This window comes from Malania oleifera, chromosome 1, assembly GCF_029873635.1.
Source record: "Malania oleifera isolate guangnan ecotype guangnan chromosome 1, ASM2987363v1, whole genome shotgun sequence".
Lineage (NCBI taxonomy): Eukaryota > Viridiplantae > Streptophyta > Magnoliopsida > Santalales > Ximeniaceae > Malania > Malania oleifera.
The window spans coordinates 80,346,920-80,491,098 of record NC_080417.1 but is presented as its reverse complement, the minus strand read 5'-3'; the positions used below and the strand labels follow the sequence as shown (position 1 = coordinate 80,491,098).

At 37.2% G+C, this 144,179-nt stretch overlaps 1 protein-coding gene across 6 annotated transcripts; it reads right to left on the bottom strand.

Annotated features, from left to right (window-relative positions):
• Nucleotides 1-33,822: 33,822 nt before the first annotated feature.
• Nucleotides 33,823-106,783, bottom strand: LOC131157273 (ubiquitin receptor RAD23c-like). 6 transcript variants are annotated; one of them, XM_058111293.1, is made up of 12 exons: nucleotides 106,452-106,783; nucleotides 103,466-103,627; nucleotides 102,478-102,543; nucleotides 68,315-68,394; nucleotides 68,084-68,131; nucleotides 67,774-67,951; nucleotides 35,868-36,008; nucleotides 35,728-35,793; nucleotides 35,603-35,650; nucleotides 35,398-35,504; nucleotides 35,227-35,305; nucleotides 33,823-34,231 (listed from the first exon to the last, which is right to left on the bottom strand). In XM_058111293.1, the coding sequence occupies exons 1-12, from the start codon at nucleotides 106,515-106,517 to the stop codon at nucleotides 34,115-34,117; spliced, it is 1,158 nt and encodes a 385-aa protein (XP_057967276.1). In that variant the 5' UTR covers nucleotides 106,518-106,783; the 3' UTR covers nucleotides 33,823-34,114. The 6 variants fall into 6 exon arrangements, with proteins under 6 accessions (XP_057967276.1, XP_057967268.1, XP_057967285.1 ...); XM_058111285.1 differs by having other exon boundaries at nucleotides 67,774-67,954; nucleotides 106,452-106,729; XM_058111302.1 differs by having other exon boundaries at nucleotides 67,774-67,954; nucleotides 68,315-68,388; nucleotides 106,452-106,729.
• Nucleotides 106,784-144,179: the final 37,396 nt, after the last annotated feature.

The following is a 144,179-nucleotide window of genomic DNA, read 5'->3' as shown; positions in this document are numbered from 1 at the left end:
TACTCCCATGTTCTCAGCCTCTATGTGCTCATCCAGTCCTTAAAGAAAATGGCTTCCTCTCTATGTTTAAGTGCTGTGAATGTATTTGCTTTGCAGAATTCAGGTGATATACACTTCCCAACCTTGATTCCATACTATGTGTCACTGATTCAGCTAAAGATTTCAGTGAGATCCCCACTGGAGACCAAGACTGAACTTTATGTCCATTCTCATCCGAAAGTTCTTCATCAGCAGAGTTTATCTCTAGGGGGGCGAGCCCTATCCTTTGCCTTCTTAAAGTTGGGCTGCTCTGGGGGTCTGACCTTGGCCCTTGGATTTGCTGTGAGGGCCTTCCTCACTAGCGAAACCGCCCCTTTTTTTATGAATAGTATGAATGCGGATTCGGGAGCTGCATTGTGATTTAAAAATTTCTTTTTCCGCAAGCCAAAATTCCCATTGGAGGACAAGTCATGGTGCTTCAACAATAATGTGTTACCTTCATTCCTCCTTGTCACGCCAACATTTTCATCAAAACCCTTGTCCTTGCCCAATGCCTGATTCTGGCCTACTGGATTCAAAGGGATTTTTCTCACACTTGGAGGGGCCTCATCTGTATCTGTATCTGAATTTGAATGAGAGGATATCCTCTCAATTCCTGCTTTCTTCTTTCTCTGTTTTAACTCTTCAAGATGACTTTATTCCAATTTCCCGCCTTCCAATTTAGAGCTATTGTAGTCTATTGGAGGAATCTTGTCAGAAAGCAATTCATTATTTGACTGGTCAGTATATTCTGAAATTTCATTCTTGGCTTGAGGCTTAAGTGATGATGATCAATCAGTATTCACTTGATCATTGGAGCCGCTATGATCATCAGGGCCTTTGTCCTGCAATTCTGATAGAGAGAGTTTCACAGCAGCTCTTGCAGCTGATTCAAAAGCCTCTTGTGCTGCAGCAGTGACATCACTTGTACTTTTTCCTTGCTTTCATTGCTTCAGATAACTTCTGATCCCCCTTGATCTCTTCAGGCCAACCAATGTCATCACTGAGCTCAGGATCATCCAAGGTAGCTGATTTGTTTGGCTCAAGCTACTCCTCTGCTTCTGCCTTGGCTTCTGGCTCTCTTCCACTTTCTCCTGCAATCATCAAAGAGAGTACAACTCAATTAAATTTTAAATTTTTGTTGTTATGATTATTACCCTTTTTATTGTCTCCTTACTTCGATAATTCCTATGGAGTATTTCTCGAGATGCAGAGTAATCCCATTCTTAGAAGCAATTTCTATAGCGCCCCGAAAAGTCTAATGCTTTGATACCACAACTGTAGCGCCCTGTACCCAAAGTGGTGTACCGGGACACCTGTCCATAACTCATATTAAACAACATAGTGGAAACATAAATATATAAACCCTAAACCAAAGTTCTAATGTCACCATAATTACATATATATTTCCCCCAAAATTCATAATACATCCTGAGATACACAAAGTATATCCATATACATAACTGTGTCTCACAAGTAATTACCCTGAACAACCCTATCTAGTCCTGCCCTGGAGCTCTTTAGGTTTGGTTCCTTAGATTTTTTGAAATGTTAGAATTATAGGAGTGAGACACTTCTCAGTAAGAAGGAATAAATTATCATCAGTGTGTGGCAGATGAGTTTTTACATAAGCAAAACATAACCACTAATTTAACTTTAACTAAAAAAGGCATTTATATGCCATAACTCACACCTATACAATTTTAAATATCTATTTTCTATTCAAACACACTTTAACTTAATAGATAATCATGTTTCCATAAATCTACATATATATATATATATAAGAATTTCCCTGATGGAATTATCATATAACATCATGTATAATTCTCCATGATTGGGTTGTGCAGTTTGAAGGCTGGAGTTAGTCATGACTGACCTATCAGGTTAAGTCAAAACTATTATGTCTGTAGTACGATTGCCCATCCAACCTAGTTCGGACCCAGTGGGCAACCTGCTCTTGCAATACATCACTTCAAGGGCCAATTGATTGCCATCCGCCATCACTTTCTCAATAATGTGGCTGCACTGCATGTAATACTAGCTACGGTACTGTGCTCTAAATCATAACTAGTCCATCAGGGTTCTGCTACCGTATAAAACAATTCATATAATAAAACTGTAACATGATCTCATTTTCATAAGTTTGTATAAAATTTAACATGTTCACAATTCTGTATAAAATTTTTCATATCATATCTCTGTATAAAACTATCATTTCATAACTCGGCATAAAGTCATCTGAACTGTCATTTCATTACTATATAAAAACCATCATATTTAATCATACAATAATAATTATAACATAATCTCATTTTCATACTTCAGTATAAAACCGTCATATCATGAATCTATCTAAATCATGTCATCATAAATCTGTATAAAATCATACTTTGTTGTGTATCATCATAAAATATTCTAATAAACTTATTTATGCAGTAAAAATAATCATACTCAAGACACACATTTTGAGTAATAATTCATGATATAATAATTGTCTGGGAGAAATACATTTTACTGAAAAATAAAAGTATAATCATCTTCTAAGATTTACTTAACTCAAAATACCTGATTTTTTCTAAATACACGTATATATAACATACCAAATTATCATTTTCCTATGTCTGATTATTCAAAAAAATCACATATAAGAATCCTATAATCATAGACTTCATTTTAATCTGTTAAATTTTTAAAAATATCTGACATAATCTATTCCCCTTACCTTATTCCTAGAGTGGTGTCTACGATTCTCAAACGACAAATCCACCCCGGTTAAACTACTTTGGATCGAAGTTAGGATCCTGAAATGACATTTATCCTTCAATTTTGTTGAGATTTGGAGAGATTTTGAAAAGAAAGGGATAGATTTCGTAGCCCTAGAGAGAGGGAGAGATTTTTTAAACAAAATGAGCTTAATTCCCTTTTATAGGCTGCTGTCCCCGGACAAGACCGTCAACGGTTTGGTCTTTAATCAAACTGTTTTTCACTGTTTCACCTTTACTGGCCCTCGGTAATTCAAAATCGCCGACGGTTTTCTTGAGCTCCACCAAACCGTCGATGGTTTGGTCTACACCAAACCAAATTCCCTCTTTTTATTACTATTATTTTTATTATTATTTTTCTGAGCCTCTACAGTTTCTGTTAGCACTCTCAATCTGCTTTCTGAGCTTGCCTCCCGAGTTGAAAGCTTGTGCACAATCTAGAGAGACCCAAGACACAGTTATGATGAGAAGACAACATTGTAGCATCTGTAATCATTAAACATCAGACTCTTAACCTTAGGATTCACCCCACAGTTACTGTGCAATTCAACTGCAGGAGTGGTAAACTCTTTCCCCAATTTTGAAGTGAAAATCCCACAAATTTGTTGGATCTCTGGGAATTCTCCACGTCTTGATGCTGCAAAGAGCAAACTCAATATTGCCTCTCTCAGTTCTTCAGGACATTCCCTGTTCAACCAAAAGCACGCCGACAAAAATCTATCACGCAAAGAAGAGGGGAAAATATACGGAAAAGATTGCCTGGTCTAAGCACATGAGTTTGACAGGAGCACAAAGAAGACCAACTTGTTTTGAAGGAGTGCCACCCTTTGTTTCAGGAGAAGGCAATAGTCTTCTATCATAGCGAACACATCCAACATGTTCTGCTCCTTGATCGCATACTCAAACACAGTTCAGAGAGAGAGAGAGAGAGAAGCACCTGACCTGGCGCTGATTCTGGAGGATAGCATGCGTTGAGACAGCAAGCTTAACAAGTGTTTTGAACTTGGATGTCTTGAAGTTTCTTTCTAGCAGAGCGTCGACTCTCTTGCCCATCTTTAAAGGCTCTGAAGAGAGAAGAACCTTATAATTTATACGAGGGGCTAAGTGGTCGCCGTCACGAGTTCACATATAATTTTCTGATTCCTGGGACGATTCTCATCTGGGTAGCCTGAGAAGGCCCCACTTGTCACCCTCTTAATCGTTATGACCATTTGCTGCAATCCGTACGGTTGCCGTTCGAGTAAGCTTCCTTCCCCTCCTTCGACCGGAAAATGCTCAGAGACACGGGCCCGTCATGATATGGGCCTATGACTGCATTGCAGGACACTATAGTCGTTTGACTAGGTCCATGAGTATGCTCCGCCCATGATATGGGCCTAATTAATTGTATTGTGATTTAAATGAATTTTAAATAATATTACAAGGGCTATGTTGAGGAAAACCACAAATCAAGGAGCAAACATGGGGCCTCAATTACGTGATATTTTCATTTGAGAAAAGTTAGCAAATCTCCTTATTATAAAAAGGAGCATGAAAATTAATTTAGAATTAATTTTTTCTTTATTCCAGGAGCGTGAAAATTAATTTAGAATTAATTTTTTATTTATTCCAAGAGCGTGAAAATTAATTTAGGATGAATTTTGTATTTATTCCATTGTTCCCCAATTACAAGTATAAATAGGGGTTGTAAATTGTTGTAAAAAAATATAATTTTGAACAGAGTTTTATATATATATATATTCTTCTTCCTTTAATTTTTCACATGGTATCAAAGCTGGTTTGTTGAACCTTTGCTCCGATTGTCCGGTAAACTCACCACTAGATTCGCCATCGATGACAACGAAGGAACTGTCACTCCTTCGTTGCCTATCTGATCTTCGTCTCTGCCATCAATGACCTCTGACGTCGTTGTCTCTATTGTTGTTCTTCGCTGAAGTCTTAGACGTTGTCATCGGCGTCTCCGTCAACTTTTTGACGTCGTCTTCCTCGATCAGCTTGTTGCTCTTTCATATCTGCGCCTTAGCAGATCTGCTCATTCGATTTGACGTCATCTCTTGATCGTCTACGTCATTATCTTCAACAAAGTAGAGAACACGCTGGTTCGTCTAAATCAGAGGTTGAAGACGACCTCCTTTTCACAGCTACAGATCTACGCCCAGTCAACCCACATCAAAAGTGGGCTCTGAATCCCACCATTACTTCCACTCAATTTTGAAGAGCAATTCCAAAGTGATCCACTAACAGCTTTATGGATCAAGGCAAATCAATATTTAAAATATTTAAAATATTCAACTGAGTGGAGAATCAATTCTTCCAAAGGATCAAGGCAAATCAATATTTAAAATATTCAACTTAGTTGAGAATCAATTCTTTAAAAAAAAAAAAAAAAAAACCTATTGGCTATTCTCAACAATTCCACCCCTCCGCAATCCATGGCACACCAAGTAGGTAGTGTCGACTCTTCATTGGAAGGTACACCCAATAGTGATCATCTATGAATTCTTGACAGTGATGCAACAGACCATATGGTTTACACACACACTATTTTGACCCAATCTTTTCCAGTCCATGGTCGGACAGTTCAATTACCAGATGGCTCCCATGCCACCGTTACTCATATTGGATCAGTTCGATTCTCTCATACTCTCACTTTAAATAATGTTCTTTGTGTCCAGACCTTTCATTTCAACCTAATTTCTATTCGTAAGTTGTGCAAAATACACTATTGTCTTATTATCTTTTCTTTTGATTTATGTTTTATTCAGGACCTGCGCTTGATCAAGATGATTGGGATGGGAACTGAGCGGGACAACCTCTACCACTTTGCAAGCAAACACCAGAAAAGCTTGTTGTCAGGTGGCCACCTCCACTTCGACTTCCCATATATGGCATCAACGTTTAGGACATTTGTCTAATAAAAAATTTTCTTTTCTTTTCTTTCCAATAAAGAACTAGAAATTTGTAATTCTGATTTGCAATAGTGTTTAATTTTCCCATTAGCTAAATAGATTCTTGCTCCATTTCCAACTAGTTCTATTTCTTCCCATAAACCTTTTGAATTACTACATGTTGACATTTGGGGGGCTTATCGCACCCCTTCTATTATTGGTGCACATTATTTTCTCACTGTTGTCAATGATTTTACCCATAGTTCTTGGATTTATTTAATGCACCACAAATCTGACACCCGTTCTCTCTTACAATCTTTCATTCATCTCATTGAAAACCAATTCTCTACCACCATCAAAATCATACGAAGTGATAATGGGCTAGAGTTTCACATGCCCACATTTTATGCACTCAAGGGTATTGTCTACCAAACCAATTGTGTCTCCACTTCTCAACAAAACGGAGTGGTTTAATGCAAACATCGTCATCTCCTCAATGTTGCTCACTCCTTACTCTTTCAAGCACATATGCCTACACACTTCTTGGGGGATGCTATTCTTACTGCTACCTATCTCATTAACCGCACACCTTCTCTTATTTTGGGTGATTTATCTCCTTATGAAAAATTGCATGGTGTCAAATCCACATATACTCACCTGAAAGTATTTGGATGCTTGTGTTTTACTTCTACTCACTCTCAGAACCTATCTATTGACCTTATAGGTCACGCCCTGGTTTTGATAATGACAAATATTCTTGTATTTAATAAATATCTAGTTCATGTGCAGGTTCATATTAGTATATCATCAATGGCACGTGAAAGCTCAAAAACTTGAAGACAAACTCTTGCTCTTAATTGTAATAATCTTAGTGAAATTTATCTGTAATAATAATTAGGGTATTTGTTTTGTAATAAGCACACACATCACATGCATGATTTATTTTGTAAGCTCAAACCAGATACAAACCAAAAATAACCATAAAAAGACCTTAGGGTTTTCCTTTCGGTCGACCGACACCGAACTTTTTCGGTGTCTTCAATTTGGACCCCAAGTGCCCTTAGGAAACACACATTTACACATATGTTTGTTAGGCACTTGAATAGGACTTGTTTGGTTCAATACAGGACCGAAATGCACACTTGGTGCACTTTCGGTCGACCGGCCAACACAGCTCAATTTGGCCTGGTCGACCGAACCGGCCCTGGGTCAACAGTTTGACCAAGGTCCGGTCAACCGAACTTCATAGTTCATTTCTTGCCGATCGATCGAACCACATGAAAGTCAACATTTTGACCTCCCGATCGACCGACCACTTTTGTACTCCAACTACCTGGTCGACCGGAGGGTCCTCGGGAGAATTCCCAGCGGTCTGGTCGACCGAACCATGCAGTTCAAAAAGGCCCGGTCGACCGAACCTCGGAAGTTTGGGAAATCTGCCTCCCCGGTCGACCGAGCCTTTCAGTTCAAATTATTCCTGGTCGACCGAGCCATTTGAGTCCTGGTCGACCGAACCATTTCTGGTCGACCGGACCTCTCGGGTTGCTCTTATTTTTTTACCGTGGTTAATAATTTTAAATAGGGTTAAATTGATTTAAATGTCATTAATCTTTTCTAATAATCCCTTATAGGTCCCAACGGTCAAAATTTTTAGTATATCTATATATACTCTTTCATTTGGTGGATTAAGGACTGATTAGCAAAAAGATTAAGAAAATCTCTCTCAAACAAAAATACTTTATTTTTGCTTCTCACTACTCATACTCTTTTGAAATCTACTCAAACTTACCTTCTTCATCTATCTATATCGTTTGTAAGTATATTGAGTATTACTGCTTAGAGGTTTGCTCTCTCATTTGTTGCATATTTGAATTAATTTTTCTTTGAGAGCATAATCTAAGTTTTCTTAGGAGGCTTTGCCAATAAGCCTACCCTAAGAAGACTTGTGGTGAACTCCCAAGTATTGCACTCTCATTGCAATAACTTAGGAAGTTCGTATTTGTTTGGAGCTTGCAAAAATACTTTCAAACATACTCAAATATCTTGTGGTATTCATATTGACATATTTGTGAAAAGGTATCTGTGTGTGTGTTATTTTAATCTTTGTAGCAATATCCATACAAGTCTATATCATCTGCTGGAATACAAAGATTTCATATATCTTGCAAACCAAACATATACATTGCTAGAGCTTCATATACATATATGTATTGAGAAAACTTGTTGATTGAAATATATGGAGTTTGGATAAAATCTTTGTTTGAGCACTTAGATTGAATATCCTGTGATACAAAGATTATCTAGGTTTGCACTCTCACGCACTCATTACAACGATAGTAAATCTATTTGAGAGTTGAAACTATTTAGACCACACTGAGCTTACATTCTAAATCATCTGTGGTGTTTGTGTCTGTACGCATTTGTGGTACAAATCTACTTTACGTGAAAGCACCCATATATTGTACCGTTTGATTGTATATCTGAGAGATTCCAGGCATGGCCTGAGGGGGCGGCAATCCAGCCTGATAAGGATTGATGTAAAGGTTGAGGTCAGCCCTGTGATAACTTGACCTGGTTTGTATAAGTGCCGCTCCACCCGTTCAAGTGAGCAAGTTAGTGTGATAATCCTTGTCCTGGTTAGCCAAGGCGGGGACGTAGGCAGTTGGCCAAACCTCGATAACATATCTGCGTGTCATCCTTTATTTACTACTTTCTGGTGCGTGTGTGATTAATTAAACTGCTTCATTTACTTTCTGATATATTTACATTATTCGCATTAGATTGACCATAGAGTTGTGAACATACTGTTGTTAGGAGGAACACCTAGGGGTTAAATTTTAAAAATACCAATTCACCCCCCTCTTGGGATCACGGTAAAGCTAACACTATCCAAATTCGACCCACGAGCCATCCAATGTGTCTTCCTTGGTTACCCGTATGGTCAAAAGGGGTACCTACTCTATAATCTTAGCACACATAAAGTCTTTATTTCCTAAGATGTCATTTTTCATGAAGATATTTTTCCTTTTGCCTCTTCTAAACCTGAACCTATAGAACCTATCCTACCTTGTCTTGTATTTTCCCTTGACCATATTCTAGATGACCCGTCTCCTATTCCGTCACCATCACCATCACCATCACCATCAACATCTCCTTCTCCAGTGCCCCAACGATATAGTCGTCCGACTAAGCCACCGACATACTTGAAGGATTTTCATGTGGAATAGGTTCTACCATCTCGACCGCCCACTCAATCATCTGACTCTGCACTGGTCCATTCATCAAGTACTCCTTATCCTCTCACTGATTACCTTTCTTATTCCCGCTTATCTCCTATTCACCGTGCCTTCACCACAACTATCTCTCTTGCCAAAGAACCACATTCTTTCTTGCAGGCCATGACCGATCCAAACTAGCGTACTGCTATGCGTGTTGAGATCAAATACAATCCAGATGGATCCATCAAACGATACAAGGCTCGCCTCGTTGCCAAGGGTTACAATCAACAAGAAGGCACTGACTACATCGAAACATTTGCTCTAGTCGCCAAGATGACCACCGTTTGCACCATTCTGGCACTTGCTTCCATGCATAACTAGCGTCTTCATTCACTTGATGTCAACAACGCTTTCCTTTATGGAGATCTAGAAGAAGTATCCATGTAGCTTCCACCGGGATTCGAACGAAAGGGGGAGACTAGAGTATGCGAGCTCATTAAGTCTCTTTATGGCTTTAAACAAGCCTCAAGGCAATGGTATGCCAAGGCTCTCATCCACCCTTATTGATATAGGATATTCATAGTCCAAGGCAGATTACTCACTTTTCGTCCGATCCCACAAGAACAATTTCACTTCCATTTTAGTATATGTGGATGATATTATCGTTGCAGGAAACAGTTTGGAGCAGATCAATGCGATCAAGAAATTTCTAAGTGACCACTTCAAGCTCAAAGATCTGTGAATTATCAAGTATTTCTTGGGAATTGAAGTGGCCCGTTCAGCCAAGGGAATATTTCTGTCCTAGAGGAAGTATGCCCTTGAGATACTAGAAGATGCTGGCTTCCTTGGAGCTAAGCCTAGCAACTTTCCCATGGAACCAAAACTTGCACTTAGCGAGAGTGAAGGTGAACTCATTACAGATCCTTCATCATATAGACGACTTGTTGAAAGACTAATTTATTTGACTGTCACAAGACCAAACTTAGCCTATTCAGTACATGTACTAAGTTAGTTTATGGACAAGCCACATATACCACACTTGGATGCAGCACACAAAGTCTTGCAATACATTAAGAAATGGTACATTAAGAAATCTCCTAGCCAGTGGCTTTTCTTGTTGGCTTCTAGTGAAATTCAACTCCATGCATACGGTGATGCAGATTGGGCACGTTGTAGGGACACTAGACGATCAGTCATTGGGTATTGCATCCTACTCAAAAAATCACTCATTTCCTGGAAGACCAAGAAGCAAATAACGATCTCTCACTCCTCAGCTGAAGCAGAGTATAGATATATGGCCTCTACATGCTATGAGGTCACTTGGTTAAAATCTTTACTCTCATATCTTGTAGTGATATTTTCTTAACCAGTCAGATTGTACTATGATAACAAAGATGTTATACATATAGCCTCAAATCCAGTATTTCATGAATGAACCAAGCATATCGAGATAGATTGTCATGTAGTTCCAAAAAAAACTACAAAATGGGATCATTTAAACAATCCATATGCACACAAGCCAGCAACCTGCTGATTTATTTACCAAAGCTCTTGGAGTTGTACAATTTAACTACCTACTCAGCAAGTTGGGTGTTATAAATATCCACACCAACTTGAGGGGGAGTGTTGAGAAAAACCACAAATCAAGGAGCAAACATGAGGCCCTAATTACATGATATTTCCATTTGAGAAAAGTCAGCAAATCTCCTTGTTATAGAAAGGAGCATGAAAATTAATTTAAGATTAATTTTGTATTTATTCCAGGAGCGTGGAAATTAATTTAGGATTAATTATGTATTTATTCTATTGTTCCCCAATTACAAGTATAAATATGTGTTGTAAATTTTTTTTGAACAGAGTTTTTTTATATATTCTTCCTTTAATTTTTCACAGGCTAGTTTATTATTTTATTCAAATTAAATTCTAAGACCTTTAAATTATGCTTGGAAGAATAGATTTTGAGATTTGGATTTGAATTTATGTAAACTTGAAAGAAATTTAATATTATCTTATACTATATATTTTTTTAAATTTACATAAATTCAATTTTAAAATCTAAATTTTATGGTTTCAAACATCAATATTAATTTATTTAATACTATAAAATGTAAGCTATACCTACCATTCCACCTAAATTCCTACCTAAGAGAGGGAAGATTATGCCAAAATGAGAACGATTTCTGGACTTCATGTGAGCATAAGAATATGGCGAATGGCCAATGCCATGTGAACTTCATTTTATATTTTATTTTATTTTATTTGTGACTCACTTCTAAAAATGAGTAGCACTAGGGTTATACCAAGTATAGGAGTTACGTCGTGTAATAATTAGCCCCAATAGACCAGATCATATCCATGGGGAATGCAGATTAGTTCTCAACTAGCGCGAAACAGGAGAAGAAAATAAGAAAACAAATTTTACTGAACATGGTTTAGATTTGAAATTTTGGGGGTTTTGAAATTTTATGGTGAAATTAAAACAAATTAAAACCTAAAACAAGAACATAACGAGCATAAACAAGAGAATAATTGACATACAATTAAACAAATAAAATAACTAAGCTAACCTAAACTAAAGTCCTTTAATAATAAACTAACCTAGCATACTACTTGAACAAATATTTAAATCCAACACTAATTTTAAATAAATGCGGCAAGCAAACACAACACAAAGCATCACTTAGACTAGATTTAATGAATTTAATTAAAAAAAAAATAAACTGACTTTAATAAATAAATAAATAACCCAACAACATCTCATTCCAACAAATATTTGAGATTCAAAACTAAGGGAGAGAATAAAAGCAACCACTCTAAGTGACCCCAATAAGAGTTAAACAAATGTTAAAATAGCACAGAAAGAGAGAGATAGAGTAGACTAAAGGATTCTTTAACAGTAAAATAAATCAATGCACAAACTAACTTAAATAAGAATTTAAATATCAACATTAACTCCAAGGAAGAATATTTAATATATGATTAATTAAAACTAAGTGTAAAACATGTGTTGAATGACAGAAAATAAATAATAATTACAAATTAACAGGAGAGAGAGAGAGAGAGAGAGAGAGAGAGAGAGAGAGAGGGGAGGTTGCGAGCACAACACAGCAGCGTAGCAGCTGTCCTCCCTTTGCTACAGTGCAGCTTTTTTTTTCCAGCCCTCAACAGTAGCCCTAAAAACCTTATTAAGAAAACCCTACCATCCCCTACACTCTCCTTTTTAGCTAATAAAGAATCCTCCCTTTCCTTTTGGCTTTTCCCCCCTTTTATATTCTACCACACTGCCAGCTCTTTTGCTCCTTCACGTGCCAACCCCCCTCCACACAGCGGACTGCCTTCCTTTTCTTTCACACAGCCCTTTTGCATATAAAAAAAACCCAACGCTCCTTAGCTGTTGCTAGCGCCCAACTCCAGCAAACACACACACACACACACACACACACATATTAGGTTTGCATGGCTAGGTCACATCAAAAACCTGGCCCACTCCTTTTTTAATTTTTCATTTGCTTCTCACACACCTCACTACTAGCCCAGCGCACAAGTACGATTTTGACTATACTAAAACTTGTATCTCTCAAAGCTCAAAACACGAAAATTGTAGAACTCTTTCTCAGCTTTCCCCAAAATTTTGAATCATCTCGATCGGAGTTTGGATGAGAAAGTTACGCCTAGATTACGGAGTAATCCCGAAACAGTTCATAGAAGAGCGTATGGTAACTTCACGTCCAATTTCGACATTGATACAGCTAGTATTTCTCAAAACACAAAACATGAAAATTGTAGAGCGTTTTCTTATATTTTTACAAAATCTTAAATCATTAGAATTGGAGGTCGGATGAGAGAGGTACGCATAGATTACGAAGTACCGTTGGTTTTTAGCTTCCAATAATCGTCCTACGATAAAAAATACCAAAAATTTTATAATTTACTCAATAAAACTCAAATGTTATAAATATGACACAATGTTAATTTATTGAAATTAATTAGGTATTCAATTAAAAATAGAATTCATAATACATGAATCAAAACACCTAATTATACAATTTAAGCGTGTAATCACACCCCCAACTAACATCTTGTTAGTCCCTAGCAAATAACATGAATGTAATCAAACAAGGGGAGAAGCACTAAAATTTCAATACTTATGAAAATTACATGCCATGAAATATGCTTAATGAGTTTAGGAACACATGACAGGGATTAATTCAAGTTACGTCTCAACTAGAAGATTTATACACCATTTAGTAAAACAACTAAGGTAATAGAGTGTAACAAAGCTCACGTGTACAAGAGAAGATCAAAATTCCAAGATTGACCACCAGAAAATATTAATGGTTTCAAATACAATCAATTAGTCTGAGACAATCGCACGATCTTACTTTAATTCAAAACCATTGTACTGACGTCTTTCACACTATTACACTTTAAAAGACACCAACTTTTTTTATTAGTTAGGACCCCCGGTAGTAAGTAGTTGTTTCCTGTGCATGAATGTACAAAGGTGGCTTTCACGCTACTACACTTTAAAAGGTATCCACTTTTTGTTTAGTTGGGGCCTCGGTAATAGGTAGCCTTTTCCAATACACAATTGTTTCTCTCTTTTTTTATTTATTTTTTCTTTTTCTTCTTTTTGCAACTGATCCCTGGCTTGCTTCTTATTTTCATTTGCTTCAAACTTTTTTTTTTCTCTTTCTTTCTAAGCCAATAGGATATGGTTCATTAGAGTCCCAAACAAGTGAAGTGTATATCAGCCAGAAATGATCTAAGGTAGTCTTTCTAAGTCTTCTAACCTGTGAAGTGTGTGTAATAAGACTTTCAACATCCTTCTCTTGGTTACAACTAAATGAAATGGATAAAACTTTCTTTTGATTCAAACTTTGATTGCACTACATCCTACATGTTCCATATCCTCAAAAAGGGAAAAAAAAATTTGGGCATGTAACGTTCACAAATAAGGAATTTAGCATGCTCTTAGCTTAATACCAATATTTCCCAAAAGGTGGTCCTAACCAACATGCGAACATCTATAATATGCAAATATCACATTAAAACTCATCAAGTGGAAGCACACAATATCACACAATATCACATACAAATGCTCTCCCCCCAACTAAAATGTAGCATTTTCCTCAATGATTGAAAAGAGAAGCAAAAGAATGATACTGAGGGAAGTAGAAGCGTACCTGGGCAGAGCAGTAAGGGAAAAGGAAAACTAAAACTAAAGGAAAATGTACCTGCTAATAAACTAAAATAAGACAAAATAAAACAAAATGAAAAACAAAGGAAAGAAAAACATCACAATATGTTTGGTGGAGGCTTAGGAGGATTTTCATCTGGTGGGTGCAGGTCTATAAATTGAATTGGCAAGTCTCCAAATTTGAGTCGCCACAATGAATCAATCTTGTTACCTACACAAAAGTTAGCCTCAATTAAATCAATGTTCTCTAAGGTACCAGACAAAACATGTGCAGGTTGGCTTCCTTATTTTAACAAGAAAAGATCCTTATTTAGTATATTTTCCAGGAAATTCAATTCTTTAAGAGGAAAAAGTGTCAGAACAGTTTCCTTCGGTTCTTCAGAAACATCAACATTAGAATTTTTACCTGGTTTCTTTAAATGTTCACCATTGAGCTCACCCTCTTTATTGGGTGTACCTATCATCTTACCACTGCAGGGATTTGCCTCAGCATTGCACTCCTTGACATTTACTCTAGTAGGGAGAGACGGTTGCACGGTTGCCAATCTCTGAGAGTAAGGTACCACAGGTTGGTATTCATTATTAGTATCGACCTCCTCATTAACTGATTTCTTCACTTCTAGGCTCGCTTCCTGTGATTTTTATTTGACTTCATCTGTTTCAGTTGTAACTTCAAGTGTCGGGATAACTGTTTGTCTGTCGATAAGATGTTGAGGAACAACTGGATGATATATCGGTCCAACCTGATGTGCCTTAACATCAAAATCATTTTTCAGTTCATACTAGTCTCCACCATGTATTGCTCCTAATGGTTGAGTTGCAATTGGTCTTCTTTCAATCCTAATATTCCACTGCAGAGCATAGTCAGTTAAATGATCTAGAAAACTCAATGCCTCATCAGGCTCCTTGTCGAAGAAATCTCTTGAACACATAGTATGGACGAACTGTTTCAAGTCAGGAGTCAATGCAATGTAGAAGTAGTAGACTAGATGTCATGATTCAAATCCATGGTAAGGACACATATTGACCAGATCTTTAAATTGCTCCCAGCTTTCATGAAATTTCTCGTTAGCTCTTTGCTTGAAATGACTTATTTGTTCCTGCAAAAGTTGAGTTCTCTATGAGGAAGAAATTTTATGCAAAAATTCACTTTCCGCTTTTGAATCAAATTGGTATTTACCCATATGTATCAAGCCCACCTATAGGCTCCTCCGGTGCTAACATTTCTCATAACATTGATCCTTCTATAGTTGTTTAGAAAGGTAAACACATTTGCACCCAACATCCAATCTCTAGTTTTATTTGCTACGATTTCTTGTCACCCTCATATTATTTTATTTTTTTTAGTACTTTATCTTTGTTGCTCTTCCAAAAATATATTTCTAAGTTCTTATCCTATTTCGAGTGGAAGACAACAATGGTTGAAAAGATGTGTGCACTACATGATAATGACACTTGGTATTTGGTACCTCTCCATCCTAATACGTTTCTAGTTGGTTGTTGGTGGGAATACAATGTGAAGGTCAATACAGATGCTTCTATGGCTTGTTTGAAGGCACGACTTGTTGAGACTCAAGTGCATGATTTGGATTTGTTCTAACACATTCTCTCTAACTATTAAACGTTCATCAATACTTTGTTTATCTCCTTAGCCACTACTCATAATTGGCTTATATATCTATTAGATGTGAAAAATGCATTTGTACTTGGTGATCTTCAAGGAGGAGGCCTATATGGAGCAACCACTTAGGTTTGTTGCGTAAAGGGAGTCAGGATCAATGTGTTAGCTTAAAAAATCATTATATGGATTTAAAAAAAAATCTCCTTAAGCATGGTTTTTTTGATTTAGTCATGTAGTACTTGAGTTTGGCCTTCGACAATATGCAGCAAAATCACTCTGTATTTTATCTTCATACTCCATTTGAAAAAAATTTTCTTATTGTGTATGTGGATGATATCGTGATCATTGGTGATGATGATCAAGGCATCCAGAACCAAAAGCTTTTCCTACAAGCTAAGTTTTAGACTAAGGACTTTGGACCATTGAAATACTTCTTAGGTGAAGAAGTATTGAGATCTCATATAGGAACCATCCATAAAGGAATTATATCCTTAATATTTTAGATGAGACTAAACTATTGGGGGGTCCAAACTTGTTGATACACAGATCTCAATAGTAAGTTAGTGGCAAATATGCGTGATTTGTTGCCTAACCCAAGACAGTACTAAAGACATGTTAGAAAGTTGAATTATCTTACTATCACTCAACCAAAGGACATATCTTTCAAAAAAAATGTTGTCAGTCATTTTCTCAATTCTTTAAGAATAAGCCACTAGGATGTAGTAATTCACATCTTGAGATATCTTAAAGGTGCATCTAGAAGAGGTCTTTATATTAGCATTGAGGTCAAACTTACACCTAGGGATATAAAGACGCAGATTAGGTTGAGTTACCTTCCAACAAAAGATCTCAACTAGGTATTATATCTTTGTTGGTGGTAATTTGGTTTCTTGGAAGAGTAAGAAACAAATTGTGATGGCTAGGTCAAGTACTAAGTTAGAATACTAGGTCATGGTTCACACTACATATGAAAATTGTTTTGGTTGAAGAACAAGTTGAAAGAATTGGGTTTTCCACATTCTCAGTCTATGGAGTTGATGTGTAATAATCGAGTTTTTATTTATGTTGTCTTTGACTTGCCCTTCCATGAGTGGACAAAGACCTTGAAGTTGATTGCCACTTTGTTTGAGAAAAACTTGTGCAAAAGCTCATTACAGCCACTCCTATGAGGTCAGATTTACATCTTGATTTATTCACTAAAGCATAGGGAGGTTCTTGTGTTAAATTAATTTGTAACAAACTACAAAGATATGATATATATATATATATATATATATATATATATATATATATATATATATATGATCCAATTTGAGGGGGAGTTTTAATGGATATTTTGGTTTTTTAGCATTACTAGTATACACTAGAGTTATGGAAGTAAGTGTGAGTTTGTGAGGGTATTACGGTCATTGATATGTACTTAACATATATTATAAACAGGGGAAAGACATATCATTGAGGTTAGCTCTTCCATTTTACCCAATTATTCAAACACATAGTATCCCTAAAGAAGTTATTCTAAAGATAGAATTTTAGCCTCAATCAATTCATTACAAATAAGGGTCTTCATGGGTCAGGTTGGGTCAAATAGAGCCCAAAATATCAACTGATCCAATCTTGTTGATTTCGTAAAAATTCAATGCTAAGTCAAACCATTAAGGATATGATTTGAGTCGGTTTGGGTTGAATTGATTATCGGGTGGGTTGGATCAGTTTTTAGCAATTTAACTTGTTTAAAGGCATAATATAAAAGAGAAAAAAAACACACACACAAAGAAATACATGTGGAAGTTAAAACATATGGATGACTACATGTATTCAGATGTTTAGGGACCGATGATAATAGCATCAAAGGATAGACATATGTTTTTCGTGAATGTATCATGGAAGGTCTTGGTTTATCTTATGTGGCACAAGCCTAATGTTGAGGTGTTGTGGTTGAGGTGGAGTACCATTCCAGGAGAGAAATTCTCATGTCAACCATTGGGCTGAGTACGCTGGTTTTGTTCAAGGAATTTTGTGAGCATGGTAGATCATATGCAGGGCTTGCATGGTACTTTTTGGTGAAGTCAGTGAGTATGGTGCATTTCTTATGTGACCAATCATTAAAGGTATCGCTAGATGGGAAAGCTGCAAGTGAATTGTGGGTGGGATTTGCAGTAGATTACTCGGTTGTGAGTGGATGTCCACTGGTGCACTATTCTAGTGATGGAGGATCTAACCTTGGTATTATGTCCCGACAATACATCTTTCTGGGTTGTATGAAAGGTGGGTGCAAGTTGGGTGAACCTATGGCAAAAAAAAGGGTGATCAAGGACATAGGTAGCACCACGACCCACCACGCGGGCCTAGGGTGTTATTTGTGAAATAAATAAATAAAATTCTCTAATACTATAATACCACCACCTGCCCTAACCAGCGAAAATCGGGTGTTTCTGTCATACTGATAATACAACCATACAACGGAAGAAAATACCTCAATCATATTACCGAAGTTCTATCTGTCCCCCAAACACATGTTAGACTTCCTGACAATATAATAGAACCCAAAATAACAAAATATGATGGTTGGTGTCTCACCAGCTCTGACTGCAACTATCAACCGTCTAATCCCAGCCCCGTAGTATGCTAGTTTCGACTCCCTGGAGGTCCTGAAAAATGATACGGATATTGGGGTGAGAAACTTCTCAGTAAGGTGGAATAAATTATTGCCAATGTGTGGCAAATGAGTTTTACTGCAACAATTATCTATAAAAATTTCTTATGTTATCCTTACTAAATATGACTTCCATATAATTGAATCGTAACTATAAAATTCATAATACACATTATTGCAATTCATAATAAACCTACCAACATGTATATATTCAAAAGTATATCATAGATAGTATGGTAATGTTCAATAAATCTACACTCTACATGATCCATTCACGGTTCACATTCGTGGAGATTGAGGCGTTACGTCTCGCCGTCTCTCAATCCAACCATACTTGTCGGGCACTCACTAAGAGGCATTACGTTTCGCTATCCCTCACATCAGCAAGCCCTTAGGCTAAGTCCCGAGAATCAAGGCGTTACATATCACCATCCCCCTTTGCCTTTCTCAATAATCATCATCGGGGCGTTACGTATCGCTGTCCCCCAAGACATTTTTCAATAATCATCATCGTGGCATTACGTATCGCCATCCCCCGAGACCTTTTTTAATAATCATCATTAGGGCGTTACGTATCGCCATCCCCCGAGACCTTTCTTCCACACGTACTTTAACAATACCAGTGTTTCCACAATTTCCAATCATTCAAGTAAAGTCTATCATATCAGGAAATGAAATTAAATTGTCATATCATATCTGTCATAACATAATTGTCTCGATGTCTAACTGGCATAACACATATCGGCTATAGTCGTCACATCACATCTCGACTTATAGTCATTATATCCTACTGTATCATAACTGTCTAACCATTCTATTCATTTATACCATTTTAAATCGTTCTCATGCCACACAAATTTTCATCTAGTAAATCATAAATATACATAACTATCTGGGAAACATATAAGTTACTGAACATAGGTATGAGCATCTCCAGGGTTTAATTTAACTCAAACTATATATTTTACTAAAAATAGGAGATGTTCAACCCATTCATGTTAGCTTTCCCCAAAAACCTATAAAAGTCAAAACAACTATTTTCATCTTTCTGATTCATTCAAAAAATCATAAATACTGTTTATGTAAAAATATGCTGCAATTTAAATGGTTTATATTTCAAAAATAAATTGCATAACCTAATCCCCTTACTTGTTCCTGAAGAAATTGCATAAAACCTTTGAAACCTCGGAACCTGGCCGCAATCCGCCGAAGATTTACTACCTACATGCTGGAAAGAGGGGCAGAGGATTGAGGAGCACTTGTGAGTGATCCGAGAGGCTTGGGAAAGAGAGAGAGAAAAAGAGAGTCTTCCAAAAACCCTAAGTTAGAGAGAGAAAGAGAGAGAGAGAGAGAGAGAGAGAGAGAGAGAGAGAGAGAGAGTGAGTGAGTGAGTAAGAGTTATGAAAAAAAGTATTACTTAGCCCTTAAGTAACTCAGCCGGCAGAGAAACCGTCGACGGTTTCCCTGAATCCATCAATGGTTTGGCCATTTACCAAACTAAAAATACTCTCGGTAGTTTGCCTGCAGGAAAATCGTCTCCCTAAAACCGTTGACGGTTTGGTCTTGTTCCAAACTGACTTCCCTCTTTTCTTTCCCTTTCTCTTTCCTTTTATTTATTTCTTATATTTTCTTAGCTTAGGTTACTACATTCTCCCCTTCTTATAAAAATTTTGTCCTCAAAATTTGCTAACTAACTTTCATCACATGCACTAGATTATCATTGATGTGCTAATCCAACTCTACCAAAATCCGGTGACCACCCACATAGCAGCCCCATCCCAAGTTTATTAATTACCCTCACTTATAGCGGAGGAATACCGTGGTTACACATAATATCTCAAGAGATTACAATACCCATACAAAATTCTCTCAAATACCACCCATACTAAAACCGTAAAAAAATTGATAAAACTAAACAAACCTACTATAAACAACCTATATAGAAAAACCAAACACTTACCTGTGCTGCCATACTGACCTGTCTAGCGCTAAGCCTCTCAGAAAAGCTGTGGATACTTCTGATGTATTTCTATCTCTAATTCCCATGAAACTTCTTCAACTGCATGATTACGCCAAAGTACCTTCACAAGAGAAATAATCTTAATGCGTAACTCTTGTTCCTTGTGGTCTAGAATCTGAACTGGTATTTCATTATATGCCAAGGTCCCCAATCTTCAAAGATTCATAACTAATCACATGTGAAGGATCTAGTATGTACTTCCTCAAAATGGACACGTGGAACACGTTGTGGATCTTAGACAGTGCTAGGGGTAATGTTATCATGTACGCCATTAGACCAACTCTCTCCAGAATCTCAAATGGCCCAATGTATCTAGGGCTTAGCTTACCCCTCTTTCCAAATCTCATTGCCCCTCTCATCGGAGCAACCCTCAAAAATATCACATCACCTATCTCGAACTCCAGCTCTCGCCGGCGTGTATCCACATAGCTCTTCTACCGACTCTGTGCTACTTTAATCCTTTCCTTAATGAGCTTGATCTTCTTAGAGGTCTGCTGAACAAGTTTCGGCCCCAAAATCTACCGCTCACCAACCTCATCCCAATACAATGGAGATCGGCACCTTCAACCATACAATGCCTCATACGACTCCATTCCAATACTGGTATGGTGACTGTTATTGTATGCAAACTCAACTAACGGCAGATATTGAATCCAACTACCCCCGAAATCCACTACACACGCTTGTAGCATATCCTCTAGAATATGAATGGTCCTTTTAGATTGTCCATCGGTCTGTGGGTGAAATGCAGTACTGAAATTGAGTTGAGATCCCAATGCTTCTTGTAAACTCTTCCAAAACTTGGAAGTGAACCGCGAATCTCTATCTAAAAATATGGACATGGACACCTCATGCAATTTGATTATTTCCTGAACATAGAGTTCTTCCAGCCTATTCATGGAGTAACTGACTTTGATCAGAACAAAATGGGCAGTCTTCATCAGTCAATCAACCGCTACACAAATAGCATTCTATCCATGAAGCGCAGATGGTAATCTCGTGACTAAGTCCATGAAATGTGCTCCCACTTCCACTCTGGAATGAAAAGTGGTTGCAACGGTCTTGTTGGCCTCTGATGCTCGGTCTTCACCTGCTAACATGTTAGGCACTGCTTTACAAAATGGACGGTCTCCCTCTTCATGTTATTCCACCAAAAAGATTCTCGCAGATCTCTATACATCTTTGTGCTCCCGGGATGCACTATATAGAGAGAGCGATGTGCCTCTTCTAGAATGACTCATTTAATTTCAGCATCATTTGGTACACATATTATGGTAAAGAACCTCAACACCCCATCATCTAAGACATTGAAATTTGATTTCAATCCACTCTATATGACATTCACAATCTCTACCAGCTCTGCATTTTTCGTCTAAGTCGTCCTAATCCTTTCCCGTAAGGTCAGTTGAACTACCAGGCTAGTAATGAATGCCTAGCGATTTCCTTCCACTAATTCCACACCCAACCTTTCCAGGTCCATCCTGATCCGATGCTAAACTACCACTACTAAAACTGACACACCCATTGATTTTCGACTCAACACATCAGCTACCACATTAGCCTTTCCTAGGTGGTAATTAATGATATAGTGGTAGTCCTTTATCAACTCCAGCCTTCTCCGCTACCTCATGTTCAACTCCTTCTGGGTGAAAAAGTACTTTAGACTCTTATGATCAGTAAATATCTTGTACCTTTCATCATATAGGTAGTGCCTCCAGATCTTTAACGCATAAACTACAGTTGTCAATTCAATGTCATCCGTGGGATAGTTCTTCTCGTACTCCTTGAGTTGGCGAGAAGCGTACACGGTGACTTTTCCCTGCTGCATTAAGATACTCCTGAGTCCTTTCTGAGATGCATCACTGTAGATCATGAATCCACCATCTCCTGATGGAATGGTCAACATTGGGGTCGTGACTAGTCGTTGCTTCAGTTCCTGAAAACTCTGCTCGCACTCACCAGTCCACTCAAACTTTGTGCTCTTCCTTGTAAGTTGTGTCAAAGGACCTTATAGTCTAGAAAATCCTTATACAAGCTAGCGGTTATATCCTACCAGACCCAAGAAACTTCTAACCTCTTGCACGTTCTTCGGTCTTGCCCAATCGACTACCGCTTCTACTATGCTCATGTCTACTGAAACACCTTCCCTGGACACTACATGTCTCAAAAATGCAACTTGTTCCGACTAGAATTCGCATTTCTTGAATTTAACAAACAACTTCTTCTCTCTAACTACCTGAAGTACCAATCTCAAATGAGTCGCATGCTCCTCAGGGCTCCTCAAATAAACCAGGATGTCATCAATGAACACAACCATGAACTAATTTAAGTACTCGTGGAACACCCTGTTCATCAGGTCCATGAATGCCGCATGAGCATTGGTCAATTCGAAAGGCATAACCAGAAATTTATAATGGTCATACCTAGTGCGGAAATCCGTCTTTGGTCCATCCTCTAATTTAACCTTCACCTGATGATACCCGGATCGTATATCGATATTGGAGAATACATGTGTGCCCTGTAACTGATCAAACAGAGCGTCGCTGCGGGGTAACGAGTACTTATTCTTCATTGTCACTTTATTGATTTCCCTGTAGTCAATGCACATTCTCATCAACCCATCCTTCTTCTTTACAAACAACACTGGTGCTCCCTAGGGTGATACGCTCGGTTGGATAAACCCCTTGTCAAGTAGTTCCTATAGCTCCTCCTTTAACTCATTTAGTTCCACTGGAGTCATTCTGTATGGAGCTTTAGAAATAGACATTGTCCCTGGAAGAAAATCAATGGCAAACTCTACCTTGTGATCAGGAGGCAATCCTAGTAAGTCCTTAAGAAAAATGTCCGAGAACTCCCTTACCATGGGAATATTCTCCAACTTAAGCTCTTCCCTTAATACTTCTTTCACGACCACTAGGTACCCCTGGCATCCCTCTAGAAGTAGCCTCCTTGCCTAAAGGGCTAAAAGAATCTGTGGTGCAGAGCGCACACACGACTCGACGAATATAAACTCCTACTCCCTAGGATATATGAACACTACCTCCTTCCTATTGCAATCAATACTCGCATAACTAGACGCTAACCAGTCCATCCCTAGAATGACATCAAAACCACATATGTCAAAAACAATCAAGCTAGTAGGCAGCATTCTCCCCTAAATCTCCACTAGGTAGTCTCTGATCACTTTACTACACACTACAACTGACCCTATCGTTGTGACCACCGCTAACTTGGCATCTAACAATTGTGTCTTTACCCTGCATAATTTGATGAACCATCGAGATATGAAAGAGTGCGTCACTCCTAAGTCAAACAACACAATAGCTCTATTTGAAAGCATATAAATATTATTACTACTACATCTCATACATTCTCGGTGTCGCCAGGAGTCAAGGAATACACCCATCCAGGGGTCGTGCCCCTCTGGTAGTTCCCACGCGGTGCCTGATTACCTCCCCGATATTGATGCTGTGGGGGTGCATTGTGCAACGTTGCACTGCAATCTCGAACCATATTTCTGGGCCTACCACACCAGAAGCAGCCAACTGATTCACCCCTACACTCCCCCGAATGCCTCCTACCACACGTAGGGCAAATAAGGTATGATGGGGTACCCTGAAATGCTTTACTACCCATCTACCATCACTGGCCTCCGTCGTCAACATACTTCTTCCAAGAACCCTACCTCACATCTATATGAGAACTAGAAGACATAGGCCTCTTCTTCAAGTTCTGAACCCCCGTATCTCCCTGTAGGCTCGTCTTTGCCAAAGTGGCCTTATCCACCATTGTAAAGAAATCTTGCACCTGCAACACAGCCAATTGCTTCAAGATCTCCTACCTCAGGCCCCTCTTGAACCTCCAAGCCTTTCTGCACTTGTCTGGTACCATATAGGGAGTAAACGTGATAGCTCCACAAACTAGGTGGCGTACTACTGAATAGTTAGTTGTACCTGAGTCAGATTCATGAACTCTTCCACTTTAGCATTCCTAATGGAGGTTGGAAAATACCAGTCAAAGAAAATCTCTCTGAAGTGGCTCCAAGTCATCACTACCGGTGCCAATCTCTGCTCTTCTAGCAGATGTACTGCCTGCCACCATCTCTCGGGCTCTCCAGTCAACTTGAACGTAGCATAGAGCACCTTCTTCTCATCTGTGCAACGCAATACAACCAAGATCTTTTTGATTTCCCGCACCAAATTCTCAACAACGATTGGATCGACGCTTCCCGCAAATGTGGGAGGGTTTATGCAGGTGAACTAAATGATGGTACACCCCAACTCAGTGGTGGGACAGTCTTGCCGCTTGGAACTCCGCATGACCTCGATCATGAACTGTTGGGTGAAATCCTAAATTGCCAATGTAAAGCTATTACCATCCTCATTCGACATCCCCTCGTTACTACTTCCTCCGGCGTTCGTATTATTATCCTTGGGATCCATCCTGAAGAGATAACCAATATGATTTAAGAATTTTAATATCCTAACACTACTCGTGCAATTATAATACTAAAAGACTCACTTTAATAGATTTCAAGTACTGACCTAAATCATGTCCCTTAAATTACGACATACTCTCCCATTTTCATATTCCTATTCTAGTTTTCAAATTCGTGCTCCTCCGCTTGGAAACAAAATCGTCAATGGATTGCTATGGTTGTCTAAACCCGTCAACTGATTCTGAAAAACACAGAAGTCCATCAAGGGATTTATGCCTCTAGGCTTATGAAACAAACTCAAAATTCCTATTCTACCCATTTCTATCCTTGTCCTAATTTAAACCTATACTCTAGTAATATCATCTAACATAATCTGTAGAACCTAGAAACATGGCTCTGATACCACTTGTAGCGCCACGACACGCTATGTGGGCCCAGGGTGTTATTTGTGAAATAAAATAAATAAATTTTCAAATACCATAATACCGCCACCCGCCCTAACCAGGGAAAATTGGGTGTTTCTATCATACTAATAATACAACCATACAGCGGAAGAAAATACCTCAATCATATTACCAGAGTTCTATCTATCCCCAAAACACATGTTAGACTTCCTAACAATATAATAGAACCCAAAATAACAAAGTATGATAACTGGTGTCTCACCAGCTCTGACTACTACTATCAACCGTCAAATCGCAGCCCCATAGTATGCTAGTTTTGGCTCCCTGGATGCCCTGAAAAATGATATAGATATTGGGGTGAGACACTTCTCAGTAAGGCGAAATAAATTATTGTTAGCGTGTGGCAAATGAGTTTTATTGCAATAGTTATCTATAAAAATTTCTTATGTTATCCTTACTAAATATGACTTTCATATAATTGAATTGTAACTATAAAATTCATAATACACATATTATTGGAATTCATAATAAACCTACTAACATGTATATATTCAACAGCATATCATAGATAGTATGGTACATTTTAATAAATCTAAACTCTACATGATACATTCACGGTTCACATTTGTTGAGATTTAGGCATTATGTCTCACTGTCCCTCAAACCAACCATACTCGTCGGGCACTCGCTAAGAGGCGTTACGTTTCACTGTCCCTCACATCAACAAGCCCTCGGGCTAAGTCCCGAGAATCGGGGCTTTACATATCACCGTACCCCTTTACCTTTCTCCATAATCATCATCAAGGCGTTACATATCACCGTCCCCCCAGACCTTTTTCAATAATCATCATTGGGGTGTTACGTATCACCGTCCCCCGAGACCTTTTTCAATAATCATCATCGGGGTGTTACGTATCGTCGTCCCCAGAAACCTTTTTCAATAATCATCATCGGGGCGTTATGTATCGCCATCCCCCGAGACCTTTTTCAATAATCATCATTGGGGCGCTACGAATCACCGTCCCCCGAGACCTTTCTTCCACACTTATTTTAACAATACTAGTATTTTCACAATTTCCAATCATTCAAGTAAAGTCTATCATATCAGGAAACGAAATTAAACTATCATATCATATCTGTCATAACATAACTGTCTCGGTGTCTAACCGGCATAACACATATAGACTATAGTCGTCACATCACATCTCAACTTATAGCCGTTATATCCTACTGTATCATAACTGTCTAACCATTCTATTCATTTATACCATTTTAAATCGTTCTCATGCCACACAAATTTTCATCTAGTAAATCATAAATATACATAACTATCTAGGAAACATATAAGTTACTGAACATAGGTATGAACATCTCCAGGGTTTAATTTAACTCAAACTATATATTTTACTGAAAATAGGAGATGTTCAACCCATTCACGTTAGTTTTCCCCAAAAACATATAAAAGTTTAAACAACTATTTTCATCTGTCTGATTCATTCAAAAAATCATAAATACTGTTTCTATAAACATATGTTGCAATTTAAACGGTTCATATTTCAAAAATAACTGACATAACCTAATCCTCTTACCTATTCCTGAAGAAACTGCATAAAACCTTCGAAACCTCGGAACCTAGCCGCTCGAATCCACCAAAGATTTACGGCCTACGTGCCGGGAAGAGGGTGAGAGGATCGAGGAGCACTCGTGAGTGATTTGGGAGGCTTGGGAGAGAGAGAGAGAGATAGAATGAGAGTTATGAAAAAATGTATTTCTTAGCCCTTAAGTAACTTAGCCCGCAGGGAAACCGTCGACGGTCTGACCATCTTTCAAACCAAAAATGCTCTCGATAGTTTGCTAGCAGGAAAACTGTCAATAGTTTGTATGGGCACCCTGAAACCGTCAACGGTTTGGTCCTGTTTCAAACTAACTTCCCTATTTTCTTTCCCTTTCTCTTTCCTTTTATTTATTTCTTATATTTTCTTGGCTCAGGTTACTACAACATGACTTTTGTTGTTAAAGTCATAGGGCAGCGTACTCGGGGTAAAGGAAGAGAAACAAATGTCGAAAAACAATAGTAGCAGCAATCATGTTTTTCAAGTGGAGTTAAGGACTCGGGGCAGAAATGTGGGGAGTTCCATCCCGGGTCAACAGTATCACGATATGAATGGGCATGTGATGCAAGTGGAGCAATAGATTCAAGGTAAAGTTGACATTGGTCATATTGTAGGGAATTTCAGCTTAGGAAACCAGCAAGATCACAGTGGGCCAATGTACACTATCAGACCACCATTCAGGTATAAATTGGTGAGGCTTTTAGTTGGGAAGAGGGTGATAGTGATGTATGAAGCGATGTATCTGTTGTATGTGAATGACATGTTATTGACTAGAAATTCTTTAACTAAGTCCAATCAGTTGGGAACTCTGTTGAAAGTTTTTGACATGTATAGGTTGGGTATGGCCAAGATGGGTCTTGATTTTCTGATTCGCATGGGCAGAGCTGCAAAGAGATTGGTGTTATCTCAGGGTGGCTTTGTGGACGAAACCACAAAGAGATTTTGTTTGCCGTCTTAGGGAGGTTCTGTGGAGAATCATTGTGAAATGTCTACCGTTCGGTACCCAAGGACCAGGCTGTGATGTTCGAGATATGTCCAAGGTCCTCCATGATTGTGTAATGGAGTGTTTCAACAGGCAACAGAGTGGATTGTCAGTTGTTAGTTTTTTTAGGACTATGCAGAGGGCTTTGGTGATATAAGACTTGCAGCAGTTTTTGTGTTTCCTATTGTGGGAAGGTCTTATTAGAAGCCTAGGGCGAAGTCTTCAGGTGTTACATCTACAACTATATCAAGGTTGATGGGAGAAGCTAAAGTTGCCATCGGGAAGTTCAAGTAGCATTACTTGGACTTGGTGTATGTCTCCAAGTACTAAAAGGGAGACAGTCCCAACCAAGCGTTTCAAGTTCAAGGTGAAGCAATCAGTCATGTTTTTGGGATCTTCTAAGGGATGTATAATCGCCAAAGTGGAGATTGTTATATTTGTGTGTGGCTTTTATACTTGGTGGGAATCACAAACAAAGGAAAGAAAACATGAGATAGAGGTCTTCTTGTGCTAGCAGCAGAAGATTCGTCGACAAGTGCCATGTGCTCGTCGATGAGCAGATACCGAAAGCCTGAAAATCTCAGAGTTAAAGAATTGTTGACGAGAGGATAGACTCATCGACAAGTAGGCTTCTTTGGCTTGTCGACAAATCCCCTGTTCTCGTCAACGAGTGCACCTGGGCTGCGAGAGGAAATTCAAATTTTGAATTTGAACGTTGGGGTGGTTGGGGTGATTGGAGGGAAACCTCTGAAGGAATGTCTATTTATCCCTATCTGAGGGTATTGTGAGAATGAGAGAGATCTTTGTGAAGTGTATTGCGTATTCTCAAATTTATTAGTGAAATTTTTGTGTCGATTGCTTCCATAGATGTAGGCTTTGTCGAACCACATACATCTTGTTGTTTTGCTTGTTATTTCAAGTTTTTTCGTTGAGTTTGATTTTCTTGTTGCGTTTTTATTCCGCTATGCATCCTATATCCGATCTATTATTACAAATAACTATAATTTGTATAATCACCAAATCATTTTTTCCATTTAACTGCCTAAATTCCATGTCTTAATCTTTTGATGCTCCATTGAAGACATAGATCATTATTCCACTAAACCCTCTTATTTTCTTACAGCTCTGTCTTCATTGGTTTATAATCATTAACTATGTGACATGCTAGATATGATGTGATTGAACTCCCTTTTATCACCTTCCTTGTGGCATAGACTATGTGTATATATTTTGACAACAATAACCAATATCTTGCAACTCTTGCAAAAAAGACAAAAAAAAAAAATAAGACGAAAAGGACATAAAACTAACTTCTCAAATATATATACTTAATCAGGTTCCTTTTTAAAATCAACCACATTACGTGTACTTTCTTAATCAATGGGCAAACCTAGCTAATGCAAGATGTATTCTTTTAATTATAAAACATAATGCTTCATAATCAATGATTTATTTATTTTTTATTCATGTAGCACATTACTTGCTCCTTCAAACTTGAATCTTTGTGCTACAAGTACACACTCTATGATATAGAAGACGCAACTAAATGTACGATGAGGGGCGTTTAGGCATTGGAGTGGCACTAGCATGTGAGGATTTGGGAGGTACTATAGGTTCGCAAGTGGCAAAAGATGAGTCCAGCCGAACCCTATCTCCATTTGAGTTTGTCATAATGGCATTTCTTAAATGGCTTAAAGTTTGTCAAAATGAACTTCTATTCTAACTTCAAAAACTATAAATCCTAGCAATTTTTCTAAAGCTATATGAAAATGCATTTTTCCGAATCCATAGTAAGACTTATTCATGTCAACTGAATAAACAGTATTCCCATGCAATCTTCTCTTAGATGGGACTTTGTTATCACTATCAACATACACTTCTATTTCTTTGATATGCAGTCTGCTATGCATTTCTTAAGCCAAACAACATTACTTTATAATAGAAAGTTTCTTATAAAGTGATGAATGTATGTCTTTTGGACTCACGGTGTTTAAATCTCAGCCATTACACAAATTTTGGCTATTAACTTGCTAAGCTAAATCCAAGGATAACAAGTAATCAATGGAATACAATATCAATGTCTAATCGTAGCATGTTTTGGTGTGCCCATGTGACATGAGTCAAGCTTGTTCAGGGCATTATGCTTGCCTATGACCACTTTCCTTGTGTTTATGGGATGGGTAACCATCATGAAAATAGTAATGTAGGTTTTATTCTTTATGTAGAAATTAGCCTTAGTAAAAAAATGGGAGTATTGCTCCTTGATCAGTTTAATGTTTCATAATAACAAAGATAGAATAACATAGAAATCTCTTTAGGGAAAAGTGAGTGTTCATCAATCATTGTAAAACTCACTAGTTTTCATAAATGTATTTAGCCTACTTGCCTCATTCACTAAATACACACTACCTATAGAGGTGTGAATATTGAATTATATTACTTTATAGTTGTTGTGTCACTCATGTTTAATTCTTGCCCGTTTACTACTCCATCTTAACTTTATATACAATGGTTGTGAATTTATTTATGTTGTGATATCGCAATATACTTTTGCCTAACTAGTTAAGTAAGAATGTTATAGCTAGTGTTGCACAACCCTTCACAAGGTGTGAAGTGTTCATCTTGTCATAGTATCAAAGTTCGGTTAATTGCTTCATTATTTGGTTGCATAGACATTGCAGGATTGAGTGAATCATCCGTAAGGAAAGCATACCACACAACAATACTGAGAGAATTGATGCACTAGAGGCGGAAGTTGAGACAACCAACAATGTGGCTATGGAGATGGCCAAACTTGTTGACCGTGTTGGTGTATTGGAGAGATAATAGAAAAATCCACATGGTTTCATTGTGAAATTTCCAAAGGACTTCCATGCTAGAGTAGAAGTTTTATAAATCCAAATGGATGAGCTTACCTTAAAATTCACCTAATGTTCATGCTATAAAAAATTCCAACTTTACAGTGGTAAGAGTATGGAAGAATAAAGGTGCCAAGTATACTAAGATTCAAAAGGACGAAGTGTAATTAATAATTGGGCAGACTTGAAAGAGAGCACAAGGCCCAATTATTTTTTAAAATATTAAACACAATGCTTGTATAAGCTATGAGATCGTAAGCACACTAGTACAGTTAAGGAGTTATGAAACAATTCTCTTCTTTGATGTTGGATATTCTGGAGATGTTAAAGGAAGAGAAGCTCTCCCATCTCCTAGAAGGATTGAAACCATGGGCAAGGGCTGAACTTCATAAACAAAGAATTCAAGACTAGCCTATTGCACAAGCTACCACAAAACACTTGACTAGCTACCTTAGAAAGAGTTCTACCATGTCCAAAGAGAATGGCATTTCGAGTAGCAACAACAGAAAATCTTTCAAGAGAGGCAAACCCAAAAGTAGGGGATCTGATAGCAAAGGATGTACCTCAAAGTTTCATCATCTTCTTACATCAATGCCCTCATAAAGTCGTAAATTGCCCTCAGAAGTCATCGTTAATGCCTTACAAGCTTCCAATATGGAGAGAAAACAACTACAAAATAAGGATGAGGGGGGAACCCAAGTATAAGTGTGATGTGCTTATTAACATGTTGGAAAGGAAAAGAAAGAACCAAAACTTATTCAAGTGAAAAGGTTAATGTTTTTGAATCTGTGAATTAATGTAAAGAGCACCCATGCTTTGGTGGCTACCGAGGCTACCATAACTTTGTCTCATGGGGGGAAGCATAGATACTCAAGTTAAACTTGGAAAAGAATTTAGGACACTTGAAAATGGTTAACTCCACAGCTTAGTCTACTCTAGTAGTAGCCAAGTAGGTAACAGTGAAACATTGACAATGGGCAAAACATGAAAATTTCATAGCCTATAGATCATTTGTTGCTTCCTTTCGTTTGATGGGATATCACCTTTGCATGGTGTAAGTTGCTGAGAAGAAGGGGGATGACAAAAAGTTACTCTTAGCCACCATGCAACTCAAAAACAGATTGAGAAAAGGTAAGCAAACATATCTTACCACGTTGGTGATGGACGAAAAGGTAGGGAAAAAGTGAGTTCTTATTGTCATCAAAGATTGAGTTGTTACCAAGGGTGAAGCCTTCTGCTGGAGGATCATACTGAATTGCATCCCCATAATTGGTAGAGCTTAAGGAAGTAACTTGATGAGTTATTGGAATCACGTTATGTACATCATTCCAAAGCACCATTTGAAGCACTAGTATTGTTTTAGAGAAAACATGTTGGGAGCATATGGATGTGTTTTAACTACCATGAACTAACCAAATTAATTATTCACAGCAATTATCTTATTCCACTAATCGCTAATTTGTCACATCAACTAACTCATGCTAAGTACTTCGCTAAACTTGTAGTCAAACTACTATTAAGTGACGATAGTAGATGGTGATGAGCAAAAAGCTACTCATGTGACAATACGGAGCATATAAATTCTTGGTGATGTCCTTTAGGTTGACGAGTGCACCAGCCACTTTCTACACGTTAATAATCAAATATTTCATGACTACCTCGTCATGTTTGTCATGGTTTACCTAAATGACATTGTTGTTTATAATTCCACTTTATACGAATATGAGGAGCATCTACAAAAAACATTTGACAAGATGAAAGATAATAACCTTTATATGAAGAAAGAGAAAACTTAAAGAAGTATCAAATTTCTTGGTCATGTGTTGAACAATGTCATATATGGATGGATATGGAAAAGGTGAAAACAATTTAAGATTGGAGATCCCAATGACAATTCAAAGAGATACTTGAGAAGAATTGCCTCATGATAGAACTACTAAAAAAAGGTCATAGGTGTAACAAGAGGAAAAGGTCCAAATGAGGTTTCAACTTGCTCTTCTAAACATGATAAAGCCCTTTTAGGTACAATCATATGCATGGAGTATTTTAGAAAATTAAGCATTAAGCGATGAATGCTAAATCTAGATCTAAATCTATAAAAACTTAAATTTAAACTAAAATGAACCCCTGAATCATGAATAGTTTGTCCTTAATCTAAATATGAATATCTTTTTACTATTTTAACCCTTAAATAAAAACCTTAAAAATTATTTATTATAAATAAAAAAACTAATGTATATGCTTTTACATGTACAAATTTTAAAAAACAAAAACAAAACCAAATACATTTTATATATTGCATAAAAAAGAAAAAAAAAATTGACCAAATTACCAAGAGGGTTGTCTTCGATGGAGAAGAGAAAAGATCAAGAACAAATGGATCAAATTAAAAAATAAGATGGTCCAAACAAAATTCGCAAGGGAAGAAATGTTAAGTTGCTCAAAAAGCTCCCAGTACTCATTCAGAGATTGAACAATACCCATTCACTTAATATTAGAACATTAAAAGAATAACATTTATTTAGAAGCCTTACGAAAAAAAATACAATAAAACAATAAAAAAAAACAAAACAATACACAGAAACAAAGAATGAAAGGAAAATGCTAGGAACTTACCATTAATGCTTAAGTTGGACCCTATAATTTTTTTAAAAAAAAAATTAAATAGATAAATGAAGAAAAAATTTAAGTGATAGGAGCTAACAAAAGAACTAAAAAACTAATCTCAAGTATTTGATAAAAGATTTAACAAATAAAAAATATTTAAAATAATTGAAATAGACATGTCACTTTAAAAGCAATAAAGAACACTTTAATAAGTTCGTAATATTTAAAATCACCTAAAAGACTGAATATTTTACTAAGAAAAACCTTCTAACTTTTAAAAGCTCAAAATTCATAACTTCTAAACTCCCAAAAATTAATTTTTCAAAAGCTATAAAAATTATCACTAATCATATTACATCCAATATTTCCAATTTCATCCAAAATAGAAGTGGGGAGCCCAGGACTTAGCATGAAAGCGCAATTATGAATACAGATGCAAATAATCAGCTTCATAAAATGGACTATAATTTGCTGTCATCACATGAGAGAGAGAGAGAGAGAGAGAGAGCAATAACAAGAAAACTACACAGGCAATTTATTCCTACACAAATTTTATATCATGGTAATGGATCCTCCAAAAGGAAAATGGGTATTGAGTGCAGCCATGAGAAGGGGAATATGAACATCTGACCTTAACACAATCTACTCCATTTTCTTCAGATCTTACAAATAGTTGGGATAAAACTCTCTGAATGGTAAAACCGAATCCATCCAAAATCTTAGAGAAAGACCGGTTAAAAGGGGAAGAGAGAGAGAGAGAGAGGAGAGAATAGGAAGAAAAAGCCCACGCTCCTGTTGTAGTTGTTGGTGTTGTTACAGCTCAACATCAGTCTTCATACTCATGGATGTGATCTAAAAGATAGTTCGCAGCCAGCTCCTCGTTCTTGTTGCATGCAAAAAATACCTCCAATACTATGGCTCGATCAAAGCCCATTGCTTCTAGCTGCAAACAGTGGATAGCCAAAACTAAATTTAAAAAATTACTTGATGCATCAATTGGCTCTACCAGTTAACTGAGTAAAAACTTAATCCAATCAGAAGTATGCAGCCGGGGCATGAGGTGTGCCTCAGGGCATAAAAGCATAAAAATCACAACAAAAAATGAAGGGGGGGGGGGATGCCAGAAAATGGGGGAGCATTCCAATTATCGATGGCACACGAACTTTCTTTTTTGCTACAACATTCTTCAAAATTTCAGTATTCATTTTCCAATACAATGAGACAACTGATTAAACACAAAACTTGAATAATTCTACTTTCTTCTGAGATTTTTAGGCTCTACCAATACCAACAATAAAACAGAAATGGACCAGTAGTTCATCTACCAGATTTGGCCTCTAGAAGTTTAGATAGAAGCCCCAGAAGCACTTTATTGGTTCTGAAACCCCTTAAATATCCAGTAGCACAATTCATAATCCATAAAGAAATAATTAATAACATGTTGCAGATGACAACATGACAGGTTTGTAACGAAGGGTCCAACCAAGGTTTCAATCATCTAATATAATGATTTTTTTCACTTCCCAGCAAAGAACATACTAGGATCATCACGGGGGGGAGGGGAGGATGAGAGAATTACATTTTCACAGTGCAATACTTCAATCATGAGAGGAAAACTCCATAATTCTTAAATGTGGTTGAGTCCATATCTAAAAACTGGATGTGCCTAGTATCTCCTACTTTAAAAACCAAAAACAATCAAATTTGGAGCAAACAAGGGTCTATTGATACCCCATGTGATTCACCCTAGAGGTTCAAGCGTCAACCACACTGTTCAAATATAAAATAAAATAAAATGAAAAATAATTAAAAAATTAAAGAAATCACAAATAACTGTTTACTATGCTGATGTTAAGTTTGACATGATTGACTGCAAAATAAGAAAATGACAGAAAAAGAAACATCCCATCAAATTTAGAATTGAAATAACTAACTTACACGTTCTATGGCCTCACGCTCCTCAGGTGTGACTGTTACAGACTGTGGCATTCCCGAGGCCAGCTGCCCTAGTAGGTTCCTAGTTCCACATTTGAAAAGAAAATTAGAATATACAACATTCTGACCAATAACCAACACTTAATTAAGCAGAGCACAATGTATTCTACTTACCCCTCTCCTTCAACAGGTTCATTTATCAACCGTAGGAAGTCAGCCTGATGCTCCTGAATAAGCCGCATCAAGTGTGGATTCTGCTTTCCTAGTTCCTGAAGCATAGGCTGCAAATGAAAAAAAGAGAATATAAAGAGTTCCTGAAGAAATAATCAAGCATTGAAAATCAACAGTATGACAATGAATACTGCAGAAAAAAATCTACCTGCAAAATCTGGGGGTTGGCTTGCACCATAGCTCGAAAGGCTTGGAACTAAAACAAAAAATAAAAACTCAAAACTTCAGGTTGGAGAAAGAAACCAATGTCTTAGGATAATTCATACTAAATACCTGTTGACTGTTGCGAAGGAAATCCAAAGTACCTGCACTAGCATTTGAACCCATACTTGGGAGGCCCTGATCCAGAACATAAAAAGATCCATCACTCAATTCTATAGCTAGATTCAATAATCAGAGTAAGCACTACGTACCTGAGGAAAAAGATCCAGAGGGTTTGCATTAGGCCCAGTAGAAGGAACTGCTGGTTGTGGATCCTGAACTGGAGCATTTGCAACCTGCCCACTTGCAGGAGCTTGGGGTGTGGGTGGAATTTCAGCTTGCTCGGGAATACCCTAGCAATAAAATGGTCACACATACAGCTATATTACATTGATCAATGTATTAAAATTCCAAGAATGAAACAAACCATGAGCTTTGTTCACAGGAAACTATTTCATACATGTAACATATTTGGGTACAAAATGCATTAACAACAATATAGAGAAAAAGGGGAAACAATGGTCTGACCTTGCTGCGAGAACCAGAATGTTTGGGTTCCACAGGCGCGGGGGGGTGGGGTAGGGTATGTGGGTTGAGGTGGGAAGAAATAAGAGGGCCCCATACTGGCATGAATGGGAAGCCACTTCGACTTTTGGATGAAAATAAAAAATATTAATAATAATAATCACTGCTGTTCCCAGGAAAGCATACAACAGCTACAAGTCTTCATCAAAATCTATTTTCCACTAATTGCTGTATTAAAAGAGACATTAATTTTTCTAGAATGAGATAGCTTCTTGTAGAAATAATTCTCAATCATCTTAATGTAGGTACAGGTCTGTATAAATAGATGTACAGCAGAAGAATAGAAGGAAAGAACCAAGAAGGAAAGAACCAAAGATGCTAACTTCTAAGGAAACTAAATATTCTAGGATATTCACACATTTACAGCTGAGATTTTCTTAGAAAAAAAAAAAAAAAAGGAAAGTTGACTAAACAGATTTGAAACTTTCCAACACTCCCCCTCAAGCTGGCTTGAAGATATCTTCCATGGCCAGCTTGGTAATGAAGTTTTCAAACTGTTTCTTCGGCAGTCCCTTTGTCAGTATGTCTGCTACTTGCTCAGTTGTCGAGATATATGGCAGACAGATTACTCTCTCATCTATTTTCTCCTTGATAAAATGCTTGTCCACCTCCACATGTTTAGTTTTATCATGAAGAACTGGATTGTGAGCGATAGCTATTGCAGCTTTGTCACAATACAGTTTCATTGGTAGTGAATTAGAAATCTTTAATTCTTCCAGCAACCTTTTGATCCATAGTGCTTCACAAATTCCATGAGCAACAGCCCTAAATTCTGCCTCTGCACTACTCCTTACCACCACATTTTGTTTCTTGCTGCACCATGTTACAAGGTTTCCTCCAACAAAGGTGCAATAGCCAGAAGTTGATCTTCTATTAGTAATACTTCCAGCCCAATCTGCATCAGTGTATACTTCAACCACTAAATTCCCACGTCCTCCAAATAACAAACCTTTACCTGGAGTCCCTTTTAGACACCTTAGAATCCTGTACACATCATCAAAATATTCGGGTCCTGGTGAATGCATAAATTGACTTACCACGCTTGTTGCAAAGGCTATGTCAAAACGTGTATGAGAGAGATAAAGGAGTTTCCCTACCAATCTTTGGTATTGCTCTCTGTTAATCACTTCTTCAGCCTTAGCTGGTTGGAGTTTTATGTTCGGCTCTATAGGAGTTTCTGCTGCTTTACACCCTAGCAAACCTAATTCTCCAAGTACATCAAGCACATACTTGCATTGGGAAACAAAAAATCCTTTCTTTGACCTTGCAAATTCCATACCAAGAAAATGCTTCAAGTTGCCTAAGTCTTTGATCTCAAATTCCTGAGCAAGGATCTTCTTTAACCTCTCTAGCTCATTGCTATCATCACCTATCAAAATTATATCATCTACATAGACAATAAGGATAGCCATTTTACCTTCACTTGTGTGTCTATAGAACATAGTATGATCGGCTTGACCCTGGCTATAGCCATGACTCTTTACTACCTTCCCAAAGTGTTCAAACCAAGCTCTAAGAGACTGTTTGAGTCCATACAATGATTTCCTCAATCTGCACACCTTGCCTTTGCCACCTTTCCCTTCAAATCCTAGGCGGTAGATCCATAAAGACTTCCTACTCTAAGTCTCCATTTTAGAAGGCATTCTTCACTTCTAGTTGATATAAGGACCAGTTAGAGTGAGCTTCTAGAGAGAGCAACATAGGGATTGAGTTCATCTTGGCCAGAGGAGCAAATGTTTCCCGGTATTCAATTCCATATGTTTGCGTAAACCCCTTCGCCACAAGTCTTGCTTTGTACCTTTCTATACTCCCATCAGCCTTGCATTTTACTGTAAATACCCATTTACAGCCAACAGTCTTCCTCCCCTCCGGTAGGTCACCAATTTCCTAAGTGTCATTAGCAATTAGTGCATCCATCTCTTCTTGAACAGTGAATCTCCATTCCGGGTGATCTAGTGCTTCCTGACTGGTTCTTGGAATAAACAGATGAGAAACATTTGAAGGCGTTATGAGAATAGGAGAGTCTATGATATGATAGATGGTTGGAAATAGGATGTGTGGTACAGGTTCTATAACTCCTTTCCTAAGGGCAATGGGTAGGTCAAGATCAGAAGAATTATCAAAACAAGGATCTGGAGAAGAAAAAGTACCTGGAGTATGTGAAGGAGGACCAACTTGTGTAGGTGATGATGATTGGCCTCGCTCTAGATTTGAAGAAAGAGCTCTATTATTCTGATAATTTCTTCTTCGCGTATAAACATGAAGCTCAGATGAAGGAATATTTGATACTACTTCTTCCCCCTGTTTGTGAATTAGATATGCCTAGTATAGGTAGACTAGGATTTCCATTATTTTCACCAGTTAAAGTATCTGTTTCCTGACCCTTTAAAGAGTGGATGTCAATGTCAAGGAAAACATTTGGAAGAGGCTTAGAGGCTTGCCAGAACTCTTCTTCAGTTTCCTTTTTCTCCCCTGGAAGATAGTTATGGCCAAAAAAGGGCTGGTTTTCAATAAAAACATCCATACTTATATGAATTTTTTTGGTCAGAGGGTTAAAACATTTGTACCCTTTTTTATTAGGAGCATTTCCAAGGAAAACACATTTTTCTACCCTAGGATCAAACTTGGATCAAAGATACCAAGGAAGTGATATATTTTAGAAAAACAATGTATCCAAACACTTTTAGTGGCAGGTCTGATGTTATCTGACATGTAGGAAACAATTTTTTTAAGCAATCTAAGGGAGTGATGTATTTTAGCACTCGAGTAAGCATCCTATTAATGAGATAACAAGCAGTTAGTAACTTGCATTGAAAACATTAGGGCCCATGCAACCTCTAACAAATAGCAATTTTTTTCTCTCAGCAATTCCATTTTGTTGTAGGGTGTCACGACAAGTACATTAATGTTGAATATTCTTTGTTGAAAGAAACATTCCTAAACATTTGTTAAAATATTCAGTACCATTATCAGTTCTAAAGATACAAATTTTTGTTTGGAACTGGGTTTCAACCATATTATAAAAATCCTGAAAAAAAATTTCAAACTCAGATTTGTCACTCGATAAGTACACCCAACACAAACGTGTATGATCATCAATAAACGTAACAAATCATTTCTTACCTGAAGTAGTAGTGATTTTTTAGGGACCCCAAACATCACTGTGAATTAAACAAAAAGGTTTGGAAGAATGAAAAGCTTTTGATTGATAGGTGCTTCGGTGACTTTTGGATATGTGGCAAACATCACAATGAAGAGAATTGCAATCCAGTTTTTTTAAATAACCTAGGAAAGAAATGTCTTAAATAGAGAAAACTAGGATGTCCTAGTCTAAGATGCCAAAGCATTATTTGTTCATGTACAGAAATAGAACTAGTACTACTATTCAAACCATGAGCTTGTTTATTGTTGAATAAAGTCTCATCGAAGTAGTAGAGTCCATCAATCATCCTAACACTACCAATCATCCTCCTCGAGAGTTGGTCCTAAAATTCACAATAGGAATCAAAGAAAATGACACAACAATTAGAATCCCGTGAAGAGTTTACTAACAGACAGCAGATTACAAGCAAGTTTAGGGACGTGAAGGACATATTTGAGTTCTATTTTTTCAGAGATTTGGACAGAACCTATTCCAGCAATGGATGAAAAAACTTCCATCTGCAATTCTAAATTTTTATTACTAGAACAAAGAGAATAAGATTGAAACAATTGTGAGGTACTGGTCATGTGATCAGATGCACAAAAATCAATAATCCATGGTGTAAGATTTAAGCAACAAGGGTAGGCACTAGAGTTATCACCTGTTTGGGCCAATGAACCAGTAGGAAGACCAGAGGCAAAAGTAGATTTTAGCAGTTGAAGAAGATGATCCACCTACTCAACACTTAGGAAATTAGCTTCATTGGCTTTAGGGATTGCATGATTGCTCCCAGAGGATCCAGATTTGTTGCTCTTCCAATTTGCTTGCTTTCCATGGAGTTTCCAGCAATTTTCTCGAGTGTGGCATGGCTTATTGCAATAATCACACCATACTCGAGGCTTATCTTCCAACCTCCTTTGATTAGAGTAAGGCCATTGTGTAGAAATATTGACAGTAGCAAAATCTATGTTACCAACAGCATGAGGAGCAGGATTATTGGCAGCAAGTAGAGCAGAATTTTCCAGAGTCTCATCCACTTTTTCTTCATCATCACACTCCTTCAACAATCTTCTCGTCGTACTTCAGAAAATACTTCCCCGAGTGGGGGTAGAGGTTAACACCCTAGGATTCTTTCCCTTACTTTAACAAACTCATCATTAAGTCCAGCCAAGAATTTAAAATTTCTTGCATTCTCCACCATCTTATTGTGATTGCAATCAATAGGATTTTTCCATTCATAATCATTAAATAAATCCAGATCTTGCCATAGGCCCTTAATAACATTGAAAGACCTTGTTACATTGAAGTCTCCTTGATAAGTATTGCTGATCTTCTGCCGCAGTTCATAAATCTGAGAGTAATTCCCAAGGTCAGAGTACATCTGACTCACATTGTCCCAGAGTTCCTTTGCAGTAGAATAGCACATGTAATTAGCACTAATCTCTTCATCCATAGCATTCATGAGCCATGCCATCACCATGGAATTTTCAGCATCTCATATAGCATAAGATGGGTCTGTCTTCTCGGGCTCCTTAGCTTCACTAGTCAAGTACCCCATCTACCCTCTTCCACGAATATACATCCTAACAGATTGTGACCACCACAGGAAGTTGGCCTCATTCAATCGTATATTGGTAATTTGGTCAAAGTAAGGTTCAGAATGGGTAGGTCTGGTTTCAGGTTTGGTTTCGGGTTTAGCTTTGTTTGAAGTTTCAGCCATGGCTACAGCAACAAAAGAGATTAGGGTAGAGTTGAACAAGGAAGGAAACCCTATAAAGATTAGGGTCAAATTGGAGCCGCCAAGGGAAACTAGGGTTTAGACGAGGCCAAGAGTCGGACCTAGCTCTGATACCATCTAGAATGAGATAGCTTCTTGTGGAAATAATTCTCATTGACCGTAACATAGGTACAGGCCTGTATAAATAGATGTGCAGCAGAAGGATAGAAGGAAAGAACCAAAGATGCTAACTTCTAAGGAAACTAAATATTCTAGGATATTCACACATTTACAGTCGAGATTCTCTAAGAAAAAATAGGAAAGTTGACTAAACAGATTTGAAACTTTCCAACAATTTTCTCGCTCAAGGGTGATCACTGACACAAAAAATGGAGAGTAGGCTGCAACCAACCCTTTTCCTGTCCAACATGAACACTCAACATAAGCTGATCACCAAATTATCATCTAGTTCACTATTTACTACATAGCAGGCAAGATATAGTCGTTTTGGCGTACTAACTAGAGAGATCATAGCAACAAACTCTGGGTAAGCAATCTTCCACTTTAAAGCCCACAACTTCGACATAAATATCACAACTCACCATGACCATCAACTTAACAAGAAAGGCAAAAGACACTCACCTCCCTTGAGGTTTGACAAAAAGACAGAGACCTCCCTTGAGGTTTCAAAAATGACGCAAATCTCCCTTGAGGTTTCAAATCCCTTGAGGTTTCAAAAATTCCAGACCTCCCCTAAGGTTTACCTAAAAGACACTAACATCTTTTTAAAAAACTTGTCTTTTTGCAAAATTCAAGAAGAGGTTTGTGTCTTTTTCACAAACTTGAGGGGAGGTCCATGGGATTTTTGAAACTTCAAGGGTGGTCCCTCAAATTTTTGAAACCTTAGGGGAGGTCATTGCCTTTTTGTCAAACCTCAGGGAAAGTTAGTGTCTTTTGCCCTTGGATCCATTCCACATTGTTTGTTGCTTTTCCACTAACATCAGAAACAATGGCTTAAAGAGGATGATTCTACAAAGTTATTCGGGGTAAACAGCATTTGATTTTTTTTTTAAAAATAACCAACTTTCCACCAAGCCAACCCAAGTTAACTGCTGCTTGTAACTTTCACATCAAGTGACAACCAAGAAGGCTCCCCACACAATGGCAATTGTCATGCTTCATCTAGCAACACCTTAGATATCTATTCAAATACCAGATCAATGATTTGAGCACAATGAATTTAAACAAACTTCATATTTTAAAACATAACCAACTAGGAAATGACACGTAGATGTCAAAAAATAATAGACTAGCATAACAGCATCTAAAATGTTTCAATTTCTTGGAAGTTATATACTCAATACCATCATCATTTCATTGTTTTGAACAATGTATTAACATGATCAAACAGCCAAATAATTACCCATCAAGTAGCTTTCTCCAAAAAATTCTGCGACTTGTCAAGAAATGGCCATAGCATGTGCAATTCTGCCCTTTCATATAGGTATATTTTAACAAAACTCCAGAATATTCTGTTTTTTTCTGGGCTGTCAAATGATTTAAAAATTGATTCTGATGATTGATCAAAATTTCTACATTAGATCAAGATATTTAGAAGTTTCCCTATTCAGATGGCCAAACTTAATTAAAACCTTTGACCCCACATGAAGAGGAGGATCCAACCTGCAGCAAGGACAAGGGGAAGGCAGTGAAGACTTCTCAATTAGGATGTGCTCAGACAGGGAGAAGGAGCTTTGATGAAGCTTCATCAACTGAAAATGGCTTTGATGAAGCTCCATTGACTGAAAAACAAGGAAGAAGATGAGCAGTCACTTTTTTCAAATACCAGTCAACATAGTGGTGGCATACCAGAATCAAGTACCGTAAGATTATCCGCTAGGAAGGCAGCAACACCCCGCAGCAATAGTCTACAATCCACTTGAAGTGGTACAGGCAGCGCAATTGGAGCTACACCAGGGAAGGGAAAGCTTAGATATGCAAATCTTAAGCTGGGTCATGAGGAAGGTCAATTTGGTCAGCAGCATGGCAGGGGGAGAAAGGAGAAAAGCAGCATCACAAAGAGAAACGTAAACAGTCGCAGCAGGAAGAGGGAGTTAAAAAAAAAAGAAGATAAGAATTCTCAATCCTCTGTGACAGAAGTGGAGGATAAGGGGAGGAACAGTGGGGAAATTCAGGAAGCCAAGAAAAAGGAAAGAGCTGCTATTGACTCATGTTGAGGGGAATACTGTCATCCAGAGCCCTACATTCTTCCATACCCAGAATCATGAAGAACCTCTGATCCTTGTTGATCCATAACCTCACTAAAGTTCCTCCCTCTGGCCATCTGTAATCTCTCAATCACAAACAGTTCGTCACTTTAGTCAGTAGTCAATGACTTATAGCCCTGTCAGGCTGTCACTGACTTTGTAGCTCTGTATCAACAGCATCTTTCATATTCATCTCCGGTGATCACTTTTCAGACATAGAAGCTATGGCTCAACAGGAAGAGGAGTAAATGGGACATCATCATTCTTTTTGAGCTGATTGCGAAGCGTGCAATTTAGATGGACTGAACATGGGGCCATTTGCATCTCTGAATTTTCTCGAAAGCATATATCTCAGTTTGAACAATTAAGAACTAAGGTTCCTGCTACTAATGGTTTCACTTTGGTCAGGATCGTATGGTTTGGATAAGGGCTCCAGAGTCAACTCTTGAGTGTGGCAGGAGGATTCTAGCAGATAAAGTAATTAGCTAACAAACTGGGGTCACTTTCTGTGCTTGGAAAGATTCAGAGAAAAGAGAAGCACCAATCCATTCATTTCCCAGGAGTAGAGGCCTCTTGAGTGGTGCTGATTCCTAAAGACATTTCTAACAACCTATACAAGAGCAAGCAGAGACTAAAAGAAATGGCGTCACATTCAGTCAGCTAAGAATCAAAGATGGAGATTGACCCAGTCTCTCAGAGATTCCTGTTAGGGCCATACTCTGATGTTCTTCACAACTTTCTGGCGAAAGACACCACACTTTCTGGCAGAGTTAAGCTCTTTAATCATAGGAGTTCACTGGCGACAAAAAAGACAGGCTTCTGGTTGCTTCTCAGTACAAAAGGAAAGAGAGGAGATTTATTACTGGTTTCAGGAGATCTTACTGCGATTTGATTTTCAAACAATCCAGGGCTAAACATGTTTGGTCTCACCATGATGGCTGGAGGTTACTGAGCCAAAATATTGGCAACAACGATAATGAGCTAGTAAAAAGTTAACTCTAGATGTGCCTAAATATAAGCAGAACCACGAGTGGGTTTCTAAAAAGCCTAGTTTATCTGGGACTGATTTGAAGGAAAGGAACCCAATACAGGTGTGGTTCATTGAAAAATGGGCTCATCCTCATCATGTTCTGGAAGGGTTGCCCCTAATTTGGACACAAAAGTTCTCAGAAGGGATACAGGAAACCTCACCTTAAGCACAGTCAGGGCAGGGAAGTTGCAGGGCATCTCTCTTGACAGAGATGAAAGGCACCACTCTCCATGAACCAGCTGGCAGTGGCCAAGCACAAGAATTATCTCATCAGAACCTGCAAAGAAGGGGATGAGCAATCTTGCAGAGGAAAACGATGAATCAACTTCTGAGACCACTGATGTGGTGCACCTGAAGAGAGCTCAGCTTACATTAAGATAGGGATACAAGAAGTGTTTGTATTGAGGGCATACTCAGGTGCAAAAAGAAACTACATAAGAGAAGTCAGATAAGCAACAGTGGTACAGTATATCTGAACACAAACAGGAGATGGATGAAATGTACGAACAGGAGAATGACCTATTACATTGAAGAGACTCGTGAATTTGAGGTGAACTGCCAGCAAGCACCCAACGTGACAAGTTGAAAAGAATTAGTTGTTATGCCAAATAGAGAAAGGTACTGAAGATAGAACATTGAACCTAGACCCACTGAGGGATCGGAGTGACAGCCTAGACCCGCAGCAGCCGCTACATATAATAGTGTAAGTTAATCCTCAGGACTTGAAGGTTGGCATTTTTCCTAAGACGTATAATCAGGGAAAAAGAAAAGGTAGGAAGGAATTGCAACAATTGGGTTCTACCACCAATGATGCGAGGTAAGGGGGAAGAGAGATCAAGGTGATAAGGTTTGAAAAATGAAGTTGTTCAGAGCTAAGTGGCATAAGATCAAGGATATTATAGGACAGAACTCCCCAAACTTTTTCTGCTTCAGGAGTTTAAGATTCTAAGTTAGAGGTGGAGGATAGCTCTCTTATCAGGAGTATTTAGGATTCCAGATTTAAGTATTGGATCTTCCTAGAATCTGCTGGTTCCTCAGAGGTATTATGGTTTGCAAAGTCAATGTTTTGATGGGTTCCTTCTTTGTCCCAGATGTCAAGAGTCAGGGGGCAGTGCGGGTCACCACTGTGTATGGCCTTAATTTCCCTTGTTTGAGGTATTTTTTGGGATGAGCTAGCTGCAGGTTATGTTTGTTTTTTCCTAATTAGTGTCTAGGAGGTGATTTCAATGATACTAGAACAACCAATGCGGGGTTGGGAGATTCAAGGTTTATTTCAAGCATGAGCAGCTTTGGTTCCGTTTATCAGGGAGTATGACTTGTTGGATACTCCTCTTTCTAAGGCCCAATTCACCTGGTTTGCTGATGGTGCTAGGGCTGTTGCTACTAGAATTGATACATTTCTGTTCACTATAGTGTGGGAGGATGCATTCCCCAGTTTAACTCAAGAGGTTTGTCCAAGAGTAATCTCCAATAATTGTCATTAAATTCTTGAGTCTAAACTTTCAAAGTGGGGGCCAACTCCTTATTATCGAGAATATGTGATTCACACGCTGATATTCAAAGGTTGGCCAGAGAATGGAGGGGGTGCAATATGGAAGTTTAGGAGGGGTTCTGTTTTATGAAGAAATAGAAGTTTTTTGAAAGAAACTAAAAATCTGGAAAAGCAGAAGTTTTTAGTGATAAACGGTCAATAAGAAGAGGCACTAGTGGTGTTTGATGGTCTAACAGATGGGGGCTCCCTCTCAAATGAAGGTGCAAGTAGAAAAATTGTTATGGAAGAATTCAGTTGACTAATAAGTGTGAACATCTTTTGAGGGAAGATATGAATTGGAGGAAGAAGTCCAGGATGAATTAAGAATTCAGTTGACTAATAAGTGTGAACATCTTTTGAGGGAAGATACGAATTGGAGAAAGTAGGATAAGTCGGGTAAAGGGCGGGGACTGTAACACAAGATTGTATCATAGGGAGGCAAGTGGCATGACAAGAAGGAATTTAACAGAATAGCTAGAGGATTGTAGGTGTTTGGTTACTAGGGATCCTAACCACATTGCAGGTATGATTACAGATTTCTGTAGGAACTTATCTTCAAAGGAGGATGTAGCAACAGTTGTGATTGAGGGGTTGGATAGGTGCCTTATTTTGATTGATAAGGCAGGATGGCTTGAGAGGCCTTTTGAGGAGGAGATTAGAGGTGCAGTTTTTGAGATGGAAAGGGAGAAAGCTCCTGGGCCTGATGCTTTCACAATGGCTGTTTCTCAGGAGTCAGGATTGTTGGGAATTTCTGAAGGATGACCTTTTCAAGCCTTTTCATAAGTTCTATGAAAAAGGGGTGACAGGTAGGAGCCTCACTAGGTACCACTGATGCTGACACAAGACACAGATACAAAACACAGCATTTCGAAAAAGAGGGGGAAGAGAGGGGGCTCTTCTTAATTGAATTAAAAGGGACAACAAAACACAGCATTTCTTTCGTGGCAGAGATACGACATGCAAGTTAGTTATTGATAGGGGTAGTAGCATGAATGTGATCTCCTAGGACACTTTAGGAAGATTGAACCTTAAGGGAGAACCACACCCTCATCCTTTTACGGTGAATTGGGTAAACAGGACAAATATACCAATTATCAAGAGGTGTCTTGTACCCATTCAAATGGGAGATTATATAAGGTCTATTGTGATGTACTCCCCATAGATGTGGCCCATGTCTTGTTAAGGCGATCATGGATATTTGATCAAGATGTAACCAATCATGGTAGGGAAGACACTTGTATTTAGGCACAAAGATAAGAATATCATCTGGACTCCTACCAAGTCCACTCCCAAGAGTCCTAAGTTAAGGAACAAGATAGCCCTTCAAGTCCTAGTACAAAGAAGCATTCACTTGCTTGATCATAGGGCTTTTGAGCAAGAGAGCCAAGAAAACAAGTGTATTTTAGCAGTCATCGCTCGAGAATATCTTTATGAGGTTCAAGAGTTTTAATGTGATTACCCACCTAAGGTAGGAGAGTTTCTAGTTCAGTTTTTTAATGTTCCCAGTAGTTACCTAGTGAGCTACCACCTATACAATACATTCAGCATGACATAGGTCTCATTCTAGGTTCACAATTACCTAACTTGCCATATTATAGGATGAACCCTAAAGAGTGCTGGATTTAATAAGCAGGTAGGATAACTCCTTGACAAAGGCATTGTGAGACATAACATTAGCCCTTGCGTAGCACTAACTCTTCTAACTCTTAAAAAGGATGGGTCTTGCAGGATGTGTGGACAGTAGAGCCATCAATAATATCACCATCAACTGTAGCTTCCTTATCCATAGACTTGAGGATATGCTTTACGTGATAGCTAGATCTAGTTGGTACTCCAAGATGACCTGCGCAGTGGGTATCACCAAATTAGAATTTGACTAGGAGATGAGCGGAGAACAGTTTAACAACCCAAATATGGTTTATTTGAGTGGTTGAAAATGCCCTTTGGACTCTCCAATTCTCCCAACACTTTTATGAGGGTTATGACACATGTTCTACAATCATTCTAGGGAGGAGCACCTCATACATCTTCATGAGGTCTTTGTCAACTTGAGAGAAGCTAAATTGCTTGCTAACCTCAAGAAAGTACAGCTTCTTACAGTCCAGTGTGCCCTTTTTTGATTTTGAAATCTCCAAGGAGGGAATAGCCACTGATCCAAAAAAGGTTGTCATTGGAGAATGGCCTCAACCTAGGACTATTACTAAGGTTCGTAGATTTCATGGCCTCACTACTTTCTATAGGTGATTCACAGGGCATTTTGGCACCATCATGGCTCCAACCACTAAGGGTTCAAAGAAAGGTGAGTTTCACTGGATCTATCAATTGCTTGAGCTTTTAGAAAATTCAAATAGAAGATGCCTAAAACATATGTACTTGAGCATTTGAACTATAGTAGTGTAATTGATGTGGCTTGTAGTGCCTTCTAGATTGGTATAACTGGAGGTCTTGAGTCAATAGGGTCATCCTATAGCATTTTTTAGTGAAAAACTCTCCAATGCTAAAAAACGATATAGCACATATGATAAAGAGTTTTATGCTGTAATGAGATCTCTCCAACATTGGAGATACTACTTGTTACCCCAAGAGTTTGTACTTATTCCGACCACCTTGCTTTGTGATTTCTAAGCTCACGAAAGAAGTTGAGTGTGAAGCATGCTGGTCGGGTAGAGTTTTTGAACAAGTACACTTTTTTTCTTAAGCATCGTTTCAGTGTTGAGAATAAAGTGGTTGATGGCCTTAGTAGGGTAGCATTTATTCTCCGTATCTTGAGAGTTAAGGTCGTCAGGTTTGATCATCTGAAGGACAAGTACTCTACTTGTCCTTTTTGGGGTTATCTTTTAAGAGCTGAGTAAGGGACGCCATAGAGATTTTGTAGATTTCATCATCCATGAGGGTTACTTGTTTAGACGTGTTGGGTTATGCATTCCTCCTACTTTTAGAGATCATGTTAGAGGGTTAGTTGGTCACCTAGGGAGGTGTAAAACCATTACCTTAGTTGAGGATTGGTTTTATTGGCCTTCCTTAAAGAGGGATGTTGCTAGGTTAGTGTCTAAATGTTGCACCTTTCAATTAGCCAAATCTAAGAAACACAACATTAGCCTTTATACCCCGTCGCCATTGCCACACATACCTTGGAAAGACCTAAGTATGATTTTGTTCTCGAACTCCCAAAAATAGCCTAGTGACATGATTTCACATTTTTTGTTGTTGATAGACTCACCAAGATGGCACATTTCATCCCATGTAATAATATTTCTTATGCATCTCATCTAGCTAAATTATTTTTTAGAGAGGTCATCAAATTGCATGGGTTGCCAACCTTGATAGAGTATAATACAGATATCAAGTTCTCTAACTACTTTTGGAAGACACTTTTATGTGTGGGACTCCCCTGTTGTTTTCTTCCACTTCCACCCCCAAACTGATGGTTAGACCATGGTCATGAATTGTAGTTTGGGTGACTTACTTGGGTGTGTTGTGGCAGAAAAAACAACACAATTGGAACATGGTGCTACATATTGTTGAGTTTGCTTATAATAATTTTGTGAATAAGTCCACGGGTAAAATTCCTTTGACGTGTGTATTCAATTACAAACCGCATGCGCCCGTTGATCTTGTTCCTTTGCCACCAAATGCCTGTATTTCTGAGCCTATTGAGTCTCTTGTTCATCACATTCATCAATTGTACTCTAGGGTTAGGCGAAAAACTCGCTATTATATGGATTGTTTTTCAGATAATAAAAGAAGATATACTAAGAGAGAAAGAAGATACAAGAAGTAAAGGATAAGGAATACTCAAAAGAAAATAAAAACAAAAATGAAGACCACCCCAAACCAAAACTTCCCATAATCCAAACCACTATTACCCTCCACCTAAGACCCTACCTAAGCCTAAGCAGAACACTACCTAAGAAAGCCTCTTTTTAGACCCTTCCATTCATAATTGATAGAACACTACAAATTAGCCAATTCCCTTTGCCCCCTTCCTTGTTTTGATTATGCCTTAACCCAAGCAAACTTCCTTCCTTTTGAGTTTGCTAGCAGCATGCCTTTTTTATCCAAGCATATGTTGAAAACAAGACACCAAATCAGTATTGATCTCATTATGCTCCATCTTATCTTGTGCCTCTTCTAATTCATCATTCCTCAAACCAAGAAGTCCCTTTAGATCATCAATTGGAGATGAATAATGGGGCCCCATAAAGTCTGAATCATCTGATCGACAACCAAGTTGTTCACGAACCTTATCTAAGAAAAGCCCTTCATCATCTTATACATCTCCCACTTCTTCTTTCCTAACAAAGTTTCCCCACTAACTTTTCCATTTAAGATTGTTTTCATTCCATCTGAGTCTTCAATGTAAAAATTACCATCACTTTGTTTTTTAAGGAGCTTAACCAACCTCACATCTGCCCTGAAACTCTTCCCAAATGAATCATCCCTAATTTCCTTGCTTTCTGGCTCCCATGAGTATAAACCTTTAATGTTGCTGCCTTATCAATAACTTAAGGCTCCTTTACCCCATCCATCCTTGCCTTGTAGTTACTAAATATTGCAACATCTTGAATCCCATTTTAAACAATCAACCACAATCCTCCATAAGAGCCTCCTTACATCCATCCTCCATAGGGAACACCACTGATAAACTCATTTGTCTTCAATAAGACCCTTAACCCATCCATCTGCCTACTAATTAACTTCTAGTGTTGCTCATCCACTGAGTCTCCTCCCATTGTAGAATTGGTACCACGATGTTGTTTCTCCTCTGCTTCCTTGCTCTTCCAAAAACCAAGTTTGTCGTGCCCATCTATGTTGCAGCCACCTCTTCCAAACCTTAGGCCTTGTCATGTAGGGGCAGCATCAATGTTCTACAACCATGGAGAAATTAGAAAAGAGGAAGGGAAAGGGAGGAAAAAGGAGATACCCGAGGGGAAAATCACATTCAATTCCAAGTCAAATTCATCAACAACTGCCTACAACATGGCTTTCACATACCATTTATAAGAAAGCCTCTTTACATGAAATTACACACATACCCCTAAAACTAAATTGCATTACAAACATACCCCTAGAATACAAAATTACTACAATCAAGCCCCCAACATAAATAATCCTAATACAAGCAAACTACACACACATACTTAAACAACTATCTAAAGCACATTTGGGTTTTAGGCCCAAAAAAACATTCACCCTATTCTTTGACATAGGCCTCCTAATTGGGTTGAAATGATCCACCCAAATACCTATTTCTTGTCCTGCATCAATTCCTTCCCTCCGAAAAGAACCCAACTCCATTGAGTTAGGGAAAGTACCAAGGAATCCAACACCATGAATAAAGTCATCTCGTTTCATAAGAAAGGAACCAACAATACGCTTCAACTTGGCGAGCGGAAGAATTCGTGATGGCATCAACTAATACTTCTTGTTGTCAACGGAGAGGGAATAAGAATTCTCATAATCATCATGCTTCACTGTCCTATAACAGTGGTAGGTCGAAAAGGATATGAGAAATTTTGAGGGGAAGGATATCACATTGCATTGTCTCCATAATGGAACCAATCTTGAAGGTAGGTAACAATCATGGACCTTCAAGTTGGTATTATTCACCCGTGTTTCGAAAGGCGTTTTTGAGGAGCGCCTTGCGTTTGGGACAAAAACGCCTCAAGGTATATGTGTAAAGGCGTAAATCCAAATAAGCGTACGCCTCAACCAAAAAAGCGTACGCCTCAGCCAAAAAACCACGCTTGTTTACGCCTCACATGCAAGGCGTACGCCTTTTAGTATTCCTAGGTTAAAACACAATTTTATAAGTCGAGAACCCAAAACACATTGAAACCCTATGCTCCCTCTCTCCTACGAAGCTTCTTCTCCTCTACTCTGTCGCCGAAGCCTGACGAAGCCTTCACTCTCTCCTCAAAGCATGGACAAAGCTCAACGAAGCCTCTGCTCGCTCTCGAAGCCTCGACAAAGCCTCAACTCTCTCTTGAAGCCTCTGCTCTCTCTTTCGAAGACTCGACGAAGCTCGACCAAGCCTCTGCTCTCTCTCTCTCAACATCTGCTCTCTCTCTCGAAGCATCTGCTCTCTCTTGAAGCCTTTGTTCTCTCTCTCTCTCTCTCTCTCAGCATCTGTTCTCTCTCTTTCAAAGTCTCTGTCCGACGGGTTTGAGTTCTTTATTTGTCACTTAGATTTTTGTTTCATATTTTTAACATGCATTGTTTCAGTTTGTTAGCTAAAATTGACCTATATGATAGTTAAGAATTATGTTTTTACTTTTTTTCTCCATTATTCTAACATTTTTCTCATTTTAATACTATATACATAATTTTTTTATTTATTAACTATTTTAAAAAAATAGTCCCAAAAGGCTTACGCCTTAACGCCTTGAGGGTAAGCTTGCCTCGCGGAGGGTAAAACGCCTCGCCTTATGCCTTTGTCTTTTAAAACACTAATTCACCCAAACAATTTTGTATGGTTCGGGATGAGGCTCAACTTCCAAATTTAACTTCTTCACAACTTCTTCAGAAACTACATTTGTGCAACTATCAGGATCAGTAACCAAAGTAAAAATTTGTTTCTGGCATATCACTTAAATTTGAAAGATGTTGGTCCACCACCAACCCTCTATCTCTTTAACCTTGTCGGAAAAGAGCATATGTTGAAGCACTGAACATTTTTTCAAATTGCCATCATCATCTAAGTCAGTTGAAATTTTTGTTTCAGCTTCAACTACTTGAATATCATCTTCTTTTTTTTCCACAACAGCCATGAATTGGTTAGGACATTGTGCAGCTCGATGTCCAAAACCTTGACATTTGAAGCATTTAAGAGATGATTAACTCTTAGAAGTTGTTCCAGCATGATCAAGAGTCTTCCAAGAGATATTAGTCTAAACACCTTTACCCAATTGCTCAATTGTCTTCTCTTGTACAACCCCACTAGCACTCTTCTCAAATCAAAGCGCTAATGTAGCTCTAGGAGGATTGCGTTGCATGTACTCCTCAATTTGAGGGACAACCTATGCTGCATCCCCAACTGTAGTGAGACGACATGCAGCAGGTTTGAAGACAATAGCTGGCTTCAACCCTTTACCATACAAAGCTATCATAACGTCCTCTTTCCATTCTATATCAACACAAGTAGCCAAATGAATAGAATCTACTAGTGTACTCCATCACTGTCTTTTCTTCTTGCTTCAAATCAAAGAGCTGAAGATGAACACATGGCTGATAATTGGGAGGCACAAATTGCTCCTACATGGCTTGCTTCATCTCATCCCACGTTGTAATCTCACCAAATCTCCTTCTTCTAAAGATCTCCCTTTGTTTAATCCACCAAATTCGAGCAGTTCTTTTCAATTTTGATTCAGAAAGTACAACTTTCCAGCCTCATTCATGTCATACCATTGGAAATAATACTCCAAAGAATAAACTCAATCATCAAGTTCATCAAAAAACCCATCACCTTACGAGCAGTTCCCTTCAATTTTGATTCAGCAAAGTACAACTTTCCAGCCTCATTCATGTCATACCATTGGAATAAACCCAATCATCAAGTTCATCAAAGTGCAACTTTCCAGCCTCATTCATGTCATACCATTTGAAATAATACTCCAAAGAATAGACCCAATCATCAAGTTCATCAAAAAAACCCATCACCATAAAAAAAATCTCAGACTTCTAGTTTAATTCCCCTACTGAAATGATTATTTCAGCCCTCACACAGGTCAAAAGCATGAGGGACAGTAGCTATTCCACCATCTTGTTTGGTAGGAAATTCCATGGGCTTTTTACCTAAGGCTGCAACTTCGGTTGTTAGCCTATTCAAAGCACTAGTAATAGTCTCCAAAGCATTTTCCCCTCCACCTTCGCAAACAATTCAACATTGATCACCATGATGCAATTATAGGAAGCAAATCACAAACTTCACGTTCAATTATTTAAGAACAATCTTCAAGTCAACGTTAATCTTCAGTATCACACAGAAATGAATCAAATTCACTAGCAAAACTCACAAATGCAGCAATAAAACCTGATTTTTTTATGCTGGCAGAGCAATTTCAGGGTTTCGCCAAAATTATCATGCTTTCTTGCAATATATAGTGTCCACAACAAAATATCTCCTTGCAGCTCAAAATATCCTAAAGAAAATCCAAAATCTCATGGCTGAAGCAATTTTTTGCAAGACTGGAAATTGTGGAAGACTGGAAGTTTCCTAGCCACAGGTCGCCAATGCATAGGGCACGTGCGCCACAGGCACCTCCAACCATGAAACTTTGGTTGAGGGGAGATAAAGGGGTGAGGAGTTTAGCAGTGGTGACGGTGTGTTAATAAAATCACCAAAAAGTAAGGGATTCAAGGGGCCTGATGACTGGAATCATTTTGGCCAGCATGTGAGATTGTTCCAGTGATTGGAAGACGATAAAACTATAAGGGGAGGGGCGTCAAGGTGTTCTGTCTTTGATGGTGTGGGTGGTGTTGCAGGATGGTGGCTGGAAAGTAGTGTTCGAGCAAATGGGGCCATGGATGGAATTTCAAAAAAAAGATCAAAAACTGCCTTTTGATGATTTTTTTTTTTTTTTTTTTTTGAATAATACTTAAGTTTCAAAACAGAGAACCAGAAGTTTGAATCAGAGAGATAGGAGGGAGAAAGAAGCATGGAATGAAGAAAACAGAAAAGAAGATAGAACAAGGGAGGCGGGAAGAGGAAGAAGAATAGAGAATCATAATAGAAAAGAGAGTTCATGTCATGTCCCTAGCTTTTGGCACATGACCGACAATGACTATCTAAAATCCAATGGAGTCACTAGGCCTAGGCAAGAATTTGTTTTACAAATCATCTTTTGGAAACAAGTTAAAAGTTAATTAAGAGTGAACATTTGTTGAAAACACACGACATATATATATATTTCATAAGAAACTAAAAAATGTTTTTTCATTCAGTGACAAGCTCTTTACATTGGGTTATACTTTACATACAACATTTTCCACACTCCCTAGTCTACATACATAGCTGCCAAAACCAAGCACACGCTTAGTATCCTTATTGTCTTCCTGCCAACCTGTAATACATGTCAAAATGGTAGTATCTTGGAGAACCTAACAAGTGGAGCTCTCCTTTAGTTTGAAATTGAAATTATTAAGGAATAGGGTGAGGCACTACAAGCTTAATAGACATCCTTTACTCCCCCATATTCAAATAAGGATTTCAATACTTCAACACACGATTTCTTACATGCATGCAATGATCATAAGGTGCATGAACACACTATTCAAAACAATTTGCATGAACACACTCTTTATTTTAGGCAATATATTCATCTAAAGTGACCATCCCAAAACATCCAAATAGCATGCATTTACATTTTTTTTATCCAACATAGCAGTGCTATCCCAATTAAGTTTATCTCAAACAAGTGTCAAATTCCAGCTTGGACAACCACTGCTTAATGCAGAAATACCAACAAGTGCCAAATTTCAGTTTTACCAACCACCATTTAACGCAGAAATACGCTTTGGAGGTTTAGGGCCTTTCACCCAAGGGAGACACAATCCCTACTTGCTACAATTTGACAGCCACGACAACACATGGTGCCATCTATTTCACACAATAACAATTCAAAATATGCATACACAAGCTTTGACATAGCAAGTAAAACCATCATCCTTACAAGATGAATATCTATCACTTGAAAAATTCCTAACTAAACAAGATATGCAACTATGATAACCAAAGAAAACATATATTATGTAGCCATATGAAGTAATTAGAGATAACAAGCTTAAAACTTCCTTATTAAGATTCAACTTTATGCAAGTTTCTACCCTTGTTTCCTTTGGATACCCAAAATCCCTAGGTGAATAAATGAAAATTAAGAACACTAAATACCTACTTGATTTTCTGCCACCAACTTTATTTTCTGCTTAAGTCACTCTCTCTCTCGAACTAGGGTTTTCAGCAAGAGGTTGTGGAATTCTTTTCTGCGTTCAGGCAACTCTGCATGGCCGGAAAGGTCAAGACAGCAGCAGGACACATGGCAGGACTGTATCAACTGGTGGCAACAGGGGCCCTATAGTGCTGACAACTATTCGCTGGGTGTCTGCTGATGTTTTTTCAGAGCTGCCAGGTGGCTGCTACTGGTTTGTAGTGCTTCCAGGTGTCACACCTGGTTTCAGCATGCCCTATCTTCTTCTTTTTTTCTCTCTCTCTCTCTCTCTGCCCAACTCTTACGCTATTTGTGGTTTATCATGACCCTCATAATTTGCTTTCATCTAAGCCCCTCCTACCACTAATATGTTCAATGAAATTTCCAGTATCGGTTAACACAACTCAAATAAATGAATAACTTGGCTAGTATTAACTTGTTTATTGCAAAACAAAGCAAGTCATGCTAATTTATCAAAGTAGTTTAAATTTACCACGGCCTAAAGTGTTTGGTTATCACAACTCTCTCCCCCTTAGGAAATTGCATCCTCGAAATTTCATCCAACCTTAGGTTGCAAACAAATGAGGATATCTTTCATCCATGTCGACTTTAGATTCCCAGGTTGCTTCTTCAGTGCCATAGTGTTACCATAGTACCTTGACCAAAGGAATAACCTTTTTCCTTGAGACCCTTTCCTTCTTTTCAAGAATCTAGATAGGATTTTCTTCATAATTGACATCCTCTCTCAACGAAATATTGGACCTTTCAAGAACATGACTCAGATCTAGTTCATACTTTCGAAGCATCGAGACATGGAATTGTGAATATGAGCTAATTCAGGTGACAACCTCAATTTATATGCTACTTTCCCAACTCGTTTGACAATTTGAAATGGCCCAACATAACGAGGTTGTAGTTTCCCCTTCTTTCCAAGTCTTAATATCCCCTTTCGAGGTGACACCCTTAGGAATAAAAAATATCTAACTTCAAATTCTAGTGGCCGCCTTCTTTTATCAGCATAACTATTTTTGTTGACTTTGGGCTTGTGAGGAAATGATGTCATACTTGCTTAATCTTCTTAGTAATTTCAATTTGGACCAAGCATTTGATTTTCCCCTATCTCTGCCCAACACATCGGTGATCTACAAGGTCCTCCCATATAGAGCTTCATAAGGTGTCATATTTATACTCAATTGAAAAAATGTTGTTGTAGCCAAATTCTACTAAGTGTAGATCCTCACTCCAACTCCCTTTGAAGTCTAGAATGCAAGCCCTCAACATATCCACTAAAATTTAAATTACACTTTCAAATTGGCCATCTATTTCAGGATGATAGGCAGTGCTGAAATTTAATTGTGTGCCGATAGCCTTTTGGAAACTTTGCCAAAATTGAGAAGTAAATCTTGGATCTCTATCTGAGATGATGGATAACAAAATCCCATGTAGCCATACAATTTATTTTATATACAACCGACTTAGCCTTTCGAGCGAATCTGAAATCTTGATGGGTAAAAAGTGAGCTGATTTTGTCAACCTATCTACAATAACCCACACAGTATCACGACCAAGTGTAGCCCTTGGCAACCTTGAAACAAAATCCATTGTTACCTCAACCCACTTCCATTGTGCTAGTGGTAATGGCTGCAATAAACTTGCAGGCTTTTGATGTGCAGCTTTCTCTTGTTGTCAAGTTTAACATTTTTTCACAAATTCTCTCACATCCTTCTTCATACCTGTCTACCAAAATTTCCTTTTCAGATCTCTATACATCTTAGTGTTGTCGAGATGGATTATGTATCGAGAACAATGTGCTTCCCACAAGAGTTCCTTTTTCAAATCATATGGAACACAAAGCCTACCCAAATAACGAAGTCCTCCATTAGAAGATTTTGTCCATCCTTCAAAGTGTGTACCCTCTTCTATACCACTAAATATTTCTTGAAATTGAGGGTCCTGCTCTTGTCCTCTGATAGTTTGCTCCAACAAAGTTGCTTGTGCCCTTAAGTTATATATACAAACATTATCTCCTTGAAGGGTTGTCTACGAGTTAAAAGAACATATTGTCTCCAACAATTTCCACCTTTGAATTTTCAAGTTTGCCAATGTACGTTGAGACTCTCTGCTTAGTACATCTGCCACGACATGGATGATAATGGAGTTCGAAGTCATAATCATCCAAGTACTCCATCCACCACATTTGCCTTAAGTTCAATTTCTTCTAACTAAAGAGATATTTAAGCTTTTTATGGTCTATATACATTTCAAATTTGTTTCCACACAAATATACAAAAAAGGGCAGCCCGGTGCACAAAGCTCCCACGTATGCAGGGTTCGAGGAAGGGGCGGACCACACTAGATCTATAGTATGCAATCTTACCTTGTGTTTCCACACAAGTATGAATGTCATAGTTTTAATGTAGACAAAACAGAAATCAGCAACTAATTCCAAGTCATGCATTGGATAATTGCGCTCATGTGGCTTTAATTGTCGTAATCCATACGCAACCACCTTTTTCTTCTGCATCAACACACATCCCAGTCTATTCAAGGAAGCATCTGTATATACCACATAGCGATCCTCGTTGTTTGGAAGAGCTAGTATTGGGGCTATTGTCAATCGATGCTTTTAATTCTTGAAATGCTCTTTCACATTCTTCACTCCCACACAAATTTCTTTCCTTTCCTTATCAACTTAGTCAATGACATAGCTATTCTGGAAAAGTTCTACACAAACTTGTGATAATACCCTACCAAACCCATAAAATTACGAATTTCAACCACATTTTTAGGGGTTTCCGAACTCTGTACAGCCTCAACTTTAGAAAGATCAATAGATAACCCATACTTGGTTATGACATGGCCTAAAAATTTCACACTAGTTGTCCGGAACTCACATTTCTCCTGTTTAGCATATAACTAATGCTCCCATAATGTTTGTAAAGCCAATTGCAAGTGTTGTTCATGTTCTTCTCGAGTCTTTGAATATATCAAAATATCATCGATAAAAACTATAATAACTTGATCTAGGTATGGTTGAAAAAAGCAATTCATCATATCCGTAAAGATGGCAAGTGCACTAGTAACCCCAAATGGTAACACGAGAAACTCATAATGACCATACTACGCACGGAATGCTGTCTTTGGGATGTATGATCAAATAGTTCATCCATTCTTAGAAGTGGATACTGATTCTTGATAATAACCCAATTCAACTTCCTAAAATCAATGCATAGCCTCAAGGACCCATCATGTTTCTCAACGAATAATACAGGTGCACCCATGGTGATACACTAGGGCAAATAAATCCCTTGTTGAGGAGATCTTGTGCTTGCACTTTAAGTTCCCTTAGTTCAATCGAAGCCATTCTATATAGGGCAGTCGATAGAGGTTTTGTCCCCAACACCAAATCAATAGTAAACTCAATCTCTCACTTTGGAGGTAGTAATGGCAAATCATTTGGAAAAATATCTGAAAATTCATCAACTATGGGTAAAGAAGCTCGGGTTCATTAACTTATGACTATCTTTCATTGTAGTTAAAAACCCTAGACATTTGCTGAAATTCCATCCTTTCACAAGCAACCTAGATATCAAACATGAGAGCTTCTTAGTTTGGTCTGCATGGAAGAAAACTATCGCTCCATTTGGATCTTTGAGTACTACTTTCTTTTAGAAACAATCAACAAATGCATAATAAATGGATAACCACTCCATTCCCAGGATTACGTCATAATCCAAAATATCCATGATTAATAAGCCAACAAGGAAGTCATGTTCATCAATATGAAAAATGCAATTTCGGCATATTTTGTTCACATTTATAGTTTTGGACACTCATAAATGTTCAAATTCTAATCACAACATATTAGAAAAGGGTGCAGAATCAAATAAAACTCTTGCCCAAGTGTTGTGTAAAAGAATCATATCTTCTACCATAGCATTACTTGCCTCCTCATTTGGTTGCTCTCCAAGATGCCCATATTTGGATGGTGCAATGGCATAAAATCATTCTTGCACCTTATTCTCTAACTCCTTCCCCCTTTCCTTTATACGAAGCTTTAAACTTAGATGGATTTGCAAGAGCATCTAGTTGGGTTGGTTGCACTGAATTTCGAGAAAAACTCAAACCTAGGGAAAGAAATGGTTAAAAGTTTGAGGACAAGAGAACTAAGTTGCTGGTTGTTGTTGTCTTTGTAGTATCACAGGAGATTAAGAGTTAGGACACTCCCAACTTATATGCCCCTCTTGTCCACACTCATAACACTTTATAACCCTACGGAAGGGGCCACTGATTTGAGCACATTGTTGTGGTGTAAAAGAGACTTTTGGCCTCTTTCTAGCTGACCGAGATTGACTAAATGAAGACCTCTTCTTCTGTTAATAAATTTTCTTAGTGTCTTTAATTTCTTGTTTTATCAAGGCAGCTCTTTATACTATTTCTCCATAACCCTCAATCCTTAGGACCACAAGTTTAGACCTAATAGCAGGTCTCAGTCCCCTTTCAAACTTTAAAACCATCAATTCCTCAATACTGATAAATTTTGGTCCAAACCATGATAATTCAACAAATTTGCTTTCATATTGGCTAACAGACAAATTCCTTTGAGTCAACTACATAAATTCCTATAATTTGGCTTCTCATAATGCATTTTAGAAATATTTCTCATTGAAAATTGTTTCAAAGTCAGCCCAACTCATAGCCTTAACATATCTTATCCATTGCACAGACTCCCACCAATGGTCAACCTCACCTTAAAATAGGGAACTTGCAATGATGACTCTATACTCACCTAGCATTCTATGCATATCAAAAAGTTTATGGACCTTCCGCAACCAATTCTATGACTCCAAAGATTCCAAGTTCCCTGCAAAGCTGGAAGGGTTTAATTTCTTAAACTCCTTCAGCATATGCATTCATTTTTAAGCAATTGTTTCTTCTAGCACTTGCCCCACCATTGGCTGTTGATTCAGCTGACTTTCATGGTTATTTTGCTGAGTCGGCTGATTATTTTGAGTCATCGTAGCTATAGCTTGATTAATACTCCGTACGGTTGCATAAATTCCTTCTAAAACCCCATATTCTCTTGGAACGTTCCGCTCCGAATTGATGCCTTGCTGTGGTGGGGTTGAAGAAGTTAGACCACCCTCGTCTCATTCTCCTTGAAAGAAAAGAAAAATATCAAGTGTTTCCACACAATCATGAAATATTTCCATGGACATGTAGTCATTGACTAAGCTACAGAACTAGTTGTATTCATTATACTTATGCATATGCTTAAATCTACTTAACAAAATCTATAAACGACCCAACCACATGCAAGTCAAAGGACCCACCCACGTGTTACTCAAGTTAATATTATCTTGCCCTCTCTTTCTTTAAGAAATGCCCAATTGAACCAAATCTCTGATATCACTCTGCCACGTCCCTAATTTTTGCCACTTGACCGGTCATGACTCCATCTAAAACCCAAAGGAATCACTAGGCCTATTTACAAATCATCATTTGGAAATAAGTTAAAAGCCAATCAAGAGTGAACATTTGTTGAAAACACAAGACATATATACATATATATATATATACACACACACACACACACACACACACATTTCATAGGCAACTAAAAACATTTTTCATTCAGTGACAATCTTTACATTGGGCTATACTTTACATACAACATTTTTTACACTCCCTACTCTACATGCATAATCGCCAAAACTAAACGAATGCGTAGTATCCTCATTGTCTTCCTATCAACCTATGATACATGTCAAAATGGTAGTATCTTGGAGAACTTAACAAGTGGAGCTCTCCTTCAGTTTGAACCTGAAATTAATAAGGAATAAGGGTAAGCAACCACAAGCTCAAAAGATTAACTCCCCCTTGTCCAAAAAAGGATTTCAATACTTAACACATGATTTCTTACATGTATGCAAGATCATAAGGTGCATGAACTCACTCCTTATTCAAAAAAATATGCATGAACATACTCTTTATTCTAGGCAATCTGTTCATAGATGACCATCGCAAAACATCCAAATAGCATGTATTTACGCATTTCCTTTCCCAACATAGCAGTGCTATCCCAACTAAGTGCACATTTTGCCTCAAACATGTGCCAAATTCAAGCTTGACCAACCACTGCTTAATGCAGAAATACCAACAAGTGCCAAATTTCAACTTGGCCAACCCCAACTTAACACAGATTAGGGCCTTTCACCCAAGGGAGACACAATCCCTACTTGCCACGACAACACATGGTGCAATCAATTTCACACAATACCAATTCAACATATGCATACACAAGCTTTGACATAGCAAGTAAAACCATCATCCTTACAAGATGAATATCTATCACAAGAAATTTTCCCAACTAAACAAAATATGCATCTATGATAACCAAAGAAAACATATATGCATTATGAATAAATGAAAATTAAGAACACGTACTTGATTTTCAGCTTCTTCTAACTCTGTTTAAGTCTCCTTCTGAATTTCTTGTATATTCTCCTGATTCTCTATGAATTTTCTTGATTTTCTACAGTCATCTCCCTCTCTAGAACTAGGGTTTTCAGCAAGAGGTTGTGGTATTCTTTTCTGTGCTCAAGCTGCTCTGCAGGGCTAGAAAGGTCAAGACAGCAGCTGGAAACATGGCAGGACCGTAGCACCTGGTGGCAACAGTCCTGCAATACTGACAACTGTGTGCTCGTTGTCTGCTGCTGGATTTTTAGAGCTGCCAGATGGCAGCTTCTGGTTTGTAGTGTTGCCAGGTGTCACACCTTGTTTCAGCATGCCCCATCTTTTCTCTCTCTCTCTGCCCCAACTCTTATGCTATTTATGTTTTAGCATGACCCTCATAATTGCTTTCATCTAAGCCTCTACTACCATTAATAAGTCAAATGGATTTTCCAATATTCAGTAACACAACTCAAATAAATGAATAGCATGGCTAGTACGAACTTGTTTATTGCAAAACAAAGCAAGTCATGCTAATTTATCATAGTTTAAATTTACTGTGGCCTAAAGGTTATGGTTATCACAATTCAGATCAGAAGAGAAGAAAGGAAAGAGAACTGACTAAGGGAATAATGAGGAGAGAAATAGAAAAGAGGAAAAGAAGAGAAGCAACAAAGAAGAAAGAGGGTAGAATGCTGCTCGGCAGCAGAGAATTAAGGACACAGCAAGAGATTAGAACAGAGAAAAAAAGAGAAGAAGAGAGAAGGAAGAAGAGAAGAGGAGAAGGGAAAGGGAGAATGGGTGGACTGAAATGGAAGAATGAAGATTGTGGTTGGGCTCTGAGACCAAATGATGATGGGCAGCATCAAGGTTCTGCAGCCATGGAGAAATTAGAAGAAAAAAAGGTTAAGGGAGGAGAGAGGAGATACCAGGAGGAAAACTCACGTTCAATTCCAATTCAAATTCATCATCTACTGCCTACAACATGGCTTTCACACACTATTTATAAGAAAGCCTCTTTACATTAAATTACACACATACCCCTAAAACTACATTGCATTACAAACATGCCCCTCGAATAGACAATTATGACAAACAATCCCCCAACATAAATAATCCTAATACAAGCAAACTACACACACATACTTAAACAACTAACTAACTAAGCACATTAGGGTTTCAATCCCAATAAACCATTCAGCCTATTATTTGCCATAGGCCTCCTAATTGGGACAAAATGAAAACCACCCAAATACCTGCTTCTCGTCCTACATCACCTTGTTATAAGGTGGTTTACCTAACACCAAAGGCTACTCACCAAGGACCTTGTTATGATTTATATGGATTACAAACTTGCTGCAACTGCACTAGAGAGTTTAATGTAGGTGATAGTGTCATGGTTCGCATAAAACCTGAACACTGCCCTAGAAATTCATTTAAGAAGCTACATGCTCTTGTCATTGGCCGTTCCCTCATCCTTAAGAAACTTCGACCTAATGCATACTTACTTGATTTACATACTCATATGACTATTAGTCCAGTTTTTAATGTGGAGAATTTGACAACTTACAAAGGCACTTTTGGTCAGGTTCAGTAGCTCCTTAGTCACCCTCTTTTTCTTAATCACAAGAAACAGTGGAATCTATCTTGGACAATGAGCTTGTGACATCTCCTCACGGGGTATTTCGTTACTACTTGGCCCAGTGGAATGGAGAGGTCATCCCGAGTTGGATGCTACATGGCTTGCCTAAGATAATGCTTGTGACAGCACTTCTGATTTTCTAGAGTCACATTTGCAGTCCTACTCTTCGGAGCCGAGTTCCTTTCATTCAGGGAAGAATAATGGAGGGTCGTCTACATCCTATAAGCTGCCCATTCAGCACAGTGGAATCTATCTTGGGCAATGAGTTCGTGACGTCTAGTTGGATGCTACATCCTGATTTTCTAGAGTCACATTTGCAGTCCTACTCTTCAGAGTCGAGTTCCTTTCAATCGGGGGAGAATAATGAAGGGCCATCTACATCCTATAAGCTGCCCATTCAGCACAGTGGAATCTATATTGGACAATGAGTTCATGACGTCTAGTTGGATGCTACATGGCTTGCCAAGGATAATGCCCATGATGTCTTCTTCTTCTTCAGCCCAGTGAAATCTATCTTGAACAATGAGTTTGTGATGTCTAGTTGGATGCTACATCCTGATTTTCTAGAGTCACATTTGCAGTCCTACTCTTCAGAGCCAAGTTCCTTTCAGTCGGGGGAGAATAATGGAGGGCCGTCTACATCCTATGAGCCGCCCATTCAGCACAGTGGAATCTATCTTGGACAATGAGTTCATGACATCTACATCCTATAAGCCGCCCATACAGCATAGTGGAATCTATCGGACAATAAGTTCAAGGCATCTAGTCGGATGCTACATGGCTTGCCAATCTATCTTGGACAATGAGTCCTTTCAGTCGGGGGAGAATAATGGAGGCCCATTTACATCCTATAAGCCGCCCATTCAGCACAGTGGAATCTATCTTGGACAATGAGTTCGTGACATCTAGTTGGATGCTACATGGCTTGCCAAGGATAATGCCCATGACATGTTCTTCTTCTTCAGCACAGTGGAATCTATCTTGGACAATGAGTTTGTGACGCCTAGTTGGATGCTACATCCTGATTTTCTACAGTCACATTTGCAGTTAGGCGAGAATAATGGAGGGCCATCTACATCCTATAAGCAGCCCATTCATCACAGTGGAATCTATCTTGGACAATGAGTTCATGACGTCTAGTTGGATGCTACATGGCTTGCCAAGGATAATGCCCATGACATAATCTCCTCCTCTTCTAAATTCTGTTACGTTTCCTACATCCAAATTCTGTTACGTGTCCTACATCATCCAGGAACTTTACAATAGTCTTCATAAAATAACTTGGAACTACACAACTAAAACTGCCAATAGAGATTGCGCACATGAATTAAGTACATAGTTATTATTGGACATGCTAATTAGATTTTTTTTTAACTAGGAGAGTAGATCGTTTATCATACAAGGATTGTAAAGTTATTCCAGGTAAAAGCCTAACCACACAACATAGAGTCTTAGTGTTAGATAAATGTATTAAAAAATGAAAGAAAAAGGATAAAATAAACCAGTGTAAGAGAACTAGATGGTGGAACCTAGAAGGAGAAAATATAATAAAATTTAAAGATAAAATGATCAAAGATGGGGATTGGACCATAGAGGATGGGGTAGATACAAATACTCTTTGGAATAGATTAGCTAGCTCTATTAAAAAGATAACAAAAGAGATTTTAGGTGAAGCAAACGGAAGATTCTTGAATAGCAAAGAGAGTTAGTGGTGGGATAAAGATGTACAAAAAATCATAAAGACAAAGAATTCGGTATAATACGTGGCAAAAATGTAGAAACAGAGATAACTTTGAAAAATATAAAGAGGCAAGAAAAGATGCAAAAATGGCCATTAGTGAAGCTAAATATAGATCATTTAATAGTTTGTATGGTAGATTAGGTACAAAAGAAGGGGAAAGAGATATATTGAAACTTGCTAAAGCTAGAGAAAGGAAGAGCAAGACTTAGGAAATGTAAAATGTATAAAAAGTGAGGATGATATTGTCTTGGTTAAGGACGAAGATATTAAAGAAAGATGGCGAAGTTACTTTAGTAAGTTGTTTAATGAAAACCAAATAGAAGGCTTAAACTTAGAATTGTCAAATGAGGAAAAGACTAAAAAATATAAGATTTATTCGCAAAATAAGAGTTAACGAAGTTAAGTTTGCACTAAAAATATGAAAAATGAGAAAGCTATTGGACCAGATAATATCCCAATTGAAGTTTGGAAATGCTTAGGTGATAACGGAATTATATGGTTAACTAATTTATTTAATACAATTGTAAAAACTAAGAAAATGTCAGATGAATGGAGGAAAAGCACTTTAATACCTATATACAAAAATAAAGGAGATATTCAAAATTGTAATAACTATCGTGGAATTAAATTTATGAGTAATATGATGAAACTATGGGAAAGGGTAGTTGAACAAAGATTAAGGTTAGAAACGAAGATCTCAAAAAATCAATTTTGTTTTATGCCTAAGAGATCTACCACATAAGCTATTTATCTTTTAAGAAGATTAATGGAAAAGTTTTGGGAAAAGAAGAGGGACTTGCATATGATTTAATTGACCTTGAGAAAGCATATAATAGGATACCTAGGGAAGTTCTATGGTGGGTTTTAGAAAAAAAGAGCGTATGTAGTAGGTATACTGATGTCATTAAGGATATGTACGATGGAGTAATGACTAGTGTAAGGACTATAGATGGAGAAACTAGAGAATTTCCAATCACCATACGTGTATATCAAGGATCTGCTTTGAGTCCTTATCTTTTTGCTTTAGTGATGGACCAATTGACTAAGAGTATTCAAAAGGAGGTTCCTTAGTGTATGTTGTTTGCTGATATGATATTGTATTAATTGACGAAACTAGGAATGGAGTAGAGGCCAAGTTAGAATTATGTAGAGAAGCTTTGGAATCTAGAGGCTTTAGGATAAGTATAAATAAGACAGAATATATGAAATGTAATTTTAGTAATGATAGGAGGAATATTGAAGACAAAGTTAAACTTGATGATAAAGAAATAAATAGCATTCGTAGATTTCGATACCTTGGATCCATTATGCAAGCTGAAAAAGAAATTGAAAATGATGTAATGCATAGAGTTAAAGCAGGTGGGTAAAATGGAGAAGTGCTTCAAGTGTGCTCTCTGATCGTAGAATACCCTTAAAATTGAAAGGAAAGTTTTATAAGACAGCTATAAGACCAGCTATGCTATATGGATCTGAATGTTGAGCGACGAAGAAACATAATATCCAAAAAGTAAAAGTTTCCAAGATGAGAATGCTTAGATGGATGAGTGGTATAACAGTGAAAGATAAATTAAAGAATGAACATATTCGTGATAAGTTAGGTGTAACTCCTATAGAAGATAAGACAAGGGAGGGCGACTCAGATGGTATGGACATTTGCAACGTACGCCACATAGTGCACCTGTGAGGAAGAGTGACTTAGTTACTGTAGGGGGCAGTAGAAGGGGTAGGGGTAGACCAAAAATAACTTAGGAGGAGATAGTGAGTAAGGATTTAATATCCTTGAATCTATCAAAAGAAATGGTCCATGATCGCATAAATTGGCAGAAAATGATTCATATAGCCAACCCCACTTAGTGAAACTAAGGCTTGGTTTTTTTTTTTTTGTTGTAGTTTTTTTCCTTAAATAGCATAAATCTGGTTCAGAAACAAGCAGAAATATCCCCCCCCCCCCCCCCCCACCAACCAAAGAGGCAAGTGGGTTTGAACTATGATCATAGATTTATAATAGCAAGAAATGAGCAACAACGCACTAAGCCAACTCCAAGTACTCCCTGAAAAATCAACAATCTAAGTAGTGAACTCACAGAATACAGATACTCAACAGCCCTCTCAGGGTTGTTATAAGCAGCACGTAGAGCGCGAACAACAGTTTCTCTATCCCAGCTCCCTCCACCCATATCAAGAATTTGTTGTATGGTACCATCCAGGTTATTTCCTGCAACAAGATTGGATGCTGCTTGGCCATAAACATCTGATTCTGAACTGCTTCAAGGGAAGAAAAAAAATCACATAAATAAACTGTTTTAAACTGAAAGCTCTAGAAGCAAGATAAAACTTAAACATGTGATCTTAAACTATTAAACTCCTTCGAGAACTAGATAAAAAAGTACTCACGAAGCAGGAGGAACCACATTGGGAGTGGGTTCAGGACTGGATTGAGGCCTGCAATGGTTTTATAAATTCAAAAACAAAGAAAAAGGATGGTGTACAGTTTATCGACACAGAAAACTGTCTGCCAAGTTTGACCAATAATGTAAATAATCTTCCAACTCATATTACAATATACATGATAAGCAGGCCACAACTGGCATGCAGGGAAAAAAAAAACAACAAATATGAACTTACGGTCCCACAGCTGAAACAGGAACCTCAGATGCTAATGATGGCTGAGTCAAAGTAGGAGGTGAAGAGCTTTCAGGCTGGACCTACACACAAACTGCTCCATTAGGATTTCAAATCACAAGTTAATATCATGATATATACTCAACAAATTGGTTCAATCCACATCATCTAAGATCGATAGCAAGAGCATCAAATTATGTAAGCTATGTACAAATTATTTTATTTAAATTACTCAAAGATATTAAGCAAAGGGCGGGCCTTGGATCAACGGTAAGGTTGCTCCCTTGTGACCGGTTAGTCATGTGTTCAAGTCCAAGGAAACAGCCTCTCTACATAAAAGTAGGGGTAAGGCTGTGTAAACTGTGATGACCCTCCCCTTACCCTCACGAAGCGGGGAGCCTTATGGCTTGAAGACACCCTTTAGCACAAAATTAAGCATTAGTTGCTAAATTGTACTCTTCACAAGTTGATTCAACAAAATTAAAGGCAAACATACGAATCGGACTTTATCATGAATTGTCCAGTTCATTGACAATTTGTTACAATACAACTCAAATCAATGTTTTAAAAGGAAAAGGCCTAAGGCAAGGTGTTTTACCCTCCGCAAGGCAAGGGGTAAGCATAAGCCACAACATCATAAAATGGACACCATTTTCATACTTTAAAGTTTAAATTCTTATATAAACATAACAAAAAAAGAGAGAAAAAATCAAATTAAAACATCACAATGTCTCATCATCCAAGATCCTAAGAATCTAAATCTAAGTTAATAAAGTTCAAAGAGAACTATCAAGGTCTTCATCAAAGTCCTTCATCAAACTCATCTATAGTAGGGGTTCTTCCCCTTATAAATTCCCCCTCTCCCACTTCAACATCATCTTCTTCCTCAAATGTGACCAATTTTGGCCTCTTGCCTTTGTCTTGAGTGCCTAGATATTCATAAAGCTATAGGTTAGGACATAGGAGAAATGGAGAATTATAAAATGATAGTAGATTCAAAAATGACTATTCATGTGTACGTACTCAAGTTCTCACAATAATCACTACTCTTCCTTTTTCTAGGAATTATGGAATGCGAGCTACTACAAGCTTGTGTTGCTTGAGCATTATCTCCTTCAAAAGCTACCACCGCCAAAGCTCTAATAGCATCAACTTCGAAGAGATTTTCATCATCAAACCAACAAGTATCTTTTGGTTCTTCCTTCTCGGTGATCCACTCATCATTTGAATCCACTTCCTCCACCAATATTGGATCACAATTTGTCTTCTTCTTATAGCTCTCTCCCTTAGTTTTGTGTTGTGCTTCACGTCGTATCAATCTACAATTGAGGGGCCATTTAAATTTTTAGATGTTAGAATATAATTGCATATTTGAGTGAAATGAGAATAACATGGCATTTGTAAGAACTAAGAACTTGCTCAAATGTGTTCCAATTTCTCTCACAACCATTAGCACAGCAAGTCAAGCTAAGAACACAAATAGCAAACTTTGCCTATTTTGGGATTATTGTCCCAAAATGCTTCCACCAGTCGACTACAAAAGAAGAAGCACATACTTCTGAGTTATAATAAGAAACAAGGATAGAATACTATTAATAATTAACTAATTGTTATTGAAGTATTACTTTTACTTGAGCTTCTCAACATTCTAGAGTCAATAGCCACTAGGGTCCCAAATTCCCTCGTGCATTATCAAACAAATCCAATTGGATGTCTGCAGCTAGCGTCTCATATCACAACATTCTATCCATGCACTCAAATAATCCTTTCTTCACTTATTCACAATCAGACTTATAATGCAATTGGGGATTTAGATAACATCCCGCAGCAAGTAAAGGGTAAAGAAGTTTAGGAGTCCATCTATCTTCTATATTCCTCCAAATGGGTCCATACTTCTTGGCATTTATAGAAAAATTCGCAGCAATTTTTTCCTTCACCGAATCCATCAACTCAAAGATAAACCCCATGGCTGGTCTTTCCTCATAATCAACTTCCTTTAGGACACACACAAGAGGAAGGACAAAAATCTTGATAACATAAGCCACATGAGGCCAAAAAAGTTGGGCAAATAAGACAATTAAGCGAGTCCTTATGTAGAAGTGCACCACATCTCCGAAGAGAACATAGATTGAAGGCCTCGCTTTTGTTTGTAAAGGCTTTGAAGTGTCAAAACTGCAATAGCAAAGTGTGTCACTGCGGGGCGGATGAGTTCTTTGTTGTTGGTGAAATGCTTCCTCATTATTGCAAGTACATAGGAATGATTATAAATAAATTTCACAACTTGCTTAGCCTTCGGGATTGTGGTTGCATGGATCTTCAATTTTGTAAAATCCTCCAACATGAGATCCAAACAATGTGCAGCACATGGAGTCCAATAAAGTTTCTCTCTTGTCCATATGCTTCTTTCCACCGCTTATCATGTTCTTCGCATTATCAGTTATCACCTGCACAACATTCTCCTCACCAACTTCCTCAACCACCTCATCCATATACTTGAACATCAAATCACCATTATTTATAAAATCATTAGCATCAATCGATTTTAAAAACTACATACCAACAGGACTATTCACAAGGAAATTAATCAGGACCCTTGTGATATCCATCCATCAACTATAAAAGAACATCCATATTCCTTCCAAGATTTTTTGTGCTCTTTCAACATGCCATCTATGTGTTTCACTTCATCTTTAGGATTCATGTCCTCATCTCTTGCATAGGTGGAGCCTTGAAACCTGGCCCGTAACAAGCAATACCATCCACCATAACACGCCAATATATGTCATCCATCAAACTAAATGGAAGAGCATTGTTGAACACACAACGTCCAACTTTCCTACACACTTCATTTCTCTCCTTTCTTCCATTTTGAGTTTAGAGTGGCTTGTTTGGTCAGTGAAGATGCAAACTTATCCATTGGACTTCTAGCCCTAGCATTAAGGCCACCCCCACTCTCTTGTTGCTCAACATCTCAAACTGATGGAGAAGAAGCACTCTCAATCCCTCCTCCTGGAACCATCCCAATCTCTTCAAGAAGATCATTTCTTTTACACTTCTCTTCTTGGAATTTTTCAAGAGCGATCTTGCACTCATCTCTCACGTTTTCAGGAGCTTTTGGGCAAGGTTTTATTCCCTTCCTTGTACCATCCAAATGATGTTTAAATTTTGTCACAGTCCCACTGCAAGTTTGATCACAAAATTTGCATCTAAAATATTTTTTTCCATCAACATCTTTTATGTATTCCCAAAAAAAATCTTTTTTCTGCCCCTTTGATTCACCTTCAGACATGCTTTTTGTTTACTGAACAGGAACAATCAGCAGCTACAGCAGGAAATTAAAAAAAAAAAATCAGAATTGAGAGCTCTTTGCAGGAAATGGGGAAAAGAGCAGCAGAGAAACAGCAGCTCTTCAATCATTCATTGTGGAAAATTTGAGAAAAATTAAAAAACTAAAACAAACAGCAAGGAAAATTGAGGGTAACTAATGAAAATTGAAAATTGAAAAGTGAAAAATTGAAACAGGCTCGAACAGCAGTAACTAAAAATTAAAGTGTGAAAATTGAAAATTGAAAATTGGAACAGCACAGCAGCTCTTAAATCAGCAAGGCTACATTAGTTCATTCATTGATTTCATTTTTTCAAAATTTTCCAATTTTTCATATTTCATATGTGAAAATTGAAAAGCGAAAACAATTCAAAACCAGTTGCAAGTGCAACTCACCTTGACTTTCAAAGTTTCAGTTGAGACTTGAGAATGAGATAGATTTGTGAGTCTAAGACAAACTGGCAGAGAGCCTCCTGAGACGAACAAGACTAGAGAGAGAGAGAGAGAGAGAGAGAGACTTGAATAAGTTGAAGAAGAGACCTCGAAGCAGAGAGCAATAATCCACAAGAGGGGCACACTAAAGGAGGTCGCCAAGGGCAGACGAGATCACAAGAGGCTGGAGGGGGTCGCCAGAGAGAGACGAAAGGTCGGAAGGGGTCTCCAAAGAGAGACGAGAGGCTGGTGGGAGTCATCGATAAGAGACAACAGCTTGGAAGAAGGAAGAGCTCTGCGCAAGTCCTTCAGCCGTCGAGAGGTGGGCCTGACACTCATCAAGCCCTAACTTATCTTTTTCTTTGTTTTTTTTTTAATATTTTTTATATTATTAGTTCAATTTTATCAGCTCCCAAAAGGCATACGCATTTCCATCAGAGGCTTAAAAGTCGCGCCATTGGTCTGAGGCATGCGCATCAGCCCCTAAGATGAACGCATTTTAGGATTTTTTGCCTTTTAAGTTGTGCCTTAGGGCGTTTTATGCCCAAAACGCATCAAGGCGCACCTCAAGAACCCCATTTAAACCACTGATTCAAATTTCTGAATCCAATAATTCCGATCCAGTACTTTTGTCATCTTTGGCTATGATTCACCAAATCCTAAAATTCAGCACAGAATGGAAAGAATCTTGACAAGCCCCTAGTTAAAAGAACCAGTGTGAGGAAGCTCCTTGTGTTTAGTGTCTCACTCTCATAATTATTTATAATAGAATTCAAAATGCTGAATCCTATGATTCTGATTCAGAACATCTTTGTCTATGATTCACTGAATCCTACAATTCAGCACAGAAAGGAAAGGATTCTGATGGGCATTTAGCGACTCAAAGGACCTTATACATTTTCAAGCCGCCCATTCAGCACACCTATTTTATAAAACTCCACTTCCCTGTGTTAATCTTATCACGCCTCCATCATCATTATAACCAGAACCCTCCCACACACCGACCACTGAATTTTCATTGCCTTCTGACCACCGGAGATCCCCCATTTATCGACTGAAATATTCCCAGCTGATTACCCCTCTGAATCTCCGACTTCTAGCAGTTTTCTTGATACACCGCCACCATCACTGGACTCCCACCCTAAATCTGCCACCATCTGGAGCAGCATCACCAGAAGACCTTCACCGGCAGCCCACACACCAACCAGGCATGTGGAGGAGTTGCCAAACTTCTTCTGTATTTTTCCAGAACTGCAAGACACAATTTCCAGCTGCGACATTTTGAATTTTCTCCTGATATTTTGAAGCTTTTGTATTGAAGACAGATTGATCAGGTTTGGTTCACATGTCTAAGCACAAATTCAGCATAATCTTGGGCTGTCAAAGCAAATTCTAAGTTTTGAAGGCCTGCCAGCATTCAAATTGAGGCCCAGCAGCTGTTTCAAGGCTGTTTTCTAAGGATTTGAGGAAGTGGGAGCTCAGAAAATGAATGATTATGCTAAGAATTTGATAGTCAATGCACTTTGTGCTCAAAATCCTTGGTGAGGTGACCAAATTCTCACATTTCTCTTGATTAATGTTTGCATGATTAGGGAAATTAGTCATTTTCATAATTCCAAGTTTCTTGTTAACTCCCCCTAGTTCATTCATTACTTGAATCCTTGTTCATACCCTTAGTTCATTCCTTGTTGCCATGTTATGTAGGACCATGTCAATTCAAATGCATTATGTTCGATAGCTTTATGTGCATGCATGGTAGTAATTTTAGGATTCATATCACTTGTATTCAAGTTTAGTCTTCCTCTGCATCATTGCACTATATTGTATTATCCATGGCTACCAACAAAAACATTGAAATCAGTCCCACTTAACTGGCACCAATTGACATCTAATCTTTGTCTGTAAAATTGGTCACTCTTCAAGAGTCGGTGGAGCAAAAATTTGAGCACCTCACAAAACAATTTGCCCAATTCATGAAGTTATTGGGTAAGCACTCTATTGTCGATGACATAGAACAATCAGTCAGGAAAACTAATGAGTCCCCATACTTAGTAGGGTCAGCCAAGGTATTCTTCCTACTCAAGGAATTCCTCTAGCACCTAACAAGATGAGCCGGGCTCCAAAATAGACCAGTAGACCAATTCAGCCCCTCCCCATCCTCATGTCAATCTAGAGTTTAGATTTGATTTGACAATGGAGGGTACCAAGCTAACCCTAGGCATACTCCACATTTCCCTAGGCATGATCGTCAGGTCTATGGAGATGCTTCAAAAGGGTCAAGGTAGATGAGCATGCCTATTATACGAAATTGGACCTAAGCTCCTTTTTATATTGGATAGCAAAGATGGGAGGATTTCTTTAATTGGTATTGCAAGGAGGGGGAGGAAAAAGTCTGGTGTGCCAAGATCAAAGTTGTAGGACCGGCAAAGAAGTATTGGCAAACTGTGCAACCAACACTAGAACGGTTGGGGGACCCTCATATTACTCTATGGGAAGCAATGCGGCAACAATTGAAAGAGAAATTCCTTATAAGAACTAGTTGTTCAGTGACCTTTCGAACCATAGAGAAACCACAACTATAGCAAGCTATATCGAGCAATTAGAGAAGCTGATGTTTAGGAGTGATATTGACATCATGCATCACACTGTAACTAGGTTCGTAAATGGTCTTAAGGAAAATGATAGGGAAGAGGTTGAATTGTTTTCACCTTAATCTTTAGAGACTGCTTATCAGAAAGCTCTTGCCATTGGAAAGTACCTCAGGATCTCGTGTAGGTCTTCATCTCAAGCAATGTTTTCAAAGTCGGACCAGAACGGCCGATCCAACCGGCTGAAGCACGAATCAGATGCTCTTCTGGTCCAAGTGAACAGCTAATAATTCATTGTTAGAGACCTGCCAAGAACCAGACAGAACCAACTGCCTGGCCAACTAGGGTGACCAGAACTGGACCAGGTTAGACACATGCTCACCCAATTTTACCTTCTTGCTGCTTTTTACTTTCTAGTTTTTAATATGTTCTCTTATATCTGCAGACCATTATATGGCCCAAAAGCAAAAGGGCCCAGCCTTATCTCATGATTCTGATATGAATGTTAGGGTTTATTTCATTTGAACCATTACCAGTACTCAAGTAGCCACAGCTGCAGCTCTTCCACACCTCCACCGTGTGCCATTGCCCGCGCTTCTCCTCCACAGCTAGTCCATGCACTTGCTGGCTTGCCAACCGCCGCAGACCTGCAGCTCCTCCATGGCTCCACTGCTTGTTGCAGCTCCTCCATGGCTCCACTGCTTGTTGCAGCTCCTCCCTTTTCTTCAAGGTTTCTTTTTTTTTTTTTTTTTTTTTTTTTCTTACAGTTTTGTCTCAATTTAATTCCTGTATTTTTGGTTGTATTATTTTCTGTGACCAACTTAGCGGCTAACAAGGCTGGACATTGATTCAGTATGAATTTGTTGAAGATTTGCATATGATTCAGTGTATTTATTTTTCTGGTTGTGTTAATTCATGTTTTTTGGATTTTTTGAAACAATAATACAGTTATTACGTCATGATGACACCATCTGAGTTAACAAGTAAGTCCAACCAATCATACCAATTGAACCATGACCCGGAGTTAGGCTACTGGTTCGCCTTCCAGCCTGGGTTTCAAAACATTGATATCAAGTGAGTTGAGTCTCGTCATTCCAAATGCTTCTCTCAATCTCGGTCTATCATCCCTCAATCTAACCCTAGAGAGAGTGTTTTTGTGAAGCAAATAGAGTCCCACATGTCATTTCCTTTAGTAGGCCAAGTATTCCTCAAGCTAGTAGCTCATCTGTCATTGCTGCCACACCAGAGGTCACATTGTTGCCCATTTTCCCCGAGTATTAGACTTAGAGTGTGAAATTGACAACCTAGATAATCAGGTTGTAGATGATGTTTGAGTACTCGGGAGATGAGGGTAAGCTAATTTTAAGTATAGGATGACTGCCAGGTTAGTGTGGTTAGGTGTCTCATCCACTACCGTGGATGGTAAGAAGTGGAAACAGACCACTATTTTTCACACTTTCATTCATGTGAAGATAGGACATGTACACTAGTTATTGATGGGGCTAGCAGCATGAGGGTGATCCCCAAAGCTGCTCTAAGAAGATTGAACCTTAAGAGAGAGCCACACCCTCAACCTTTTAAGGTGAATTGGGAAAACAAACAACTCTACAAGTAATCGAGAGAACCCATCCAAATGGGGAGATTATAAAGATAGGGTCTATTGTGATGTACTCCCTATGGTAGGGCGTCCATGGTTATTTGATCATTATGTAACCAATCACGGTTGAGAAAACTGATGCAAATAGGTGTAGGAATATAAGAAAAATTCAGAAATAGTCTGAGATATCAGAATAGTGCTTTAGCAACCTTCTTTGACTCGTAACTACAAAATCGATAACACGATAAAGAGATGATTTGTTAATTTCAGCTCAATAAATAACACCATTTCTTGGCACAACAGCAACTTAATCCTCAAATCAGTCCCCGTTTTGGCACTGTTTCAGAACAGTAACAGCGGCTTTTAGCTAGCCTTTCACACCTTTAGTAGCAATGGAGTGGTAAGTACTGCGGGGTCAAATCCTCAAAACCCCTAGCCTCCAAATCTTCACAACCCGAGCTGGTCTGAAGCTGCCTCAAAGAATTATGCCCAAAACTTATCAGAAATGTGACTAAAGACCCCTATTTGTGCTAGGTGTTAGGGAGTGACAATGTAATGAGGAAAAGGGGGAGAGAGATACTGCTATAATTGTATTCTCCAGGGATTTAGAAATGAATATATGATTATCTGTGTTATCGTTTGTATGGTTATTCTCTTATAGTTGAATAATACAAGTAGTCTTTTTCATTGTCGTGTTTTGTTGCCCTGGATTGTGACGTCTCTGATTGTTATAGTCTTATTCAGTGTATAAGAATATATTGCTCGTGTGATATCTCATTGTTCCTTGTTTTTCTTGAGTATTGAGACTCACCTGGTGCTCGTGCTTGCAGGCTTGAATGTGTGAGACTTGGCTGATTTGTCGAAGGAGAGCTCTCAACGAGTGCCACATGGCCCTTACTTGAGTCCCATTTTGGGGGTCCATGACAGTTGGTATCAGAGCACAGTGTGTGCGAGCACCATGAGTGGAAATATGAGAAACAAGTCCGGAAAAGTGGAGCGCTTTGAGGCGCTTGAGACGAAACTTGTAACCCTTAAGACAACATGCGGTGAACTCCAAGGGTTGGTGGCAACATTGATAAAGGAGAAAGGCGTGCCAATAGAGCTTGAGGCCGCCAAAGAAAACCTCAGAGAAAATCTCTACGGGATATCAAAAGTTGTAGAGAGACTTGAGGAACTCGAAAAATTCATTCCACGTGTGAAATCCCTAGAGAAAAGACCAAGAGAGCTTGAGGCCTTCCAAAAGAGTATCGAGCAGTTGGAAGCCTTTGAGAGTAGGCTAGAACATATTAAGGGCATATTGCCATCTCTTTCGTCCCAACGGGGAGAGCCAATAGAGCTTGAGGCCTCCTAACTGGAGCTAACGGATAATTTTGATTTCCTTGCAGAAGATGTTAAGGAGTCCATTACTGCTTTGAAGGAAGATTTGAAGGAGCTGGGCAATGTCCAAAGTGCGGTGGTCCAGGTCCAAAGGGATTCACAAAAGATAACTGTGAAAGTGAATGCAGTGGCACAGATAGCTCAAAGGCCGGTTGTAGATCCAAGTGAGGGTTTTCAATTGAAGGTACCAGAACCTAAAAGTTTTGGGGGTACGCGAGTTGCAAAGGAGCTGGATGATTTCCTCTTTGATATGGAGCACTACTTCACGTGCTCACGAGTGGATCTAGAAGTGGACCGGGTAAATATGGCAACAGTATACCTGGTTGGGGATGCAAAATTGTGGTGGAGAACCAAATGGAATGATATTCAGCACAATAGATGTGTTATTAACACGTGGGAGGGGTTGAAACAGACGTTGAAGACCCAATTCTATCCAGAAAATGTGGAGTACATAGCAAAGTGCAAAGTAATGAAATTGCAACAAACCGGCTCAATAAGGAGTTATGTGCGGGAATACCAAGCCTTGATGTTGGACATCATAGACATGACCGAATCAGATAGACTGTTTCATTTTTTTCGGGGTTTGAAGACATGGCCAAGGAATGAACTACGTTGGCAAGGTGCTGGTGATTTCTCTTCTGCCCTCGCTGCTGCTGAACGGTTGGATGATTTTTCAGACAATTCTGGGAAGCGAAATTTCCCTACGTCCGCCAATAATGATTCCAAGCCCAGTAAAGTGTACAAGCGCACAAATGGAGGAAGGGATAGGGAGACAAATAGTTCTTGGAAAGATAAAAGAGCGCCCATGAATAGGGAGTGGAGGGGCGGACGTACGGGGGGTGGAGAGCGTCGTGTGCCGATCTCATGTTTTCTTTGCATGGGTCCGCATCAAGTGGCGGAGTGTCCTAAACGTAAGGCTTTGAATGCTTTAAAGGTCCTTCGAGGGGAAACCGAAACCCCGGCAGCAACCCCAGAAGAACAATAGAATATGGTGGGAGCATTGAGATTTTTAGGGGCATTAGAGCGCCAAATAGTTACCAACAAGTCTCAGGAGAAGGGATTAATGTACGTTGATCTACTTTTGAATGGAAAAAAAATCAAGGCCATGATTGATACAGGGGCCACCCATAATTTCATTGTTGATTCAGAAGCCCAACGGTTAGAATTACAAGTAGATAATGATGTGGGGAAGTTAAAAGCAGTGAATTCTCAAGCATTAACGACAGTGGGAGTGGCACCTAAAGTAGCCTGCCAAATGGGGTCGTGGTCTGGAACAGTTGATTTCACAGTGGCACCCCTCGACGACTTTGATGTGGTATTGGGGATGAATTTTCTTAAAGTGACACGCTCAATGCCGATCCCAGCTGCGGATTGTCTTGTGATAATGGGAAATACATCTTGTGCGGTCCCCGTAGCCTACAACAATTTCGATGAGAAGAAGTTGCTTTCAGCCCTTCAATTCAAGAAGGGAGTAAAAAGGGGAGAAGCTTCTTTCGTGGTTCTACCGGTAGTTTCAGAAGATAAAGAGATAGGGAAATATCCAATTGAAATTAAGGAAGTTTTAGAAGAGTTCAAGGAGTTAATCCTGGAACAGCTACCTAGGGTTTTACCACCCCGACGACAGATTGACCACGAAATTGAGCTTTTTCCGGGAGTAAAGCTGCCAGCACATGCCCCTTATCGAATGGCACCGCCGGAGTTAGTTGAACTTAGAAGGCAACTGAATGATCTAATTGCAGCAGGGTTCATCCGTCCTTCAAAAGCACCTTTTGGGGCCCCAATGTTATTTCAAAAGAAACAAGATGGTAGTTTGCGCTTGTGTGTAAATTATCGTGCTCTTAATAAGGTGACAGTTCGCAACAAGTATCCCATTCCACTGATTGCTGATATTTTTTACCAGTTAAGTACAGCCAAATATTTCACTAAACTGGACTTGAGATTGGGATATCATCAAGTGCGCATTGTAAAGGGAGATGAACCAAAGACCACTTATGTCATGCGGTATGGTGCATTTGAATTCCTTGTCATGCCTTTTGGGCTAACAAACGGACCTGCTACCTTTTGTTCTCTAATGAATCAAGTTTTTCGGGACTACCTTGATCAATTTGTGGTTGTTTACCTCAATGACATAATGGTTTTCAGCGCATCCCTAGAAGAACATAAAGATCATCTTCGGAAGGTTTTTTAAAAACTCAGAGAAAATCAGTTATATGTAAAAGGGAAGAAGTGTGCTTTCGCTCAAAAGCATATTAAATTCTTGGGGCATATCATTGAGGAGGGCCAGATACGGATGGATTCAGCTAAAATACAAACCATCAAAGAGTGGCGAGAACCTGCATCCATCAGAGAACTGCAATCTTTCTTGGGCCTAGCCAACTACTATCGAAAGTTTATAGAGGGGTACTCCAGAAGAGTTGTATCATTAACAAATTTACTGAGGAAGGGGGTACCATGGGGGTGGTCAGAAGAGTGCCAATCAGCATTCGTTGAATTAAAGGAAAAAATTGTAGGAGATCCTGTGATAATCCTTCTTGATGTGACAAAGTCGTTTGAAGTGCAAGTAGATACCTCAGACTTTGCATTAGGGGGAGTTCTCTTGCAGGAAAGGTATCCAATTGCTTTTGAAAGTAGAAAATTATCGGGTGCCGAACGGAACTATACAGCACAGGAAAATGAGCTTCTCGCGGTGGTACACTGTCTTCGAGTGTGGAGGCACAATCTCTTGGGGTCCAAATTTGTGGTAAAAATCGATAATGTGGCAGTTACTCACTTTTTGTCACAACCTGGACAAACGTCAAAACAAGCCCGTTGGCAGGAGAAGCTAGCTGAAATTAATTTTGATTTTGAATACAAAGTAGGGAAGACGAATGAAGTGGTCGATACTTTAAGTAGAAAAACCGAATTGGCAGCATTGAAACTCATCAGTCATCTATCAACTAGTAGGGTGGCATTACCTTTGAAGAATCTTATCAGGAAACATTTAAGTACAGATCAGCAGGCGCAGTCACTGAGCAAACTAATAGAAGAAGGGAAGACACGACAATTCTGGGTAGAAGATGGACTGATAATGACTAAAGGCAGGAGAGTCTATGTGCCCAAAGCTGGAAACTTGAGGAAAACCTTACTAAAAGAGTGTCATGATACATTGTGGGCCGGTCATCCAGGATGGCGAAGAACTCATGCATTGATTACACAGGGGTACTATTGGCCGAATATGCAAGATGATGTGATGGGTTATACCAAAACTTGCTTGATCTGTCAACAAGATAAGGTAGAAAGAAAGAAGACCTCAGGTTTATTGGAGCCATTGCTAGTTCCTGTCAGGCCATGGGAGAGTGCCTCTTTGGACTTCATTTCCTCGTTGCCAAAAGTAGAGGAGTATGACACAATTTTGGTGGTGATTGACCGGTTCTCAAAGTATGCAACTTTCGTACCAGTCTCGAAGCCACATTCAGCAAAGAAGACAGCTCAACTATTCTTCAAGCATGTGGTGAAATATTGGAGTGTTCCAGAAAGCCTAATCAGTGATAGGGATGTCAGATTCATGGGGGGATTTTGGGGTGAACTCTTTCGCTTAATGGGTTCAAACCTTAATCTGTCCACCAGCTATCACCCACAGACAGATGGTCAAACCGAACGTTTTAATGGGATGCTGGAAGAATACTTGCGACATTTTGTTAACTCCAATCAGAAGAATTGGGTTATTTTACTGGACACGGCACAATTTTGTTTTAACTCTATGAAATCTTCTGCGACTAATAAAAGCCCTTTTAAGATTGTGACAGGTCAACAACTGACTCTCCCGCACACTCTGGATGGTCCATACAAAGGGAATTGTCCGAAAGCATACCAATTCACGAAAAATTGGTTGCAAAACATCGAAGTCACCCGAGCTCAGTTAGAAAAAGCATCGAAGTGCATGAAGAAATGGGCTGACAAAGAGAAACGACCACAACAATTTGAAGCTGGAGATCTGATTCTTGTAAAAGTGCAGTTGGAGACATTTCGCTTTCTTTGTGGCAAGGATTAAAGGCAGTTACGCCGTTATGAAGGTCCAATCAGAGTGATCGAGAAGGTGGGACATGCATCTTATCGGCTTGAGCAACCCGAGTGGATGAAAAGCCACAGACGTCCAGTCCATCCCGTGTTTTATGTAAGCAATTTAAAGCCATTCCACACAGATGAAGCAGATCCGCACCGACAAAAGTTAAGGAGATCAACAATTTCCAAAAGGCAGCCTGTCAACAAAGAAGTCCAGGAGATCATTGCAGACAGAGTCGTCAATGTAGAAGGTCGTCAACAACAACAATTTCTGGTTCAGTGACTGGGGCAAGGGAAAGAAGAGAATAGTTGGGAAAAGGCAGAAAACCTTCAGCATGCCATACTGAAGATTGAAGAGTTCAGAAATTCAAAGACAACGACATCAACTTCGACATCAGAAGAGTGAGAAGGCCTTCTACAACACATCGACGAGGACGTCGATAAAATGAGTGGGGGAGGATGTTAGGGAGTGACAATGTAATGGGGAAAAGGGAGAGAGAGATACTGCTATAATTGTATTCTTCAGGGATTTAGAATGAATATATGATTATCTGTGTTATCGTTTGTACGGTTATTCTCTTATAGTTGAATAATACAAGTAGTCCTTTTCATTGTGGTGTTTTGTGGCCTTGGATTGTGATGTCTCTGATTGTTATAGTCTTATTCGGTGTATAAGAATATATTACTCGTGTGATATCCCATTGTTCCTTGTTTTTCTTGAGTATTGAGATTCACCTGGTGCTCGTGCTTGCAGGCTTGAACGTGTGAGACTTGGCTAATTTGTTGAGGGAGAGCTCTCAACGAGTGCCACACGGCCCTTACTTGAGTCCCATTTTGGGGGTCCGTGACACTAGGCCTGAACCTTCCAAGAGAAACCAACTCCTATTTTGCACATAACCCCCTCTAAAAGTCAATTATCTTCTAAAGCCCCACCAAAAATAAATCCCTTCACAAAATTACCCCCTGAATTTTACATTAAAAAAAAAAAGAACCCAAACTAATTTGACCAACATGAACCCCAAATTTCAGAAATTACATAAATACCCCTAGCACCCATCAATAGCAACACTTGATATAAGTAGAAAATTAAATAAAGACTGCTGAATTGCATCAAAAACATTAACGTGTTTAGCCATAAAGATAAGAAGATTACCTTGACCCCTACCAAGCCCATTCCAATGGATCCCAAGTTAAGGAATAATATAGCCCTTCAAGTCCCAATTCAAAGAAGCATTCACTTCCTAGATCATAAGGCTTTTTGAGCGAGATAGTTTAGAAAACAAGTGTATTTTATTTATCATCGCTCTAGAAGTTCCTTATGAAGATCGAGAGTTTTCACATGAGTATACACCCAAGCTAGGAGAGTTGTTGCTTAAGTTCTCTTAACATTTGTACCTAGTGAGCTACCACCTATGCAAGACATTCAGCATGCCATAGATTTCATTCCAAGTTCACAATTACTTAATTTGCCACATTACAGTTCAGTATGAACCCAAAAGAGCATGCTGAATTGAATGGCAGCTAGGAGAACTCCTTGCCAAGGGCTTTGTGAGACATTCTCAGTCCTTGTGTAATATCAACTCTTCTAAGTCCGAAAGAGGATGTATCCTGAAGAATGTGTGTGGATAGTAGAGGCAACAACAAAGTCACTATCAAGCATAAGTTCCCTATCCTAAGACTTGAGAGGATATGCTTGATATGCTAGCTGGCTCTAGTTGGTACCCCAAGATAGACCTGCATAGTGGATATCACCAAATTAAAATTAGAGCAGGAGATGAGTGAGAAATGGCCTTTAAAACCCAAGATGATTTCTTTAAGTGGTTGGTCATGCCCTTTGGACTCTCCAATGTTCCCAAAACTTTTATGAGGGTTATGGCACATGTTCTGCAGCCATTCATAGGAAATTTTTTAGTGATTTATTCAATGATATACTAGTCTAGGGAAGCAAAGTAATTTGCCAACCTCAAGAAGCGCAGCTTCTTATAGTCTAGTGCGCTCTTTCTTGATTTTGTGGTCTCTGCGCCAAGAATAGCCACTGATCCAAAATAGAGTTAAAGCCATTAAAGAGTAGCATGAGCCTAGGACTTTTATTGAGGTCCATAGTTTTCATGGCCTTGCGACTTCCTATAAGCAATTCATCTTTCGTTAGACCGCTCTAAAAGCTTTCATGGCTTAAAGGGCCCAATGAAACCTCCCTTTCTTCAAGGATTCTTTGAGGTGGCTTGTGATGCCTTTAGGTAGGTATAAGTGGGTCTTGAATTAGGAGGGACACCCTATGGCATTTTCAGTGAAAAGCTCTTGGATGCTAAATAGAGATATAGCACATATGATGAAGAGTTTTATGTTACAGCGAGTTCCTACAACATTGGAGATATTACCTATTATCCTGAGAGTTTGCACTTTTCTATGACCACCTTGCTTCGCAATATGTAAAGAGCATGATTGTTATTGTTATTGTTATTGTTTTCTATTTACTATTTCTGTTTCTCCATGAAGAAATATATTATAAAAAACACGTTTGTTTATGATGCCAATTTTCTATTTATATTGTCAATTTTGAGTTGTTTGCGAAAAAACTAAAAATTATATTTTAGAGTTTTCAATTGTTTTGGGCAACTTGTCGCCAAAAATTTTAATATCCAATTTTTTTTTTGGATTAAAATATTCATATTTACACAAATTTTTTTACTAAAATGATCTTATGAATTTAAATATAATTAAAATAAAAAATAAATAAATTTCAAAAACAATAATAAACAACAATTACAAAATATTTTTACTATTATTCAATTATTGGGTACAATAAGATTGTTATTGCAAAGAGAATTTTGAAAAAATAACAATTAAGTAAAATAACTATAATAATTTTTATTTTTATTATAATATTTTTAATTTGCATTTTTATTCCTCAAATAATATTTCTATAATATTATTTGATTTAAAGATGAAAGTGATCATTTCTAATTAATTATTTTTTTTTTTAGCTTTATAAAATATTAACCAAACAAGTTGTTGATTTCTAATTTTTAGGTTCTGTTTCTAGTTTTTAGTTTTCATTTCTGATTTTCGTTTTCATGATTTTTTACAGTGATACTAAATGGCCCCTAAGTTCACACAAGAAGTTGAGTAAAAAGCATGTTGGTTGGGAGAATTCCTCAAGAAGTAAACCATTGCTCTTAAGCATCGCTCTGATATTGAGAATAAGGCAATAGAAGGCCTTTTCTCAATATTATGAGAGCCAAGGTTGTTGGGTTTGATCATTTGAAGGATGAGTATTCTATTTGTCCTAATTTTGGACTTATTTTTCAGAGGTGAATGAGGGTCGTCATAGAGATTTCATAGATTTCATCATCCATAAGGGATACTTATTTAGAAGTACTAGGTTATGCATTCCCCATACTTCTTTTAGGGATCTTTTTGTTTAGGAATTGCATGTCAGAGGGTTAGTTGATCTTCTAGGGAGGGATAAAACTGGTGCCATAGTTGAGAATCGGTTTTATTGGCCTTCGTTGAAGAGGGATGCTGCTAGGATAATGTCTCTGTGTCGCACTTATCAGTTAGCCAAATCTAAAAGACACAACACTAGTCTTTGTACCCCTCTTTCATTGCTACATACACCTTGGACTCTATATGAATTTATTCTTGGATTCCCCAAAACAACCTAGAGACATGATTCCATATTTGTTGTTGTTGATAGGTTCTCCAAGATGGCACATTTTATCCCATGTAATAAGACTTCTAACACATCTTATGTGGCTAAATTATTTTTTAAAGAGGTCAAATTGCATGGGTTACCATCAAGTTCTCTAGTTACGTTTGGAAGACATTTTGGAAAATGAGTGGGACTTCCTTGATGTTTTTTTTTAGCTTGCCACCCCAAACTGATGGTCTAAGGTTGTGAATTGCAAACTTGGTGACCTACTTAGATGTGTAGTGGGAGAAAAACAACGCATTTGAGACTTGGTGCTACCTCCTATTGAGTTTTCTTATAATAATTCTGTTTACAGGTCTATAAGTCCTTTTTGAGCTTATATTCAGTTACAAACCCCATGCACTCATTGATCTTGTTCCTTTAGCACCAGATGCCTGAATTTCTGAGTCTACAAAGTCTCTTTCTTTTCATAACATTCATTAGTTGCATTTTGAGGCTAAGCAAAAACTTGCCATGAGTAACATGGATTATAGGCTTGCTGCAAATGTGCATTTTAAAGCGGGAGAGTTCAAAGTGATAGTGTCATGTACATTAGACCAAAATGCTACCCTAGAAATTCATTTAAAAATCTCCATGCCCATGCCATTGGCCCTTTCCTCCTTAAGAAACTTAGACCTAATGCATACTTATTTGATTTGCCTACCATGGAGGATCTGACACCTTACTGCAGCGCCTTTGAGCTTTGCTATCTGGAGCTCATGCAGGGTCAGCAGCTCCTCAGCCCCTTTCTAATTCGAAGACACTGGAGTCTAATCTTGGATGATAAGTTCATGATGTCCCCTTGGGAAGTTTTTTTTTTTTGACACTTGGTTCAATGACAAGGTTGTCACGAGTCAGATGCTACATGGCTTATGAGAATGTTGTCCTTGAAAGCACTCCTAACTTGCTAGAGCCATATTTACAGTCCCACTATTTAGAGCAAAATTCCTTTCAGTCGAGGAAGTATGACAAAGGACCATCTACATCTTCCAAGCCACTCATTCCGCACACCTATTTAGGTGTAGATTTAGGAAATTATGCTTGCATTAGGTCATCCTTGTATTGTTTAGCTGCCTCTCCCTCCCTCCCTCCTTATTTTAGGCATAAATTTAGGAAATTGTGCTTGTATTAGGCTGTAGTATTGTCCCACAACAATCTCCATCACAATTTGTTACAATACAATTCCAGTGTTTAATCCTACAATTCCAATTCAGTTCACATTTGTCTTCTTTGGCTATGATTCACTAAATCCTATAATTCAACTCATAATGGAAAGGAACAAGCATTTAGTAGAAAGAACCATAATGAGAAGCTCCTTCTCTCGTTATTCCGAAAATAAATTTTCCTTTTCTGTAGCATACCTATATTTTTTAAAGTTATTATCAAATTTGTCGCCAAATCTTAGAATTCAAGATTACATGTGATTCTCGATACAAAAAAAATGGGGCACCCCAATTTACAATTTGATTCGAAATTTGATAACCATGGTCATTGGCAGGTAGGTAAACAACAATAATCTCCAAATTTTTGCCAAGAAGATAAAACAAATTAACACCTATGCATGCTCATTCTAGATAGTATTCCTTCCCACCAAATGAAATACTAGATACCCAAATTGCTTTATACATCACTTGAGGCAAAATCCAAACCTCCATTAGCAGCACCATTGTGCATTATGTGCCTTATGCTAGGATCATGTAAGATACAAGGTGTCACGGTTCCACGTTCTTGCATCCACAACACATGCAAGAGGGCCGCTTGGACAGCCTTAGAAGGGCACAATGATTATGTCTAGGAAGAAACTAATGTGGAAGTGGATTCAGTTAAATGTATGGGACACTTTGAGTGTCGCCATGATATAGTGACGGTCTAGACAGTTATTATGATGGCATTCTCAAGTGTGGTATAATTCTTTAGACCATCAAATAGTTATTCAGAATATAACAAGAATGCGATAAAAAGATTATGACTTAAGGGGAACACCGTGTGAGTATATTATGTGAGCTCACGTAACACCCCAAGGAGCACTTGGTGGAGGCTCTAGACATCCTCAAGGGATATCTTGGGCTTCAATGTAGGATTGGGAGCCTGACGACCTATTGGAGAATAAGGTCACATTTCACTTATGACCCGGAGGTTGGGACGTCCATCTATGTTGACCCTAGGGTTTACCTTGCCATCACATACCAATTGGACTACAAAGGGATGTTGAACCTTCATATACCTACCTCAAGTACCGAATGGTGTTGCTTCCCCTAGCTCCGGCTTGCAAGTGGTTAGTGGCATGTAAACTTACACAAGGATCCTATTGTGGGGATGGGAGTTAGCCTCAACGCTTGTGGAATGCGAGTTCAGCACCCTTCTCATTCAAGTCATGGTTCCTCAATGACCATTTCAATAGGGACAAGAGAAGTCATGCCCTTGAGACTTGATAATTGAATTAGATCCGTAAGTGTTTTAATGTATTTGGTGGAGTGTAGCTAGATAGGAGTTGGTCTAATCACTAGTGGTGATTTTATTCGGTTTGATTATCTTTTAAACCCAAAATCAAACCAAATTGTTCGGTTATTAAAAATATAAAACCAAAAACAAATCGTAAAGCGGTTAGTTAAAAAAAAACCATAATCCATTGGCCAAACAGTTCCATTCAGTTATTTTTGGTTTTCTAAATTTTAAACTAAACAAGCCATTAAGGCTGGCACTTGCTACATTATAATAGCTGGAGTCTTAGCCCAAATAAGTCTAGGCCCAAGCAAATTGCAAGCCCATGACCAGAGGATGCCAGCTTTGGATAGCATTGTGGGGGTATTTATAGTAAGTAAGAGAAGTTCCCAAATTCTATTCAACCAATGCAGGACAAGAATAAAAGGAGAAACTACTGTAGACTTGTAGTTTAGTGTGCTGTGGGCTACAGCCACATCATCAGCAACACATCAATCCTCCTAGACTACTAATTCCCACATCGAAAACTTACAGAATAGTGAGGATTCTATCCATCAATAAAATTCCATCCAGCCTTCCCTTCTCTTTCAATTTTGATTGAAATATAAGTTAACACAAAACTTTTGTTAGTAAATTGGAATGTATTGATAAATAAAAATTTAATTTAATCAACATGTATTTGATAATGAATGGTAGTATATATACAAAATTATTATATTTTATTAATTATTTCAGTTTTTCAATTTTCCAGTTCAGTTTTTGCTTAGAAACAAATACTGAAGACTGGAAAACCGAACCAAAAATGGTTTCGGTTCAATTTTTTATTTTTGGTAATTTTTTAACAACCCTAGTAAGCAAGATTTTTTATTTTTGGTAATTTTTGTACACCCCTAGTAATAACGTCACTGATGGGTATGACTCCGTCACATGTTGTACAGATTAATCAAAGATGATTCTTTCAGCATTGGAATTTTGCTATCTCATGACAGTATCAAAGTAGGTCTCTCCTTTGAGAGTTTAAATTAGATTAATAGTGCGGGCATCAACTCTCTCATGGGAATTCAAGGTGTGACACTAAGTCAGAAAAGGATCAATCTACCCTCGGGTGAGTATTAGTCACTCTCTCCCCTAAATCATATTACACACTACATGCAGCAGCTAAGGTTGGCTTTTAGGATACTATCTTTTGGAAATCAGGATGCTTGAATACCCTATACCATGTGCAGAGAAATGGGTTTATTTCGCCATATTACATTTTATATGGATCAGCTAAGGTTGACCTTCGGTATAGTATCTTGTGGAAATTAGGATGCTTGAGTTTACCCTATACTCTTGTGTGTAGGAACAAGGGTTTATTTTGTGCAAACTAAAATTTAAGGATACCCGATGTTGTTGAGGTGGGTATTGATGCCACCTTATTGGAGTTCTCCTATTGTGTTTGCACTTGAACTCGGACTGTGATCAAAACATGTGTATTGTCCTTGTGTCATAGTCAGAGGTGATATTCTTCAATCTATGGAAATGGACAATGGTGGGAGCTTTTGCCCAAGAAGACTTGATCATAGTTGTCAAATCGAAATTCTACTTTTTGGGAATCGAGAATTGAGAATTGAATCAAATCGAATCATAAGATTCAGTAAATTTTCCAAAATCAATTCTAAATGACATGCATAAATTGATACACAAACAAGATGAAAAATAATAAAATACATTTATATTTTGATAATAAATGAATGATATTTCATGTGTCAGTTTTCCCTAAACATATGAAAGTTAAGAGAATGAGTTGAGAAATATTACTAAAATAAACTGTTAAGGGAATGAATCAAGAAAAAATAATAAATAATTAAAGTTTTGGTGTTTATCAACAATTAAAAAAATAATATTTCAGGGATACTATTTCTCATATTAAATAATAATAATAATAATTAACCAAAAAAAATTATAATAATTGAACAAACTACTAAAAGAACCAACTTTTGAATCTTAACAACACAATGAAACGTGAGTACCACCTTAATCGGTGAGTGTTCTGCTCCTTAATGGCAGAGCACTATAATCCTAGAGCGAAGAATGGTTTTGTGAAGGCAAGATAAGACCTAAAGTTCTATTTTCTCCTCTTTTTAAGCACAAAACTGGAATCGACTGGAAATGGAAGGTAATTGTGAAGAAATAAAAGCAATAAAAAAAAATGTTATTTTTGGGGTTTTAAAACTAGTTGGGTTTGTCAGGATATGATAGGTCTAGAATCGTGTGAATCGATAAATTCATATCAATTTGATATATTCATGAGGTGAATTGATAGATTCGGCATCGATTCAGTTGATTTTAGATTCGCTAGTATGATTCAAATCAATTTGGATCAGAATTGATACAAACTGTATAAATCAAATCATGAATTGTAAGATTCTAACAACCATGGACTCAATTATAACTTAGAATATTCATCTTCCATAGACAAGGAGAGAAAGAGATAAGATTCTTGGATCTAGGGGGAAGAGGGAATGGAGAAAGCCTTTGTGCACCTAATCCTTGAGGCGCATGAGTGTGGCTTCGAGTTGGTCACTATGGTGATGGGAACTCGATTGGGTGTTGAAAGGAACCACAAATGTTGCTCTAGCAACTTTGTTGGAACACTAAGAGGTCTACAGTTGGAGTTTCAAAAACATGGTCAAGAGAATGTAACTTGTGAAATTGATAGTTGAGCGCTCGTGCACCTAGTAGATATTTACACTGACCAAAGGACATTTGAGCCATGTTTGCCATACGACACATGCTAGGTTGAACAATGGGCCTTTTGGGGTTTGTGCAAGTAATTTCAATGCAACACTGCCAAAGGGCAATCAATTCAGTGTATTGCAATGTAAGTTTGGATTGGAGACTTGTAAGCCAGAAGGCAATCAAACTAAAAATCATCCACTATGGATTAGGTTTCAGACTGGCACGTCAAAGAATAATCCAAGGATGATCAAGACCGAATACCAATGTTTGAGGCTAATTGAAATCTAAAATGGTGGTGTATGTTGGTATCAAGGCGGACTTTGAACAACGATCCTTGGGATTTGAATGTTGAATTCGAGCTATGATTTTGGAAGTAGGATGGTGGAAATGTGGATTTGATGATTGATGTTCAAATTGGGAATCAAAAGAAGTGAGTAGCACTAAAAAATGTGGAGGATGTGAATTTTATCTTCGTGATTGAATGTTGGGATCAAGTCTTGTTGTTATACCTAGTGTGGAAGCCATATCTACCAAAGAGGAAAGTGTGATAAGTAAAAGTTGATTCTTAGATATGAGGTCCATGGAAAAAGGGAATTCGGAATGAACTTCCTAATAAAAAGAATTGGGAGCAACCTTCAAGTTATGGTATCGGGTCAAGATCTCAGAGGTAGATTGCAAGAAGGGAATCCCAACTAGAACGGCATTTTATGAATGAAGTTTCCTTGGATCAAAATTAGGGCTGGGATTAGTTGACTTCAAGATTCGAGGTCGACATAAAGAAGGTTGGGTGTTAGTGGGTCAAAGGATTGATCTTCTAGTCTAATTGTAAGGGATTTTTTGAATTAATGAGGTACAAGGAAGTAATGAGAACCTCTACCAAGGATTGGTGAGATAGAAATGTGTTGGACAAGTGTTCTATCATCGCAACTTCTTGCATTGTATATTGTTGATGGCAAACGGGTTGAATGAATGTTCTCGAATGTTGCAATTTTATTAAGGAATAGGAGATCAAACATTGTTCTCAGAAGAAAAGGAATATCAGTTCTAGTCTTGTTATCAAGATGGCCTTGTGTTGGGAATGTCTTCCACGAGGTTCTTCATATGGGATTTCGGGTCTATTTCAAAACTAGTAATCAGATTGTGTATAGTGGAGGGATTGGTTTAGAGAGCCATGTTGTTCTAGGTTTTTTGCTCTGTGCTTACTCAAGGCTTAACAGAATAATGATGTGGGTTTGATCAATGAGGACGATGATACAATGGAGTCAAGAAAAAAACATGGCTCCACATTCTTGCATCCACGAAACATGAAAGAGGGCTAGTTGGGTAGCTTATAAGGGCACAATGATCACATCGGATAGGTCATGGAAGGAACTAATGTGAACATGGATTCGATCATAGAGATGTCATAGGGCATACTTTGAGTATTGCTATGATGTTGTGGCAAATCTAGACAGCCATTATGGTGGTGTTCTAGGGCAATTCTGGTATAATTCTTTAGACCCCCAAAAAGTTACTCATGCTAGAACAAGAATGTGAAGGAAATAGTATGACTTTAGGGGGAGCACCAGGTGAGCATCCTACCACCTCTAGTATCTTTTGGACACAAAGTTAGCGCCGCGAGGAGCGCTTAGCAGCAGGCTTGATTGTTAGTATTTGAGGAATGTGAGTTCAACAACCTTACAGTATAGTTGCGATTCCTCAAATGACCATTTGCCAAGCATTGCATGCCCATCACAAGCCAAGCTTGTTCAAGGCATTATGCTTGCTTGTGACTGCTTATCTCCTATGCATGGGATGGGTTACCATCATATATATACTAGTATAGGCTTATTGTTTAAGGGTATTTCTATCCTAGTGTAAAAATAGGGGTATTACTCCTCACACCTCAAATAGTTTGATGTTTCCTAGTGCTAGAGCAGGATTAGCATAGAAATCTCTTTAGGGGAGGATAAGTGTTTATCAATCTTGTAAAACTCAATAGTCATTGTAATCATGTTTAGCCTACTTGCCTCCCTCGCTAGACACACTTGGTTAACGGGGTTATTACTTTAATGAATTATGTTGCTTCGATGTTTACGGCTTGCTTGCCATTACTTTTATGAATTACTTATTGCTTCCGCTTACATTTTATTCAACTGCTATGAATGTGTTATGTTGGAAAACCATGGTAAACTTTTGGGATGACTAGTTCAACAAAAGTGTTTTAGCTAGTGTCACACGGCCCATCACAAAGGTGTGAAATACTCAGCCTGCGACAGTTGGTATCAAAGCTCTGTTAATTGCTGTGTGAATTCAATTGTCTTCGTTGTGGCATTGTGTTAAGCAGTGGTAAGAAACCATGTCGACCAATACCAAAAGAATTGAAGTGCTAGAGGCACAGGCCGAGACAACCAACAATGTAGCCATAGAGATCACCTGACTTGCTAAACGTGTTGATGATTTGGAGGGATCACAAAAGCACCAATAAAGTTCCATAGTGAAAATGTCAAAGGACCTCCACCACACGGTAGAACCAAGGTACCAGAGCCCAAAACATTTGCGGGTGCCTGTGATGCCAAGGAGTTGGAGAACTTCTTGTTTGATATTGAGTAGTACTTTTGCGCTATGAGGATGAACTCAGGATAGGTGGAAGTAAAAATTGCAACCATGTACTTGGTTGGTGACACTAAACTATGGTGGCATACCAAGTACGATGAGATTGAGAATGGATGTTATGTCATTAATTGTTGGGCAGACTTGAAAAGAGAGCTCAAGGCCCAATTCTTTCCTGCGAATGTTCTATATAATACCAGACGAAAGTTAAGAGACCTCAAGCACAATAGGTCAATCAGGGAATACGTGTAATAGTTTTCTACTTTGATGTTGGATATCCGAGACATGCAAGAGAAAGACAAGTTGTTCTATTTTCTGGAGGGGTTGAAACTGTGGGCAAGGATAGAACTTCATCAACAAAGAAGTCAAGATCTGTCTAAGGCACAAGCTGCTATAGAACGCTTGACTAACTACGCAAGAGAAAATTCCGCAATGTCCAAAGGGAGTAGCATGGGTGGAAGGGATGGAGAGTCTTTCGAGAAAGGCAAACCCAAAAGTGGGGGAGCTGACAGCAAGGCGTCAACTTCAAAAGAAGCTCCCTCATCTTGATCATTCAACACACCCAATGGTAAGGGTAACATGACCTGCTTCTTATGTCAAGGCCCTCACAAAGTTGTTGAGTGCCCACACAAGTCATCACTCAATGCCTTGCAAGCTTCCATTGAAGAGGGGGCACTGGAGGATGATGAGGATGAGGATACCCCGAGAATGGGTGCAATATGGTTGGTGAACACAATGGAAAGGCTGATAAAAGAACTGAGAGTTACAAAGGCAAAAGAGTCAATGTTTTTTGACTTAAGGATCAATAGGAACAACACCTATTGCAATGGTACCGATGCTACCCATAACTTTATTTCATAGGCAGAAGCGAAGAGACTCAACTTATCCTTGGGGAAGGATGCAGGACGCATGAAAGTGGTTTAACTCCGCAGCTCAGCCTACTCTAGGAGTAGCCAAGCAAGTCACTGTGAAGCTTGGGTAGTGGGCAAGACATGTGAATTTCATAGCAATGTCATTAGATGACTTCCAAGTCATTTTTGGAATGGAATTCCTAAGAAAGACCAAGGCAACGTAAAATGTCATTTGTTGGTTCCCTTTATCTAATGAGAGACCACCCTTGCACGGTGCAATCTGTTGCAAAGAAATTTGACGAGAAGTTTCATTCGTCATGCAACTCAAGAAAGGATTGAGAAGGGGTGAATAGTCATATCTAGCCACGTTGGTGGTAGATAAAAAGTAGGCCGAAAGCAGATGCCTACGACCATCCAAGCTATGTTGGATGAGCACAAAGTTGTGATACCAAAGAAGCTACCTCATAACTTGCCTCCACAATTGGGTGTGGACCATGAAATAGAGTTGTTCCCAAGAGTGAAGCCACTTGCTAAGAGGCCATATCGGATGGCGCCTCCAAAGCTAGCAAAGCTAAGAAAACAACTTGATGAATTGTTGGAAGGCAAGATATATACTTCCTTCCAAAGCACCATTCGGAGTACCAATGTTGTTTCAAAAGAAACACAATGGGAGCATGTCGATGTGTGTGGACTACTGCGTGCTCAATAAGGTGTAGTGCGCAACAAGTACACTATTCCTTTGATTGTCAATTTGTCTGAATAGTTGTGTCATGCAAAGTACTTCACCAAACTTGACTTGAGGTTATGCTACTATCAAGTGAGGATAGCAAATGGGGATGTACCGAAAATGACTTGTGTGACACAGTATAAGACATATGAGTTCTTGGTGATGCCATTTAGGCTGACGAATACGCGTACGGCATTTTGTACCTTGATGAACCAAGTATTTCATGAGTACCACAACAATTCTGTTGTGGTATGCCTAGATGACATTTTATTTGTCTACAATTCCACTCTGGAGGAACATAAAAAACATCCACGAAAGGTGTTTGACAAGCTGAAGAAGAACAGTTTGTATGTAAAGAAAGAAAAGTGCTCTTTCACTCCGCGGGGCATAAAAATCCTTAGTCATGTGATTGAACAAGGTCATATCAAAATAAATATGGAGAAGATATAAGCCATGCAAGACTAGAAAATCCCAACGACAATGAAGCAACTGCGTTCCTTTCTTAGTCTTGCCAATTACAACAGAAAGTTCATAGAGGGGTATTCGAGGAGGGCTCCTCCTTTAACTAAATAGCTAACAAAAGAGAAGTGTCAGGGAGACAACTTGAAGGTTGTCATGATAAGAGATCCGGTACTTGCTCTTCCGAACATCATGAAAACCTTCAAGGTACAGACAGATGCATTAGTCTATGTCTTTGGAGGAGTCTTGTTCCAGGAGGGACATCCTGTTGCGTATGAGAGTTGGTAAGCTTAGTGAAGAAGGTAGAAAGCTCAAGAGAAGGAGATGCTAGCAGTGATTCATTATCTTCCCACATGGCAACGTTACCTACTTGGGTCGAAATTCGTGATAAAAACAGATAACTCGGTTGTCAGTCACTTCTTTACACAATTGACGTTATCACCCAAGCAAGGACATTGGCATGAATTCTTTGTAGAGTTTGATTTCTCGTTTGAGCACAAGGCGAGGCAGATGAACCAAGTTGCTGATGCACTGAGCAAGAAGGCTAAGCTGGAGGCCTTACAAATGGTAACAAACTTTATGATAAGTACAATTCTACAATACGAGAGCACATCAAAGAAAACCTTGTGAAGATCTAGTTGCCCAAAACCTCATAAAGTTGGAAAAAAAAAAAGGGTAACTGGATAGAAGACGGATTGCTAATGACCCATGATCGCCAGCTCTTTGTGCCACAAGCTGGAGATCTGAGGAAGACACTGCTGAGAAAAAGTGTTATGATACCATGTGATCAAGACATCCAGGATGGCATTGCACTTTCGCATTATTGAAGCAAAAGTGGCCGCACATGCATGGCAACGTGGTCGATTATACCCAAACTTGTCTCACCTGCCACCATGACAACGTGGAGCAAAAAAAGGTTGCAGGACTACTGGAGCACCTACTAGTACCAACCTGACCGTGGGAGTGTCTCACTAGATTTCATCACCAACCTACCCACAATGGGACAGTGTCGATACTTGGGATCATAGACAGGTTTTTCAAAGTACAGTACCTTCACACCAACACCAAAGTACTATTCAGCAAAGGAGACAACATAATTGTTTTTTAAACATATTGTGAAATATTGTAATGTTCCCCCAATATATAATCAATGACCAAGACTCAATATTCACTGGCAACTTCAGAACAAAACTTTTCAAAATCCTTAGTTCACAACTTGACAACTCTTCGAGTTACCATCCACCATCAGATAGACGAAAAGATTGAATGGGCTACTAGAAGAGTACTTGCGCCATTTCGTCAATGTCAACCAAAAGAATTGGATCCAACTACTTGATGTGGCTTAATTTTATTTCAAGCCCAAAAGAGCTCAACAACCAACAAGAGTCGTTTTAAACTTGTTACAGGATAGCAGTTGTTACCTCACATAGTGGACGAGTCATACAGAGAAAAGAATCCCATAACATAGATCTTCACCAGAGTGGAGATAGAATGTAAAGATTACCCAAGTCTACCTAAAGAAAGCTTCAAAGTGAATGAAGAAGTAAACAAATCAAGGATTAGGACCATTGCACTTCAATGTGGGTGACTTGGTGCTTGTTAAGCTCAATCTTGAACAGATTAGGTTACTATGAGGTCGAGATAAGAGACTACTTCACAAATATGAAAGACTAGTCCCCATCTTGGCCAAAGTCAAAAAGGCCTCTTACAAGGTTGATCCTCCGGCTTAGATGAAAGTGCATCCATGTTCCACATCAATTGCCTCAAGCCATTCAACGCTGACACTGAAAACCCAAGCAGAAGTCAATCAACCAAAGCATCAATGAAGACAATACAACCTGACAGAAAAGAAGTTGAAGTCATCCTTGCAAACAAAGAGTTCACATCATCAACGAGAAAGTGGCACAAGTTCTCAGTGAAGTGGAAAGGTTTAGGAGACAAAGAAATCGGCTAGATTTATGCAGAAGACATTCAACCTTTCGTGGACAATGTTAATAAGTACCTAGAGTCGAAGTCTACAAGGACGTCAATCACAGAAGTGGGAGAGCATCACAGGCCAAGCTTGTTCAGGGCATTATGCTTGCCTGTGACCGCTTGTCTTATGTGCATGGGATGGGTTAACATCATTTATATATTAATATAGGTTTATTGTTTAAGGGTATTTATGTCCTAGCGTACAAATGGGAGTGCAGCTCCTCAAACAGTTTGATGTTTCCTAGCGCAAGAGTTAGATTAGCATAGAAAGTTCTTTAGGGGAGGATGAGTGTTCATTAATCTTGTTAATCTTGTTAAACTCACTAGTCATTGTAATCATGTTTAGCTCGCTTTTAGCTCACTAGACACACGTGGTTAACAAAGGTGTTGCTTTAATGAATAACATTGCTTCGATGTTTACCGCTTGCTTGCCATTATTTTCATGAATTGCTTATTGCTTCTGCTTACATTTCATTCAACTGTTACGATTGTGTTCTATTGGTAAACCATGGTAAACTTTTGAGCTGACCCATTAAGCAAAAGTGCTTTAGCTAGTGTCGCACAGGCCTTCACAAAGGTGTGAAATACTTAGTTGGTGACATCGTGCCACGAAATTTGAATCAGGTTCATGAGCATTTCCATGTATTTGGATTAAGTAATGGAACTTGGTGCGGCCTCATCAATGCACAGGCGTGATTCATCACAAGTTGAACAAATTAAGGCAAGGGTGGTTGCTTTGGAATTCTCTCGCCCCATGACACAAGGCCAAGGATGTTAATTAGTTTTACTACATAAGCAACAATGTACTTAACCAAAAGACTGTGCCTGTGACTTTGGAGAATTATTTTTGAAAATCACTCCACTGATGAATTGGAAGATATTCTATCTTTTCTAAACATATATATATATATATATATATATTAAGACAAATTTGTTTTCTTATTTCAAAACCCTGCAGAGAAAGACAAGTGACCACCTAAAAAAGCTTCACAAATAGTACCTTATACTAAGGTTTAGTCCCCCCCCCCCAACCCGCGGGAGGGTGGCTTTTTAAAGGACATTTCAAAAAAAAGTTGATGAAAAGGAATTTGTTGATATTGTTTTAAAAATATTTGGCCCCCGTGAAAAAGGCGATATTAGAAATAAAAAGTTGGCTTTGAGTGTTTAGTAAAAAGGCTGTAAGGTGGCTAAAAGTATTTTAAATGACTAAAATGGATATGTATTTTTAGGAACCATAATTAATTCTTGTAATATTTGAAAACAATTAAGGACGACAATGGAATAAAATAATTTGTTAAAGAAAAACCTAGCGTTAAACTTTTAAAAGCTACAAATTTGTAACTTTTATAGAAGTTCCCCAAAAAAGCTAAAAGTTGGCTTTCAAAAGCTGGAAAAGTTGATTACCGAACACATTAGACCCAGCTTATATTTTTAAAAGAGAGAAGCTGGGGGAAAAAGAAAGGGGGCGAGGGGGGAGCCAAACTCGCCCTAAAGAACATGATTCAAAAGCTTCTTCAAACCTCTAATAATACCTGTCAAATCAATTTCAGCTCATGAAACATGACCAAATTGGGAAACTAAAGAAAACCTACATCATGACTAAATATTTTAACGTATTTGGTTTTGAACTTGGAAAAAAATTTACAAAGAATAAAATAAAGTAAAATAAACAAACAAACCAACAGAACAAGCCAAACTGCCCATAAATTTGATCAAATTTCAATATCGAATAAATTGGATGAAGTGGACCTTCAACAATAAAGAACATGATTTATCAAATCCATCCCAGCTCTAAGCTATTGACCAAACAATGAAATAATGGGGAATTTTGTGGTCCACAGTAAGTTTCTTTTCTTTCTTGATTTCTTCAATATTTATACAAATATATTTTAGTTTGACATTAAATATTGCATATTCTGACATTTAAAAGAATTACATATTGAAGTGTGTTCAAAACCAAGTTAACTAAAAAAATTTTGGCAAATCAACACATCTTAATCAGCATGAAGCTTCTCTCAGTTCCTTTCTCCTCTCTCCTCTCTCCTCTCTATAGTTTCTTTTTGAGGATAAACGCCGATCCAAAAAATAGCAGATTCTCTCTAAAGATCCATCCAGACTGAAGGTTCTAAGGGCTGGAGAAGATAGGAGTATGGGGTATCACATGTATGTTGGAGAAGAACCCTCAATGGAGGCAACAAGTTGGACCTGCAATGTTTTGACGGTTCCTGGCTTCAATTGCAGAAACTTGTCAACAAAGGCAAGTCAGGTGTATTCTTCATGGCCCCAAAAGCCTGCTTCAGTTCACACTCAACCAAAAAGTTTGAATAATTGAGTCGTAAAGCAACGTCTTCATGCACACAGGATTGCATCTTCAACCAAATAGAAGTCAATTGAAGTTGGAGCAGGCAATTTGGTAGCAGGATTTCTCCTTGATGCAGAATTTGGAAGATTTGCGTCTGGTGGAAGAGGAGGGTTGCAAGCACAAACAATTAAATTCAGGAGAGAGAGCACAAATTTGAAAGACATGCATAGAAGAACAATGGCTCTCCACAAAGGATATCAAGGTATAATAGCAAAGGTTTTGGGTACACTTTTGGATGCCTTGTGCTCACACGAGGGCAATACAATCAGGAGTTGCGCTGTGCGCGGGAGCAAAGGCAACATCCAGGGATCCATTATATAGATACCTCAAGACAAACTGTAAAGGGTGTTTCTCACTAGCAAATATAAACCAGAGACAATGAGCCCTGCAGTAAGGCTGAGAAGAGTCAAAACTGCAGAGATGAAAAGCTGGGGTAATGTGTCAGACGAAGATAGGGATTAGGCTAAGTGTATATAAAGAATTTCAAGCTCAGAATGGCTGTAAGTCTCACAGATATATTGCTTCACATGTTTCAATGACCTCAATAGTGGATTTGGATGGCATATTTGTTGGGGACCAGGTGAGGATGAAGTAATGAAGTGTTTTCAAAGGGGATGACATTTAACCAACACCATTTCCCATAAGGTGAAGGTAAAAATGGCAAGGATGAAGAAACTCAAAATCTCGTTGATGGAATGGGATTGATATTGACAGTTCCAAAAAGCTACTAAATGAGATTAGGCTGTGGCAGGGGTAAAACAAAGAGGTGTTAAAGAGTGCATGATAATTTAAAAGTGCTCCATAAACTGTGATAGGTTCAATCTGATAAAGGAATTTTTGTAATAAGCTTTCTTAATCCAGTTTTTTTTTATCATCTTTTTGTTTTAGTTTAGAGGACTTGTTTTAGATTCTGTCTCCCTCCCTCTTGATAAATTTTCTTTTTCTTTTTAAAAACTAACAATAACAATTTTTTTTGTAAGAAAATAAATTCATTAATGAGGGAAATACAATATTTGAGGAGAAGACATCTTCCTATAAAAAACTTAAAGACAATAACAAACGAAGTCACAATCCTTTTTTTTTGGCTCGGTATCCTCCAATCCTTCTATTAATCAGGCTTATAAAAAATATAAAATAAAATAAAAAGATCCAATAAGACAGCACTGATGCAAACAACCAAAAGGAACCTAGGAAAACAACTCTATCCCATAAAAAATGGGAATATACTGTAATTTCATCAAAAAAACCTCACACTCCACTCAACCCACGATGTCCAAAAAATAGCATGCGAAGTGTCAAAACTCACAATCCCACGCAAGTAATGTACTAGGAAGATTTTGGCTATAAAATGATGGTTTAGACTTCAACCTTAAAAGGCGTCTTTTATGGGATAAAACCATCAGGTCCATTTGGCTAAAGCAGACAATATCTCCTTTAGGCTGCACCAAGACCATACATATGGTATCAGAGCCCCCCGAGGGTACTGCAATGTGGGGGGATCCTACATGGAACTGTAGATCCCGCACAAATTTGTAGGCCACTAGTGACGGCATCCTAGATCAAGCTGGGGAGCCTATCACGATCAAACATCAGGCATGTACTAAGTAGATCTTGAACATACAATAGGCTTCAATGTTGTGAGACACCTTTTCAGGACAAAACCGTGAGGCACAATGACAAAAGCAGAAATACCACACTGGAGTTGGGCTGAGACTGTTACACAAAACAAAATTCTACCTTTGAAAAAGATTGCAATTATAACTTTTAATGGCATGAAGTTATAATAGTAATCATAGATATCTGAAATTTTAGATGGCCCAAAACAATTTTTTTGTAATAATATTTTTTAGACTGCCTCAATAATTTGGGTACTGAAAACGACCCATGTCCCCAACTTGAAGAGGTAAAGTGAAATTAATTACCTTCAAACTGTTAAACCAAATTTAAAGGGCAAGGGCCAATTTGAAAGTTAATTTGAGGTGGACATCACCTCAAACTTTAGAAGGGGGAGGGGGAATTTTTCAAAGTCATCGACCCGTGGGAGCAAAATGAATTTACCCATATACAACATATTCTTTATTGACATGAGACTTTAGAAGAAGAATTTACATTTTAAACTTAGAATTTTACAAGCTGTAGTTGCCTTTTTACTATTCACGTCATTTGCTAATTACATGATATAAAATAGCATTGAACTTTTAAAGGTTACCTTTGGAAAGTAAAAAAAAAAAAGCACCAAAAGGGAATTTTTTTAAAAACAACAAAAAGAAAATTATTTTTCCAAATAGTGCGCACATAGAGAGGTAAAAACAAACAAACAGACCGCCAGGCTCCAGTTGCAACAAATCAACCCATACAAAAAGCTGCACAACCTAAACATCTAATCGCATGTGGTTTGATCAGTCCCCAAGGGAACATCCCAACCATTAGAGCTTGGGACTTCTATGTTGGAGGTCTTAGTTCTAATCATGGGGAGGGTGAATAGGGCTATGTATGAGAGACAGCTACCTCCCATTGTGTAACACAGGCCCAATGGGCCTTCAATGGACTAAAAGAAACATATGATTTGAACATGATAATTACTTACTGTTACACAAATTGAAGCAAATACCCTTTTGGATCTCATTTCCCATGCTGGCCTGTGGTAGACCATGATGTTTCGCCCCCACATTAGGCACATCATAATATGACTCATTAGCTACACTACCACACATCCCATCATGCAGAAAGAAAGGAGAGTACCACACATCTCATCATGCTATTCAAAATAATTACACCATTTAAGAATTTAGTTTACTTGGACAAAAGATCAAACAACAACAACAAATAACAACAAAACCAAGTCTTAAGACCCAATAGATGGGGTCGGCTACATAAATCCTTTCCTGCAAACAAAAGATCAAACACAGAGGAAAAATGTTTCATGCTGAAAACATCAACAAAAAAATATCTAAGCAGAACATTTTTCAAACTGCAATTAAGCTTACTTGACTTGTAGGTGCTGGTGGGGGTGCAGCTGCAGCAGTTGATGCTCCACTTGTTGAAACCTTATTCTACGAATAATTTCAGCATTCATACATAATCAGTAGAATGCAATGGCTAAAGTGAGCTTTAAGAAACTATTGAGTAAGCTAACATGAAAATCATTCTTCATTAAATACAACAGCCACCATAATGACAGCCAAACCGACACCCTCCAGCTCCCACACAAACCAGAGACAATATTTTAAAAACAAAAATGCATTTGATCATCCAACATTTTAAAATAAATACCAATAGCTACTTATTTCAGTAACATAAACCTCATAAGTTAAATTAAAGCCCCAAAGTAACTCATTAATATTAATGAAGGTTTCATAAACTTTAGACCAACATCAGATGCATTTAAAAGAACATCTATGGCCAAGTCGCCAACTTGCAGAGGCAACAGAAGGTTTGCTTAATTAACCTCTTCTGTTCTCTAGATTTTTTTTTTTTTTTCTCTTGCTTTTCCCGTGTAGGAGGATCTTATCCTTTGTATTGTGATTTTTTTTTATAAATAAGGAGAATTTTATTAATAGCCATTAGGGGGATGCCACCCAAGAACAACCAAAATCAAAAAGATCACTGACACTACAAGGTGTTAAAAAGTCGAGAATCACAAGAAAATCGTTCAAAAAAAGCCCACTATACCAACTCATTGTAATAGCATTCACTAAACTATAAGAGACAAAGAGCATAGCTGTTCCTTCAAAATCTCTCCTAGTTCTTTCCCCCCACACAAACCAAAGGATGGCAAGAGGAATGAGGGGCAAGCTTTCCTCTCTTTATTGTAATTTTCCCCCTGTTTGTCTTATATGTATTCCACTTAACACCCTCAACAACAAATCCTAATAGTCATCTAGCCACAACATACCTTGCCTCTCTTCCATCATTCCACGTCAATCTAACATTGAAAATGCAAATGACGACACCCAAGAATAGATTCGAGCAAACCTTAGTTAACATAATGACAAGAAAACTGCCTTCAGCAACTTTGTTTTCATCCATTGTTGTGGCATCTTTCAGAACTTTTCCTTGGTGTATAAGCATTTGTTGTGCAGCAGGGTAAATTTCTGTACCCTGAACTGTCTCTATGTTTTTCTTCACATCGGTGACCTGAATAAGTCATTTAAAACCATCAACTCATGCAACATGGCATAAATCACAAGAAGGAAAAGATAAACAAGATCAACAGGTGGCAGAGGAACCACAACAGTTAAATGTGCAATGTAAACAAACCAAACCCTTCAAAATCCAGCAAGGGTATGGTCACTGCAGCTTCTTTTTTTGTTAGGGAAGCTTTCTGGAAAATGGTCTCAACCATAGACAATCTTCAACCCTATGCTTGTAGAAGGAGAAATGGAAGGATGGAAAGTTTCTTAATCCAATGGTTCAAGCACAGAGCCTTCTCTTTTGTCTTGTACCACATGATTAAATGAAACAATTTTGCAGCAACATAACACAAAGGAAGGGCATGGCTATGGTTAACAGATATTAAATGTGAAAATATTCAAGTGAAATGATGCAAGACATCTTGCTTTGGCATCCTTCCACTAGACATCTTTGGAATTTATCTTGATTAGCCATGGAAATTTGGGGCACTGCTACAAGATCTATTGGAGGTGAGCTTCAAAGTTGAAACTGTGTTACTACAAGTTTAATGGAAGAATATCATCTCTTTGATCCCTCTAACCATTTTTTGGTGAGTGTGGAGGCACAAGAATAGTAGAGTTTCAAGGGAGATGATATTCAATTATAATGCTTAAAAATTAGTGACTACAATTTTTCATTTATTGAGATAGTAGACTTGCTGAATTTTGTTCAGCAAAGAATTCTGTACTTGGTGCCTCCTAAAAGAAATTCTCTTTCACCGACTCAAAAATAAATAAAGAAATAAACTTGGTACCACAATGGCCACATGTAAGCAATTTCTAGAAATTTCCAGTTCCAGCCACATAAAAATCAATTTTAAGTATGTTAATCTTTAAAAGCTTTCAGAACCCCCAGATGTGTTTGTGCACTTTTCTTTTTTCCCAACGCATATGAGGGCAAGCATTGATCCAATGGTAAAGGAGAAACAACATCTCCAAGTGTGGAGGTAAGATTGTGTTTATTAACATCATGCCCTCCCCATAGCCTTGATATGGCATGGCCACATGGGATCCCATATGCACTGGGTGTTCCATATTTTCAAACAAATTTCATTATGAGCTCTTTATTATTCCCTTATTTATCATGTTTTTGGAAGTGAGGATGGAACATCTCCAAGAATGAAAAAAATAGGAAAATAAGTTCAGTTCCCCTTACTGTAAGTTTTCACGATACTCCATTCAAGAAACTTTTTGTACACATTTGCTCTACTCATTAATCGTAGCACGTCTCTGTTGGAAGTTATGCACCAATTACCAATTCCCTTTTTGTGTTCCATCAATTCCTCATCAAATTCATCTTCTAATTTTCTAAACACAAAAATCCATGTGGTACTAACTATGACAATGTGTAATGATCTTAATATTAGCCTGGAATATGACCATTTGGAAAAGTCCTGATCAAGAATGGTAAATATAATCAATAAACAAACCAACACTTAGAGGAGCCTATTAGAAATTGATGTCCTATAATTCTATCAAACATGATAATTGGAATTAAAATCTATAATTATCTATTGTATCATTTTATAAACACTTTCCAGTTCCTTAACATTCAAAGCGCCTTTATTTTATCGTATCTTGCTTTCCATTCTAAATTTTTTTAATTATCAAATGTTTGTAAAAGTTATCATTGATAAAAGTGATAAGGATTGATAATATCCATGTTTTAAAAATCTATAAATTTTCCATATGTTCCCCTCCTAGCTTGGCAAATTTGTCCCATGATTTCAGAAATCGCATACCTGTCTTCAACATAAATATGCATTACTATTTCTATACTTCGAACAATAGAGACTGTTACTAATCACCACGAAAGAAAGAACCTTAAATGCAAAGGCAAATAACTCCATATATCAATTCGACTAAAAATATAAACTTATAAATCATTATTAGAGAATCCATAGGATGATAGTGAACACCTAGAGAATTATACCTATTTTCCTAATAAGAAAATAAAATAACACAATAAAAACAGTGCATGAATCAGATAACAAGACACCTGATTACAAAAGTTAGAAGAATTCTCCCCACTCGAAGACATTTAAGATGAAGAGGGAAACGAAATTTATTCAGAAACAAATGTTATCATATTGCATTATTTGCATAGATGCTTCAATACATTGAACCCTAAGTTGGCATCGCGCATATACAAAACACATGCATCTCAAGGTGCATTGCACAATGTAAACCTAGAAATTCACCATATCTATAACACTGCTCCATAACTGTAAAGTTACACACTATATCCTGAACCAACTTAGTTGATTATCACAAAAATTCCTACCTAAGCCATCGTTCGCATATCCAATACTACTGGTAAATCCAAAACAAATCAGTTCTATGGAACAGGACAATGCTCTGTTTCTTTCTCACCAAGGGAAAAAATGGGGGAAACATTAAATTATCTTCTATTCTTTAATATTTTACAGCTCCTCAATTCCTTCCCCTTTTTTCTCCAATTGCCAATTACAATTAAAGCATCAAAGCAATACCCCAAACACCACCAAGCATAACAGACGAGCAAAAGCTCCTCCAATCATAACTTTGTACAAAGATTAAGATAAGCACCCACCAATTCTCATCAACTTCTACTACGGAAATCGACAATTAAAATAGCAAACAAAGCTTCAAATTCAATTCAATAACCATAATACAAAACTAACAAAAACCCTAGTCCCGCTGATGGTCAAACATCATCCCACACACAAGATAAAGTACGCAGAGACCCATAGCCATAATCTTCATGAAGAAATTTAGAGAGGAAAAAAATGAGGAGGGGCGGGAAGAACCGTGTCTTCGGGTTTCACTTCAATCTCGAAGTGTGAGCCCTTCAGAGTCTTGACAAAAATCTTCATTTTCCTTCGATACCACCTCCGATTCCCGTCCGTACAGGTCTAGATTCTCCGCCAAGATCTCCAATCGGTGACGGCGACGCGCGTGGGATGGATAAAGCGAGAAATCCCCGACTCCTAGCAGTAGAAGGCACAGAACAGTGACTGCTTCGTTTCTATAGCAGTCCCAGTGAAAGAAGGGGGATGACGTAACTCACTTCTGCAGGCACCATGGTCAGCCAATGAAATATGCCGTGAGAGCAATATTGATTACGTGTCATTTTTCTGTTGGAAATTTGAAAGAGGGTGCCGTGGATAGAGTTATACTGTAAGATTTTGATTAGAACGGAACGACTAAATGGTGAATTAAAATTAAAATTGGAATCTATTAGAATTAAAGCGGAATATCACATTCCTTTTTATGATTGGTTCGCCACAAAAATTATATTATATTATATTATATTAATATTATTTTTTATATTTATATAATATATATTCTTTAGTATTACATATGAAATTAAATTATAATATGTGCGCCTGCATATATTCAATATACAATAGTATTATATTTTTTCTATACTGTACACTTATTAAATTTTATGATTATATATTTATACTTGATGATATTAATAAATATTTTATTTTAAAGATTATAAATAATAGTATAAATTTGAGACAAAATAAAATAATTAATTCGTCAGATAAGGAATATACTTTTCTTTATTTAGAAACAAAATAACTTACAAGATACACCTTTTGAATAATAGAAACCACTTTTATCGAATTACACTTGAGTAATACTCTAAACTTCTAAGTTTAGAAACAGATACAAGCTTTGAGAGGGTTGAGGTTTGGATAACACTCAATGTCACACAAATCCTTTCTGAGACGACACGTAATGTAACGATCCCAAAATATATATGTGTGTGTGTGTGTGTGTTAAGGATACTTCCTATCCTTAAAGATTAAAATCCCCCCCCCCCCGACCTAAGGCCTACACACACTCTCTCTCTCTCTCTCTCTCCTCTCTCTCTCTCTCTCTCTCTCTCTCTCTCTCTCTCTCTCTCTCTCTCTCTCTCATCAATTTCTCTGCCATTTTTCGGCCAAATTGAAGAACAGACTTCATTTTCGGGTCCTAACTCTGCTTTTCAACAATTTAACCGGATAAATTTCATCATTCGCATGCCGTAGACACCACTCAATGACTAGTATAAGTGAGTCAGATTATGTCAGAATTTATTTTAGAATATATTATTAATTTAAATTGATTATGCGAATTCAATTATTTCCATATGTCTGGACTAAATTATACTGTGAGGATTTCATTATATTGGGTTTTCTGATTATATTGGTGTTAATTTAAATATGTGGATTATTATATATTTTCTCTGATAATTTATTAAAATTATAATTATTATACAAATCATGTGGCATGAGCTTATTTTATATTATTGCATAATTAAGCAAATTTGATATTTTTGTGGTGTTATGCTTATTATGTGAGTTATTGAAAATATTGATGCGATTTGATTATAAATTTGATGTTGGAAAAATGTTCAAATTACTATACGATTTAATTGCATAAATTGTATTATATGTTTTAAGAACCCTGATGGTTGTAACTACAGAAGAATATTAGTACAGCCACACTGTTGTGCAAGTATTAGTGGTGGATAGTCAGTTTGGACTGAGTAGGGTTGTACCGACCTGTTTTCGGACCAGAATGTGATAGACAAACTGATCTTACAGACGTAATATTTTGATTTAGCTTTGGTTGACAACCAATGCTAAGTCCAATTTTCGAACCGCACAACCCGGTTATGAGAGTTAAACATGACATGCAAAGGCCAAAAGGGAGTCTTTTTATACATATTTATATATTTATGTAATCAAGGTCATTTATTAGGCATAAATTATGATGTGATGGAAAGTAAGTTTAATTCTATACAATTGATTTACAATTATTCAAATGCAATTTTAATAGTTATTATTATTAAATTATTTTTACACTAAAGCTCATTTTAGCCACACACTGATAGTAATCTAGTTCTTACTTACTCAGAGGCATCTCCCCCCATTATTATTTTACATTTCAGATACCTTGAGGAACATAGCCTAAATTAGAGTAGCATAGCGGAAGCGTGGGTGGGATTAGAAAGAGCGGTTTGAATCAAATATTAAATTTGTTACTATTGGAATTTGTGTATTTCTAAGAGAGGGGGTGAATTGGAATTTTAAAACTTCTTCCTACGTTAAACCAAATATCAATAATACACAACCTAGGGTTTTTCTAAGCATATACCAATTGCGCAGATAAAAATAATATACGAAAATTAAATCATACGCAGCTGATTACGCGCTTAAACTGTGTAATTAGGCGTTTTAATCCGAGTATTAGAACTTATATTTTAAATTAAATGTCTAATTACTCTCAATATTTTAACAAATTACCCTATTTATAATTTCTGAGTTTCGTTGAACAATTTATGAATTTTTGGCAATTTCTTATCACAGGAAAATTCTCGGGAGCCAAAACCGATATCAGTTCGTAATTCGCACATAACTTTTCCGTCCGAGCTCCGATCGAGATGATTCAAAATTCTACGAAAAGATGAGAAAGAGATCTACAACTTTTAAATTTTGATTTTTGAGAGATACGGGCTTTAATATGGTCGAAATTGGACTTGTTCTCTAGGAGATAGAAACTCAAAATGGAGCAAATAAAATAAGAAATTTAAGAAAGAAAAAAAAGAAGATGTGGGGTGGGTTAATTGATGTGACCCGGCTATGCAACTTAAGAGGAATTATTTGGGCTAGAAGTGAAAGGCTTGAGGGCAGCCGAAAACAAGGAGACAAAAATAGGAGTGTTGGGCCCAAAATAAAGAAAAATGGAGGGGCATTCGGCTAATGACAAAGCTGGCCTACCGTGGGGATTTTGTGGGCTGTACATGGCTAGAATAGGAGATTAATTTAGGTTTCTTTTGGGGGAATAGGCTAGGGCAGCAGGGCAGAATGGGGAGACGACAATAAGAAATCTATGACTAGCATTAAAGAGAAGAAGCAGCGCCGCACCTAGAGGCTCTTCTCTCACAGCCACTCCATCTCTTTCTCGCCTTGTATTGTTTTAACATTGTTAAGTTATTTTATTTTATTACTAAGCTTTTGGTTTGCTTCATTTAAAGATGGGATTAACATTTGTTTAAATATAACTTATTTAGATTAAGTGTCATTTATTAGATTAATGTTTGTTTAGCCTCTCTTTCTCTCCATTTTAAACATTTGCTTAGATTATTTAAGTGATTAAATTCAGTTTATTCTTCTTGTAGTTGATTGAATTTAAATTCTGTTGGATTATTTATATTATTAAGCTCAGTTTATTTATTTTATTTCAAGGTCATTGTAAGGTTGATACTTGTTGGACATTTTTATTCTTGTGTTTACCTTGCTGTTATTATATTGAAATTAAGTATTTGATTAGGAGTTAATAGTTGTTGGATATTTTTTTTATTAGTCTAAATTTGGTCTTTTTTTTTATTTAGTAAATGTTTGAGTCTTTCTATTGTTGGGTTTAGTTTATTTATTTAGTCTAGTTTTATTCATCGTTTAGCTTAATTTATTTTCATTTAGTTGAGTCATTGTTAGGTTCAGTTTATTCATTACTCTTAGGTCTTTGTGGAGTCTGATTTTAGCTATCCTTGTTTTACTATTTGAATATTTAATTAATGAGTGTTTGGTTGGTTTGCATGCTAGGTTCATAGTTTAGTTTTGCGTCATTTCAATTCTATCACAAACTTTCAAAAAAAAAAAAAGCCCAAGATTTCAAATCTGAACCATGTTCAGTAAAATTTGTTTTCTTATTTTCTTTATCTATTTCGCGCTAGTTTAGAACTAATCTGTATTCCCCGTGGAGACGATCTGGCCTATTTAGGCTAATTATTATAAGACGTAACTCCTATACTTGGGATTGCCCTAGTGCTACTCATTTTTAGAAGTGAGTCAAGTTTTTGGCGTCCTTGCTGAGGAGTGCCAAAATTAGTTTTAATCTAGTGTTTCTGCATTTATTTTGATTTTTCTCATAATTTTAAACATAAAAAAAATATCATATTTAAAAAAAAAAAAGCAAAAAAAAAAATTGATCATGCTTGACTACTGCTATGTTGGTGACTGTCTGTTGTTTGGGTTGATGTTTGATGTCTTGGGTTAGAGACATTTCACATAGGTTATACAAACTGTCACTTAATATATGTAGTAGGTTTCATGTTTCTGTTGTAAGTGAGGACACTGAAATTGATTTGAGTGATCTTTTTGAAGAGAATTTTGAGGAAACCATGGTTGAACATCCATTTGCACCATGCACTTTGAAAGACTTTTTGCAGCCTACACGCACCACTACACCATCCTGTATTGCTTTGCCAAATAATGCACCGAATTTCACCATTAAGCATGGTATGCTGTCAGTAATACCTCAGTTCCACGGGATGAATTCTGAGAGTTCTTATCAGCATCTGACCAATTTTGAGTTGGCATGTACTACCTTCATAACTTGAGCAGGAACTGATAAATACATTAAGCTTCGTTTATTTCCTTTTTCCTTGAAGGATAAAATGAAGATCTGGTTTAATTCTCTAAGACCTAACTCTATTTCTGATTGGAATGACATGCAACGTGAGTTCTTACATAATTTTTTTCCTTTTCAGAGAACCTGGTTCCTACAGAAGCAAATTAGTTAATTTATGCAAAAAGGCGATGAGACTTTTCAGGCTTGTTGGGAAAGGTTCAAAAAGCTGATTAATATTTGTCTGCATCGTGGGTTTGAGTCTTGGAGGCTGCTAAATTATTTTTATATTGCCCTCACTCCTTATTGTAAGCAGTTTGTTCAGACTATGTGTAATGGGGAGTTCATCAACAAGGAACCAGATGAAACACTAGCATTCTTTAATTACTTAGCTGAAAGTGCACAACAGTGGAACACATGATCTAATGAGGCACCGATAGCAATGCAACCTCTCAGGGCAATTGGTGGTGGAGGTAGATATGAGGTAAAGGAGGAAATTGATATCCAGGCTCATATTGCTGCATTAGCTAGGAGGGTAGAGGTTATGGAGTTAGAGAAGGTGAAAGTAGCGAAATCAGTTGAGGTGTGCTCTCTATGCGCCGACTCTAGCCATAAGGCTCAAGATTGTCTGATCATGACGATAGTATAGGAGGGTAGGTCTGATCAGATTCAGTCAGCAAATTGGGTTAACAGAGCTCCCAATCAGCCCTTCTCAAACACTTACAATTTGAGATGGAGGAATCACCCAAAATTTTCATGGAGGAATGATCGGGCTGGTCAATCTTCTTCACAGTTTCAGCAGCCTCCCCAATCTTTTGCACCATGGTCTCAACATCCGTATCAGCCACATCTGATTTCTCAGCACTACTCACCTCCAGGATTTCCATCTAATGTTGCACACGTTCCACCAAAAAGGTCTTTTGAGGATACTCTTCAACAGTTCATGCAAATTCAAGTCACAACTAACAATGAACTACGAGGCGCCATTAATAAGATCAGTACACAGTTGAGTACCTTAGAGAAGGGTAAATTTCCAGCGTAGCCTCAGCCTAATCCTCAGGTATACCGGCAGCAATAGTAGCCAGTCCATAATGTTTCAGGGGATTCCATTGAGACGGCAAAGGTCGTCATTACTTTGAGAAGTGAGAAGGAAGTCCTCCAACCCGAGATATACACTGATAGGCAAACAGTTGCCCCGACACCAGAAGTTGTAGTTAAGGCAGATGAGGCGAAAGAAAAATAATAGGAAGTACATCCAAAATTGAAGAAGTCAGTCGACGTGGAGGCCGAGACTACTAAGGAGTACTGACCTATGGTACCCTATCCTCAGAGGTTGACAGCTGGTTAGAAGAACAAATACCATACTGAAATTCAGGAGATCTTCAAGCAGGTAAAGATCAATATCCTACTTCTAGATGTCATTCAGTAGGTCCCTTTGTATGCGAAATTTTTAAAGGACTTGCGCACAGTGAAGAGGAAATTGAATGTAAAGAAGAAGACTTTCTTGATAGAGTAGGTTAGTGCATTGATATTGAGTGAAACTCCTCAGAAACTCAGAGATCTTGATTCTCCCACCATCTCCATTATGATCGGTGAATCTTGCATTGGGAGAGCTTTACTTGATTTGGGGAGTAGTGTGAACTTGCTACCATTCTTGATATATGAGCAATTGGGGTTGGGTGAGCTGAAGAAGACCTCTATTGTGCTACAGTTGGCTCACAGATCAGTGAAGGTGCCACGAGGTGTTATTGAGGATGTATTGGTTCAATTCGACAAATTCTACTACATGGTGGACTTTGTGGTTTTGGATATGCAGCAACCTATCTCTGCCATTTCCCACGCACCTGTCATACTTGGACGCCCATTCCTTGCTACCTCCAATGCGTTGATCAATTGTTGAAGTGGAGTGCTGAAACTCACATTCGAAAATATGACATTGGAGATGAACGTTTTCAATGCTTGCAAGATGCCTAGTGGTTGTGATGACTCTGAGGTACGTGCAGTTGATGTGATAGGTGATTTTGATATTTCAGAGTTGTTATCAGTGTTTGGTTCTGACAGTGCATTTGAGAATGACTCTCCCGAGTAGCCTGATGTTCTTTATGAGATAGTTCCTTTGTCTAGAGAGTTGACAGAATCCGAGGGGCAGTGCACAGAGATAGATGGTTCCCCTCAGTTGTTAGATGCAGGTTATATAAGTAGTCAGCGTAAGCCAACTTTTGAAACTCTTGACTTACCAGAAGTCATGAAGTCATCAGAAGAAGAAATCCCTACACTTGAGTTGAAGCCACTACCTGAGGACTTGAAATACGTTTTTGTGGGACCAGATGATGGCACTTTCCCTGTGGTAATTTCTTCTCATCTTACTCTGAAGCAAGAAACTAAGTTATTGCGGGTATTGAGGCAGCATCGAGGAGCGATAGGCTAGACTATTGCAGACATCAAGGGTATTGATCCTACAATCTGTACTCACAACATCTTTCTAGAAGGAGATGCAAGGCTAGTTTGTGATGCGCAGTGGAGAATGAATCCAACCATGAAAGAGGTGGTAAAGAAAGAAATGCTGAAACTATTAGCTACTAACATCATCTATCCCATCTCCGATAGCAAGTGGGTAAGCCCGACACAGGTAGTACAAAAAAAATCTGGTTTGACTGTCATTCGGAATGCTAGTGGAGAGTTGATCCCATCTAGGAAAGTAGCGGGTTGGAGAATGTGCATTGATTATCGTAAATTAAATTCGGTTAGCCGAAAAGATCACTTCTCGTTACCCTTCCTAGATCAGATACTCGAAAAAGTAGCTAGTAATGCTTTTTATTGTTTTCTAGATGGTTTTTCTGGGTATTATCAAATTGTCATAGCACCAATGGATCAAGAGAAGACCACATTCACTTGCCCCATTGGTACTTACGCCTTTCGCAAGATGCCATTCGGATTATGCAATGCACCCGCTACTTTCCAGCGCTGCATGATAAGTATTTTCTCTGACATGTTAAATGAGATGTGTGAAATTTTTATGGATGATTTTTCTGTGTTTGGTAAGTCTTTTAACACCTGTATGAAAATTTTGACTGCTATCCTAAAAAGATGTGAAGAAAAGAACTTGTTATTGAATTGGGAAAAGTGTCAGTTTATGATAAGTAGTGGTTTGGTACTTGGTCATTTAGTTTCTGAGCGTGATATAGAGGTCGACAAAGCCATGGTAGAGTTGATTTCCCAATTACCTTTCCCTAAAATAGTGAGGGATATTCGTTCTTTCCTTGGCCATGCGGGCTTCTATAGGCGCTTCATTCAGAATTTAAGTAGTATTGCTAAATCATTGTATTCTTTATTGCAAACTGAGACTAAATTTTTATGAACTGATGCATGCCAACAGGCTTTTGAGACACTGGAAAAATATTTGACCATGGCACCCATTATGTAACCCCCTCAGTGGGACTTGCCATTTGAGATTATGACTGATGCTAGTGATTTCGCTTTTGGGGCCGTTCTTGGTTAAAGAGATGATAACAAGCCTTCTGTCATCTACCATGCAAGTCGTACCTTAAATGATGCTCAGAAAAATTATACCACCACTGAGAAGGAGTTGTTGGCTATTGTGTTTGCCTTAGAAAAATTTCTCTCTTATGTTATTGGATCTCTTGTTATTATTTTTATTGATCATTCTGCGTTGAAATATTTGTTGGCAAAAAAAGATGCGAAGCCCAAGTTGATCAGATGAATTCTACTTCTTTAGGAGTTTGACATCACCATTCGAGATAAAAAGGGAGTAGAAAATGTTGTAGCTGACCATCTTTCTCGCTTGTAGCTACCTGATATATCTGTGTCCCTTTCCCCCTTCAATGATGATTTTCTTGATGAACGTCTTTTTGCAGTGTCGCACACTCCTTGGTTTGCTGATATTGTGAACTACCTTGTCACTGACCGAATGCCAGACCATTAAGGAACTCAGGACAAGCGTAAGTTCCTTGCATAGGTACGTCACTACTATTTTGACAATTCATATCTATTTAAATATTGTTCTGATCAATTGGTTCGCAGATGTGTGTCTGATGATGAATTTACTTCTGTAATGCATTTTTGTCATAGTGGAGCGTATGGAGGCCACTTTGCTACAAAGAAAACTTTTTCAAAAATTTTGTAAAGTGGACTCTACTGGCCTACTATGTTCAAAGATATTTGAAATTTTTTGTAAAACTTGTGAGGTTTGTAAAAAATTAGGAAAAATCACAGCAAAGAATGAAATGCCTATGTCTCCCATTTTGACTCTTGAGATTTTTGACTATTGGGGGATTGATTTTATGGGACCATTCCCAAACTCTTTTGGGCATTCTTACATTTTAGTTGTTGTGGATTATGTCTCAAAATGAGTGGAAGCTATACCTTATAGAACAAGTGACCATAGGATTGTTATTTGTTCTCTCAAGGAGTTATTTGCACGTTTTAGTATGACCAAGGCGATCATTAGTGATGGAGGGTTACACTTTTGTAACAAACCATTTGAAAAACTTATGCAAAAGTATGGAGTGACCCATAAGGTCTCTACTCCATATCACCTTTAGAATAATGGTCAAGCTGAGTTGGCTAATAAAGAAATCAAAATCATACTTGAGAAAATGGTGCGTCCTAATCGAAAAGACTAGTCAGAAAAACTTGTTGATGCACTCTAGGCCTACCGAACTGCATTTAAGATGAATTTAGGGATGTCTCCTTACAGGTTAGTCTACGGTAAGGCATGACATTTACCTGTTGAGATTCAGCATCACACTTTATGGGTTATAAAACAGATTAACTTTTCACTTGATGATGCCCAAGGTTTAAGGAAATTGCAGGTATGTGAGCTTGAAGAGTCTAGGAGGGAAGCTTATGACAATGCCCGCTTAGCAAAGGAGTGGATGAAGTTGCTACATGATAAGAAAATCAAAAGCAAACAACTTTTCCCTACTCAGCAAGTGCTTCTCTATGATTCCAGATTGCATCTATTTCTTGGAAAATTGAAGTCCAAGTGGGGTGGTCCGTACATCGTTGAAAAAGTTCATTCTCATGGTGCAGTAGAAATTGTAGATCCAAATAATTGCAACAGCTTCATAGTTAATGGCGAACGTCTCAAGCCTTTCATGACTCCATTCGATCCACATGAGGAGGTCTTGCTTCTGCAAGACCCTAGGGGAGTTCTTTGACCTTTCTCATTTACTTTTTTTTTTCTTTTCGTTTTATTTGTTCTTATTTGCATCTTTCTTTTCTTTTTCTACTGTGTTTGTTGGTTGTGACTCTCTATTGTTTTTTTTTTTTCTGTTGGTTTGTTTCCCCCATGCATTTCTTTTCCCATTTCCTCTATGCTTTCACATTGAGGACAATGTCTCATTTTAGTTAGGGGGAGAGAGAATTTGCATGTGCAGTAGTGTGTTTCCATGTGAAAAAAAAAAAATTCAATGTGAAAATTGCATGTGATATTTGCTTGTCAGTTAGGTCCACATTTGGGAAATATTGTTATTGAGCTTAGAGCATGCTGAATTCCTTATTTGTGAACTGACTTATACCCTTCACATACTTGCGTATAACTTAAGAATTACACACTTGAGTCATTTAGGTGTAGTTTCTCGTTATATGATTTTGTGACTCCATGAAGAATTGATTGGTAGTACACTCGTGTTAATCTGGCTATATAATTTCTTGTATTTACATGGCATCTCACGGGGCTGAATAAACACATTCACGTGATTCATTGCACTTAGGGTTTCCTTGTGAGCACTAAGAGAACACCTGTGGCGACTATGACACCTTGTTAGATATCCTTGAGCTATTTATCGTCTTTTTGAGCGTTAACATCAAATTAGAGTTCATGGAACTCAATTCTCTTTTTTGGATGATTCCTTGTACACTAGTCTATGTTTTTGACTTGCTAGCCTAGAGGTGACACCTACAGGGGATATAGAAACCTAGGTCTTGTAGCCTACTCAAGATGTGAAGGCTGAGCCACCCCTAGAGATAAACTTAATTCACGGACCACTATTCGAGCTCAATTCCCATTGAAGGTATGAAGATAACAAAAGAAGTGTAAAGATTGTCCTAGTTGATCAAAAAAATATAGAAAATGAAGAATGAGAAGAAGAAAGAATAAGAAATAAACATGCACATGAAATGAAATGCCAATGCCTGCTCCACAGAAATACAACAAAAATTCAAGGACACGACACATGTTTTCCACGTATGAAGATTCTTTAACCGTTTAATGCCTCAGATGTATTCACGACAAGTTTGTGAATAAGTTGATCTAGGGTGGTCTCGGTTGGATATGGCGAATAGGTGAGAAGATGCTAGGGTGAAGGACTCGACACCTCACAGATAGGCTAGATCCTTCTCAGACTAGTCCACTCCATATACTTAGCGTTTGTTCCTTTCAGTATGTGGGATGTTTGATCGTGACACTCCTCACATATGACGAGTGAACCCATTTTCTTTGAGTGTTCTTGAGGGTATACCCGTTATGCTGAGTCAAAGCGACCGTTCTGTAGGTGTCCATTGGTATCCTAGGCGTACTAAGTCACACACATCACACACCTTGAGAGTTTACCTATTTATACTTGAACTTATATGACTACATTAACTCTGAGCTGTGCTGCTAATTAACTTCATATGAGTATAATGTTCTTAAATGACACATAAATGATGAAACTTGCATGAGTAACATGCTTCGGAATTGTGTGCATTGAATATGAACAAGCTTGTGTGAAATTCAGTTATATTCTTGTATGTGAATGGTATGGTTGTGTCGCATGTGCATTAATTTCATGTTCACTAGAGTTCATAGTTGTGGGCACTACCCTGAAATTCATTCACGTCATTTGCTAGAGACTAGCAAAACGTTAGTCAGGGGTGTGATTACGCGCTTAAACTGTGTAATTAGGCGTTTTTATCCGGGCATTAGAGCTTATATTTTAAATTAAATTCCTAATTACTCTCAATATTTTAACAAAATACCTTATTTATAATTTCTTAGTTTCATTGAACAATTTATGATTTTTTGGTGATTTCTTATCGCATGAAAATTCTCGGGAGCCAAAACCGGCATTAGTTTGTAATTTGCACATAACTTTTCCATTCAAACTCTGATTGAGACTATTCAAAATTATGGGAAAATCTGAGAAAGAGATCTACAACTTTCATGTTTTAAGTTTTGAGAGATATGAGCTTTAATATAGTCGAAATTGGACTTGTTCTTTGGGGGATAGAAACTCAAAATGGAGCAAATAAAATAAGAAATTGAAGAAAAAAAAGAAGAAGATGTGGGTTAGGTCAATTGATGTGACCCAGCCATGCAACTTAAGAGGAATTATTTGGGCTGGAAGTGAAGGGCTTGAGGGCAGCCGAAAACAAGGAGACAAAAATAGGAGTGTTGGGCCCAAAATAAAGAAAAATGGAGGGGCATTCGACTAATGACAAAGCTGGGCTACCGTGGGGGTTTTGTGGGTTGTACATGGCTAGAATAGGAGATTAATTTTGGTTTCTTTTTGGGGAATAGGCTAGGGTAGCAAAGCAGAATGGGGAGAGGACAATAAGAAATCCATGACTAGCATTAAAGAGAAGAAGCAGCGCCGCACGTAGAGGCTCTCCTCTCACGGCCACTCCATCTCTTTCTCTTCTCTCTCTCTCTCTCTCTCTCTCTCTCTCTCTCTCTCTCTCTCTCTCTCTCTCTCTCTCTCTCTCTCTCTCTCCTTGTATTGTTTTAACATTGTTAAGTTATTTTATTTTATTACTAAGCTTTTAGTTTGCTTCATTTGAAGCTGGGATTAACATTTGTTTAATAGAACTTATTTAGATTAAGTGTCATTATTAGATTAATGTTTGTTTAGCCTCTCTTTCTCTCCATTTTAAACATTTGCTTAGATTATTTAAGTGATTAAATTCAGTTTATTCTTCTTGTAGTTGATTGAATTTAAATTCTATTGGATTATTTATATTATTAAGCTCAGTTTATTTATTTTATTCCAAGGTCATTGTAGGGTTGATACTTGTTGGACATTTTTATTCTTGTGTTTACCTTGCTGTTATTATATTGAAATTAAGTATTTGATTAGGAGTTAATAGTTGTTGGATATTTTTTATTAGTCTAAATTTGGTCACTTTTTTTTTATTTAGGAAATGTTTGAGTCTTTCTATTGTTGGGTTTAGTTTATTTATTTAGTCTAGTTTTATTCATCGTTTAGCTTAATTTATTTTCATTTAGTTGAGTCATTGTTAAGTTCAATTTATTCATTACTCTTAGGTCTTTGTGGAGTTTGATTTTAGCTATCCTTGTTTTACTATTTGAATATTTAATTAGTGAGTGTTTGGTTGGTTTGCATGCGAGGTTCATAGTTTAGGTTTTGCGTCATTTCAATTCTATCACAAACTTTCAAAAAAAAAAAAGCCCAAGATTTCGAATCTGAACCATGTTCAGTAAAATTTGTTTTCTTATTTTCTTTATCTATTTCAAGCTAGTTTAGAACTAATCCGCATTCCCCGTGGAGACGTACTGGCCTATTTGGGCTAATTTTTACACGACGTAACTCCTATACTTAGGATAGCCCTAGTGCTACTCATTTTTAGAAGTGAGTCAGCAGCATTCACAATATATCAAATATAACATACATGTGCGGTAAATAAATTGTGAAAATATAAAATCCACACCCAGTATGTTATTGGGGTTCTTCCTACTTCCCCACCTCGTCTCTTAAGCCTAAAAATTTCACTAATGCTCACTTAACGGGTGGAGCGGCACCGATTACAACACCAGGTCAAATTACCAGGGCTGACCTCAACCTTTTTAATCTCTCCTTAAAGAGGCATAAGGCCACGCCTGAAATACAATAGATAATCAAGATAATTTTTTGTACAATTTTAATACTTCTTCAATAAGCAAGTATGTACCGATACGCACAAACAATAACTAATGCACTTAGAGATAATAGAATTTAATGCTTAAGTGAGATCTTAAAAATTCAATTCAGCATAATATATTCACCAAGTGAATATTCAAGGTTACCTCAAAACCCTAATCAAGCATAATACAAATATTTTATCAAATATAATCACGACAGATACTTAAGGTTTAAGCTTGCAATAGATTTATCAAATGAAGTATACAAGCTTTCGAATATGGCAATAAGGACGTTAAGACTCAGAAGCCAAAAACATGATTTTCCCAAACAAATATTTATATGTGAAATATTGTGGGAAAATCACACAAGCAATTAGTCTCAAAAAGATTTTCAAGACGTATGGTATTGTGAGAGTATTTTGCCAAAGAAAATGATTTTGAATGATGCAATCAAATCTTCCTGCACCTTGCAATTGATTTGAAAATTAGGAGAACTAGAAAAACAAACTCTCTATTTCAAAATGATATTTACTAATAAATATGTAAGAGAGTATATAAAAAAAGTATGCGTGGAATATTGAGTATGTAGCATAAGGGGTATAAAAGATTTGAGAGAATTTGTGCTAATTACTTTTTCTAATCTCATTAAATCAAGGCAAATGAGGAGGTATATATAGATATCCCTCAAATTTTGACCGTTGGGGTCCAATTGGGTATTTTGGAAAATATTTAATGATGTTTAATGCAAATTAACCATGATTTACTGCGGTAGAAAATTTCACCAACCCAAGAGGTTCGGTCGACCATATTCAAGGTTCAGTTGACCATATTACTGAGTTCGGTCGACCGTGGCCATTTTAAATTGGAGATATGGTCGATCGTCTCAAGGCGATTTTGAACCCTTCGTAGGTTCGGTTGACTAAGGCAAGTTCGGTTAACCATTTTCTAGGGTTCGGTCGACCAAGTTAGTTTTGAACTAATGGTTCGGTCGACTAAGTTGTTGGGACTTAGACACGTGGCAGTTCGGTCAATTGTGGAAGATACGTTCATTTTTGAATGGTCGATCGAGTGAAGTCAATATGTTGACTTCTAGTCAGTTCGGTCGACCGAGGCTTTTGTATAGCTTAGGGTTTGGTTGATTGAGACCTCTTACAATGTGCATTTAAGTCTTGATTTGGTCTTTGTGCTTCATCTACCCAATGTAAATAAACATAAGGCATTTTAGGCTATATAGGTGATGATTCTTATGGTCATTCTAAGACCTATTAAGAGTTAACCCAAAAAATCCGACGTCGGTCGATTGAAGGTGATCTCTAAGGTCAATTTATGGTATTGAGTATTAAACCCTATCATGCATGAGATACAGTTATTACATACCATAAAAAACTTATTACAATTACAATATAACTTGAAAGAAAAACAAAAGCACTTCATGCTCTGCTCCTTTGCAATATCATGGATTGTGCCGGATGATGTGCGCGTTTAAGTGCTTCTCGGCTTCCATTTTTCATCTATCATCGGTGCTTAGAAAAGTAAACATGTTCATGCACTTAGCATAAATATGAGATACTGTGGTTTGTCATAATCAAAATAAGGATCAGACTCAAAAAGACAACAATTATTTTTGTATATTTTAGAATTTCTAAGGATGTGATTAAATTTGATATGGAGATATTATTGCAATTAAGGTTTTTAGTACTCTGGTATAAATGAATTTGATGTCTTCTGCTATATAAAATTTGGGCCACTACATGTAAGATCACTCAAGATACACTCAAATTCTCTCTGGGACGAAATGTGAGCCAATTTTGGCGATGATCAACTCATGAGAAGAGGTTCATTATATAGTGAGCTTCAGAATAAAGGCTTGACATGTGTCCATCAGATGGTGGAGCGACGTATCAACATTTTGATGGAGTTCTTTGAAAACTTGGTCTGGCATGTCGGCTAACTTTTGAATTTTCAAAAGTAATTTGAACTGGAGCGTCGGCGTGTCGGCTAACTTTTGTCTTTTCAAAAAGTAATTTAGATTGGAGCATCGGCGCCGTAAACTTTTGACAAAGAGGAACTTTACTTTTGCTTTTGATAGTTAGAGGACGGAAAAAACTTCACTTTTTACAGACTTTTAATTGAGTTGTCTTGCCAGATGAATCTTTTTTCCTTTTGCATGAAGTCAAACCAATTGTCGAGACCAGATTGGAAAAAATCTTTGGGAGATCTTGGGGAATTGTGTTTAGAATGATCAGATGCTTTAGAACTATCAGAATTCAGCAGAGCAATCATTTGGAGCGTTTTGGTTTTGAAATTTTTCGATTTGGATTTTCTTGATGAACATGAAGATAGAGCATCGTCTTCAAAAACTTTCTTCTTATCTTAGATCTTGATGAAGGGCCTTATTGAAAGGTAGGCAAACTCGGACTAGAGCTTTGGGCTACCCAAGCTCGAACTTTGCCTTCAAGAATAGTGAACTTGTCCCACCAACGAACTCTAAAGATTCTTTGAATGGTTCTAAGTAACACAAAGTACTGTCCTCAGAAGGAACTATACAATAGTCCCAGCAGAAAATGCAGGTAATCATGAAGTGGGAACAAAAGAGTAATAATTTTGAAGATTGATCCGAAAAAGCTAGAGGAGCATGAAAATTATTTTGAAAAAACTCAAAATCATTTTGAATAACTTCAGGAAAAATGCTTTCTTCTGGTTCGAAAAACTGGAACCCAGAAAGAAGCCATTTTGGAAAATTTTTTGAAATCTTTTGATCAAAGTGAATAAGCCATGAATGGCTAAAATTTCTTATGAATAATGTATTTGACGAAGCTTGAGTGTAGTCTTTGTAATCATAGGTTTGGGGATTAAAAATACCTTGAAATCGCCTTGAATTTCCTAGGTGTTGACCCCATTTAGAAGGAGTAATAAGTTTCAAAATTTTTATTTTAGAAAAATTGATTATTGAGATATCTCTTGAATCGTAGTTATGATCAATAAAAACTAAACTAGTTTCAATTAAAATGAGTTTATAAAATTTTTGATTATTTAGAGGACCAAGAGTGTCAAAATGACATCCTTTAAAGAAATATTTTTGAATAACTTCAAAGGAGTGGCTGAATGCCACCCTGGTTCAATTGTAAATAAATCCTTGAAAATCGGCTTGTCAATATAACTCGATGTCGTCTTCTGTGGAGTGGAGGCTTGTTCTTCCAAGATTGCTTTAAATGAAGGCTGAGATGATGGTAATGAAGAACTTACAAGTGGCTGAAACCTATTATGAGTAATGATTCCCTAACGAGAACCTTCTTTTGAATAACTCTCTTTTGAATAATAATCACTCGTCTTTTATCGTGGCATTTTTGCCTTGGAGAAAATCTCTTGTAAGAAAATCAGGCAAAGAATTTGAAGATCCTTTAATAAACTCAATTTTAAAACCAAAAACAGAGAAAAGAGCTTGCCATATGACGAAAATTTGTTTGGAAACCAAAATTTTGACATTTTTTTCCAAAACTTCTTTTGCACTTTTGCAATCAATACAAAGTAAAATTCTATATTAAATAAATCATCTTGAAATTTTTGAATACATAAAACAATTGATAAAATTTCCTTTTTGATGGTAGAATAATTAACTTGAGGACCTAACCAAGCTCCAAAATGGAATCTAACAAGAACTTCTTGAGTCCAACTTTTGTTCAAAGATACCACCATATCCTTAGTCAGAGGCATCAATTTCAACTATCATAAAGGCTTTTGGATGAGGTATACTTAAGCATGGGAGAGTCTTGATAACCGATTTAACCTTTTTAACTACTTGGGTGTGTTCTTCAGACCAAGCAGGTGGATTTTTCTTAAGTCTTCTACAAAGAGGTTTGATTAATATTCTTAGATTAGGAATAAAATCCGCAACATAAGTAAGGCACCCTAAAAATCTTTGTAATTGATTTTGTCTTTAATTTCATCAGAAATTTTTTTTGCAAAATCTAAGGCTATTTGAATAGAAGTTATTGTATCTTGATAGATATTATGACCTAGAAACCTAACATTTACTTGAAGGAGTTTAATTTTTGGCTGAGAGATGACTAGACCATTTCTTTTGATTACTTCAAAGAATATATTTAGATGCTTGAAGTGTTATTCTATAGATTTTGAGAATACCAAAACTTCGTCAATATAAACTATTGTGAATTTTGTATAGGGATTAAAAATTTCATTCATTATATTTTGAAATTCTGAAGGAACATTCTTGAGACCAAATGACATTACATTCGATTCGTAATGCCCAAATGGTACAGTAAAGGCAGTCTTATACCTATTTTCTTCAGTAATTTGTATTTGCCAAAATCCTGTCAAATTTTGAAAAAATTGAATCATTAAAAAGTCTACTTAATAAATCCTTTTTATTTGGTATAGGATATCTTATCCACTGAAGGGCTTTATTTAATGGTTTATAATTAATAACGAGTCTTGGAGTTCCTCTTTCAATTTTAGCTTGATTTCTAACGTAAAAGGCAAAACAGCTCCATGGAGATTTACTTTTTCTGATAAATTTTTTATCTAATAATTCTTTAATTTCTTTTTTTGCATTATTCTAATAATTCTCGATTCATTTGAATTGGTCTTGCTTTTATAGGAATTTTATCTTCAGAAAATTCATTTGTGTAAGGTAATTTTACTAAATGTTTCTTTCGAGACCAAAATGCGTTAGGTAAATTTGAACAAACTTTTTTTTACTTTTTATTTTTGTCTAAATTGTTCAACTTTTATTTTGATTTATGGAGATTGTATTCTTTCTTGTATATTTTTATGATGAATTTCTTTTGATAGATGTTTTATGTGTTTTCTCTTATGTCTTATATGATTTATTCTTTTTATGGCTAAATCTTTTAACATATTAACCTCCATTTCTTTCATTTTATCAATGAATTCAAATGAAATTTCTTGTCCTACAATTTGAGTGTTAATCCCATTTTCATCAATTTGGAATGGGTATATGAGAGTAAAAAATGGTGTTCCTAAAATAATTTCTTATTGCATATTTTTGACAAATATAAAAGTAGTTTTTAGACAAATGTTCTGATTACAAATATGTACATTAGATATCTTGAATTGTATTTGAAGCTTTGCACTATTTGCACCATATAATTGTGTAGTTGTTTTTTCATAGTATTGAGTTGGATTTAGACCTTCTTGGATGCAATTCATATAAGCTTCTGTGTCCAGAAGAGCACGTGTTTCAAGAATAGAGTTTTAATTAATGACTATGTAAAGACCCAAAGAATTATAGTATTTAAATAATAAAAGAGGGAGAAAAGGAAATTTTAAAGCGGGGTCACAGCAGGATCTCGTCGACGAACGCAAGCAGCTTATTGGGATAGTTGACGGGGACACGTGTCTCGTCGACAAGAAATTACCGAGAGGCTATTTTTCTGGGCCTAAAGTTCGTTGACGATGAATAAGTGTTCATCGACGAACTCTCTACTTGGCCTCATCGATGAAGGTAGGTATATAAATAGCTCTAATTCGAATTTTTAGCAAGAAAACAACATACAAATCCCTCATCTCTCTCTCACTTTGGTCTCCCCACCTTCTCTCCAGGATTTTGGGCTGGTTCTTCGCCGGATTGACGATTCGAAGCTGCTACATCACTCTTAGGAAGATTCTCTTCACATCTGCTGGAGTGATTTGTAGGTTAGGCCAACTTGGGAACCATCCCAAAATTTGTAAGTTAGTTAATTTTAGTTTTATTAGGTTTTTGGTGTTTCTGGACTGAGGAGAATATGTTAGGTAGGATAATACTAAAATTTTGTTGGGGGAAAAAGTTAATTTCAGGGTGTTGTGTTGGAAACACTGCGAGTGTAGAATTGGGTGTTTTTGTGGACTTTGAGTAAGTCAAGTAAGGGGATAAACTAAATCAGTATTTCCATGAAATTATTTATTAATATTTAGCTTTTATTTTCAAGGAAATTATGTGTGTTATAGAACTAAATTTGGAAATAATGCTGTTTTTAGGAAATGATTTTAACACTGATCTACAAGAAATATGATTTTATGCAGATTTTATGAATAGAATAATATACACTTTTGTGTGGCATGAGTAGGAAAATTATATGATTTTATGAATTATCATAATATTATGTTTTTAGAATTAGCATGTTATTACTGTTTTTAGGAAAATATTAAAATCAATACAGGAACTATGTTTAAAGTATGGTATCGAAACAGTACAAAGATTTCAAACTATGTATGTTAAATATATGCCGGTGTAAGGGCCATGATTTTACATGATTTGATATGCCGACATAAGAGTCGTGGTTTTATATGATATGCCAGCGTAAGGGCCGGGGTTTTTATATGATATGCTATGCCAACGTAAGAGCCGTGGTCTCCATGTTTTATTATGTCAGCGTAAGGGCCGTGGTTTATACATTATGATATGCAAAAATACATGAAAATACTATTTTGACAAATGTTATTATGAAACAGTTATGTATTGTTATTTGAGATTTACTATATGTTATCAGAACTCAGATGACTTGGTTTAGGCTTTCATGAAGTACGATACCATAACTATATGATCACAATGTATATGTTAGTGCTACCACATATCATAAGGGAAAGTGGAAGATTGGCAGTCGATGTGGTTTATGGTAGTGCAGACGTCCCTCTGGCGTCCGGACTAGGAGGGGCAGACCCATCGTACTTAGAGACTTATATTGATCTAGAGTGGTCGGCTAGCCATTCTTAGGTTTTGCCTTCGGACCGCACAACCTAGTTGTGTGGGGGTAAGACATGACACTAGCTAGTTATCCATCTAGGGTGTTATTTCATGTACAGTTATTATGATAATTTCATGTATAGAAACTCAGTATGTTATACCAAGATATATTAAATTATGTTTTAAACAGATATGATACAGATAATTTTACTAGATATGATTTATATACTGTTCTATGTATAACATGAAAATACTCATGTTGCTGCACACTGATATTAGTTTATTTCCCTTACTGAGAGGTTTCTAACCCTAGCTATATAAACATTTCAGAAGCCCCAGATAGAAGAGTGGATAGAGCTCTACAACATTAGAGGTCGACCGTTCTACCTTGTTAGAAGGGTAAGTCATTTTGCTAGGGACTAATGGATTTTTGGGTTGTGACCCTAGGACACTTTTGGGTTATTTTGGGATGTGTGTATGTATATATCAATTTTAGTAAAACTCTGGTACTGTGTTGCTTGGATGATTTGTAAGGTTTATTATATTAGATATTATTATGGAAGTAAAAAAAAATCATGGTAAAATAAGCAGGTTGTTACAGACTAATTTTACATTAGTATACCATTTATGAATATTTACTTTTGATAAAAATTCCAAAAATTCTTCCTTCTTTTCATCATTTTCTTGGTTTTCTTCTTTCTTACTTTCAAAATGAATTTTTTCTTTGTCATACAGTAAATATATTTTAATTTGTAAACTACGCATTTGTCTTTTGATATCATTTATTTCTTCTTCTGTATTATTAACTTCATGTTGTAAATCTTGAACCGTGGGTTGATTATATTTTGTGGATAAAATTTCCTTTCCTTTATATCTATATATTATTTCCCTGATATTGTATCCTTCTTTTGAAAATTGAGGTTTTTTTTTTCTTGCATTAATTACTCTTTTAATTTTGCTAAGTATTTACTTTTGACTTATGGGTTATCAACATGTTCTAACATTTCTAGCATGATTTTACTTTCTTTTGAGAATACATTTAAAGATTTTGAGCATTATTACAAAAACAAAATCTCGCTTCTTCCACACAAGGTTCGTTATTGTCTTCTGAAGATTCAGATGAATATTTTGATGAGCTTTCTTGGAGTTCATTAATTGTTTCATTGGAGACTGATGGAACTTCCTCTTTAGAGTTAATACTGTTAATTAAAGAAATCATTTGTTTTTGAGCTTCTCATTACAGTCCAATTCTCTAATTTCTTCTTTTATTTTGCAATTTTTGTTGTAATGACCCTTTTTTCCGCATTTGAAACAAGTTACTTTTTTTTTTATTCCTATAGTTTGACCCTTTAGCTTTCTTCTTATTTCTTTTATGGTAATTTTTATTTTTGTAATTATCATCATTGTTCTTATAATGTCTCTTTGTCAATTTTTGTTTATAATGTTTTTTAATTTTTCTTGAAGGGGCTTGAATTTTTTTTGTAACCATACTAAGTACAGAAATCACCTAATTCATCTATGTTTTTCTTAAATTCATTTTTTATTTGGGATTGGATTTTAAGTTCATTGCATAATTTTAGACCCTCATGATAAATTACATTTATTATCTGACCATACATTATATTTGTATAATTTGTTCCTAGAGTATCTTTAATTCTTTCTCGAACTCTTTGAGCATATAGTTTTGTTAATCCTCCTATAAATTTTTCTTTCCAGAATCCACTTCTTCCATCTGATCTCCATAGAACCTTTGCAAGAAACACATCTTTATACCATACGAAATTTGATAATTTTGGACAAGTTAAATTTACTATTATTACACTATTTTTTTCTAATGCATCATTAGGTTCTCCTAAAAAGGCTCTAAGGATAGCTTAGAGAAGAGAAGAAATAACGTCACTTTCTTGAATGTCTTGACCATTTTATGTCTTAATTTTGATAGCAAAAAAAAATTCATCTTTTTCATATTGAGTAAGATAATTATCCCACCAAGCTTTGAGGGTTCCATTAAATCCCTGAGTAAGGAAATGAGCTACTGCATGTTCTGGGTTATTTTTTAATTTATAGGCTATAGCGGCCATAGCCATTTTTTGGATTAAAGTAACTATTTGATATTATGTAAAATTGTAATGACCTGAAAAATAATGGTATTTAAATAATAAAGAGAGAGGAAAATGGAAATATAAAAGGGGACGGTACGCGTTTGTTGACGACGTGGCATTTTGGCTCGTCGACGAGAAGATACTGAGAGGGTGTTTTGGCGACTCTTACTTTCATCGACGAGGAGTGAGAGTTCGTCGATGAATTGCCTTCTTGACCTCATCGACGAAGTGATGTGGCTCGTCGACAAAGTGACGTGGCTCGTCGATGAAGGCTAGTGTATAAATAAGCCTAACCTTCATTTTATGGCCGAAAATCCTGCGAGAATTTCCCTCTCTCTCCTCCCTTTGTCCCTTCTACCTTCTCTATAAGATCTCGGGCTGGATTCTCGCCGGTTCGATGATCTGAAGCCACCACGACACTCTTAGGAAAGTTCTCTACAAACCTACCGGAGTGGATCGTTGGTGGAGCTACTTTGGAATTCATACCTGATTCAAGGTAAGGCTATTTATTTAAAATTTGGTCTTCCCGTAGTTATAAGAAATGTTATTCACGAAGAAATACTGAAATTTAGTTCTGAGAGTTGTTGTTTTCAGGGAGTTGAATAGGGAACCCTACGAGTGCAGGACCAGTATATTTTAGGGCACTTTTCAGAAACCAGGTAAGAGAATAAACTAAAGCAGTTATTTTTCCATGAAAATTATTATTAAATTACTAGAATAATTATGTTCAGGAAAACATTTATTATATTTATATATTATTGAGAAAATGTTTATTTGGGAAAATACTACTATGGTATTGAAATGTATGTATTAGTATGAAATGACAGGAAATATGATTTTAGAATAAAATGTATGGTTTTATTCAACATTGTGTGGTATGAATATTATTGCACATGAAAAGTATTATGTTATGACAATTTTACGAATAAAGTATGTTTTCAGAAATGATGGAATATTGCATTACATTATGATTTCAAAATACATGATAAACAGATTATTTATTCAGAATAATATGTACGAAATGTTTGACGCAAGGCCGTGATTGATAGCCGGCGCAAGGCCGTGTATTATGTATGATTTTGGCACAAGGCCGCAGATATGAAAGAAATCGGTGCAAGGTCGTATGTATGTATGTAAGTATGTTATTATAGAAAATGCTATCATTCTATTTATGTTAGACAAGTATATTATCATGTATTATATGTTATCAGAATCTGGATGATAGTTCAATTCAGTTTCAGGAGCACAGTACCATAGCTATACAGATCAGATTACTATGTTCAGACTTATGCTAACCGCCCCTACTAGTAGAGGGGGTGGGAGATGGATAGTCGATGTGGCTTTCAGTGTAAAGTTGTAGACGTCTACCTGGAAGTACGGACCAAGGTGTGGTGGGTCTATCGTACTTACAAACATTTTTGACTCAACAGTGGTTGGCCAACCATTGTTGGGTCCCATCTTTGGGCTGCACAACCCATCATGGGGGGTAATACATGACATCAGTTAGTTATACATCCTGAGTAAATTTTAGTATTATTAGTTAGATCAGAAAATTCATAAATAGTATGATTTATTAGAAATTATGAAAGTATATGTTTATGCAGTTATGATATAATGAATGTTTTCTAGTATCAAAAAATGTACTGTATATCTATTATAACATTAAATATTCATGTTGCCACACAGTTGTATTTAGTTTATTTTCCCCCACTAAGAGGTGTCTCACCCCCAACTTAAATCATTTTTAGGAAACCTAAAAAGACTAGCGGATCGAGGCTGTTGTTGAGATAATGTGATACTACCCCGCTAGAAGGGTAGGTTTTTGGACTAGGAATAGGAGATTTTTGTTGTACGATCCTAGATGGATACATTTTTGATGTTTTGGGAATTGTACGAAAATACTGTAATGACCTACTTATCTTATCACATAATTAAGCATAATTAGTAAAATAGTCAACCCGAATCTGTGGGTAGCAGGGACACCTGTCATACACAGCAGAATTTGAGCAGCAATAAATGTAAATCACAAACTCATAACCACAAAATACATAATACCAGAGTCAAGTATATCTCAAAATATTGTGTTTATATACAATCTCCTAAAAATACAAAACATCCCTAGGACCTCACATCAAAATCCCCTGATCCTAGTCCAAACTTACCCTCCTAGCAAGGTAGAATAACCGACTCAACGGCGGTCACGCTCCGCCAGTCTTTCTAGGTTTCCTGAAAATTATTTAATGTTCGAGGGTGAAATACTTTTCAGTAAGGGAAAATAAACTAAATACAGTTATGTGACAACATGAATATTTGATGTAATTATACATATACAGTACATTTCATATACCTGAAAACATTCATCATAACATACTGAATAATTATAAACTTTCATAATTTCTATCCTACTGTACATGAAATGTTTGATATAACTGATAATACTGTAAATTTACTCAGGATGTGTAGCTAGCTGATGTCATGTATTACCCCTCATGACGGGTTGTACAGCCTAAAGGCGGGACTCGACAATGGCTGGCCGACCACTGCTGAGTCAAAAATGTCTGTAAGTATGATGGGCCCGCCACACCTTGGTCCGGCTTGCCAGGTGGACGTCTACAACTCTACACTGAAAGCCACATCGACTATCCATCTCCCACCCCCTTATAGGGTGGTTAGCATAAGTCTGAACATAGATATCAGATCTGTATATCAACGGTATCGTGCTCCTATAACTGAACTAAACGAACATCCGAGTTCTGATAATATATAATACATGATAATATACTTGTCTAACATAAATAGATTGATAGCATTTTTGAAATAACATACATATACATGGCCTTGCGCCAGTTTCTTTCATATCTACGACCTTGCGCCAAACATTTCATATATACGTGACTCACTCGAAAAATGAGCAGCTCGGAAGCTATCCCAAGTATAGGAGTTACGTCGTGTAATATTCAGCCAAAGGGCTAGATCGTCTCCTCAGGGAATGCGTTTTAATCTCAAATTTTACATTCGTCCAATCGAAAATAAAAATGTACTGAACTCAGTTCAGATTCGGGATTTTCAAGGTTGTTTCAATTTTACTTTTGACAAATTAAATAACACGCAAATTAAAACTCTAAACCTAGCATGCATTGAAATTGAGAGCAAAAACGGAAACTCTAATCTACTCATGGAAACACTGAAACACGTGTTAATGAAATATGGCAACCTAGAACATGGAATCAAAGATGCGCAATGGAAACTCAATTAAACACTCACACGCACAATAAAAACCGAACCTTTAACAAAACTATGAAATTGAAGCAAGGACCATAATTTGAATGCAAACACGAACTCAACAAGAATTTAAAATACGCAAATACTAATGGAACACGATAAGAACACAAACTTTAATGTTACTAAAATAAGACAAGGATGAATGCAATTTAAATTAAATAATAAAAACCAAGGGAGGGAATAAAAAATTGATGCTTTAATTAAAATTCACAAAACAAATTTTAACAATTATTCAATGCTAAAAAAACTGGAAAGAAAGGAAAACTAAACAAATAAATGGAACGAAATAAGAGAGAGAGAGAGAGAGAGAGAGAGAGAGAGAGAGAGAGAGAGAGAGAGAAAGAAGCTGGCCGTGGCTGTTGTAGATGATGAAGCACGGCTGTGTGCTGGAGTAGAGGGAGTTGTAGCAGAGGAAACTTGTTCGGATTTAGCAGCTGGAAGACCTTTGACGGGGGCTGAGTTTCTGGAGCAGAGGGGAGCTGCGGAGGTGCTAAAGCTGTTGTGGGGGCTGCTGGCAACAGGCAGTTGAGCTGGTGGCCAGAGTTGCAGCGGAGAGGTTAGAGTCGGGAGCTTTAGGTCTGTGTTGTGGTGGCGAGGCAGAGGAGAACTAGAGAGAAAATAGAGTGGGGAACCCAAGAGAGACTGAGAGAAAGAAAGAAAGAGAAACTAAAAAAAATATGGCAAAGAGATAGGTAAAGGGAGAGATACAAGAAGAAGAAGAAGATGGAGATAAATGAAGAAGAGAAGAGGAGAGCTCGGCTCGGGGCAGCGCCCAACAACCAGAGAAAGGGAAAAAAAATATATAAATAGAATAGGTTTGAAGCCCTATGACCCGCGAGACCAACCCGACTTGGCTTGCATGGCCGGGTCACATCAAATATCATGATATATGTATTTTTTTTTCTTTTTTTGTTCTTCACGTTCATAGTCAAGTTTGACCTTTCTGGAGCTAGTTTCTCACAAAACTCAAAACACAAAAGTTGTAGATAATCATTTCCTTTTTCTTTAGAAATTTGAATCGTATCGATTGGAGCTTGGACAGAAAAGTTATTAATAAAATATGAATAGGTGTCGGTTTTGGTTCTCGGAAATTTTCCTACGACAAAAAATTACCAAAAATTCATAAATTGTGCAATAAAACTTAAGAATGACAAATTCAGAACTTTATTAAAATATTGGACAAATTTGGACATTTAATTAAAAATATAAGCTGTAAGGACCAAGTCAAAGTGCCCAATTACGCAGTTTTGATGCGTAATCAATACGACGTTGCGCCGAACATTTCATACATATCATTCTGAACAAATAATTCATTTATCATGTACTTTAAAATCATAATGTAATGCATTCTTTCATAATCTCCGAAAAACTTGTTTTATTTATAAAATTGCCTCATTGTCACACCCCGAAATCGCAGGTGGGTCCCAAGTGTGAATATAGTAACTTAACCTGTCTCTGTATCAATTCAAACATACATGATACAATACAATAAGAGGGTCCGACCCCATGGGGTACATAGATGCCCTATACACATACACATATACATCCATACTCATCAGTTACGCAGTGAAGAATGCTTCATCTATCTATATAACATACTATACTAGAGTCTGTACAAAGCTAGGATACACATACCCATACCATACTAAGGTTCACATTTCCATAAATACCGTACATACTCCGGGTGTCTATGAAAACCATCATGACAACCTAGTTACAAAATCTCGTACCTAAACAGGTACTAATAGCAGCTAATGACACCCCTGCTTCCAATTGCTAGGATGCTAAATACGGCTATCTGATGGACCTGAAAACATTGTACGTGCATTCAAGGTGAGACACCTCTCAGTAAGGTAGAAAGTAGGTTATATCAGTGTGTGGCATACAAGTGTTATTTTACGCAAAACATAACATTATACAATACGATACAATTCGAAAACATTTCCATACAATTCCATATAGTTCTAGTATTTTCACAATTGCATTCCAGTACATACGATACCCAAAACATACGGTCAGTGTCATCACACTAATACGCAACTATGCTATGAAACCCGAAGTTTTAAGCGATTACATTGCCAATACGATGTAGCTCACACTAATACGCAACTACTCTATGAGCCCGAAGTTTCACAACGATTACATTGCCAACACGCAACTATTCCATGAAACCTGAAACTTTATAGTGATTACATTGCCATACAGTGTAGCTCACACCCCTCGGTGACCAGCTAGGATACGTAGTGATATTTTACACCCTCAGATATAGAGACGGACACTCTTTCCCATAGTTGTCACACCGATACATGGCGTTGCGTACGGTAATTAGCCGCCACATAGCTGTTTTGGCGTACGGTAATTAGCCGCCCCTAGCCGATTTCACAAAACCTGGAATCATTTTGGAGTTCACACTCGTATACATATCAGCGTACGGTAATTAACCACCACATAGCTGTTTTACAAAATACTTGGAACAATTACATACAATCATACATACCACACTTATTTGGCTTACGGCAAATCATATCGTTTTCCATTTCAAGTATACAGTTTCTGCAAATATGGATAACAGTCATCTCAATAATACAGTTTAAGCAAAACGAATGGTTTTCCTAAACAAAGTAGAGATGATACCTGAAATCCCCAAATTTTCCTGAAAATTGTAACCCGAAAATCCCGTATTTTACTTGATAGATTTTACCAAATAAGTTACCAATACATGCATACGATCGTAGCCTACAAGCTTACCGATCCTGATTTCGAAAATAAACTGATATAAACTGAATCCCCTTACCTTAACCCGTATTCCACTACGAACTCTACGGTTCCCAAAACTACGAACCGAGACTCCAAAACGTACACATATTCTAAATCAGAAACGAAAATCGAGCCTTATCTCAATTTTAGCCCGAAACCCAAAAACGCTCAAAACGAGATTCCGATCCGTTAGAAACGTAGAGAATCCTTCCCTGATCCTTGCAATAACATTGGATTTACGAATCAAGCGACGAACGACGAAGAAATCAAGAGAGAGAGAGAGAGAGAGAGAGAGAGAGAGAGAGAGAGTTCTAGAGAGAGAGGGATAGGATATTTGAGATTACTTAGCTTAGAAGCAATGACAACTGATATTTATAGCCCTTGACTCGGGTGGATTCGTCGACGAATTGGTGTCCTCGTCGACGAGTTCGCCATTACCTTCATCGACGAGACGATGGCCTTGTCAACGAGCCAGATATTTCGAATTTTTTCCAATCCTCTCGGCATTCCCTCATCGATAAGCCTCTGAATTTCATCGATGATAACCAAAGGAACTTCGTAGAAGAACTCTAGCTTCGTCGACGAAGCTTGCCCAAATTACCACTTTACCCTTCTTTCAACTATTAAATCCACATACCACGGTTCGGGTTCTTACACTTATCATAATATTTCCCATGTAAAGTAATATTCATGCCACACATTACTGTATAAAATCATACATTATATTCTAAAATCATAATTTCTGGCATCTCATACATATATATGCATTTCAACATAATAACAATATTTTCTTAAATATACATTTCCTCCATAATATACAAATATAATACATGCTTTCCTCAAAATTAATTTGCTGATAAATAATAATAATTTGTATGGAAAATAACTGTTTTAGTTTATTCCCATACTTGACACTGAGAAAACCCCCCTAAAAATCCACTTGTACTGCACCCGCAGGGTTCCTTGTTTAACACCCTAAATTCAACAATTCCCAGAATTAAACTTTAGTATTTTCTTGTGAATAACATTTCCTATAACTACGGTAAGAACAAAGAATATTTAGCCTTACCTTGAATTAGGGTTGAATTTCAATTCACTCCCACCAACGATCCGTTCCGACAAATTTGGAGAGAACTTCCCCAGGAGCGTCGTGGTGGCCTCAGATCGTCGATCCGGTGAACGACAGAGCTGAAATCGAAGAGAGAGGAGAGAGAAATTGTAGGGGAGAGAGAGAGTGAGAATTTCTGATTTCTTTTTTTTTTTTTTTTTGCGTGAAACCGAGTTTTTGCACTATTTATACTATAGCCTTCGTTAATGAGCCACGTCACCTTGTCGATGAGGTCAAGAAGCTTACTCGTCGACGAACTCCCCTCCTTGTCGATGAAATTCAAAGTTGCCCAAATATCCTTTCGGTATCTTCTCGTTGACGAAGCATACCCTCGTCGACGAGCCCACAATGCAACGTTGTCCACGAAGGCGAAGGTTGCTGCCCACTTCTGTTGTTGTTTCTATTTTCTTCTCTCTTATTATTTAAATTCCATTATTCTTCGGGTCATTACACATACAGTGTTATGGTGGATTGTAGACAACTCTGGTATTGTGTATTTTATGGTTTGACGGATGTAATTTAAATTTACTGCTGCTTAGGTTTCCGCTGTGTATGATATGTGTATCCCCGCTACCCACGGGTTTGGGTTGATTTTATGGCTATTTAGTGGTATCAAGATGTTTATGTGATTAATTATATAACAAATTTAGTAGGTCGTTACAAAAACCGTCTAAATTCCATTCATAAAGGGCACTTCCATCAAAAGTTCTGCTAGATTTTAAAGGTTCTTCTTCAAATAAAAAAGTTGGAGGAGTTGGCTTTTTATAATAAGTTTGCTTACTCCTATTTTTCCAAGAACTTCTCAATTTGTTGATTTCCAAGTCACTCTTACTTTGATTATTAAAGTTTTTCTCGAGATTGTAAATGACTTCATTTTTTGATAAAGTATTTACATTCTTTCCTTTAGCTTGATAATCCTTTTTAAGTATTTCTAAAATTTTCTCCATATCTTGTTCATTTTTGGATTCTAAATTAAATTTAAAATTATTTTTTAATGTAAAAGGCTCATATATAGGTTTTTGTTTCTTTATCTTACTAGATTCTCCTTTTTCAAAAATCTTATTTGTTTTAGGATCTAATGTTTTTTTTAAAAGGTTTTCAATTCTGGTAGATTGATTTGCCATTGTGTGAAGTAATTGGTTAGTGTAATTACTTTGACTAATTATTTGATCGGTTAAATTACTTCGTTCTTTTACTTTTTTATATGGCAAAGCTATAATTTTTATTCCTTTGTATTCAACCTTTAATGAGTCTAATGGTGGATGTGTAGAGGATACTTTTTGAGTTTTATTAGTTAGCTTCTAGGTCTTTTTATTATCATGTATAGTACAAACTGCGTATCTATCATTGTAATATTTAAAAAATGGAATATTTTTCTTAATTGTTTTCATTTCTTCTATCCATTCACTTTTGAATTTTTCTCTTTTTTCTTTATTATGTTTTTTTAAAGAATTCATCTCTTTTTATTTTATTAGATTCAAGCTTATAGTCATTTCTTAAGGTTTCCATATCAATTTCAAATTCTTTATTTATGACTTAAAATTTTTTTTTTGTTCTTCATCTAGAACTTGAGATAAAGTTGGTGAAATTGACCCTTCAGAATCTTCTTTATAATAACCATGAGGAATTTTAGATTCAAAATTTACTCCTCTAAGCTTGTAATACTTATTTGGTTTGGTGTAAACACTTGAAATACTTTTCCTACTCAATTCTTCTAGTTGTCTTACTGAACTTGAAGAGCCTAGGCTCATACTCCTAGATAATGGCTTTTGTCCTTGAAAATTTATTTTAACATTGCCATCTAGATCATGTAGTATACGTGTTGCTACCGTTTTATGAATTTCTAGATTTTTATCTTCATTTTCATTTAGTTCATCAAACTCCCATTCCCCCCAGTTTGAATCTCATGCCAATTCTTTATAATAAACTTATTTTTGTTGATTTTTTGAGTCTGATTCATTTTTTAATATGACAAACCACAACATTTCATTTGTGCGTTTAGTCTTTGAACAGATTTATGATGCAGAAGGCGCAAATAAGGGATGCAAAATGGAAGTCAACATTCCATGGAGTGTTAAGGAGTAGAAGTATGAAGATTTTATTTATTATTTAAGTTCTACTAGTAATTAGGTTTCAATTTGTGCATGCTTAATCATATGATTTGAATTGAAACTTTCACAAAATGACCAAGACCTTAGATTGACCTTAGGGGCATAAACTTCTCATGAAAACATTTTTCCAAAATAAGTTTTTTTTTTTTAAAAAAAACCGCTTCATGTTTCTTTCATCGCATTGATGAGCACTTTTCTCTATTAATAACTCCTTATCTTAAAAAGTATTTAACATGAAAGTTGTGTAATTTTATCTTAACTTTTTGCTGATACCAAGAACGTCCAATTTGGAGTTGTATTGAAAAAGAGTTATTTTTTAAAAACCGAAAGGTATCCCTGTAGAAAGCACCCCAACAGCCGAAAAACGGCTAATTTTCAAATTAAATTATATTTTAATACCCCAAGGACTAGTAATGGGGTTTTCCTATAAATACAAGCCTAAACTACTTGAAAAATGTTAGAAAAACCATTTGAGAGCATTCTTGCATATTTTCTCTTTCCCAAACATATTTTATACTCCATTTTTGAAGATCAAAGCTTATTTTTCTTACTTTTCTTCTTGAAAATCTTTTTAGGGGAATTATTTTTGGGGTTTACAAGCAAGGCTTGAGCTTGAGCATATATTTATACCAATATATATATTACTTAAAAGCCTTCTTGCCATTTGATATTTTTCAAAAGTCAATCTTAAAGAAATTCACTTTCTTACTCTTTCTTTGAAATATCATTTTTGGAGAAAATTCTTGTTGAGTATCCTTGAGCATATTTTAACTCATATACTAATTGCTTAAGAGGCTTCTTGATTTATCAAAGGTCATTTGAAAAGAAAATCATTTTCCATTCTCTCACACAATTAATTGCAAAATTTTTTTGAGAGGTTTTATCATACTCTACCGTGCTTCATTTGAAAATCATTTGAGAGTGCATTAAGAATTTTATTTGTACAAATCAGCTTATTTGAGAAGCATTTTACTTGTACGCAAAATTTAATATCATTTGTATTTATGGTTCAGGTTGTGAACCAAGAAGAGGTAGCTATGCCTCGTGTAAGCAGCAAATAGGGGTGAGCAAATGGTCGGTCGGTCAAATTCGGTTAATTAACTGAATTAACCAAAATTTTCAGTTAATGAGAACTATTAACTGAATCGACTGAATAGAGGGGCCTCACCGAACTGAACCCGACCGAATTACCTTTTCGGGTAATTCGGTTAACCAAATTAATTAATAAAACAAAATATAATTGTAGATTTTTTACTAATTCCAGCTTAATTAAGTACCTCATCTATTAATTTTATTGATAAAAAGGATATTTTGCTATTGAACTGTAAGAGTAGAATTAACACTGTTACATGACCCACCATTAGCTTAATTTAGCAGCTTTTAACATATACTAATTTATATTTAAATTTTAATTAATTATTAAATCGGTTATTTCGGTTAACCGAATTAACATTCCTCTTAACCGAACCGATTAACCGAACTCTTTAAAACCATAACCGAATCGACCGATCCTATTTTCTTAACCGAACTGAACCGATCAATTTCGGTCGGTTAATTCGATTAATTCGGGTTTTCCCGAATTATGCTCTCCCCTAGCAGCGGATTGTAAAGAGGTAACTACGTGTCGTGTAAGCAGCGGATTGTAAAGGAAAGTTTCGCCTTGGTAAGAAGCGGATTGTAATGGGAGGGTCCGTCCTAGTTTTAAGGAGCGGATAGTGGAATCCTTAGGTGGTTTGCCCAAGGCAAGGATGTAGGTGGGAGTTGTCGAACCTCGTTAAAGCTTTGTGTTTGTGCTCCCTCTTCCCTACTCTATTTAATTTCCACACTTTACTTTCCGCACTTGTACGATAATGTTCAATTTGTGCTAAATGTTATAATTATTTTAAATATCTGCATACATTATTATTTGTGGGATTCATGCTTGTTTAGAAAGACCTTAGGTTGTGTTATACTGATTATGGAATTAAAATAAGGATAAATTGACCAAGGAAGAATTTTTTTTTAAATACCCAATTCACCCCCCTCTTGGGAATACACCATAACTCTTAATTTCAATAATCATGCACTTGATTATACTTTGTATATTATATTTTATCATATTTATTATTATTATTATTATTATTTTTATTTTATTTTAACTATATTATTGTTGACTTAACATGACTTACTAATCTTATTTTGATGATAACAAATCAAAGGTAATTTAACATGTTTTGGTGAAAGTGATAATACTTTAGGAATCTGTTTTTTAAACTAAAGTTCAAGTAATCACGGAGCTCATTGCAAGACTGCATGAAAAGGAAATAAAAGTTTAAACGACATGAAAGCATGAATTCATAAGATGACCTGATGAAAGCTTAGAGAATTGAAGCTTAAAGGCAAGATGGACTCAACAAATGACAAACATAAAGACTCCAAGCTTAGAATATGTTTAAGTCTTAAGAGAGTCTCTATGTAAGTACTTCATTCAAATGATGATATTGTTGAATTTGAAACTTATTAGGAAAATCATTGACTTAGAAACCATATTTTAAAAAACTCTGAAAAATATTTTTCAAAAGTCTTAAATTACTTTGGGTAATATAAAACAGCAAAAAGATTTTGGAAAAAAAATGAAAAAAAAACCCTTTTTACATCTATAAATACCTCCCAAGACAAAGTTTTTGATCACACCAAGAATTACACATCAATCAAATCCTTCTTGCTTACAATACTTTCAAAAGTTCTCTTGCTCACATACTTGCTGAAGTTCTCTACTGAGTTTTGTTGTGAAATTCTCACAAATCTCTGAGCATATGCTGAATTCTTTCCATCAAGAAAGAAGCTCACGATGATATACTTCTAAAGTTTCAAATTCTCTCTATTGTTATTTTGAATTGATGTATGTAGTTGTGCCTTATTATTGTTCTAATCAGCTCTTGTAGAGAGTGTCTTTGTACACCAAACCTGTTTTTGTTTTTGTAGATGGTTCAGGTTTTTGAATTGTTGATTGGACCGAGCGAGGGGTATCGCTTGGAGAGGAGAACTTTATCCTATTGAAGGAGGGATTATAAAAGGTTGCTCTTGCCCGCAAAGGAGTGTGTAAGGTTCCTCCTACCCGTAAAGGAGTGGAATAGTGAATCCTTGGGTGTGTTGCCTAAGGCGAGAATGTAGGTAGGGATAGCCGAATCTCATAAAACTCAAGGTGTCACTCTCTTCCCTACTCTCATTTAATTTTCTGCTCATATAAACTACGTGATTGGATATTTAATTTTTTGCTCATTAAAACTACGTGGATTGAATATTAAACAAGCTAAAAATTAATATTGGGATTGTGGAAACCAAAAGGGAGTATGTTGGTTGATCAATACTTATTGTGGAAATCATAAGGGAGTACGTTGATTGATTTACACCCAAGACTCATTAATTCATTAAATAACTAAGCTTTTTAATATTGAAAGTGGTTTGTTTAAATTATAAGTTTTGGAAGCTTGGTTGGATTTTCTATCTTGAATCATATTGAGTAATCAAGCTTATATTGTTGACTAGATTGAGTTACTTAAAAGTTGAATCTTGAAAGCAATTGCTAAAATTTTTATATTGTTTCACATTGTGAAACTTATCTTGACTGATTAAATCAAGCTAATTGGGTGTTGGTTTAAATTGCTGAAAGAAGTATTCAAATTGGAATCCTCATTCATAAAGGTTTATAACTAAATTAATTTTCCGTTGAACTTGTGATTGTAAATCAACTTTGTATGTGAGATTGCTGAAACTAAAAAAAGTTGAGAAAGAACTAATTAAAAAGGGTATAATTTTTTTTTTAAAAAAAATTCACCCCCTCTTGGGAGTACACCTTCCTTTTCAATTGGTATGAGAGCGAGGTTGTAGCAAATCTTAATCTAGAAGCTACATAAAGATTTAAATGGCACACCTAGGTGTATCCCCTTTTGCTGAGGGTTAATCCTCAACTAGGCCTCCTATTTTCTGCAGTGTAAACTACATCTTTTGGAAACAACAATGAGAATCTACCTTCAAACCATGGATTGGAAAGCATGAAAAGTTGTCACACATGGTAACCGCATCCCCACTAAATTAGTTGATGGCAAAGAAGTACCCAAAGAGGAAAGAGACATGACCAATAATGATTTTAAGATGCTGCAAGTTAATTCAAGTGTCATGAATGCACTATATTGTGCCTTGGATGTAAATGAGTTTAATAGGGTTGTTATCTTTGGTGCAATCCTAAGAGGGGGGTGAATTGGGTTTTTAAAAATTCTTTCCTAGGTTAACCGGTTTAACATCAATATTACACAACCCAGGGTCAGTCTACGCAATCAAAAGTAAAACATACACGTGTGGTAATATAAAGTGCGAAAAAGTAAACAACACACGCGATATGATATCGAGGTTCAGCCAAAGTGCCTACATCCCCGCCTTGGCTACACTAGCATAAGGATTCCACTACAGCTCACTTAATGGGTGGAGCGGCACCGTTTACGACCAGGTCAATTATCGGGGCTGACCTCAACCTACACCTTACCAGGATGGTGCACCTAGCTTTCCTAATCATGTCTAAGCCAATCTGGGACTATTCCATAGGGCTAGTCTCCCTCTTCAGGCCTATGTCTGGAATACAAAAAATGTGTATAAATTTTTGAGTACACGAAAATATGCTTCTTCTAAAGCAGATATGTACACTAGTATAGTTCAAATAATAACACAAGCATGAATAATATGTAAATATGCTTAGTGCTTCAGTGTGTGCTAAACTCTTAATCAAGTATGGACAAGCAATCAAAATCTAGAGTGTATATCTAAGCAAGATTTGAAACACGATATTGAATATCACAATATCAGTTTAGGGCTTTAAAAATGCAAGCAAGATGATTCAAACAATCTCAACAATATGTTTTTAATATAATAAGCACAAGGGATGTTTGAATGCAAACTTGAAAATAATTTTTGCACACGAAAATACGGGCTTAGGTAACTTGCAATGACAATGCAAGAACCATAAGCCTCTAATTCTTCCCACACAAGATTCATCAAATAAAATTAGTGGGGAACTTTAAGCTTTACTCTTAATAATAAAATCAAACAATAAGCATAACAAAGAGAGTATGAGCAAAACTGGGTGTGACCTATCAGATCAATAATCTCCCCCTTTTTGATGATGACAAATACTTTATGCAAAAGTGGGTACAACCAAGAAAGGCTCCCCCTACTTTATGCATAAAGACAATTAAAGCTCAATGTACTCAATTTACTTATCATTGTATCCAATTTTGTCTCTTCTCCCCCTTTTGGCAACAACAAAAAGGGCTAAGAAATATAGCATGAAGGCAAAATAATAATCATCTAGATACAAAGGATATATTGGGAAGATTTTAAAAAAAATTCGGCAGCGTGCCGTTTGAAAATAGAGCATTGCCAAAATAACTTTGTACCTAAGTGACCTGTTATGAGTTTCAACGAGCAATATATAGCAAATTTCATTCAATCAACTCAAATAGTACATAAGTCAAAGAGCTAATATAATCATGCAGCACAAAAGACTTGGGACATCAACCGATACCAATTATGAGTTGTTACAACTCTGCCTACTTTCCCTAAGTGACGATTAAGCAAGGATGAAGATTAATTTTCATTTGGCTTTCACTCATCTTTTCAAATTTTTTTTTAATATTTAATCTTTTATAATCATCTTTTATTTCTACTTGTCAGCAAAAATATGCATTCCCACAAGATATAAAGCAAGAAAAGATATGTGGCATTGATACCAAATGTTAAAGTTTTCAAATGTACGCATTGATACTAGTTGTTAGTGTATTCCAACAAGATATACAATTATAGTGCTGAATACATTTCATTTTCTCAGAGCTGTATGTTTTTCAAAATAAAATGGCTACCCCTAAGATTGTACATTTTCTTTGAACTTTAGAAGCACAACCTAAGTTTTAAAATATTCCGCATTTATAAAAAGATTTAGGATATGTGCAGTGATTTTGAAAAAATTTCGGCAGCATTTTATCTAAAAATGTGATTTATCTCATAAAACTTGTCAATTTCAAAACATTTAAATATGTATGCACAAGCATCTCCAAATGATTCAAATTAAAATGAGCTAAGTGCAGACATTTTAAAATCCAAAAATCGATTTTTCCTGCATATCCATTTTCATTTTAGAAAACATTTCAATATTTTTGGGAAGATGTCTACCAAAAAT

Coding starts and splice junctions, on each gene's coding strand:
- LOC131157273 (XM_058111285.1), bottom strand. CDS start 106,517: ATGAAGATTTTTGTCAAGACTCTGAAGGGCTCACACTTCGAGATTGAA. Junction 67,955..68,083: donor AATGTGGTTCCTCCTGCTTC/GTGAGTACTTTT, acceptor CTTCCCTTGAAG/CAGTTCAGAATCAGATGTTT. Junction 35,794..35,867: donor CTCTGGATCTTTTTCCTCAG/GTACGTAGTGCT, acceptor GTTCTGGATCAG/GGCCTCCCAAGTATGGGTTC.